The 143,154-nt window shown below is 40.9% G+C and overlaps 9 protein-coding genes and 1 pseudogene across 13 annotated transcripts; 6 read left to right on the top strand and 4 right to left on the bottom strand.

The window, feature by feature from the left end:
• Positions 1-1,636: 1,636 nt before the first annotated feature.
• On the top strand, positions 1,637-4,498 carry LOC117478594 (secretory phospholipase A2 receptor-like). Of its 2 annotated transcripts, none has more exons than XM_034125604.1 (5): positions 1,637-1,803; positions 2,179-2,395; positions 2,979-3,317; positions 3,423-3,451; positions 3,988-4,498. In XM_034125604.1, the coding sequence occupies exons 1-5, from the start codon at positions 1,696-1,698 to the stop codon at positions 4,102-4,104; spliced, it is 810 nt and encodes a 269-aa protein (XP_033981495.1). In that variant the 5' UTR covers positions 1,637-1,695; the 3' UTR covers positions 4,105-4,498. The 2 variants fall into 2 exon arrangements, with proteins under 2 accessions (XP_033981495.1, XP_033981494.1); XM_034125603.1 differs by having other exon boundaries at positions 3,423-3,520.
• Positions 4,499-5,605: 1,107 nt separating this feature from the next.
• ccdc135 (coiled-coil domain containing 135) lies at positions 5,606-24,796 on the top strand. 2 transcript variants are annotated; one of them, XM_034125594.1, is made up of 18 exons: positions 5,606-5,666; positions 7,082-7,206; positions 8,129-8,288; positions 9,104-9,229; positions 10,014-10,208; positions 10,336-10,479; positions 11,083-11,301; positions 11,420-11,548; positions 13,119-13,188; positions 14,992-15,120; positions 16,544-16,672; positions 17,125-17,345; positions 19,553-19,768; positions 20,379-20,489; positions 21,458-21,568; positions 23,123-23,317; positions 24,093-24,232; positions 24,468-24,796. In XM_034125594.1, the coding sequence occupies exons 2-18, from the start codon at positions 7,082-7,084 to the stop codon at positions 24,553-24,555; spliced, it is 2,508 nt and encodes an 835-aa protein (XP_033981485.1). In that variant the 5' UTR covers positions 5,606-5,666; the 3' UTR covers positions 24,556-24,796. The 2 variants fall into 2 exon arrangements, with proteins under 2 accessions (XP_033981485.1, XP_033981486.1); XM_034125595.1 differs by lacking the exon at positions 5,606-5,666 and having other exon boundaries at positions 7,063-7,206.
• An 807-nt stretch (positions 24,797-25,603) lies between these two features.
• On the top strand, positions 25,604-49,138 carry LOC117478589 (PHD finger protein 20-like). 2 transcript variants are annotated; one of them, XM_034125597.1, is made up of 18 exons: positions 25,604-25,656; positions 27,253-27,332; positions 27,484-27,655; positions 28,405-28,489; positions 29,498-29,571; positions 29,973-30,180; positions 30,319-30,402; positions 30,703-30,762; positions 33,030-33,219; positions 33,583-33,695; positions 35,717-35,839; positions 37,547-37,633; positions 37,726-37,868; positions 38,483-38,582; positions 40,262-40,457; positions 42,740-42,944; positions 45,705-45,939; positions 46,687-49,138. In XM_034125597.1, exons 2-18 carry the CDS (start codon positions 27,253-27,255, stop codon positions 46,821-46,823), a joined length of 2,292 nt encoding a protein of 763 aa, XP_033981488.1. In that variant the 5' UTR covers positions 25,604-25,656; the 3' UTR covers positions 46,824-49,138. The 2 variants fall into 2 exon arrangements, with proteins under 2 accessions (XP_033981488.1, XP_033981487.1); XM_034125596.1 differs by having other exon boundaries at positions 35,714-35,839.
• Positions 49,139-51,430: 2,292 nt separating this feature from the next.
• Positions 51,431-77,385, top strand: LOC117478571 (protein NDRG3-like). Of its 2 annotated transcripts, XM_034125574.1 has the most exons (16): positions 51,431-51,583; positions 54,127-54,220; positions 54,353-54,385; positions 60,985-61,090; positions 61,217-61,337; positions 65,193-65,255; positions 65,346-65,406; positions 65,878-65,964; positions 66,164-66,220; positions 66,313-66,416; positions 67,494-67,559; positions 67,658-67,709; positions 67,834-67,881; positions 68,290-68,325; positions 72,146-72,197; positions 74,973-77,385. In XM_034125574.1, the coding sequence occupies exons 2-16, from the start codon at positions 54,164-54,166 to the stop codon at positions 75,134-75,136; spliced, it is 1,107 nt and encodes a 368-aa protein (XP_033981465.1). In that variant the 5' UTR covers positions 51,431-51,583; positions 54,127-54,163; the 3' UTR covers positions 75,137-77,385. The 2 variants fall into 2 exon arrangements, with proteins under 2 accessions (XP_033981465.1, XP_033981466.1); XM_034125575.1 differs by lacking the exons at positions 51,431-51,583; positions 54,127-54,220; positions 54,353-54,385 and adding an exon at positions 59,692-59,747.
• On the bottom strand, positions 63,783-64,388 carry LOC117478533 (annotated as a pseudogene).
• A 408-nt stretch (positions 77,386-77,793) lies between the features above and the next one.
• rfc2 (replication factor C (activator 1) 2) lies at positions 77,794-81,933 on the bottom strand. The gene is given in 7 exon segments (XM_034125576.1): positions 77,794-78,107; positions 79,091-79,351; positions 79,755-79,769; positions 79,771-80,014; positions 80,308-80,409; positions 80,764-80,869; positions 81,641-81,933. Coding segments are annotated over 7 exon segments (1,077 nt in total). The 5' UTR covers positions 81,879-81,933; the 3' UTR covers positions 77,794-77,996.
• Positions 81,934-82,881: 948 nt separating this feature from the next.
• Positions 82,882-101,878, top strand: usp11 (ubiquitin specific peptidase 11). Its single transcript, XM_034125573.1, is given in 24 exon segments — positions 82,882-83,040; positions 83,043-83,118; positions 86,359-86,468; positions 86,723-86,853; positions 86,990-87,107; positions 87,704-87,849; positions 88,062-88,123; positions 90,011-90,110; positions 91,116-91,289; positions 93,468-93,626; positions 93,956-94,180; positions 94,389-94,451; positions 94,454-94,474; positions 94,953-95,047; positions 95,373-95,576; positions 96,299-96,390; positions 96,821-97,047; positions 97,049-97,328; positions 98,061-98,131; positions 98,695-98,807; positions 98,995-99,144; positions 99,278-99,393; positions 99,495-99,583; positions 100,346-101,878. Coding segments are annotated over 24 exon segments (3,075 nt in total). The 5' UTR covers positions 82,882-83,009; the 3' UTR covers positions 100,568-101,878.
• A 5,696-nt stretch (positions 101,879-107,574) lies between these two features.
• Positions 107,575-109,724, bottom strand: LOC117478587 (nuclear factor 7, ovary-like). The gene is made up of 2 exons (XM_034125593.1): positions 109,050-109,724; positions 107,575-108,125 (listed from the first exon to the last, which is right to left on the bottom strand). The coding sequence occupies exons 1-2, from the start codon at positions 109,575-109,577 to the stop codon at positions 107,982-107,984; spliced, it is 672 nt and encodes a 223-aa protein (XP_033981484.1). The 5' UTR covers positions 109,578-109,724; the 3' UTR covers positions 107,575-107,981.
• An 11,145-nt stretch (positions 109,725-120,869) lies between these two features.
• Positions 120,870-130,512, bottom strand: zgc:86609 (TMCO1/EMC3 family protein). Its single transcript, XM_034125605.1, has 9 exons — positions 130,434-130,512; positions 128,828-129,027; positions 128,379-128,436; positions 127,869-127,962; positions 127,136-127,240; positions 125,864-125,945; positions 124,774-124,853; positions 124,066-124,148; positions 120,870-121,795 (listed from the first exon to the last, which is right to left on the bottom strand). The coding sequence occupies exons 2-9, from the start codon at positions 128,980-128,982 to the stop codon at positions 121,667-121,669; spliced, it is 786 nt and encodes a 261-aa protein (XP_033981496.1). The 5' UTR covers positions 128,983-129,027; positions 130,434-130,512; the 3' UTR covers positions 120,870-121,666.
• Positions 130,513-133,808: 3,296 nt separating this feature from the next.
• On the top strand, positions 133,809-137,797 carry LOC117478556 (macrophage mannose receptor 1-like). The gene is made up of 5 exons (XM_034125558.1): positions 133,809-133,996; positions 134,548-134,770; positions 135,288-135,629; positions 135,735-135,832; positions 137,388-137,797. Exons 1-5 carry the CDS (start codon positions 133,868-133,870, stop codon positions 137,502-137,504), a joined length of 909 nt encoding a protein of 302 aa, XP_033981449.1. The 5' UTR covers positions 133,809-133,867; the 3' UTR covers positions 137,505-137,797.
• The last annotated feature ends 5,357 nt before the right edge of the window (positions 137,798-143,154 follow it).

Below are 143,154 nucleotides of genomic sequence, written 5' to 3'. Positions count from 1 at the left end.
TCCCATTCACCCACTCTTCCCGCTTTGCCTTCCACCCGGGTATCAATCGGACCCTATCCCTCCTGAAACGTCACTTCTAGTGGACTTCCATGGAGGCGGACTCTCTAGTTTTCGTGCTCTGTCTGCGCCTGCAGCAAGTCTTCACACCAGGCTCCCATCGGTCGTGACACATCGCCAACCGCCACCAGTTTCCGCTACCCTTTCTTCATCATCTGCCTGAGTATACAACAATAAATCTGATGAACTTCATTCCCTCTGCGGGACAAGCTCTCCCAGCTGCACCGGATGTTTTTCCTGCGGCAGCTGAAGAAATTCTACCTGCCAAAGTCGATGATGGTTTCTACACCACCATCATCGAGTCCATCCTCACCTCCTCCATCACCATCTGGTACGCTGCAGCTACAGCTAAGGACAACGGAAGGTTTCAGCGTATCATCCGCTCTGCAGACACAAACTGTTTACCCCTCTCCCCTCTGGAGGAGGCTGCGCTCCATCAGGACCAAAACCTCTCGCCACCTGAACAGTCTCCTCCCCTCTGCTACCGGTCTCATCAACAAGGGCCGTGACCCCCACGGACACTGACTTCTACCCACCCCATAAAAACATTATGTATTACATTAAGTCACATCGTGCGAATCCTACAAATGTGGTGCCCATTTCTTCTCCACACTACCTCTTTTATATCAGCACAGCTCTCCACTTTGGATATAGTACATAGTATTTTTCATGTTTTATTACATTTGACTGTACCCAGTTTCTTAGAGAATTATATTTTCTTAAAAGTTTTTTTAAATAGCTGTTATAACAGTTCTATTTTTATTTTTATTTTGTTCACGTACATATTCTTCTTTCTTCGTCTTTGTATGCATCACATAAACCAAAGATAGATAGATAGATAGATAGATCGTACTTTATTGATCCCAAATTGGGAAATTGTTTTTGTTACAGCAGCATAAAAGGCATTTTACAATAAAACAAAATATACAAGAATAGAAATAAAATAAAATAAAATATAAAATAAAATATAAAATATACATGTCAAAATACAAAAAAGCAAATTCCTCATATGTGTAAACCTACTTCAGAATTCTGATTCTGATTCTCAAGTCCTTTTCTGCGACTGGGTCCTGTATTTAACATAACCCGAACAATTTGCCTATGCAAACATCTGTTGCGTCTGACCTTGCATGAAGTCAGATGACAATAGCTTACTCAAAGACATTCATGAGAAACACTATGAGCTGTAACAACAGTTGCAGTCAGAGAGCAAACAACGATGGACGTAGTTCTGCTGCTGATCATGGCAGCTGCAGGCAAGTGTTTTATATATTTGGATATCTTTTTATGTCTTTATTATTTATTTCATGTAAACCTGAGAGGTGGGGAGATAAATAACTAGAGAAGACATTTCTGATTCTATTTGATAATTACTTGTTTTGCATTCTTAACACCTTTTATATTGTTTGAAAGGTACTTGCTTAAAAACAACTAAATGAAGTTCAGCTGAAAGCTACATATTTCACTGTGAATTGTTTGAAGTAGAAGTCAAAATGTATAATGATGCGCCATATTACAGTAAAATGTGATTCAAAAAGTCAAGTTATAGCCTAAATGAATGTGTGTGTCTCTACAGGGCTGAGCACTGTCTCCTCACATGCTGAACGTCAGTACCATTTTGTTTCTGAAGCAAAGACCATGTCTGAAGCACAGAGATACTGCAGAGAGAAACACACAGACCTGGCCACTGTAGACAGCATGGAGGTTGTGAAGCTCCTGAACAACATGGCAGGCCAATACAACCAAGTGAGGTCACTTTTCTCTGTCTTTCAATTCAAATGAATTACATTTCTTTTAGAGTCAAATTTAAAAAGGAGAGATTATTACAGAAAGCTAAACCTGTTTTAAAGTCCTATGGGAACCTGAGTATTAAAACAGAGTTGAAAATGTTTTAAGCCAAAGCTATAGCATGAAACCCTGTAATAAAGTTGAAGAGGTTCAGAGTAACAAGGCTGTAAATGAATGTTGACTTGAGGGGATTCCCATCAGATCACCATGTACCAAGGCTGGTCTCATAAAGGCACAACAAACCTTCTCTTTATTAAACATACACATTTTCTTAAGCAGCAGCTTTAAAAGCTTCAACAGGATGTAATAATTATAACAATTTCTTGCTTTCAGTCAGCCTGGATAGGACTGCACGATGACCGGGACACCTGGAAGTGGTCGATGTCAGACCCCAGCTTCTACGGACCGGGGGAGACGGAGTTCAGACCATGGGAGCCTGGAGAACCAAGCAACGGCCACGATGAACAATGCACATATTTTGGTTCTGGTGGAAAATGGGGTGATTTTGATTGTAATTTCCCCCTCTGGTCGATCTGCTTCGATGCCACAGGTAAGAATATAAACTTTAAATTAATATTACACATTTAAAATCATATTTTAAGCTTCTGAAATACAATGCATTGGTCTTTATCTAACTAGCGGTTCCCAACCTTTTTTCTTTGTGACTTTCTTTCCTGTGTTAGCAGTTCCACTAAAGACATTTCCCTTTTCAGTAAAATGCTCACATGGTTTCATTTAAATGATAACATCAAAGGAAATGATGTATATACATTTTTTTGCAAACTTGTTTTAGGTACGTTTTACATCTTATACATCTGTACTAAACAGAATAAGAACAATATAGAATCAATATAATTTGAATGAAGCTTTAACCTGTAACACAGTATATTCACATTGTTGTACTCCTGCTTTTACTAAAAGATCTGAATATTCCACCACTGATACTAGTAAAGTTTCTTGCCAACATTCATGTGTTGAAAAACCCCAGCACTACAAATTACAAAGTACAAATGTGTGGGATTTAAATGTAATATTTTATATTATAAAGGCATCAATACCAGCAAAGATGTGGCATTGATGTCAGGCTGTATGTCGTGGTGCCTCTACTCAGCTTCTCTGGGGTCCATTTTCAGGGCCGGATGCAACATTTGTCCTCATCAACAGCAGAATGACATGGACTGAGGCCCAGAGCTACTGCAGAGAACACCACACAGACCTGGCCAGTCTGAGAAACCAGGCGGAGAACCAGCAGATTGTTGACCTGTCAATTGTCACAGGGTATAGGACCTGGATCGGCCTTTACAGAGACTCCTGGAAGTGGTCCGATGGAAGTAACTCCTCCTTCAAGTACTGGGCAGATAATGAACCTAAACTCAGTGCTTTAAAGGTTTGTGTGGCTGCAGCTTTCGACAACTCAGGAAAATGGGAGGACTTGGACTGTGGAGTGGAGAAACCATTCATTTGCTACGGACGTGAGTAAAATTCACAGCTGCGTCAAAGCAAGTGATGATATTGAGTCTGTTGAAAAAGAAGACACCATAAATGTTGTGACTGATGAAGTTTGTTTGTGTTTTTAGCTGTGCCTGTTTCAATGAAAGTGATAAAGGTGAGGGTGGAGAAACCAAACGGTGTGGATCTGAACGACCCTGCTTTTCTGGATGCGATGTTGGTGGAGGTAAATCATGTTTTCTACTTTTATGCAAAAACATCAATCTCCAGAAAGGAAATTCACATGACATGAGAACAAGAGACAAACGAGGTAGGAAACAAATAAATAACTATTAAAGAATAATGAATTCAACGAAAGAAAATGTAGTAAATGAATTTCAATATGAATGAAATGGACCAAGATGAACATGAATGAAATTCTATATCCATTATACATTCAATACTTTGGCCACAAATAACAGGACCCAAGCATTTAGTAAGAAGACGTGTGAATATGTGCAGAAGTAAATAGCAGAAACTTAGCCACATGCCACCAAATGCATTAGGAAAATGTACAAATACTATTCCATAACCTGAGGTAAGCCTTTACACTGGAAGAAATAAGGGGAACAACTACCATTTCAGATGAGTGAACTAAAGATAAATCATCTGTTTTCATTGGAACGATAATGATAATGAGTTTTTGTGTCTCAGGCGAAAAAGAACCTAAGGGCCCAGGGATTGGACGACAACGTCCAACTGGCCTGGAGGAAGCAGCCGGATGGAAAAGTCTTCCACAAGGAGGAGGAGAAGAAGAGGGATGAGCTCTAAAGCTGAATTGCTGTGTCGGCTTTTATCAGAGAAAAGTGTATTTCTTTCCTCAAAGTCCTCGTGTTACAGAATACAGCTGCAACAATGATCTGAATAATCTATCAGTAGTGAGATAAGATAAGAGCTGTAATGTTTTCTCTTATTATATATGGTTTTGAAGTTAATATGTTTGGGGTTTTAACTGTTCATGTATCTGCTTGACCTGCGAAAAACAGGATTTTCTTTCCTATTTTGTGACATTTTATATGTTTTTTTCAGATAAAATATAATAAGACATTTTAAAATAATATAAGATTTAATAGAGGGCAATTCCAGGAAATCTTATTACCAATTAACATGATGACCTCTAATGCATCTTTAAAGTCATTTTCATTAAACAAAATGTAATTCTTCATTTGAAACTTATATTTGATCCTAAAAACGTGTTTTTTAACTCACTGTTATTAATATCTTCAAATGAGTTAAACATTGTGTTTATTGCTCCTTTTCTTTAGGGATGCAAACTTTAAGAAATGTTCCTAAAATTGGTGAATCAGCTTCCAGAATATGAAGATGTAATGCTTTTCTTTGTGCTATGTGGTCATAAACTGAATCTCTTCAGGTTTTAATTCCCTCTGGCTGTGGGATATATAACAGGCATTTTACTCTTTTGTGTGACATTTGATAGATTAGATATTATTAGATTATAAATTAAGATATTAAATAAAAATGATTACCTTTAACGTTTATACAAATTAAATATCAGTTTTCGTTGCATTGCAACCACAAAAAATGTAATGTAATGCGAGAATATCTTCAAATAATCTAAATAGAAAATAATTAATTGTATTATTTTCATCCTTATTAAGAATATAAACTTGAAGCAAATTTCCTTAAATTATCTATAACCGTTTTACGTTACTCAAACATCCTTCTGGCAACAATGCTGAATATTCGCTGGTTCCAGCTTCTTAACTATTATTATAAGATTTGATGTTGTTTTTTGTCATGTATCTTCATGAAATTAATATACTGTTTTAAAAAAATAATCACTATGAAGAATAAACTATATCCAATAAAGAGATGTTATTTCTTTGAATTATTTATTCAATTATTTCTCACATGTTGGATTATTGGTTGGTATCGGTTATTGGCCAGAATGGTAATTTCCCTGATTTTAGACCATTTATGGCCTACTACTATTTGTTCTCCTTTATTCAAGAAAATATATATTTACATCAAACATTATATACACACAACACCTTGATATCACATCAGGGGTACATACTGTAGGTACAAATACAGTACAAAAAAGTGAAAACAAACATACTGTATAAAGAAATACATTTAATTTAAAGAACAAATATTGATGGATCATAAATTATATAATGTATTAAATTCACATTTAAAATGTCCTCCTCCTGAAATTGTATCGTCTGTCCCGTTTCATGTTTAAAGAGATCACGTAACGTAAGACGTCTTTACGTCATCACGCATGGCTGTTACCATGGACACAGAGCAGTCACAACCGACGTTAGTTAGCTACACAGAAGAGAGACTCCAACTAAGCCGTTTTTATTTCTGTACGACGGGATGAGTATAACTTAAAATACTTTATTTATTCTATTACGCTGTATATTTGAATCGTTTTTCTTAAGTTACAAATGTATCCCTTATGTTACCTTAACAGTAAAGCTAATTGTTATTGTAACACTAGCTAGAGGTGGAAGAAGAATCAAATAATTTACTTTAGTAAAAGCAGCAATACTTTTACAGTTTAAAAATACTATACTGCTGCTATAAAACTACTTTAAAATGAGACAGTACTTGAGTCAATATACTTAGTAACATTACACCACTGAAGCTAACGTTTGCCTAATTCAAATTGCAAAACTCCAAAGGTGTATGAAAGTTACCGTTGATTGTTCCCGGTGGTGTTATGTCTTCATGAATTAATTAGTAAGTTAAGATGGACCTCATTGTGTCAAAGCACATTAAGTTATTTTGAAGTATCTGTGAAAATAATACACTAATATGCAGCAAAAAGTGTTGCAAAAACATTTCGTTGTAAAGTAATTTAGTACATGTAGTCAAATACTGTAAGCCTACTTAGGACAATTCTGAGGGACTTGAACTTTACTTGAGTATTTCAATGTTTTGCTCCTTTGTACTTTTACTACACTGCATTTATTTATTACTTATAGTTACTTTGCAGATTTGGTTTAATAATTAAAATCAAGTGTTAAAGCAGACTTTAGTTCCACCTGGAGTAAATTCACAAGCTACCCTGCAGTATACTGATTGATTGATTGAAAGTCATTAAAACTAGCTGCACCTTTACCAGCTTTGATGACACTTTAATGATCAATCATTATAAAACACATCATATATATTATTCTGAAATGGACCAATCTTTACAATGACTAATTTAGCCTTTGGTACTTTCAGTTTATTTTGATGCCAATACTTTTCTACTTTTACTTGGTGTAACGTTTTTATTGCAGGACTTTTACTTAGAGTATTCCTACACTCTGATACTTCTACTTTTACTTCAGTACAAGATCTAAGTACTTCTTTCTCCTCTGTAGGTAACATGCTAATCCAGTAAACCTGGTATCACTAATACTAGTTCTGCTGTTGCTGCTGCTCCTTCTGCTTTTATTACTAAAACTTCTACTCATATGTCCTTTATTACGGCAAATATTGCAACTAACTGGAATGGTAATTCAGAAGTGCATTTTACATTTTTATATGTTGTATGATTTTGCATATCATATGTCATTGTAAATACATTGTGAATTCCTGTTCAATGCAGTTTAAAGGTTACAGAATACAACGTTTTTTGTGGTGACAAACACAGGATGCAAGTTCTCTGTAGGCGAGAGGACAGTACAAAGAAATCATCATGAGCTGCTATTGTGGTTAATGATAATATCTTTGTTTCTGACTGGCTGTTCCGTCTGTTTGTGTATACTTGACATTAACGCTTCTACAAAAGATGGAGACTGTAGTGGAGTCAGACAGTGAGGAGCAGGACAGAGGTGGAGAGACAGAAGAGGAGGAGGAGGATGACCGAGAGCCGATGAAGATGGAGAAAAGTGTTTCAGCTTTTCAGGAGCTTCAGTGAGTGTCCACTTATAAACACACAACACACACTCACACATATCACACACTGGATGAGGCCATGATGTAAAAAGTGAGGAAACTGCACCGTTAGGTGACTAATGAACTACTAATTGTTGCATTTAATATATATATTCATACATTTATGGCTGAAACAATTAGTCATTTGCTTTTGATGATAAATTCTAAGTAATTTGTAAGTTCCATTTTTACTAAAAAAGTATTTTATAGTAGGCTAATACGCTTTATTTCAAGTGCACTTTTCACTCAAGAGATGTGTTGGGGAAATATTTTCCTAGGCCCATAACTTTGACCCAATTTATCAGTTTGTACTGAGCTCACTGAGCTCAGGCCTGTGACATTGGGCTGCTCTGCTCTCAGTGCTCCCTGTTCCTGCCTGTTGGCGTCAGCTGATAGAGGTGTTATAGTTTTATCTTGTTATTCACAATGTTGATTATTCTCTCAGAACCAGCTGAATACATGGGTCTGGGGTAGAGATTGTCAGAACATGTCTTGTGAATTCTCCGGCCGAGGATCCAAATAAACCATCAGTGTTTGCCATCAAAGTTCCTGCTCTCCCCGTGTCTCTTTGAGTCTCTTCTCCATTGCTTTAGAAGTTTCCATCACAAGATGTACTTTACAAAAAAAAACACATTCAAACAAGGTATAGAGACTATCAAATTAGAAAAGAATCCCCGGTAAGGCGATGGGTAGATGTAATGAAAGCATGATGTTGCATCAAGGTATTTAATGGTTGGTAAAAAACGTCATTTATGTCACCTGCTCCTTTTCGGGTATGATGGCTCCTACAGTGTGTTTATAGAGACATGTTTTGTAAATAATTGTTATACATTAAGTTGTGCATACCATGAACGGAACAAATAAAAAAATGAAACGCCATGTATTCCCTGTCCTTCATCAGCCTGAAGGTGGACGAGCTGTGTCCAGAGTCCTACAGGGTTAACTCCCCCGACCAGATCCGACTGCTGGCCATCGCCGACAACTTCCAGCGTCAGTATTCACTCCTGTATCCCGACCGCAAACCCCTGCTGCTCTGCCCGGTCAACGAATGTGGAGTCAAGGTGAAATTAAAAAAGCTAAATCCACTTAAGGCCCTGTGTCCACATAACTCAACATATTTTTGGCATCATCAGCCACCTGTTCTTTACATCTTCAAACAACCCATAAACTAGGCATGGGGCAATATGAAAATTGTATTTCCGTCAAAAATTACGAAGTACAATAGTACCAACTCATTCATTATCACGATCCGCAATTCATTTCCACATTGTCCCACATTGTACCATATACTCTACTCCAGTGGTTCTCAACTGGTCAGGCCTCGGGACCCACTTTTTACTTGGTCAATAAATCGCGACCCAACATTTTGAAGCACTCAAATCTATTCAACAAAAAATCGTGCTGTAATATATACGCTTTTGAGCATACAATATTAATAAAAGTGAAGTACAGTGCATATATCCCTTATATCCCTTCACATAACTAAAGAATGCTTTTAAAAAACGTTTAATGAGATGATGGAATCAAAGCTGAACTATATAAAAAGGCACACATGCTGAAACCCAACCCCAGCAGGGGGGTCTGGGGGGATTCTCCCCCAGGGGATTTTTAGAAATACTAACATAAACTACGCATTCTGGTACACTCTGAGAAGGAAATCGGGCCTTCAAAATAAAAGTTTGACTTTTTCCCGCCCAAAAAAAAGAAAAAAGAATTCCAATTTTCTTTTTCCAATTTTTTTTCTTCACTCACACATCCGCGACCCACTCGAAACGGGTCCGCGACCCACTTTTGGGTTGCGACCCACCAGTTGAGAACCACTGCTCTACTCTATATAGCTCTGTCTAATTCCTGCGTATGTTTTTCTAATATTCAGAAGTTTGTGTCCATGACTCTCCGGCCCACACCGACAGTCTTCCCCGAACTCTTCGCCTGGGAGGGATGCGCCTCCTTCGTGGCTGACTTCCTGTCTCTGGACCCTTTGGAGCCACCTGTGGATCTGGTGAGAAGAAAAACAACACAAGGGCAGATATAGTAGTGAACGGTTGGTGCAAATAAGGCTAGTGGTTGCATCAGAGAGGGTTTCCTTCTTTCATATTCAAGATTCAAGGCTTTTATTGTCATTTGTACAAAGGTACAGTGTAGATGTACAAATGAACATCTTAGGTCACATGCTCCTCACACAGTGCAACATCAGCAAAACAGATAGAATAGTGCAAGTAAATACAAATAAAATAGAATAGAAATAGTGCAAGGAGAGCCAAAAAACACAACGACGACGAAAAATTAGGGGCCAATATGGTTGATATAATTTAGTCCTTTAGTGTTTTCGTGTTGCTCCTCTTTGTTGTCTTTTTGAGTCTGTTGTTGTTATTGTCCCTTCGTGGTTGTTTTGCATCTTTCTATAGACGTTTAGTCCCTCTTTGTGGTAGTTTTCAGTCCGTTTGAGGTCCTTTTGTGTCTCTCTCCTAGAAATATTTTTTTTCGTTTTTCTGTTCTCTTTGTAGGCACTGTGTGTTTTTTGTGTTTGTTTAGCTTTTTTTGATAAAACATTTTGTATCTCTTGTTTTTTGTGTCCGCGTTTGTTTGTTTTTTCGTCTTTCTTTGTTTGTTTTGCATCTCTGTAACCGTTTGTTCCCCTTTTTTGTATTTTTCAACTTTTTGTGGTAATTATCTGTCTCTTTGTGAACAGAACATCTTCAGTAGGTGCATGCAGAAGTTGTGGCCCAGGGATCTGTTGTGGCCATTAGGCCCCTCACTGATCTCTCCGTGTGTTTCTGTCCCAGCCAAGGTATTTGTTCTCCTCCAGCTCAGTGCTGCAGAATCAGAGTGCCACATGTTTTGAATCCGCCACCCTGCTGTGCAGCCTGCTGCTCGGCAACCACTACGACGCTTACTGTGTCAGCGGCTACGCTGTGAGAGAGATGTGTCTGATGGACCGCAGCCTGCAGGAGTGCCCCCTGCTGGACACTCAGGTCAAGGTCAGTGCTATCTTAGGTTCCAGGGTTAAAAAACTGTACATAAAAAATGAGGAGAGCAGCTGTTCAGACAGATCGGTGATTCAAAGGTGTGCGTCTGCCTGGCTGTGCTTTGTGTTTGTTTTTGCAGGGCAAGATCTCAGAGGAGGAGCCGCAGGAGAATAAATACACAGTGAAACCTCTGAGGGAGATGAAGAGTCGCTTTCTGACGCAGCTAGAGAAGAAGAAACAGGAGGCAGAGGCCGCGTTGCTTCACAAACAAAAACTACAGGAGGTAACAGGTTATTTGTGTGTGTGTGTGTGTGTGTGTGTGTGTGTGTGTGTGTGTGTGTGTGTGTGTGTGTGTGTGTGTGTGTGTGTGTGTGTGTGTGTGTGTGTGTGTGTGTGTGTGTGTGTGTGTGTGTGTGTGTGTGTGTGTGTGTGTTTGTGTGTGTGTGTGTGTTTGTGTGTGTGTCTGTGTCTGTGTGAGTGTGTGTGTGTGTATGTGTGACTTTAAAGTAGAGCTGCAACGATAACCTATGTTCGCCAACTATTTTATTGATGCCTGAAAGCCTCCATTTGACTTCTCTGTTTACTTCCGAAGAATACTATGCATCACTCGCGCTTCTATTGGCTAATAATCCAACACATTGTATCTGATCAACTAAGGGGCGGGACATCTCTAACTGTTGACCAATCAGAGCAGACTGGGCTCTGGTTTCAGACAGAGGGTGAAAAGAGGTGCTGCAGCACAGGCAGTATGAGAAAAATAAAGAGCTTTTTGAACATTAAAGAGTGGAGACATGTCCCAGTAGAGACACTATTATGAACCTGAACTTGAGTGTAACAGGGCCCGTTTAACCCTTACTGTTTCTACTGTCTTTGACTCTTTGTTCAGGAGACTGAGCAGCCACCTGCTGACCCCCTGCGAGGTCTGCGGGTGCACTGCTGGGTGTTGGTGCTGTCAGGGAGTCGCAGCGTCAGGGAGAACTTCTTCATCGACCCCCTGTCCGGGAACAGCTACCCCAGTGAAGATGTCAACTTCCTGGGCATCGAGAGCGTGTGGAACAATCTCAACTACTACGTCAACATGCAAGACTGCAGGGACGGCTGCGCTGTGAGTCCAACACACAATCTGCCATCATCTGAAAGGACATGTGAGGCAATAGCCAATTTGGACTTCATGTTTCTGTGTATCTGCTCCTGTGTGTGTCTTTGTGGGGGTGTGTGTGTAGGATATGGTGTATGACCTGGAAGATATGAAACTATGGGAGCCGGTCCTGTACGGTGCCACAAGCAAAAAGCAGCTGATTCTTGAAGTCTCGAAGAAAAAGATAATGAGCAAATACACCAATAATGACGAGGTATGTGTGTGTGTGTGTGTGTGTGTGTGTGTGTGTGTGTGTGTGTGTGTGTGTGTGTGTGTGTGTGTGTGTGTGTGTGTGTGTGTGTGTGCGTGCGTGCGTGCGTGCGTGCGTGCGTGCGTGCGTGCGTGCGTGCGTGCGTGCGTGCGTGCGTGCGTGTTTACACCCTTACCATATGTACAGTAGTTGTAGTTGATTTGATAGTAGGTATTTTTACTTTCAAGTAGAGCTGCAACGATAACTTAACTAATTGATTAGACCATTGACAGAATAATGATCGCCAACTATTTTATTGATCAATTAATCCTTAAAGTAATTATATATGTATAAATAGTGGAGAATGTTTTCAGCCTCTCAAATATAGAGATTTCCTGTTTTTTTCCCTTGATTTTATTTTATTTTATACTAAATAGAGAACCGCAGTGACGCGTCCTAAAACCCGGAAGTAAACTCCTTCCGGTTCCTTCGTCAAAAACGCAATGAAATTTCTCCATAGGATTTAGGAAAATAGCTGGAAATAAGGTCTGTGGTTGAGACACATTTAAGAGACGGATCACGTTTTGTTCAGCCGGATAATCTCCACATGTCTACCCTACTTTTATCATTTTCTAATCATAAATCTAGTCGCCAGAAGCAAAATGCTAACGTTATGCTATAAACGAACTACAGCACGGTCGCTGCTTCAATGTCACGCCAACTTAAGATCCATATTCAAACATACAGATTCTAAATGATACAAGTTGAAGTGTTTGTTTGAACAGTTTGCAGGAGGCAGGTACTTGCTTTCAAGCAGAACACGGCAAACAAACTTAGCGGGAGTGTTTACGTGTTCGGTGTAACGACGTAAAACGGCCTCAACTTCTGTAGTCCTATTCAGCCACATGTTAACAACCATCGTTTTTCAGACACGTAAACTCTTCAAAAATCACCAGCGGGGTCACTGCTGATGTATTTAATGTCGTAGAACAAAACGTGATCTGTCTCTTCAATGTGTCTCAACCACAGACCTTAGTTCCAGCTCTTTTCCAAAATCCTATGGAGAAATTGCATTGCTTTTTGTCGAAGGAACCGGACGTGTTAAAATGCTAACTTACTTCCAGGTTTTAGGACGCGTCACTGCGGTTCTCTATATTCTTCGCCTTTTGACTTATAAGACATCCATAATGGGCTTCAACATTTTATAGACCAAGCAATTAAAGGAAATAATCAGCAGATTAATCAATGATGCAAATAATGAGTAGTTGCTACTTTAAAGCAAAAAGTACGACTTAAATGCAGTTTTAAATCAGACGATGGCAACAAGCAGGAAGAAACACCTTTAAGGATAATAATACTTTCCTAACTGTCAATCAATTAAAAGAATATCTACATAGTCAATTAATATAAAAACAAGCACAAACACATCAACCAGCTGCAATGCTATTACAAATAATCAATGTAGGCTACTCTGTGTGAGAAGAAATAATAATACCACAATTTAGGCTGAATTGAACACTTAAAATTGAAACATGATTTTTCCGTTAATAAAGTTATTTGTGCACTTTACATGATGCTGTTTTCTGTTTTAAAGGACGAGCAGCAGCTCCGAGTGTTTGAGATGCCACGCTCCTGGGTCAGTTACGTCAATATCTCAAAAAAAGGTACAGTTACTCCACATGAGCTATATTATATGATGGGACCCTGCATGCAATACACCTGTTTGTTTGTGACAAAAGTAACTGTTTATTTTTGCCATTACATCTGTAAGGTTCAAGGTTCAAGGTTCAAGGTTCTTTATTTGTCAAACGAACATAGCTACAGTGTAGTTATGCCGATGAAAATCTTGTGTCACAGGCTTCTCCAACAGAGCAACACAATAACACAGACAAACAGAAAAATATAATGCAAGTAAATAGTAACAAGAAGAAAATAGTTTAAAAAAGTGAAATAGTGCAATAAGAGTCTCTATGCAAGTCATTGAAATCTGATATATTAGGTAAACAGATAAATAATTTTAAAGTAGCAGCCAGATGAATGTTATGGATGTTGTTTCAACAGTTCAGGTGTTTAACAGTCTTATTGCCTGTGGGATGAAACTAAAGAGGCAGGGTTCAGAGAACAAGAACTGCATCCAGACGGAAACACGACACACCTTCGTTAGTATTGTTCTAATAAAGTGAAATATTATACATCAGTCCGTGCAGATCACCAGCCTTACTCTGTCACTAATGCATTCTCAATATATTAAAGACAATTCCATAAAATAAGTTTCAAATATGGTTTACATACATACACAATCCATTTACAGTATGTCTGAAATGCTCAATTTAAGACAAACAGAAAAATAAAATCTATATAATAATATTGGGGAGGGATGAAGCCCTCTGTAATGGTCACACATGCACAGCACACACAGTGACAGTTCTTCTCTGCATTTAACCCATCTTAGTACTAGGAGCAGTGGGCAGCTATTGTACAGCACCCGGGGAGCAATGGGAGTGGGGGGGGTTGTCTGGAGCCTTGCTCAAGGGCACCACAGCAGGGCAGAAGGTGAACTGGCACCTCTCCAAGTAGCAGTCCACACTCCATTTTTAGGTCTGGTCGGGGACTTGAACCGGCGACCCTACGGCTCACAGTCCAAGCCCCTACTTTTTTTTTTTTTTTTTTTTTCAATATTCAACATTTAATGGTTTTATTGTCATATGCAGTATCGACATCCTAAAACCCAGTCCCAATACAACATATATATATATAAGATGTAAAACAATAACAATTGTGCAAAAAGAGAATGTTGCATGTAAATGTATAAGAAGTAAACTATATACAAATAGAATAGGATGAGTGTTAGGAGACTGATGTATCTTTCACTACATTATTTTCAGTGGGATGAGAGAGGAGAAACATTTGTGGTCAGAGCGTTCCAAAGGTAAAGGCACGTGGTCATTTTTTATAGTCCGGTGCCTTGCTCAAGGGCACCACGGCAGGGCAGAAGGTGAACTGGCACCTCTCCAAGTAGCAGTCCACACTCCATTTTTAGGTCTGGTCGGGGACTTGAACCGGCGACCCACAGCTCACAGTGCAAGCCCCTACTGACTGAGCCACTGCCGGATGTGTAACCTATATAACTTACTGCATGAAAGACAAAACCCTAAAAAGCTGTAAATATCCATTGTATTTTCCATCTTTGCATTCAAAATGGCCTTCTCCTATGATAACCCTTTTTACCCTTCACCAGTATTTAAAAATTGTTTGTCTTAAGCAACAGCATTTTGATGTATCCCTTTAACAAAATCTTCAGGGCAATCCCTTAAACATGTTAAAATGTGACAGAATAGAGGGATTCCCGAGAGGAGAAAATATCTTATCATGCGTTTGTCATTTTTATTCCCAAACACCAAACACATGCTACTGTTCCTTGAAGCTGTAAATCTTCCTTAAATGTCCTCCCCTCCTTTTCTTATCAGACCTGGAGAGCCGTTGGCCGGGGAGACAGGAGGTGATCCGCTACAGAAAAGCAAAACTGGAGAAGTTTGCAGTTTATCTGAGTCAAGACGGCCTGGTCACACGGCTGACTAGATACAAAGACCTGGACTGTAAGAGGGTTACACAATAATTCAGTCCCAAGAAGCTTTTAAAGGTCCCCTATTATACTGTTTTTCAATATATTACAGGTCTCATATATATACAGAACATGTCTCTGAAGTGTTTGGCTCCAAACACCAAACAGATCATTGCAGCATCCCATAATCCCCTCTGTTTCAGCCCTGTTTCAAAAGTGCTGATTCTCTGTCTGTTACTTTAGATGAAAATAAGGAGCCCCTCCCCACGCCCCTCTGAGAGATATTTGGTTAAAAAGAACACAATGGTGCTCTAGGAGGAGATTCAGGTGATAAGGGGGGGGGGTTACCTTGGTTGGTGATTGGCTAATGGTTACACAAGCCAAACAATCGTTATGACATCATAAAGTGGCCAAAATCTGATCAGCTCATTTTCAGACAGGTTTTATATAAATGGATCAGGACAAAAAGAGAGAGAATCTTTGTTCCTGAAACTTTCAGAGTCTCTTTACACAGAGGGGACACATGTTGATGTAGAAGAGACATGAAGAAGAGGGGACACATGTTGATGTAGAAGAGACATGAAGAAGAGGGGACACATGTTGATGTAGAAGAGACATGAAGAAGAGGGGACACATGTTGATGTAGAAGAGACATGAAGAAGAGGGGACACATGTTGATGTAGAAGAGACATGAGGAAGAGGGGACACATGTTGATGTAGAAGAGACATGAGGAAGAGGGGACACATGTTGATGTAGAAGAGACATGAGGAAGAGGGGACACATGTTGATGTAGAAGAGACATGAGGAAGAGGGGACACATGTTGATGTAGAAGAGACATGAGGAAGAGGGGACACATGTTGATGTAGAAAAGAAATGAAAAAGAGGGGACACATGTTGATGTAGAAGAGACATGAAGAAGAGGGGACACATGTTGATGTAGAAGAGACATGAAGAAGAGGGGACACATGTTGATGTAGAAGAGACATGAGGAAGAGGGGACACATGTTGATGTAGAAAAGAAATGAAAAAAGAGGGGACACATGTGATGTAGAAGAGACATGAAAGAAGAGGGGACACATGTTGATGTAGAAGAGACATGAAGAAGAGGGGACACATGTTGATGTAGAAGAGACATGAAGAAGTGGATTTTGCATAATAGGTGACCTTTAAGGTATTTTTACCACAGTGCCTACAAATCTGAGAAAAATCTTGTCCTTTGTGCGATTGTGTGTGTTGTGTGTGTGTGTGTGATGTGTGTGTGTGTGTGTGTGTGTGTGTGTGGTGTGTGTTGTGTGTGTGTGGTGTGTGTGTGTGTGTGTGGTGTGTGTGTGTGTGTGTGTGTGTGTGTGTGTGTGTGTGTGTGTGTGTGTGTGTGTGTGTGTGTGTGTGTGTGTGTGTGTGTGTGTGTGTGTGTGTGTGTGTGTGTGTGTGTGTGTGTGTGTGTGTGTGTGAAAGGCACTGAAGTGGTCATGGTGAGAGAGTTGTATCATCAGAGAAACGACCACCTGGTGGAGAGGGAGATCAACGAGGTGGACAAATTCACCACAGAGCGCTTCAGACGTGGAAGACCTTTCCACCTTTTATGTAAATATGCTTTTTGTGCTGCTGTCTGTCCAACAAAAACTACCAAACACTCCACCGAAGACACATTTAACTGAAATGCCGTACAATCGTGTTAGAAACAACAACAAAAACATGTATCCATTTTAAAGTAAAGTATTACCTGTGAGTTCATTATGGCTCAACAGCTTTTCCATTTTAACTTTTATAATTGTCATAGAAAGCCGGATATGTGAAAGTGCATATTGGATTACTTAATTTTCCTTTTTATTTAAATAAAAAAACGTACATATGTTGATGTGTTAAAATAGAATGCTGTTGTGGAATAACCTGTTTATTTTCAAGTCTTCATTTTCATTAAATCCCCTATGAGCTTCTATATGCAGTGAACAGGAACCAGCAGGCTTTAGTCGTAGCTGTCGTTCCCTCAGAGTTACGTCAGCGTCCTGAGTGTCGGTGTTTTGTTTTATTCTCAGTTCACAGGTACACATCCAATAGCACCGACACGGAGCGTGAGATGGAGTTCAGCAGTGACCGTGGTGAAGATCTGCTGAGGAGGGTGGAGTCATCGGATGAAATGACGGAGTCCTTCGAGGGCCGCAGGGACTTCCTCTACTGCCGGCACGTTGTTTTCAAACCACAGATTAAGCTTTCACGAGAAGATTTGGAAAGCCATCTGAAAGTCAGAGAAATAGAGGTAAAACATATGTAAATAAGATGTGAAAAACACACACTTGGGTCATTTTATAATAATTGTATTAGTTATACCATGAGTTCTGGATAGTTGAACATTATTTTGGTTTAAAACAATGTTTTTGATGACCAGAAATCCCAGGAAAAGACAACAGTCTTTCTGACTTTCTGTCCGTTGCCCTTAGCTCAAAGCCCATTGGTTCCTGCTGATAATGGCAATCTTTTAAAACACAAAACTATGTAAATACTTTTATCAAACAAACAGGGTAAATAGTGCATTTGTACGGGACTATTTTCAACGGCGGATTAATTCACATTTGGTCCTGTAGTGAGTATTTGTGGTAGTAGAAAGGTGTAAGTGGGCCAACAACCAGGCTGAGTATGCTAAACTAGTAACCCAGTCTCACGGCATTTTGTGTTATTAGTCACGAAATTAATTTAATCTATTGATTCGTGTTCACCAACACGATTTTCACATTTTTTTCGTGTCACATAGAACGATTTTAAATGCAATGTATTTCTATTGGTAGTATGTTTCGTGCCTCCAACACGTCTTTTTGTCCGGTCGGGTCTTGGAAGACCAGAAGCTGTGTGGTTCATAAAAACATGTTCTTACTCAATATCTTACCCTAAGCCTAACCCTATCCCTTTTATTTTAAATGGTATAATGTCTGAGTTTTTTTGCTGTCAGTGAGGAAAAGAAATGGGGCTCAGAGCCTCAGAATACTGACATCTGTATTTTATGTCATCTTTTTTTCCTTATAATTTGTTATTATTTGGTGCAGGCACGAAACATACTACCAATATAAATACATTGCTTCTAAAATCGTTCTGTGTCAGAATACTTAAATCTGTATTATTTTAAATGTCTTTTTCCTTCTAATTTGTTATTATTTACATTGCTTTTAAAATCGTTCTGTGTGACACGAAAAAAATTGCGAAATCGTGTTGGTGAACACGAATCAATAGATTCATTTCGTGACTATAACACGAAATGCCGTGAGACTGTGTTGAAACTAGTGAGAGAATCGCTGGCAACTACAACAAGATGAACATATTTTACCGTGATTTAATTGTAATACACGTTTCAAAATGATGCCGAAGTAACAACATACTGATACCGGTTAGTAAAAACCATGAATTAATGCTTTGACAAGTCTGCAGACAGACGGCAGGCGAAAAACCTTTTAAAATGCGTGTTTTCTGAATGGAGATCGGCTAAGCTAACGCAGTATATGCTCCGACCGTCCACACTCACAACAACGGCCTATACAGACATAAATAAAGCAGCGACTGTATTCACCATGACACAGACAGTCTGTGGTTTGTACTTGTTTAACTTTTGTCTAGTTTCTGAACAGATATGAGGAGCTGTGAGCTCTGAGTGCTAACAGCTAACGGCTGATGTTGGTTTTGTGTTTCGCATTGAAGATGACGTCACGGCTCCGCCTACACTGCGTTACTATAGTTACTGCCCCAGTTCCTAAACTGTAATGGAAACGCAGCATAAAGTGAGCCTGGCCTACCAAGGCCTAACTATACCGTACTAAGCCGTGCGAGGCCCTGCAGTGGGTAAAAAGTAGACTACATTGTCTGTGTTCATTGCACAGGTGGAAGTAAGACACATGGTCATGTCACTAGCAAGTCAAATTGAGTCCATGATATGAGTCACAAGTCAAATGAAATGCATATTCTTAGAGCAAGAGAAAGAGTATTTGTCTTTTTTGCGGTACATTTTGCGGTAGTAATACCCCAATTAACAAAGTTATATTGAACCTAAACAGTTTATCAAATCTTAGTCAGGCATACTAAGTGTAAGTCAAGTGGAGTCTCTTATCAATGAAAGTCAAGCACATCTAAAGTATCAAATGTCCTACTCATCTAAACCCACGCCTCTTAATGGTAAATGTCACTCAGTGCATAAATGTAGCTCATTATTGTGTTTTTTTAATCATTTTGGGCGAAAGTTTAGAGATATATATAATGCCCCTGTGGAGAAAAAACACAATGTTTGGACTCATACTTCAAGAATGGCTTGAGAGAGAAATATTTATTATATAAAGTGCTGGTAGGAGTTACATAAAAGCTCTATTTGAAACGTATCTAATGGAATTGTGTTTGTTACTGAAGGATGCATCACGCTGTGCAACTTAATGTTGTATTCACGTGTGGGTTTTAATTGTATCATCTCGCGTGTGTGCAAAAATGCAGAAAATTGTGGAGCGTTTCCGCAGGGACAGAGCGAAGCCAGCCAGCGAAGACGTGGCGGAGCGAGTGTTCCTGTTGAATGAAAGACGTATCGAGTTGACCTATCACCTCGAGGATCACAGATTCATCCCTTCAAAGAGAAGCTTCATCAAACCTCGAGAGGCGACAGACAAAGAGAAGGCAGAGGCCTTCAGACTCGACATGGTCTCCAGCTTCCAGGTACAGACACACCTTAAAGTGGACCTATCATGCTATATTTGAATAATATAGTGTAGGACCATACCTATATAAGGCGTATTTATACTTTTCTTTTTTCAAAATACCAAACAGATCATGCATTTTAGCCATGCCTCATTTTGCTCAATTTGAAAAATGTTAGCTCTGTTTTAGCAAGGGCTGATTCTGTGAGAACAGCACCACCTACAGGCCTGGCATATGTACTACAGCGTCTCCAGCGCTTTCGAACGGCAATGGCCGTGGCTGTCTCCTCCTGATTGGTGGAGTTGGCCCAATAGCCGTAGCGCCACCGTCCTGACGTCAGGACAGTGTTCAAATCTGGATCAGTTTTTATCAGATCCGTTGCAGCCCCTTTTTTAGAGATTTGGGTATGGAGGAAAATAGAGAGGGTTGTGTTTTCTGACACTTGGTGAGTTCCCTGGAACACCGGGGACACATATTCATGTATAAAAGACGTACCAAAGTGCATTTTGCATGATAGGTCCCCTTTAAGATATACCCTACCTACTGCCTTTCAAAATAAAAGTCTCTGAGCAATTTCTTGGGATAATAAACTCTCCGATAACAACATTTGTGTCTGTGTGGGGTTCAGGTGGATCCATCTGAGAAGCCTCTAAAGACTCTGACTCTGTACCAGATGCTGATGTCTCTGATGAAGGGCGAGGAGGAGGTGGTTCTGCAAGTCAGGAATTCTAAGAAAGAGGTAACCTCAGTCTATCCTAATTCAGAGGTTGGATCACATCATATTCGTTGCTTCTGGGTATTTTAATGACCAACAACAATGTGTGCAAACCTCCACCATACAGAACATGCTCCTCTAAGCAGGTTATGATTTTATAAGGGTTAATTTTCCGGGTTATGTCTGGAAAGGATTTTCTGATTTAGATTCATTCAGCGGCCGCTAACCCTGAACAAATAAGACAAAAGGAAAATGTCTAATCCTCTATCTGTGCTTCCCGACAAATAATTCTGGGCTATTTTTCTATTGAAATTCATATCATCCATCCCGACTTAACCCGCCCCAAAGTAATTTCTTACCTGATCTAATTTTTTTTCCACAATGACATCAGAAAACATAAATATAATTCACTTGTGCCCCTCTGCTATTTGCTCGTATTTCCAATATAATACAAAACAAATGATTAGGCTCCGAGCTCCTGAGAACCTTTAGAAGAATCCAATGTGTCGATCTAGTGCTCTAGTTGCTGCTATGAAAGGTTAAATGGATGGAGATCAATCCATTTTTATTTAAATAACCCAATATCACAAATTAGAAAACGTCCTTCAGGGTGTCAACAATCTGAACAGCATACAAAAACCTCTGTCTTTGTAGAAATGGAAGAAGTTAGTTTGCCGTACAATGTCTTTGCAATAAGATTCAATAATCGAAAATGTAATGGTTTTCTTGTCATACAGTATGTACAATAGCAATGAAAAGGTTAAGAACAACTTAAATATACATCAGACATAAACAATACAAATATCCATCTGAGAGATTTATATCTAAACTGATGGAGAGTTTGTAACCCTGAATGTGTTATGAAGTGTAATGCAGCGTGGTATGCAGAATCCTGAGTAAAACCCAATGTGCTATTAAATGGAGCTAAAGTTTATAATACACGGTTGTGTTTGTTACTTTGAGTCCAGTTAATGACACTAGTGTGTGAGTAGGTGCAAGAAATCGTGGACTGCAGAGAGCAGGAAGAGGAAGACCTCCATCTTCACCTCTCCCCCTGGACCACAAGCGGAGTGACCCAGGCCCGCAGCCAGAGAGAGGAAATGGTGAGACACACACACACACACACACACACACACACACACACACACACACACACACACACACACACACACACACACACACACACACACACACACACACACTGAAACTCAGATAACTTGGTTGTCAGGTTCCCATCTGACTATTCCTATTACATTTTTCCCTACTTAAAGGTGGGGTAGGTAAGTTTGAGAAACCGGCTCGAGATACACTTTTTGTTATATTCCATGGAAAGCTCTTAACATCCCGATAGCAATGAATATCTTAAGTGCTTTGACAAAAAATCCATAAAAAATGTCATCTGTGGAAGCCGTAGCGCTGTAAAAAGTACGACCAATCATTTTAGCCGGCCCGGCTAAAATAACTGGATGGCCTACCTGCCTGTCAGCCTTCCATCTGTGCACAAACTTATCTCGTGCCCTCATTGGTCATGTGCGCGTTCGTGTGTGTTGGAGGAGGGGCTCTGTAAGGAAGTGGCAGATTTTCTCCGGTTGTGTATTTTCAAATTCTAGCGATCTCGAGCCGGTTTCTCAAACTTACCTACCCTACCTTTAAGAAAATGTTTTAGACACTTTAATTAATTTTTTTCCCGCCACATCTCAGCGGTAAACATTTCTCTGACAACATTTTAATTTTGACTACTTTTAAATGTGGAGATCATCAATACAAAATATAAATGGACTGATAAATTATAATTGATTAAATACCAGGCAGTATATTAAGTCGTCCTTTAACTCCACCGTCACCAGCTGTTACGTAGTGATGCATTAATAATTATAATTTTATATAGTTCAATAATTGACGTGATATATACATGTTTTTGAAATGTGAAATTCAGCAAAATGGGAACTTTTACTTTTCATTCTATAAATGGGTATATTTTGATGCATGTACATTTGAACTTTTACAGTCTTCAAGAGCTTTGTTTGGTTTCCTATGGCGGTAACGTGCAGGTGTTTTGGGATTTTACCTCCCAGAGATTACCGCTTGAGATTTTTCCTGGTAATGTCGACACAGACACCCAGTTTGTAAATTAAAATGATTCAAGATAATTACCTTAAGTACCGTTTTCAGGACTTTTACTTGTTACACTGTGGTACAAATATGTGAGTGCTACCTAACTACCTCATCTAAGCTATATACCATATCTAATTATAATAAATTAGGTATAGATTTATACAGTAAATGCATTACTTTATTGTTATATATCAGCACTTAAAAAATAAATTGCACATGAATTTACAGAAAATAAACAAACAGTTAATATATTTGGATACATTACCAATAGAAAAAAAGGAAATAGTCAAAAGAAAATTCGCACAAATAAGAAAATAAAGTGGTAAAGACAATAAAACCACCGGGAGCTGCAACAACATGCTGCCATAGCCATGCTGCGAAAAAGAATACTTGCTATATGTAAAACACATTTTAAATCCACTTAAACATTTTATTTGGGTTTAAACAGACAGAAAACAGCATTCAATAAATCAAACAGGCTTACAGATCTTCAGAAACGTTTGTGTCGGTGACGTCTTGGGTTGTTTTCTCTGCCGTTGCAGGAGCGTCTGGATGCGGAGGAGCGCCGGTGGATTAAGGAGAAGGAGAAGGACGTCCTGGCTCCTCTCCTCCTCCGGCTGAACGACACAGAGACTCTGAGCGCAGGAGACGCCAAGCAGATCCACCAAGACTGTTTGTCCGGGTTCAAACAGAGACTGGTGGAGCAAGCCAACCTCATTCAGGAACGCTATGAGAAGGTTAGGGCACGGCTTTACTCTTATATTAAATCCCTTTTTCACTGCAGGAACTATTAGGTCTGACATTTCTAAAAGCGACTAGACATACAGTATGTTAGATATTTTATGCACTTGCATTGTCCCAAAAGATTCCAAGAAAATCCAAAAATGTTGTTCCTTTTATTCAAGGTAACAGTGTGTTCACTCCTGATAGTGGCTCTACTTTTGGGATCCTGATGGGGGAAGATTATAAAAAAAGAACTGTTCTGCTCATTTCCAGGTTCATATTTGTATTTAGTGTCTCTACTGGAACATGTCTCCATTCTTTAATGTTCAAAAAGCTCTTTATTTTCCTCATTTCACCCTCTGTCTGAAACCAGAGCCCAGTCTGCTGTGAGTGGTTAGCTGGCCGGCTCTGTTGTGATTGATCAACCACTTAGAGATGTCCCGCCCCATAGCCTATCACGTACAATGTGTTGGAGGGCTAGCCAATGGAAGCACGTCACTTTGTCACGGGAGTAACAGAGGAGTTCAATGGAGGTGTTTCAGGCAAGGGGGGGGGGGGGGGGGGGGGGGGGGGGGGGGGGGGGGGGGGGGGGGGGATGTGTGGGAGGGAAACTGGGGGAGGGGACACAGGGATTTTAGCCTTTTCAGACCATTTACATTGACAAAAACCTATACAACACACTACAGGGAAGGGAAAATCCCCCAAAACATAATCAATCCAATGCAGGACACAGAAACCTTTGAGATTTAAATGTTTCTTTATTACATGTTCTCAAAAATCTGTGTTTAGGAGACTCAGGAGCTGCAGAGGAAGCAGCAGTCGTTCCAGAAGAACCAGCTCCACATGACGAAGGGCCAGGAGAAGGATTACCAGACCTACTGTACCGAGAAAATACTACGAATAAACGTCGCCAAGAAACGCCTGAAAATGTACTTGTACACACACACACACACACACACACACACACACACACACACACACACACACACACACACACACACACACACACACACACTATACTAAAAGGACATTTTCTGACGTTTTCCCCCATTTTCATAATTGTTACCCCATTTTTTTTTACATTATCAGACAATTGTTTTCAGATTAGCCAAAGAAGATTTATTAACATTATGCCCATGTATTATGTGCGTGTGTTTCTTTCAGGCACAAGGAAGCAGCTCCTCACAAGTACAAAGCTCTGGATCAGAGGCTGAAGCGAGACCCTCGACTGGCGCCTCACCTGCTTTACTGAGCCAGGCGTCTTTTAAATTACTATATGAACAAACCTTCCATTCAGAAAATAGTTTAGAAATCCTCCTTCGCACATGCCTATTTTTACTTATTTTTCCTTTGTTGTTAATCTTTACAAACTGCTTACAAATGTTGTGAAAATGAACCTGCTTAACATGTTATCTTTGTTATCTTAACATAAAGTCTGCGGCAGCTAAGGGGATCCATCTACTTTTCAGAAAATAAAGTTCAGAAACAGAAAATAACTCCAGCTGTACTTTGTTACTAAATATATATTTGTTTTACGGTTTGTACCCACGTTACAGTCAAGGCGAATCAGAATCAGTTGTATTGCCAAGTAGGTTTTCACATGACATGATTTTACCTCTTACATCACAATAAACATAGTAAGAGAAAATAAAACATTTAAGTTAGTATTGCAACATTCAATTAACAAAAATAACATTTATTTAGATGTGATTTGGGCATTAGTCTTTGACCCTTCATACCTACCAGAAAATCCATTGTTATGAGTTTCATTGATACTTTTTGACCACATTGACATAGTCAAATGCAGCAGGATCATAAATTGCAGTCTAATTTAATTGCAGACGCATAATATTTTATCAGAAAAATGCATAATTTCATATGTATTTGTATTTCCTAATTCAATACAATTCAGTAAAAACAACGTGTAAATGAATAATCATTCAAAATGAAACGCTTAAAAATAAGTACCGCATTTCCCTAAATGAAATGACTACCATTGATTCTTTAACAGGCCTCCTTGTTTATTTATCTTTAAATAAATAAAATAATGGACAAATACAATATTTAAAATGGTAAAATAGTATAAAAATAATAATTCCAAAGAAAACAATTGATCAGAATTCGAATCAGAAATCAGCACAACAGCATAACCTTTTAAAATACAACAGAAACATGTGTTTTTATTGTGTTTGTATGCTTGAAACAGTATGCAGATTGTCTTCTGGACATGTCTGGACAGGGTGGAGTTTTTTGTCTCCCCTTAAAATCCTTGACTGAAAGTCTCCATTCGCGCATGCGCCGTGCGGTCATCACAGTGTGATGAAGAGAGTGCAGTGCACAAGTAGCGCTAGAGGTAAACAAGCTTTGTGTTTCCTATTTACACATTATAGTGATAATAATGACATGTGAACAGCGGGGACAGTTTATTAAAGGTGTCAGCTCCAATGACAGCTCGTTGGAGGACTCAGACCTCGCTGCTGTCACTGACATTTAACACTGAGCTACTTAACCTCAGCAGAGGCTAACGGTTAGCTGTTAGCTGATCTATTCAGAGTCAATGGAGAGGAGAACTGCTCTGTTTAACTGGGAAAGATTAATGAACAATGTCAAACATATCGTGGTCTCCTTTCCGATGCAGGCTTAGTTAGCAAACGTGATATTTTGAAGCTATTTTGCGTATCGTATTGTGTGTTTTTTAGCTGCTCTTGCTGGAGCTAACACAGCTTAGCATTAGCATGTTAGCTACTGTCAAATATCTGAGTGAGGGGCGGAACTGTTTCTCTTTTTTCTGACTGACAGCGCGGACGACCAATAGGAATTCTGAATAGGTGTCCTCGGTGGCCTGTGAGCCAATCAGGTTTCTTCATAGAGAAAGCTAACAGAAAAAAAAGAGAAATGTCAAAAATACAATATTTTCTTTCATTCATTACTTGCTGTATGAGTTTTGACTTTTTTATTTGCATATCTTATCTTTATCGTTATCGGTTTACTTGTATGGCAATCAATGATAAACTTAACCAAAAAGTTTAGCTTCAACCGTTTTGTGTTACGTTGTGTCATCACGCAAGCGTCATATAGTCGACGTAGCCTTTAAAATACTGACCCGATTTTATTGTTCTCATATGTATTTAATATCTCTAAGTTTTACAAGTCCAAGCGCTGTGTTTTGTGTTTCTATCCCAAATGTTTGAATGCAAGTCAGGGGGAACCAATAAGTGGGGACAGTGGTGTTTTTACCACCATAGACTGTATAGGTTTTAATAAGTGACAGCCATTTTTGTGCACATGAAGTTTAAAGATGCATCATTATTGCCAAACGTATAATGAGATTAAAATTGAATGTGAATGAAAATCTGGGTCAATCAAAATTAAGATGTAAAACTTGATAATTTAAATGTTATTATCTCAAAACATAGGCAAAGTTTCAATTAATTTAACTGCATGTGGAAGTTCTCCAAAAATGCACACTTGGTCCCTTGTGAACTTAAACAATGGTTGATTTGCACAGGCTTTGACACTTTCAGACTATGTTGTATGTGTTGAAGTCAGCGTGACAAATGCTGCTCTCTATTCTGCACATGAGGGTATTTAAAGCAACTAAAAAAACATTGCAAAGTAAACATGTTCTCTGCTCTGCTGACATAGCTTAGTTTGTTCTTTGACAGCTTCATGTTGATGACAAAGGTCTTACCGAAATGCACAATGAGCATTAGCACGACTGTTCATGCTAATCTTTTACACAAAACCAGACACACAAGCTTTAAAACATCAGGCTCAAACGAACAGACAAAGCTTGAAATAAAAAATGTGACTTGAAAATGACTCTCCAATACCTGTAGAACAAATTCTATAGTGTATTTATATTTTGGGAAATGACTTGGACATTTTACGTACAGCAATAAAGCAGAAAGTGTACATCTTAAAATAGTATTTTCACTGTTACTTCCAGATGAAGACTCCCCCGGACAGGTCTGGAATCACCTTTGAGGTCGGAGCTCAGCTCGAAGCTCGGGACCGCCACAAGAAATGGTGAGGACCACACACACACACACACACACACACACACACACATACATACATACATACATACATACATACATACATACACACACACACACACACACAAAGAAAATCTGTAGTATTCAGACTTTAGACATTCATCCTGTTGTCACACTGTCAGGTACGCTGCCACGATTGAGGAAATTGACTTTGAGAAAGAGCGGATCCAGGTCCACTTCCGCAAGTGGAGCCGGAGACACAACGAATGGTTTCACTGGACCTCTCCGTACCTGAGGCCGCTGGAGAGAGTCAGCCTGAGGAGGCAGGGCCTGAACCCACCATGCACTCAGCCGGTACGACACTCTGTATGTGTATGTGTATGTGGGTGTGGGTATGTGTATGTGTGTGTGGGTGGGTGTGTCTGTCTGTCTGTCTTGATTAGATCTCAACAGTCCTGTTTTTTAACCATCAAGTTATACATATTTTATGTTATTTTTTTATTTGTAGGTGTGAAAGAGTTTAGAGAAGAAATCCCAAAGTCAGATTGCAGCTACAAACACAGACCAACAACTGCAACGCAACTCTCTTTACGCATACCATAACTACCATACTTTCTTACAAAAACATGAGCAAGAGAGTAAAACACACGAGCCATACACAAATATTCACAGATTACCTGACATATTGTCTAATTATTCTTTCTATATACATTGTATTGCACCCACCTCAAAATAATTCCACAGTTTGACACTGACCACTGAAATGTGCTTTACAGTAACATTTAAGCATACTGAAAATCAAGTTTCCTTCTATGCTCTACTGAACTAAGAGCAAACTACTTTGGTGAATCTTCTGGTAGAACTCTGACTGCTAGCCCTGTTCATAACTTAAACACACACAGCTTTTCTATAAAACAACCACATCTGTAGGTTTCATCAGTCTCTGTTCCAGTAGTCCTGATTGTGGTGTTCTCTTGAATCCACTTTGTTTCCTAACTGAAATGAATGTCTGGTTTTCATTGACTCGGGTATATTTGGTGTGAGTCTTTCCTCCTCTTCCTCTCCGTTTACTTTGTTGGTCTTCATTTTTCTTTCTGTTTCAGACGTTTGTTTCGGGCACGAAGGTTTTGGCTTGTTGGACAGACTGTCGTTTCTACCCGGCAAAAATCCTCAGAGTGAACAAAGACGGTGAGTTTCTACTTCAGCTTCACACCTGATGTTAAAGGATCAGTTAAATAATCAATTAGTAAAACCAGAGAAAGTGAAGTAACAACTCTATTGCGGTGGGATAGTGGTGGTCTAATGGATAGTGAGGTGGGCTGAAGATCGGAAGGTTGTGAGTTCAAATCCCGCCAGGAACACCACCACTAGTGTGCCCTTGAGTAAGGCACTTAGTCCTTACTTACTCCAGGGAGAATGTCCCTGTAATTGGTCATTGTAAGTCGCTTTGGATATAAGCGTCAGCTAAATGTAATGTAATGTATTGATTAAAGAGGTCTACAGTGTTTAAATGACGTTTGAGGACATGTTGAGAGTTGGTTATTCTGTTGAGATAATGGCACATTTTACTTTTGACCCTCCTACATAGGGCTGCTCGATTATGGCAAAAATCATAATCTCGATTATTTGGGTCAATAATTGATATCACGATTATTAAAAACGATTATCCATTTACTTTGAAAACATCAATTTATTGGAGAAAATGTTTTTCAACAGTATGTTTTTAACAGTTGATTACCCTGAACTTTAAGAATAATTCAACTGAAAAACCAATAAAAAAAAAAATGTATTTGAAAAAAAAAAATAATAATAATAATAAAAAAATAATCGTTTTATTTCGATTACATTGTTTTCGTAATCGTTGCAAGCCATAATCGTAATTGCGATACAAATACGATTAATTGAGCAGCCCTACTCCTACACCATCAGCTGTGATTCTCATCCCACAAATGCTTGATCATCACATATGGGAGATTACATGTTCAAAGGGAAATACAAAAGCTTGCCAGCGGAGTGGGACATAATATAAACTGGACGTAAATAATTAAATATGATCCTCCAATCACAAATACTATCGCTATTTTGACATCTTTTTTTTTTGTTGAGTTCTTACATTAGCCCAAATGTTTACTTCAAGTTTCAACCTGGAGTTATATTTAGTCTAATGTGTGTGTCTGTGTGTGTGTGTGTCTGTAGACTCCTACAAAGTGCGTTTCTATGACGGCGTGGTTCTGACTGTGAAGCCCACTAAGATCAAACCCTTCAAGGAAGTAAGTAATGCTTCACTCCTATTGGTCCGCATCTGATTGTCTGCTCCAATTCAAAACTCCCCTAATCATAATTGTGTGTGTGTGTGTGTGTGTGTGTGTGTGTGTGTGTGTGTGTGTGTGTGTGTGTGTGTGTGTGTGTGTGTGTGTGTGTGTGTGTGTGTGTGTGTGTGTGTGTGTGTGTGTGTGTGTGTGTGTGTGTGTGTGTGTGTGTGTGTGTGTGTGTGTGTGTGTGTGTGTGTGTGTGTGTGTGTGTGTGTGTGTGTGTGTGTGTGTGTGTGTGTGTGTGTGTGTGTGTGTGTGTGTGTGTGTGTGTGTGTGTGTGTGTGTGTGTGTGTGTGTGTGTGTGTGTGTGTGTGTGTGTGTGTGTGTGTGTGTGTGTGTGTGTGTGTGTGTTGGCACAGAAGTCCAGACCTAAGAAGAGTGCGGTGGGAAGCGAGGGATGGGAGGAAGGTGAGAGCGAGGAGGAGGGCGAAGAGAGGAAGGAGGAGGAAGAAATGGAGGAGAGGAAGGAGGAGACGACCTCAGAAACGAAAGAAGGAGATGAAGAGGAGGAGAGGAAGGCAGAACCTTCATCCTCCCATCCACCAGCAAAGAAGAAAACAGATGAAGGTAAGTTAAAAATAAAAAGATCTACAAAGCTTTCATTTTTTATTTGAATAAGTCTGTATCTTATTTTTGTATGGATGATGACTCTAATCCAAGTTTCAGACACTTCTAACTAAAACTAATGAACTAATCCTCTTCCAGGTAGAAGCAGTGGAGCTCAGAGTCAGCCAATCACAGCTGACTCCGCCCCCCCTGCTCCCCCTGACTCCGCCCCCTGCGACAGAGGTAAACATCAGAGAGTTTCAGACATGAATAATTACTCCATTGGCCTGAAAATAAGAACTCAGATGTTAGAGTTGTGTTTAAAGTGAGAGGGAAGCAGATTTTAGAAGCAGCACGATTGAGACGTGATTTGATGCATACGATGTTAACTTTGTTGTACAAAACAGACTTTAACGCAGCTGGTTTGTGCTGCCATTATGATGCTAATGCCCCATTTCGTCTGCTATATAACCGATGTATATTTCTTCAGCGCCCCTATAACAGCGCGCTCTCTTTGATTGTTCGATTGTCTTTTCTTTGCAGACGTCCTGTTGGAGCGTCAGTCCCACCTGCCCACCACTCACAGATTCAGCAGAGAGCCACGTAAGTTAATAGACAAACTATTATGCGCCTCATAAACACTACATGTACACAATTTAAGTTTAAGGGCTTAAAGGTAGGGTAGGTAATTTTGGAGAAACCAGCTCGAGTGCGCTAGAAGTTGAAAATACACAGCCGGAAAAAATCTGCCCCTTCCTTACAGAGCCCCTCCTCCAACACACACGAACGCGCACATGGCCAATGAGGGCACGAGATAAGTGTGTGCACAGATGGAAGGCTGACAGGCAGGTAGGCCATCCAGTTATTTTAGCCGGGCCGGCTCAGATGATTGGTCGTGCTTTTTACAGTACTACGGCTTCCACAGATGACTTTATGGATTTGTTGTCAAAGCACTTAAGATATTCATTGCTATCGGGATGTTAAGAGCATTCCATGGAATATAACAAAAAGTGTTTCTCGAGCCGGTTTCTCAAACTTACCTACCCCACCTTTAAGCACTGTAAGTCCTGCCTTTACCTCTTATTATTTATTAAGGTTTATCGCTCATTCTGTACACATCCTTAAAATAGATGTGTATAATTTTTTAAGTTAATACAATACGGTGAGTGAATTGTAATAATATAGTTCCAATGAAAAATGTGTGTTAAAGATCTGTTTTTTGGTTCTGTATAAGTGTGTGATAGAGAATATGTAACGTATTAAGGGCTTGACGTTTGTCATGTGTCTACCTCCACTGGAACAGCAGATGGAAATGAGCTATAAGCTCAAATCTGGCTTTATAACTATTAATAATATTGGTTTCATGCATGGTCCAAGTTCAAAAACATAATACATGTTTCAAAAGGATATTGAGGCCACTGGGATTACCTTTTTGTCAGTGGTAGAGAATATCTTGGATAATGTTTCTTGTGCTCAGCCCAGTTTATTTATATTTTTTGTACCTTGAACTTGACTTCATTTGTTCAAATCTAGCACCTCCACTCAATCAACATACTCTCTTATTCTCACACAGTCTCCCTGGAAACTGTGAGAGAATTAGCACTCATCACTAAAAATAACACCCTGTGAATTGGTGTGTACCAAACAAGTAAATCTATTAAACCAAAGATGTTCTATAAGTAAAGATAGCGTCATTGGTCATTATATGTGTTTCATTTACTTCTCCCATTGGATTAATACACTCAGACCTACATTTAGTCTCTTATGGCGCATTTCCACTGCAGGGCCTCGCATGGCTTAGTACGGTATAGTTAGGCCTTGGTAGGCCAGGCTCACTTTATGCTGCGTTTCCATTACAGTTTAGTAGCTGGGGCAGTAACTATAGTAACGCAGTGTAGGCGGAGCCGTGACGTCATCTTCAATGCGAACCACACAAAACCAACATCAGCCGTTATCTGTTAGCACTCAGAGCTCACAGCTCCTCATATCTGTTCAGAAACTAGACACAAGTTAAACAAGTACAAACCACAGACTGCCTGTGTCATGGCGAATACAGTCGCTGCTTTATTTATGTCTGTATAGGCCGTTGTTGTGAGTGTGAAGCTATACAACATTAGCTTAGCCGATCTCCATTCAGAAAACACGCATTTTAAAAGGTTTTTCGCCTGCCGTCTATCTGCAGACTTTTCAAAGCATTAATTCATGGTTTTTACTAACCGGTATCAGTATGTTGTTACTTCGGCATCATTTTGAAACAATTAATTAAGTACAATTAAATCACAGTAAAATATGTTATTTTGTTGTAGTGCCAGCGATTCTCCCACTAGTTTAGCACATTCAGCCCGACTCAGCCCGGTTGTTGGCCCGGAAAGAACCTCGATGTTGGAGAGCCAGAAAAACGGTGAAAAAGTACCCGTTAGCCGGAACTACCCCTAGTGGAAACGCAACCAAAAACAAGCCGGGTTTGGCACGGCACGTTTAAACCGTGCTACGCGCTGCAGTGGAAATGCGCCATTAAAGAGCGCTGCCATGGAGAAACCCATGTCCCACATTTTAAGGAAATTGACTGTAGTGCGGCATCTTAAACTTTCATGAAACCTTACTTTGCATTTTATACTTACATGTTTTTTTTTAACAAACGCTCTCTTCTTCCTCTCCTCTCTTCTCCTCTCCTCTCCTCTCCTCTCCTCTCCTCTCCTCTCCTCTCCTCTCCTCTCCTCTCCTCTCCTCTCCTCTCTCCTCTCATCTTCTCTCCTCTCCTCTCCTCCCCTCTCCTCTCATCTCCTCTCCTCTCCTCTCCTCTCCTCCCCTCTCCTCTCATCTTCTCTCCTCTCCTCTCCTCCCCTCTCCTCCCCTCTCCTCTCTCTCAGTGTACAGGGTGATAAAGAACCAGCCCCCTCCCATCCTCTCCATTGAACTGGACCACAACCCCTTCAAATGTCCGTCGGCCGGCTGCATGAAGTCCTTCAGGAAGGCCAGTCTGCTGCACTACCACATCAAGTATTATCACTCCGACCAGCATCTGGACGAACAGCTGGGCGAACAGCTGGAGCCCCCGAGGTGAGTCGCAGGTTCAAATCCCAGAGCAGGAGCCCCTTCGCCGCTTTTTGCCATCTTCTGGTTGGGTTTACGATATGCCTCTCACACATATACCTACTAAATCTCAGACTAGTAGGTGAAGCACAACGAGGGGCTGCGTTTTAGTAAATGTGTAGTGGGCGCTATAGAGCTGATGACATTTTCCCCAGTCCTGACATGTGTGCAAAACATCTCCAGCTTTAAAGAATGCTAAGGTCCTCAAAAACGCAACTCAATTCAGATAAAAATCAAAATAATAATGCTAGCAACTTCAAAAGGTCCTTTGCTCCGACTCTCTCTGTGCTCGAGGACAGATGTGTATAACACTCACTGCTGTTGTTTCAGGAGGAAGCGGTCGTCTTCTCAGGGGAGAGACTTCCTGTCGGAGAGGAAGAGTGAGGACCAGCACAGCATCTGTCACCGTGACGACAGAGAGCCCAGCACAACAACAACAACAGGTAGGAACAACAAACCCTTTCAATGCAAGGTTAAAATGTGGTATTTTAAAAGTGTAATTTTTATCCATATGCCTCACTAGCATTTATTTGTAGATCATTTTGACTCTGTAAATGTGTATGGCTTACATTTTGGCAGCCTTGGAAGAAGTACTCAGATCCTTGACTTAAGTAAAAGTACAAATACTATGGTTTTAAAATACTCCATTACAAGTAAAAGTACTGATTTAAAAATATACTTTAGTAGAAGTACATCAAGTATCAATACATACTCAGAAAAAGTACTCATTCTGCACAATGACCAATTTCAGAATGATATAAGTACAGAAGTATTATCAGTTAAATGTACTTCAAGTATCTTAAGCACTTGTTATTCTCAGAGTAAATTGCTTTTGATTGTTCAAACAGGAGGTAACAACAATGTGATTTCAGTGTCAGTTTTCATCCCTGGTCCAAAGTTACAGAGGGGGGGGGGGGGGGGGGGGGGCAGCAATCCGGCAGCCCGGCAGCCCGGCAGCCCTAACACCAGTTCTGCCTAGAAGCCATATCTCTGAAAATGTACATAATGGTTGGAGATTTTATGCAATACAAGATATTTCAGTGTCATGGCGAGTGTCTAAAAAGGGCCGCCATGTTACAGCCAGGACGTTTCACTTAACAGAAAGATTACTATCACTTTTGATCCTCATGGTCTTAACCCTCCTGTTGTCTTCGGGTCAAATCTGACCGATTTACTACTTTCATCAATCATAACTTTTTAGTTTTACATTCGATTGCATTAAGGCTTTATGATATCCTTCACAGTAGACATTTGAACATATAAAATTGCTGATCACCACTTTCATTGGATTTTGGATGATTTAGTCAACTTTGTAACACCCATGGTGACCGCCATAAAGAAAAGGAATTAGTAACCATCCGGATCAGACAAAACACACACACACACACACACACACACACACACACACACACACACACACACACACACACACACACACACACTCTAGATGTGTGTCCCCCCTTATGTGCCCAATCCCCCCATGTGAATCACACCTGGCACTCACAAACACACACACACACACACACACACACACACACACACACACACACACACTCTAGATGTGTGTCCCCCCTTATGTGCCCAATCCCCCCATGTGAATCACACCTGGCACTCACAAACACACACACACACACACACACACACACACACGCACACACAGAACAATTTGACACATTTCCCGCTCTTATGTGCCCATCCCCCCATGTGAATCACACCTGGCACACACACACACACACACACACACACACACACACACACAGAACAATTTGACACATTTCCCGCTCTTATGTGCCCATCCCCCCACATGGATCACACCTGGCTCACGCAATACATGTTCAGTGTCTGTTCTTTGTATATTTACTGCAGTTCTTCATGTATACCAGTAGTCTGATACAATATGTACAGTTTGGTGTTAAATGAAATGTGGTGATGATTAATGGTTTTTGTGTTAATGTAATAGCAGTTAAAACAGGACCGGTCAAATTTGACCGCGAACACCAAAGTAAGGGGGGGGGACAAAGACAATAGGAGGGTTAAGATGCTACTGATCACAACTGTAGGAGTAGTCCATTCAAAAAAAGTGCAACAACTGTCCAAAAGTCGCACATACAATTGAAAATGTCCATCTTCCTGTTGGGTTTAGGATATGCCTCTCACCATGCCACATATACCTCCAATATTTCAGACTAGTAGATGAAGCACAATGAGGGGCTGCTCTTTAGTACATTTGTAGTGGGCGCTATAGAGCTGAGTCCTGATATGTGGGCAAAACATCTCCAGCTTAAAGCATGCTAAAGTCCTCAACAACGCAATTCATTTGGGATAAAAAGAATAATAAGAATAATGCTAGCAACTTCAAAAGGTCCTTTGCTCCGACTCTCTCAGTGCTCGGGCCCTAATCAAAACAGATTCAGCTTTCACAACTCAGCAAAATGACTTTTCTTTCTCACCCGTCTCTAAGCAGAAGTGAAGCGTGAAGAAGAGGGGGAGAAATCGGTAGAACAGGAGAGGAAGGAGAGGAAGAACTTCCTTCGGGTCAAACTAAAGAAGAAGAAAAAGAAGAAGAAGAAGAAGAAAAGTCAGCCAGGTGAGAGTCAGTGAACAGACCCGACGCATGACTCGCTTTATTGGACTGTGTTTAAGACGATTACAAACCACAACGTTATGTACAGGAAACACAGAGATAAAGATACGACTTTACTAACACTAGTGCAGCACCAGAGCGTCTGTTACCTCATCGATCACCGATAAGCTTCAAATGTGTTCTTAGTCTTCAGAAAATGTCCTCAATTCCACGTCTCATTGGAAATGTGTTTTTTCTGAATAACATAATGTTTTTTTGGGTGGTTGGTCTTTGAATTCAAACACAAATTTGAGTGAGTTATGACTCAGATAAAGAGTACACATTTCCAAGGGGTTCATTGTGCAACACAGGATTGCACTATGAAATGGAGTTGTCCATTTTGCTACACAAGAACAACAATAAATAAAACACCAGGAAGACAAAAGTGCTGTTCGGCAGGCCTACTGCATTTTTTAAAGCCCCTGTCACACTGTCCCGAAATTGACACCAGATGGACACACGATAAAGGAAATGTTCAAATTCGGGCCATTCGTGAGGGCATCTTAAGCCATCGTATGACCGCCGGTGGAGTTTCTCAGGCTCCGGCAGCAACTTCGTGAGCGGTGGAAAAATCTTTGGCATGCCAAAAAATCAGGGCGAAAAATGCCCGATGGCACCGAAGATCAGACAAAGATGACACGATTTTACAAGATGCCCTCACGAGTGCCTTACGAAGGGCAAAATGGACACACGAATTCAACACGAAAATGAACCTTCGCAGTTCTTTCAGCAATTTTTTGGTATGCCAAAGATTTTGCCACCGCTCACGAAGTTGCTGCCGGAGCCTGAGAAACTCCACCGGCGGTCATACGATGGCTTAAGATGCCCTCACGAATGGCCCGATGTTGTTACGATCAGAGCCGAATTTGAACATTTCCTTTATCGTGTGTCCATCTGGTTGTTTTATTGCACATCAAAATCATGTAAACATATTATTTAAATAACCCAATTTGTCTTCTGTGAAACTGAAACGGATATTACATTGTTTTTGTTACTTTCGTTGCAGTTGTATGTCTTAAATGTAATGTAAATGTTGCCTTCGTGTGTGGTTCGGGGCCATCTTCGTGCGAAATTCACAATTCCATATTCGTGTGTCCATCCGGTGTTAATTTTGGGACAGTGTGACAGGAGCTTAAAGGAATGTAAACATGTGGAGGCGGTACTCAGGGTTTTCCTGCATCTCCTGACCGTGTTCATAAGCGTTTAAATTAGATTTGATAAGATTATCAACTTGATTGTTATGGCACAGTAGTACTGAGACATCGAAATGCAGTAAGCATCTAACCACAAAGTGCAAAAGAAGCAATAAACCCCTTAAAGCAAAATAGGGCCTCTTTAAAGTGCTGACTAATGCATAGTATAAGTATAAACATATCAAAACAAGCTAAATATACAGTATGAAGAGTATATATGGGCATAAACAGTAGTATAGACTTTGAATACAGTTGGAAACCTCAGCTGATTAATCTGTGTATTATTATAATAATAATAACTTCAATGTATATAGCGCCTTTCAGAGGACCCAAGGTCGCTTTACAGAAAAGACCGGAGTCAAACAAACAAATAAAACAGTCAGACAGACAAAACAACAAATGATGAGTAGTATGGAGAGAAACACAATAATGACTATGCGCTGATGTGAGGATTTATTGTTATTTTTCTTCTCATCAGGACACGGCAGCAGTGACGAAGAGAACTCGGACCGCTCTCGGATCGCAGTGAAGCTCTCCTCCGAACAGGAACACACACACACACAAGGTGGACACTGGATTTAGCCGCTGAACGTACGGACGGACGGACGTGAGCTGCCGGTGTGTTTTGGATCTGTAACGTCTGCTCCTCTCTTTCAGCGGACGACGGCAGCGACTGGACCACGCTGACGGCCGAGAGCGGGGAGGACACTTCCTCTTGGCCGGTTGCCATGGAGACGGAGGAGTGTGAGGTCGTGAGGTGTGTGTGCGAGGTGGACGAGGAGAACGACTTCATGATCCAGGTGAGACAACCACAACCACACACACACACACACACACACACACACACACACACACACACACACACACACACACACAACACACACACACACACACACATCTTACAACAGGAGCAGATACAAATCCAAAAAAAAAATGTCTTTCCTTCATTACAAAACATTTTTCAAGTCTGTCTTACGAATAAACCTTTCACGCTTTAATAGATATTGAATTTTTGTGTTTAATTTTCGCATTTAAATAGAAATACAATACATGTCTAGGGGAGGTAGATGGATTTCCTTTTTTTGTTGTATTTGCTATAATAATTTCCATTTAGCTGTGGTTTTAGTTATTTAATTTTGCAACTATCAACTCTTTTAAAGTTAATAAAAGACAACGTTTAGAGAATGCTGAATAAAATGAAGTCATAAATACTTCCTGAGCTGTACATGCGACGCTCTTCGTTCATACCTTAATACCAAAAATATTCCTAACATGTTTTAAATGAACGTTTGTTCTCCAGTGCAGTTATGGATTGCTGTAATGTTTTTTTCCCGGTGCATGTAAGTTATGAATTGATTCTTAACACAGTGATGGATTTGTGACATTGAATTTGTTTCCGTCTGTTTGTCTGCAGTGTGAGTCGTGTCTGTGTTGGCAGCATGGCACCTGTATGGGGTTATATGAAGACAACGTCCCGCTCAACTACACCTGCTACTACTGCAGACACACTGCAGGTAGGAGCTCTCTGTTCTATACTGTTCACATAACTGTACGCAAGTTGGCATAATTCAAAATATAATAAGAATGACTTGGTCTGGAGTCAAATCTATGGGCTCCAGACCCTCTAGGGGGCGGAGTGGCGCAGTGGGCTGTGCGTTTGATCATCAGATCAAGGGGGTGTTGGGGAACTCCAGTTCGAAACCCGCTCCCGCCGCCGCTGCGTCTGTAAAGCCGTTGTGTCCTTGGGCAAGACACTTCACCTGAACTTGCTCCTGTGGGTATTGTCCACAGTACATGACCATTACATGTATGATCTGTATGTGTAATGTGTATCTGTAAAGCGCTTTGAGTCATTGAAAAGCGCTATAATAAATATATGGTATTAAATCTAAGAAACTGTAGTGCAGGGGTGTCCAAACTACGGCCCGGGGGCCAAATGCGGCCCGCGGACCAATTTGAATCGGCCCTCAGCAAATTAAAAAAGTAGAATGGAATATTGCCCACAAATGAAACTTCTGCTTGTCTTATATTGTACTTCTTAACTATAAATGTACAAATATATTACACAGTAGTATTCATGTGGTAATAAGACCACTTTTCAAATAAATTCAGTCAATTAAAGTTGGAAACATTTCCTAACATATCTTAGTTGATAAGACAAAAGCCCAATGACTTGTTTACATAACAAGCTTGAAATACACTCTTCATATTTCCCCTTATTATAATCAATCTGAGCTTCTGTGTTAAGGGATGAGCTGATAACACTCACAAGCATAATTTACCAACATTTGATTGATTTTGCTAACTTATAACTGAACTGATAAGGCACAATATCTCTAGTGATGTGGACCTCGTGAAAAAGGTTTGGACACCCCTGCTGTAGTGCAATTTAAATTCAAAGCAAGATATGTTTGTATGAAGCATAATAACAAATGTAACTTTGTACATAGCATAGATGTTTCCCCTTTCGCCGGATTATGAGACTCCTGCTGAGGTTTTGAAATGGTTTGTTGGGTCACCATACATCATGTGAGAATTGGTGCAGCAACAGTGTATCAGACAGCTGTCAATCAATCTCACTTTGTCGTGGCTTTTAACCTTAAAGCCTGATTCTGTGGTCATTTGAGGACAATTACACCTCAAAGAAATGCCATAAAAATATATATTAATATTATTTTCTACTTTCACTAAGTAAAATATTTTTACCAACTTCACTCCTGACCATTTTAGAGTTTTGACCCTTTAATGCTCGTGTTTAAATAATGTTACAGTTTAAAAGTATTATTTTCCGTATACTACAAACTAGGGGGGATTTTTATGCATTTCATATTTTACTGTTTCCGTTTGTGAAATCAAGATTAATCAAGTAAATTGATCATTTAATTCAAGAACATAAGATAATAATCTCGTAGTTCAGAAAAACAGGGCTAATGTGTTTTGATATATATATTTATGAATAGTGATGACAAGGTTCAAGGTTAGTTTATTTGTATAGCAAAGACACAGAGGCAATTCAAAGTGCTTCACGTAAGCATTCAACACATAATAGTTAAAAACAAACAAACACACAAACCAAAGACAATTCATAGAAGCGATAAAATACTGGCTGCAACTGAAAGTGCAACGACAGCTACATAGACGGTCAGTTACAGTGATATTGACAAACTGCTCTTTTTTTATGTGTGTGTGTCAGGGTGGAGGCGGGCTCAGCGTTTCCTGTCGGAGCCTGATTTGCTGATATCTGGTCACATGTTCGGCCTGTCGTGTGTGAAGGAGAACTACTCGGAGGTCAACGCCTCGAAGATCTCACACACCAGCAGCCTGTTGGCTCACACACACGGTCTCAATCAGGTCCTCAGAGGCCTGCAGCTCAAAGTCAGCCTGCTACAGTGAGTACAGCAACACCAGGATAACTGGACTTAAACTCCCACTGTCTGTCTGTCTGTCTATCTATCTATCTATCTATCTATCCATCTATCTATCTATCTATCTATCTATGATCAAGATTAGTTCAATTATAGTTGAAAAGAATAGTATTTACCTGTAGTTTGGGGGAGATAAAACAAATATGCGTGTGGTGTTGTTTGTTTTGAAGCTTGAAGTCTGACAATTGTTCCGAGACTTACAGTAGCTAAAGCATGGACAAAGTCGCTGTCACAGAGAACCGCTGGGATTCCCTTCAATCAATCAATGTTTATTTATATAGCCCAATATCACAAATGTTGCATTTGTCTCAGTGGACTTCACAGTTTGTACAGAATATCAGTATGACAATACGACACCCTCTGTCTTTAGACCCTCACATCGTACAAGGAAACACTTCCAGAGAAAAACCCACAGTTTAAAGGGGAACATGGGAGAAGCCTCAGGGAGAGCAACAGAGGAGGGATCCCTCTCCCAGGACGGACAGACGTGCAATAGATGCCGTGTGTAAATTGAAAAGATAATACATTTTACAGCATAGGTAGACCAAATGTTTGGAAATGCATGTGTCTATAATAAGAAGATGAATCCACGAGGATGTCAACAATCCTGTGGGAGCCATCAGGGAAGTAGTATGATGAGAGTCAGGCAGGACCACAGAGACCGGTTCAGCCACGACTCGAAGTCCAGGACTCAAATCCAGAACTCAGGATAGAGGATCCAGGACACAGGACCACAGCAACAGGATCAGCCACGACTCAGGATCCCGGCGTAGATAGACACCAAAAAGAAATTTGGGGGAAGCTGGGTTATTTGGAACATGAGAGTACACAGGTACAGACAGAGAGAAGGAAGAAGTAAGGTGTCCCCCGACAGCCTAAGCCTATAGCAGCTAAACTAACATGTCTACGTACATGCACTCCCTTAGCATAGGTTGAGGGAAAAGAGTAGGAACTAAGATGTACAGTATGCGCCACATCTATACCATAAGCGCATTGCTCCTAAAAAGTTTGAATGTGCGCTACACAGGTCATATTATCTCTGCTGCTCTCACACTGCGAGCACCATCTGATCCTTTTTTTTCCTTCATTTAATCGTTTATTTGAAGAGGGACATGCACATTGATGAACATTTAAAACAAATAATGCTTTAAAAACGTAAACATGCCGGATTTTAGCTTTGAGCTAGTTTCCATCCGTAGTCCGTCACATACAACATTTAAGAACATGACATTTATATACATACATAGCAAAATAAATACATGATATGCAGAAAGATCAAGAGCAGCATACAAGCATTAACCACGTGGCAGTACACTATAGCAGCTACGACATATAAAGTGCAAGAGAAGATAAAAGTGCTACATCAAGTGCAAGAGGAGATACCCCTGTGTTAAAGTGCATCTAGCGGTGATTGCACGTTTGTTTGTTTCTCAACCATTCTTTTAGTTGACCTTTAAAACTATTGAGAGTGGGACAATCCCGTATCTCAGTTGGGAGGCTATTCCAGAATGAGCTGCCTTTAATTGATAGAACATTTTTGACAGAAAGTGGTCCGTCTACGGTGGACTTCACAGTCTCCTCTGGTTTCTGACCTAGTGCAGCGTCCAGTGTGGTTTCTGTGGGGGGGGGGGGGGCCAGTCCATGTAAACATTTATAAAAAAAACACAGACTATTAAAAGACTTAAAATGGTAAAAACTCAAGAAATTGTGTTTTTCAAGGATGGTACAGTGGTGGTATGAATTTGGCTTTCTGTCAAACACCTTGATAGCTCTCTTGTACAGCTGTTCTATAGGTTTCAGGTTTGTGGCACAAGCAAACGACCAGTTTGTCAAACAGTATTCAATGTGGGATAGAATCATACAGTGGAGGTATGACTTTGCAGCATTGACAGTTAAGAAAGGTCTAATTTGTTTAACATTTTGCAAGTTGAATTTAATGGTATTGGATACTTTCTTAATATGTTTCTTAAAAGTCAAGTTTGAGTCCATTATGACTCCAAGATACTTGAAGTGGGGGACTAGTTCTATTTCTGCTCCGTTTAAAAACACATTGGATCCTTCAATCTTGACTGGTCGTTTACTGAACATCATGCATAATGTTTGTTTTGCATTTAACTGTAAACAAATGTTGTTCAGCCAGTGTTGAACCTTGTCCAAAGCATTTGAGAGACAGGTCCTACAGTTGTAACCCTGTCCACTTTCTCACACTCCTTTGCAACTTCAAGAAACTGGTTTCTGTCCCGTAGCTCTCCATCCCACCCCGACCTGCAGCTGTGGAGGTTGCCGTGGAGACGAGAGGAGGGGTCCAGGTCGGCCTCCAGCCCGAGAGGAGAGACCTCGATCTGCTACGTGAGCAGCGAGCACTGCTACCAGAAACCAGGTGCATCATGGGAGAAATCAGAGGAGAGAGACAAGGAGACGCAGACGGTGGTGGTGAAGCTGGAGCAGGAGGTAAACATTTGTATTTGTATTTACTTGCACTCTCTTATCTGTTTTATTGTGTTGCACTGTTGGAGGAGCCTGGGACCTGAGATTTTCATCGACATAACTACACTGTAGCTATGTTCGAATGACAATAAAAGCCTTGAAATCTTAAAGGGGACCTATCATGCAAAATGCACTTTTGTACGTCTTTTATACATGAATATGTGTCCCTGGTGTTCCAGGGAACTCACCAAGTGTCAGAAAACACAACCCTCTCTATTTTCCTCCATACCCAAATCTCTAAAAAAGGGGCTGCAACGGATCTGATAAAAACTGATCCAGATTTGAACACTGTCCTGACGTCAGGACAGTGGCGCTACGGCTATTGGGCCAACTCCACCAATCAGGAGGAGACAGCCACGGCCATTGCCGTTCGAAAGCGCTGGAGACGCTATTCTTGTATATTTTGTTTTATTGTAAAATGCCTTTTATGCTGCTGTAACAAAAACAATTTCCCAATTTGGGATCAATAAAGTACGATCTATCTATCTATCTATCTAGTACATATGCCAGGCCTGTAGATGGTGCTGTTCTCACAGAATCAGCCCTTGCACAAACAGAGCTAAAACATGTCAAATTGAGCGAAATGAGGCATGGCTAAAATGCATGATCTGTTTGGTATTTTGAAAAAAAAAAAGTATAAATATGCCTTATATAGCTATGGTCCTACACTATATTATTCAAATATAGCATGATAGGTCCACTTTAAACAAATTGTATAACTTAATTACAGATTTAAAGCAGTCGTGAAAAATATACAATATTGCCTTGTACTCCTTGAAACTACCGACACTTTTTTAGCCACCTCATGCTTTTAGTCGTTTTCCCTTTCCTGTGTCGTTCCTTTACTTCAGGAACAATGTGACACTCGCGCTTCTATTGGCTAGCGCTCCAACAAATTGTACGTGATAGGCTAAGGGGCGGGATATCTCTAAGCAGGTTGACCAATCACAACAGACCCGGACAGCTAGCCAATCAGAGCAGACTGGGCTCTGGTTTCAGACAGGGGGTGAAAAGAGATGCTGCAGCACAGGCAGTATGAGGAAAATAAAGATATTTTTGAACATTAAAGCATTGAGACATGTCCCAGTAGAAAAAATACAAATATGAACCTGAAAATGAGGTTAGCATTTAGCTCCAATCATCGCTGTGTCTTATAATATCTTCACACAGCTGACATTTTATGAGGTCAGGTTTTTAATGTCTGCCTTTTAGAGTTGCCCTTTCCAGCTTCCATTGTTCTGCTTCTCCTCCTCCTCCTCCTGTTATCTGTGTTAGCTCCTCTCAGGCTGGTGCCCCACGGGAACGCATACGGCAAAACGCATAGGATTAACGCAATCGCAATCGCAAAAAATCTTCCGTCCACACGCAATATACACCGGATAGTGTCTGTTCACGCGAGACGGCTCCGTTTAGATCCAACCACTAGAAAAAGCTGCAGTACATATGCCGAGCCTGTACGTGGCGCTGTAACTTCCTCCAGAAAAAGCAGCGAAGAAGAATGGTTGTCATGGTTGCGCTTCTGTTTATTCACCGTGGTGGGGGCCGAGGGAACCGGGCAGAGTTTTTCGCCGGTCAACGTGTGTTAAAGTTTAAATCTTCCGGACAAAATTATAAAAGTGCCGGTCAAAGGTCTTCATTGTTATTTATTGAGCTTTAAAACAAATGAATAACGACGATATAATGATATATAATCATCAAATACACGGAGCCTGTCTCTTTTTCCTCTCTTCTGACAGCGTCAGTGTCTGTCTCATGCAGCAGCTGATCCTGTAATGAGTGACCCGACAGTAAAAATAAACATATTTATAACTAGTTTAGGTAGTTTGAGAGGTAATTAAAATAGCTAAGGGTGATGATCTGACTTGAAGTGTGTGTTTTGCTCCCGCTGCATCACAGCGGCAGGAGCTGCGTGTCTCCGTCCTGTCAGATTAGACTTCACTCGCGTTTATGTCCATATCGAGATAAAGATAAATAATCTGAATTCAGTGTGCAGTGTACTTTTGCGGGGGTGAGCAGCAGAGGCGGGGAGAGGCGGGGCTATTGCGTCGTCATTATCACAAAATGATCGTATAGAGGCGATCACACGGAGCCGTTGGACCCCCCAGAGAGCTCCGTTCCCAGATCTATCCACCTTTGGACCCGTTATCGTTTGCGGGGTCCGTTTCTATCGTTTAGTTACGGCAAAAAGGGCTATACACAAGAGAAATATGCAGATACAACCCGTTTTCGTTCCCGTGGGGCACCAGCCTTAATGAACAAAGTATGACTTGGCATTTTAGGTGAACCTCAGGTGACGTAAGGGTGGTGTAAAAAGAAATCAAAGCTTGTCTCATAGAAACTCAGAGACCTTTAGCAGAAGCTGTTCCTCATGTTCACAGGAGCCTGCTGTTGCTAAGAGACCACTGAAAACCAGTTTGAAGCTTTCTGCTTGAAAATGTGGAACTATTTATACCTGCTAATGCTCTGTGAGTGTGAGGGCTATGGAGAGAGCTTCGGAGGACTTACTTTTATCACAAAGAACGTCCCTTTTTCTCCATATCTTCACTTCTTCCTCCTATACTTATTATCCATCTACAGTATAACCATCACTCATCTTCATTGCATTCAGAAATCTCACCATCACATCTTAAAAAACACTTCTTGCTTCATTTTCCAGGTTGTTTTATTTCAGATTGTCTCTGTGATGGTTTCCTTTGATGAAACAAATTTTGTCTGTTTTTGTAGGAAATAAAGCTTGAAGATGTGGAGATGAGAGCAGCTGATGCTACAGCAGATGCTCACTCAGTGACACACACAGACACACCGCCCCGCATAAAGACAGAGAGCCACACACACTCACACACTGCGGAGCCTCGTCCAGCGTCCGAGGCCGAGTGTCAGCTGAACCTGCTGGAGCACGTGGAGACGCTGCACCATCAGATCAGCGCCAGGATGGACCTGATAGAGCGGGAGCTGGACGGTAACACACACACACACACACACACACACACACACACACACACACACACACACACATGCATGCTTCTTACCTGGGTCCGTCTGCGCCGCGTTACGGCTGCGCCCGGTTTTGTTCTGACCTCCTACAGCGTGAAACCCCACCGGGCGCGTTTCAGAAGCGGAGCGTCTTGCCTGCCGGCTCTCAGTTTTTGTTGATTTGGGCATATTTCCTGGACAGGCTACTTTGTACAGACAAAGTTAATAATAATTGTAATAGTCCAGTTATAAACGACATGAATCAAAGATGTGTTGCTGTATTTTAGTGGTAAAAAAAATGCATTCATCATCATAATTATTCTATATATATAATTTACACAGTGCCTGTAAACCGGAGGAGAACGCTGGCATTCCTCCTCCTACTTGAAAGACTACGGAGGGATAGGGTCTGCAAAATTAGGTTATTTTGGGGATTGACTGGATGCTCTGAACGTTCCACTTCCTGCTCGGCGCTATGCAACGTCTCGCGTCAAAAATAGACCAGCCGCCTATTTTTAGCGGAGCCGAGACGCTTCTGGGACGCGTCTGAGCCGTAACATTTAGCTGTCTTTGGCTCTTTTCTGCTGTAACAATGTAAACTCTGTGGGACTAATAAAGGTATTCTGATTCTGATTATTATCATTAACAAAGTCAAAAGAAGCGTTGTTACAGATAATGGCGGGATTTTCTGTCTCTTTTCTCGGTCACATGACACATGTTTCTCTCTCTGCAGTGTTGGAGTCGTGGTTGGATCACTCCGGTGAGCTCGAGCCTCCGGATCCTTTGTCCCGCCTCCCGCAGCTCAAGCAGCGAATCAGGCGGCTGCTGTGTGACCTGTGCACTGTGAGACATCTGTCCGTCTGGCGCTGACTCTTTCCCCTCCCTGACCCCTGACCCCTTAACTCCTGCGAGCCTCTGCTAGCCAATAGGAGCAGACGGACTGACTGACGGGCGATCACTCGACTGACAGACCTGCGGAGATCGAGTCGTGGAGCGAGTCGACTCTGCAGAGAAACTGTGCTTTGTTTCCAGTCGAGAAGATGCACTACAACACGACAAGGATGAAGACGTTTTTTTTGTGACTGAACAGGTGCTTTCTTTCTGTTCAATTTCACAAAAGTACCGCAACATTTCCCAAACTGTCCCTCCGTATGTTCAACAACGTGAAGATGAAAGGTTTCAGTATTGGATGGATTTTGATGAGCTGTTGTTTTGCGGGTCTTTGGGAAACTTTTCTCTGTTCCGGTGGTTCTACAATCTTAACTGCATGTGTTCTCATTAGCATCAGATTACCGTGTAGTGTTAGCATCGGCCGTTTCCTAGCAACCATCTAACCTGAGAAACTGTGTTACGACCTAAAAGCTCATGAAAACATTGAAAGGATTTGGGCCGATTTCTTTTAAAACATGAAGATTCGACGCTTCTATAAGTTTCCTACGGCAGAGATTTTTTAAATGTTGTTACACGGCGATTCCTCTGAAATTAAATTGATTTTGCAGCAAAGTGTCACCATTTTTAAATCCTTGTTGGAACGGGCTATAATTATAATTTTTTGTAAAATGTAGTTAAAGGGACGGTTCATACCTGTTTTGCTTTTAGGAATCTAGTAAGATGGAGATATATGAGACTGTCCTTCTTTCTCTGTGTAATGTTAACGCTTAAAAACTGTGTCTCGACGGCGTCTTCCACACACTATCTGTGTTTCTTAAAGGGATGGCGCTGTGGGAAATGTAGTTTTTTTTATAGTCCCTTGACTACAGAGGTCCCCATTAGGTGACAATATATGGCCTTTTTCACCATTTTGTTTTAACTGGTTGTAACAATCATGTGTTTTAAGATTGTTTTAGTGACAATTCGCTGCAAAATCAGTTCATATCAAAGGAATCGCTGCATTAATGTGCTCCATATTTTCACATCAAATTCGTTTTTGGCGGACACAAGACCCTCGTTGTGTGTCTGAACCACACAGATGGATGTATAGAGGATTTATAAAAGACGATATAGGATCATCTTTCTCTCTTTAGGAAACGAGCTCAGTTCGGTACTTCTTTCATTTTCTCTTCCTTTTTTCCTTTTTTCTCTCGTTTGATATTTTCAGGTTTTAGGTATATTATTCGACTTTTCTAGATTTTTATCGGTGCTTTTGATTGTTTTCTGCATAATGTCTCTTTCTGACATACGAAGAAAAACCCTAAAAGCAATGTTTTAATCAGCTTCTACTTCGTTCTTGACATTTGGGAACTGTATACGTCACAAAATAATATCCGCTCACAGGTTCATTTTGTGTTTCGGTGCTCTCAGATGTAACCTGTACAAATATTTCTTTCAGTTTAATCTCATATACTCGTCTCTGTTGGTAGTAATCATTCATTTCAGATGAAGAGTATTGATAGTTGCTTTCATCGAGGCCAGTGTAATAAACTGTTTTCAGTCAAATTAACCAGCAAGACGTTCCTTTGTTGTGACAAAAAACTCATTCTACGTGTAAATATGTCCAGGTAAATGTTTTATACACTTGTGTAAGAAGCTAACTGTAAAAAGCTGTAGATTTATTTTCATAGAGAGATTGGTTATGAATCAGGTTGGTTAATATCTGATGTGTTTGAAGAACGCAGAGCTTCTGTTGCTTCTCTTTAGTTATCGTGCAACCGCATTTGTTTTCATTCTTAACTGTTTTTATTTCAGTTCATGGTGCGTTCAGGCGGTCCTCCACAACTCGAAAAATCAAATCTCTCCTGTTGAAAGAAAGGCAACTTTATTAATACAGCTCATTTCAGCAACAGGGCAATTCAAATAATTACAACCGACATTAAAAGCATTGATACTTTGTACGAAAGGGCGTGATCAAATTACATTTAAATACATTGGTAACTTTCAAAAAAAAAAAAATAGACATTTTAAAGAAGCGTGTGAGATGTGGATAACTCTTTGATTTAATAAAGCGGCAAAAAAAGTAAAATATTTAGCCTTGATTAAAAAGACGTTCATTTGTAGCACGCCTGCAGTTTTCATTTAAACATCCACATGTTTGTAGACACTCGATTTTCCGAGTTGGAGAGGACACGCCTGAAGGCAACACAGGTTCACACACATTAAGCTACAAAGTCAATGTTTTGTTTCTGTATTCTGTTTAAAGCATGACGTTTTCTGACGAATTCTAACTTTGATTAAAATTAAGAAATTCCCGTCTGTGTGTTCGATGTTTCATTCAGGACTGAATCAGGAAATTCATCCACCTCTGAACAGTCTGAAAAGCTGCCAACCAAATTTCAGCTCACTTTTTAAGACACCCAGGGCAAATGGGAAAAACATTTAAAATTAAAACGGAAATATTATGTTTTTGTTTTGCCTCTCCTGTAATATAGGTTTGTGTGCATGTCAATGGTCTGCAAAGGATAACATCCCAAAGTTCCCTACAGAGGGAGTTTCTTACCTAAAAAAAAAAGAGCTTTTTGAATATTAAAGCATGGAAAGATGTCACAGTGGAGACACTAAATACAAATATGAACCAGAAAATTAGCATTAAAGCGACCTTTTGACAATTGAATATGTATTTTGGATGTTTTTTTCTCCACTTATGTTATCCCCTGGGTTCAGTGAAGATGTGTGTATTATATTTCATGAAGAAAATCTTTTGAGATATTTTTTCACTCTGGACCAAAGTCACTGACCAACACTTCCTCCTCTACAGCCACAGTGATCACATGGCTACAAATCTATATTGAGGCTTTTGTTTTGCTTCTGAACAGCCGGGGGAAGGCACACACACACACACACACACACACACATTAATTGTGCCATGAGGGAGTGTCCTCTGAACAAACAGTGAGACCATCTGGCTGATGGGTAGAAAACATAAATCAACATAAATACTCAATCGAAACAACCATAATTAACATTTCTAGAAACAGAGATCCTCATCCCAGTGACCAGTGGTGTCATGTCACTAAATGTGTTGTGCATTTAGTTTTGTCTTCAGGCTTTATTCTGTATTTGTCTTAACTGTTGAAATGAAAACATCACAACAAACAAACGTTGGTTTTTAATATTTTCATTAAAGCTGAATGTGATTACCTCAAACTGGAACATTTCACTTGATCATGAATTACCTGTTTCTGACAGTGTCTATTTTAGAATGAAATAAAATATACATTAAAAAAAGTTTTAAAAAAACAAATATATATAGATATATAAATAGGAAAGGTAAATGTGTAATAAAAAGAGAAAACTAAGTTATTTATAAAGACAATACAAGTAAAACAGTTAATTGTACTACAGTTTATAAAATGTATATTACATAATACAATATTTGGTGCAGTTTTCTAAGTTCACATGAAGAAACCACTGATTTGTTCTAAATTTGAAACACGGCCAGGACTGTTTTCTTTTTCTCTTCCTGCCAGAAAAAGTAGAATCCAACCAAAATATCCATCTGGCTTCATCTCGAGTTAACTTCCCGACACTCCTACAAACAGACGGCTGCTGAACAGAGGAGAGGACGAAGAGATTATACAAACAAGGACAAGGAGCTTAATATTTAAAACAATTTTTCTTTATAAAAGTCTGTGGCAGTTGTCTCGGTTATAGGTGTGTGTGTGTGTGTGTGTGTGTGTGTGTGTGTGTGTGTGTGTGTGTGTGTGTGTGTGTGTGTGTGTGTGTGTGTGTGTGTGTGTGTGTGTGTGTGTGTGTGGCAGCAGCAGTATAACACCTTAACCACACTGGTGTACCCAAGTTATTTGCATAGATGTATTTGTATAACCACAGTACATGACTGGTCTAAATTGTCCGCAACACTTTGTATAATAGCATTTCCCTAAACAGGTGCATGCAGATCTCTCTTCAATGCACTGATTCTCTCTTTGAGCACAGGCCAGATTGAGAGCGCATTGAACTCAAACTAAGAAAACAATAAAAAACAACCTTTCAAAAGCATGTATTCGATAGGGAACTTTTTTTTAAATATATTTTATGGAATAAGATGTATTGCTGTGGATTAAACCTATTCTAACACTATATACATACATACATACATACATAAATACATACATACATACAAACATAAATACCTACATACAAACATACCTACATACAAACATATAACATCAGGCACAAACACAATAGAGGAGAGCTTATAACAGGTTTAGACAAGATAGTTTAGTTACACTAATGCAGCAGTGATATAGATCCTGAAACAAAATGTATTAGAAAACAATAATAGTGAACATTTTACTGCACAATGAGTTTTAACATTTTAACTTTCATGTCAGATGATAATTTTGTATTTTTTGACTACTTTTCCATGTTGGGACCATATTACAAAAGATAAATCAACTACTAAATTCAGTTATTTTTAATACTTTCTACTTTTTTCAGCTCTTTCTAAATATAAATAACACCTGTTAGAGTTTGGTGACCTCGTGACCGCGCACTGAATGCACGCCCTCTTGTTTACGGTGACGTAGCTCCGCCCCTTTTCTCCGCGTGCTGCTGACAGTGAGCTCAGTGTGAGAGAGGAGCCTCGCGACCACCTGCTAAACTCTCCAACGGTTATCAGTTGACGGTGACGGGCTAACGTCTAGTAGCAGCTAACCAACTAACGAACGGAAAACTTCCGGAGATAACGACTGACGGTTAGTAACTGCTTTGTAACGGACAACGTTTGCAACGTAACGGCTACCTATTATCTGATTAGCTATGAATAGCTAGTGTAGCTCATTAGGCTAATTGTCGTATTAACGGGTACTTGTGAGTTAGCTCGTATGTTATTGATCCGTCCTTGTGAGGGTTATCTTCTATGGCGACGGTGTATTTGGTTACTGCCGTGTCTGTGTCTATCCGTGTGTGTGTGTTCGTGCGTGTGCTAGTGTGGGGCAACGTCTCCCATAGTAACGGTTGCTACGCCTGCGCTGTGTGTCTGGAGCTAACATTAGCATCCAGGCTCATTAATTAGGCAGCATTTAAGTGTGTGTGCGTGTGTGTGTGTGTGTGTGTGTAGGCGGACAGCTGAGCCAAGAGCATCGTTATACTGTACATTCACTTCAGCTTGGAAACGCAGTTAACACATACAGATATGATGCTAAGCTTATTATTGTAACTGATCATTTTTAGTTAGACTTGAATAATACTTTCACCAGTTATCTTTCATAGTATCTGTGTGCATGATCAATACATTATCCAAGTTCCAGGTGAACGTCAACACGTAACGCTGCAACTTTATGCTACTTAATATAAAGGGAAAGGTACAGGGTTCTCATTTTCTATGACTAATCTACAAGAAAAGTTAACATCATTTAAGGGATCTTGGATACACAGAGGTTGTTGTGATGGACAAACACAGCAAATCACCAATCATAATCCTTCTTAATCAATGTATCAAATAACCAAAGTGGACAACCTTAACATTTGAGAGGAACAGGAGATAATACTGAAAGGAAGCTGTGATTGCAAAAGAGGAATGCAATGTAATTTAAATGAAAAATGTTAAGGTTCAGAAAGGATTACCTTAAAACATGTATTGTATCATCTGGTTGAAATTCCTGAATGTTTTTCATATGATAATAAATAATAACAATATTGCATTTTTAGTGCATTTTTAATAATTTTTCTGAACATCTTGCACCGCTAGTTTGGTTTCATACTCTCTGCATTCCTCTCAATCAACAGAAAAAAACGTTTATGAAGGACGAGTTACATTGATGATTTTAACTATATCGACAGTACATAACTATATCGACAGTACATCTCATCTCTATGCACTGATCAAACTTCAGCTTCACTGTCTGTCAGTCAGTTATCTGTTTGGGTCAGAGCCAGATTGCCCACAGGAAGCTCAACATCCATCTAAACCACTCCGAACCACTGTTACCCAAGCTGTCTGCCCACACCACACACCACACACCACACACCACACACACTACACACCACACACCACACACAGACACACAGACACACAACACAACACAACACAACACAACACACACACACACAGCTGGATGGCCTACTGCCAGTGAGAGGTCACTGGCTCTTTCCATTGGATTCACACTGTTGGATAAGACACAGGAAGACACCCAGAGAGAGACAGACAGATAGATGGGCAGACAGACAGGTAGCAGATCTGGATCATGGATGCAAGATAATTACATTTTACGCAAAAAACCTCGGCCAAACTGTCTTCGAGCTACTCTTTATTTTGTTGGACTTTACGTGCATGTTTACCTGTTGTTAGGGATGCTCCGATCGATCGGTCACCGATCGAGATCTGCCGATACTCACTCTCTACCGATCAATCGGTGCTCTCTAAACATGCCGATCGCGAGGGCCGATCGCATGACGTAAAATACATGACACTCTTCTCTGTGCGCGGCAAAACAAGCTCGCCAAAATGGCTTCACCGGTCTGGCATTATTTTAAGGTGTCCGAAAAAGACAGTAAAATAGCGGTATGCAACGTGTGTGTGAAGCAGAAATCCTGCAGCTCCACCCGCTGTGACGGACCGGTGAGCGGAGCAAAACACACAAGAGTTAGACCTAACACACTTAGCTATTTTATCTACCTCTGGAACAAGCTAAGCTAGTTATAAATATGTTTATTCTTCACTGTCGGCCTCACACATTACTGGATCAGCGAGCTGCATGAGACGATACTGACGGGCTGTCAGGAGAGGGAGAGAGGGGGAGAGAGAGGGGAGAGAGGGGGAGAGAGGGGGAGAGAGAGAGGGAGAGAGAGGAAAAGAGAGCGCTTGCTCATTTCTCCCGTGGTATTATCCAAAGTGAATGTAAACTTGAATAATATACATAATTTGAATGTAATAATTAAGTTGATTGTTGTTTGTGGAAGCTCCAGTGAATGAGCCCCATTAACTGAGTTTTAAACATCACTTTAAATGGAAGATTTAAAGTGATGTTTAAATCTTCAATTTAGGCCCCGCCCACTCGATCGGATCGGCGATCGGTATCGGCAGATACTGATTCCGGCGATCGGCGATCGGCCCCAAAATTGGCGATCGGAGCATCCCTACCTGTTGTGCTGCTTTTACCATTCATTCATCAGCTTTAAAGATGACTTTGAATTCCAAAATCCCTGACAGACGCTCACCTGTGACATGTTGATAGGTGTTACTGTCTAACACCGTACCTGTCTCCCTCTTTTTGTCTTTTTTAAATCTGCCACGAAGACGTGTGTGTTCAGGTTGACAGTAAAGCAGTTCTATAATGGAGGAGCTTCACGACGTCCAGCTGACTGAAATCAAACCTCTCCTGACAGGACAGGTACAGCACCATTTTGTTTGATAACACATGACTAAAGGAATATTCAACAAAGACATATCTTACCATCAGATCCATATGCTAGATGCTTGAACTCATTTCATAACAGTGGTTAACGAATGTCTCTCTCTTCAGAATGGGAGAAATCTGCAGGACTTTGACTGTCAGGTGAGTTCAGCACCGTCATGTAACACCTTCACACCTTTTCTCTCCTTGGCATTATGTAGTGCTAGAATCTAAATAAAAATACGATAAGATAGGACTTAATTGTCAGATCAAGTCTGACATTTATCTTGCATCACAGAAGCTTCCTTTTCAACATCAGACAACGACAGATATTAAGACGCAATACAAGGAAAACAAGGCACTTTTGATGGTGTTATTCAACCCTGAGCAACTTACTGTTACATTGGTACATCAGTTAATTTACTTTATTTTAAATAATTATCATTTTTACAAGTACTTAATTGCAATGGATTGGATGCATTGGACAGTCCTATTCAAAATCTAATGGAAATTGTTTGTTTTTTAATGTAGCAAGGACGATTCATTTATAGGTTTGCCAACTAAATGATGTCCTCTCTGCAGCACTCTAACCTTATTGTCCATGGAGATGAACTAACATAACTACGCACAACAACAAAACAACAGGCAGGAAGTCCAAACAGTGTTACTGCTGGTTTCAAAGTAGAGGGGTTGACAAAAAAACATATTCTTTAGAGTTAATGCGCCTGATAACAATTTACACAATATCGATACGTCTATAATTTGTCTTCTTCATGTTATAAAAAGTACATATTTATGTGGAGATATGTGAGGAAAACTGTATGCAAGAGGTCAAACATCAGGCTGAAACTAGTTCAATAAGCATCAGCTCCACACTCTGATATTGATCGACTCGTTGGACTGACGTCAAAACAGCGGGTCAGTTTGCATCAATGCCTCTGAACAGACAGTTATTTCTAATTAGAGCACAGGATAACAGCTCTGCCTTTGTCTGCTCCTGCGAAACATCCCGTGGAATACTTTAAAGCTATTCCCATCTGTCACTCAACTGAAAAACTGCAGTTCATCTCAGGGAAGTCTGCATTTTTAATTACGTTTCAACACAGCCGGGGAAAGAAGAGAAATGAAAACAAAAAAATCCTTTGTGTTGAGATTTACTTTATAGTTCAACCCTGTAGGAGATTTGAATTGGGTTTCCACCTATGCTTTCTACATCAAGGAAACAAGAAATATATCCATGAGCATAACACTAGTGCATATACAGGCTGAAATAGATAAATAAAGTTAAAGGGGACCTATCATGCAAAATGCACTTTTTGATGTCTTTTATACATCAATGTGTCCCCGGTGTGTCGGGGAACTCACGCAGCGTCAGAAAATAAAACCCTCTCTCTTTTCCTCCGTACCCAAATCTCTAAAAACGGGGTTACAACGGAGCTGATCCAGATTTGCGTCCGATATGACGTAATATCGGAAATGTGGACCCACGGCCCAATCAGAAACGTTGCTATCAGAAACAATGCCCGACTGTTTTGGACGTAATATGGTCGGTGTTTACATTAGCATCGCTAACACTCAGAGCTAACCTGTACTGGAGAGCATGTGTGTGAAGAACCAGGAAATAAAAAGGAACTCACCTTGTGGTATAACCGGCAAGAGAGAAAGCCTTTGAGCTCCATACTGTTTCAGAAACAATCCTTGATAATCAATGATATGGCGTTTCATCACGGCAGCATTTAGTTTAGACACTAGCTGCCGGGTCCCGCATGAGCTCCTTTTTTATTTATCAATTTTTAATTTTTTAAAAGCTTTATACCCAAAATCAGCACTTTTAAAACAGGAAGTGAAATAGAGTGATATGAGGCATGGCTAGAATGGGTGATCTGTTTGGTATTTTGAGCAAAACACTTCATAGACATGTTTTTTATATATTTGTATATATCTGAGACCTATGCTATTGCCTAAAAATAGCATGATAGGTGACCTTTAAGTTCAAATAAAGCTCTGTTGTTTTCCTTCCATTTATTGAAGTATGTGTTTAGTGTCACCACAAGAGTTTTGATGAATTAATAAAATAAACTCTTCAGTTTTTGTATAGGTTATTACTAGGGATGCTCCGATCGCCGATTTTGGGGCCGATCGCCGGAATCAGTATCGGCCGATACCGATCCGATCGAGTGGGTGGGGCCTATGGGGATCTTCCATTTAAAGTGATGTTTAAAACTCAGTTAATGGGGCTCATTCACTGGCGCTTCCACAAACAACAACGGACATAATTATTACATTCAAATGAAGTACATTATTCAAGTTTACATTCACTTTGGAGAATAACACGGGAGAAATGAGCGGAAGCGCTCTCTTTTCCTCTCTCCCCCTCTATCTCTCTCCTGACAGCCTGTCAGTATCGTCTCATGCAGCTCAATGATCCAGTAAAGTGACCCGACAGTGAAGAATACATATATGTATAACTAGTTTAGCTTGTTCCAGAGGTAGATAAAATAGCCAAGTGTGTTAGGTCTAACTCTTAGTGTGTGTTTTGCTCCGCTCACCGGTCCGTCACAGCGGGCGGAGCTGCAGGATTTCTGCTTCAGACACGTTGCATACCGCTATTTTATTGTCATTTTCGGACACCTTAAAATACTGCCAGACTGGTGAAGCCATTTTGGCGAGCTTGTTTTGGCACGCACAGAGAAAAGTGTCATGTATTTTACTTCATCATTTTACGTTATGCGATCGGCTCTCGCGATCGGCATTTTTAGAGAGCACCGATCGATCGGCAGAGAGTGTGTATCGGCCGATATCGATCGGCGGTCGATCGATCGGAGCATCCCTAGTTATTACAATCAACATGTTTACTGAAGAAAACAGTATAAAGAAATAGATAAAAGTTCTAGATGGGCTAATGGACATTTGACAGTCAGCCTAATGTATATTGATTTGTCTTGTCATGCACACAGTGTCCTCCTCATGGAGCAAACAAACACAAACAACTAATTCAATAACAAAATATCAGGTTGTATTGTTCATATTATTTTTTGAAATTAGTATATATATATATTATAATATATTATGCATCATATGTTAAACCAGAACTGCAGTATAACATTTGATTACGTCTCTTATTTGACACTTTAAAGGTTGAATTATATTTACATTTGAGGAATATCCACAGTGAAAAAGACATTGAAACTTAATGAATCATCGTACATAATCATGACATCTATATTGGCCACAAATAATTGAGGATATGCTTAATAATAAAAAAGAATCAGCCAGGCTTAGAACTACATTACATCTCATTTAGCTCACACTCTTATCCAAAGCGACCTACATACACTTTAATAGAGTGCCACAGTGAAATATAGTTAAAAAGTCTTAGTAAAGTCAAGAAAAAATAGATGAAAGTATATTTCTTTTTAAACCGTTGTTTTCGTCTTATTTCCAGTGGAAAAAAGGTTTGTTTACCAACATATTTCATCATGTTTACATCAAAGGAACCCTGGAAGAGTATCACTTAAAACAAGTGGTATGAAAAAGTCACAAAAAAAGCCATAATTGTTCAGTAATATGAAAAAAGAAATTAAAAATATTGTGTGAAAACAGGATTAAAATAGTCATATTCTAGTATCTCTGTATACAAATGTATAGCATAGTATGACATACAAATAAATCGGTCAAAAGGTATAGGTTGATGGAAACAAATATATGACAGATTAAGGCTGGAGCCACACGAGGACGATAACGCAAACGGACCGAAATCGATATCAAAAAAGTCTTCCGTCCACACGCAATAGGCACCAGAAACGTGTCCGTTCACACGAGACCGCTCGAAAGCGCTGGAGACGCTGTAGTACATATGCCAGGCCTGTAAGTGGCGCTGTACTCCTGCCACAAAAGCAGCGAAGAAGACTTCCCGCGCATGGTTGCCATGGTTGCCCTTCTGTTTATTCTCCGCTGTGGACGCTCTGGCTCTTTTTCTCCCTCCCCGAGGCAAGCGTTTGCTCCTGCTGTATATCTCTCCGGTAGTCCACCAGCAGATGACAAACACCCACCTCTCTGCCTCTTCCAAGGGACGAGGGGGCCGTGCGGCAGAGTTTCAGTTAGATTTTTTTTCGCTGGTCAACATGTCCGTTAAAGTTTAAATCTTCCGGACAAAATTAGAAAAGTGCCGGTCAGAGGTCTTCTTTGTTATTTATTGAGCTTTAAAACAAATTGATAACGACTCTATATAATAATATAAGAATAAAAAACGGAGCCTCTCTTTTCCTCCCCCTCTTCTGCCAGCCCAGCAGCTGATCTCTGAGCAGGAGAGGTGGGGAGAGGCGGGGCTATTGCTTCAACGTTATCAGAAAATGATCGTATCTGGCGTAAACACGGAGCCGTTTGCCCCCCCAGAGCGTTTCGTTCGCAGATCTACCCACCTTGGGACCCGTTATCGTTATCGTTTTATGCGTTTCCATGTCGGCCTCGTGTAGCCGAACCGTCTATGATAGAGAACTGTAGCGGATATGACCGTTATCGTCCTCGTGTGGCTAGGGCCTAAAAAAGGCATAGTTTCACATATCAAGTCGAGAAAAATAGAAAAAAGTCATACTTAGTATATATAAGTATGTCCAACGTATACCACAAATAACCTGGGTTTGGAACAGTAACATGTGACAATTGTTGAGAATACATCATTATTTTTGATATAATATTGTTAATATTCTTAGAAAAAGGCAAGATTTTGAAGTACGTCTTAAATCCTAAATTACAGAAATAGAACACATCTAAAATCTTACCAAATACCAACAACCACTTCACAAAGTGCAAAACAGTTCTTATGAAGTCAGCAAAAATCCTTAAAGATCATATCTATATTAGTATGTTTCATGTGTAATATCTTTATATTTAAAAGAAAGATACTACACATCAAACATGTGCTAAATGCTGCTCAATGTGTGTCAACCACAGACCTTATTATTAGCTATTTTCCAAAATCCTATGGAGAAATTGCATTGCTTTTTGTCGTGGTAAAGTGCTAACTTACTTCCGGGTTTTAGGACGCGTCACTGTGGCACTCTATACCGTAGACACACAGAAGCAATTTGGGGTTAAGTATCCTACACAAGGTCACTACAACTAGTCTATCGCAGGGGTCGTCCAACGGCTACCCCCCTGATTGGTTTACACCCATTCCCCCCCCCTTAGCCACACCGCCTTTGTTTGAGAGAGAATTAAACCATTGGGGGATGAAAGAAGGGCAACAAGTGGCTGGTTGATTAAACCGTAAGTCCTTCGGGCTCTCAGCCAATGAGTACAGAGATTATTCCTCTTGTCACACCATCTCTGTCTGCAGAAGGCTAAAGGACAACCACTGACCTCCTTCTGTTCCTGTCTCTAGTTTTAATATTTCTCTCTATTTATAAATCACGCCGTCTTCTCTCTTCCTCTCTAAAACTCTCTGTTGTCCTCCTCCTCCTCTGTCAGGATGTATGACTCTCTGGATTTGCACCAGATCTCCTGTTCTTTAGGAGTTGGGGTGGTGAGTTAGCCAGTTAGCCGTTCATTAGCCTCAATCTCTTGAGTCATGCTTTGCCGGCTACTAGCTAACAGGAGTCAGCCTTTTAGCCAGTTAGCTAGTTAGCCGTTCATTAGCCTCAATCTCTTGAGTCATGCTTTGCCGGCTACTAGCTAACAGGAGTCAGCCTTTTAGCCAGTTAGCTAGTTAGCATGCTCATCTTGTTTATCTCCATTCACGCTGTTAGCTTGCAGGCAATACATGTGTTGATAAGCTCGCCTGTATGTGTTCTGCTTCAGGGTTAAACTAGAGTGAGAGTCAAACTTTAAGTTAAAAGTCAGATAAAAAGGTTTCTTTTTGCTTCTTTAATTAGTACCCTCAACACAATACAAAGTCCTGGTTCAGGGAGTAAATCACACATCCTGTGTATTGTATATTCAGCAGTTTATATAATAAAATACAGCTATGCAGTGTAGTGACACGTGTCTGCACACTGTCTGTTTTTAGGAAGCTTAACATCCATTAATAGAAACTGTCAGGTGTTTCCATTGATGAGATTACTTCTCAGAATCTCAGCTTCTCAGCTAATGTGAATCCATTCATCTGTCCGGCCATACTCCATCCAGGCTTCCAGTTATTATCTCAGCTTCAGCGTTTTCATTACAACATTCAGTTTTCTTATAAAGCTGTTTCGATGTATGAGCTGTTAAGTGCTTGACTTTTGAAATATAAGGCCTCAAACTCATAGTGGTCCTTCAATTAGATTTTTTTAAGAAGGTTTTGAAATAATTAAATTGTGATTTTTCCCAGATATTAAATAACCCACTCTTAGTTTCTGCATTATTCAATTCTTCATGTCTCTCTGCCTCTTGCATTGTGACCAGATATCCTTATTTTATCCATAAAACAATGACTGACCTTGATAATCATTTTAATTTGAATATTGTGCTTTTATTTTAAGTTCCATTGCGTGCTGACATGTAGACCTGCATTCAAACTAATGTCATCAAGCTTTTTAGTCTTGTGTTCCAGTTTCCCACCTGATCATCTGTATTTCTAGAGCATCTCTCTGTCCAGCCACTACTGTCTATTGCACTCATTTTAAATAGCATACATTTGCTTGACAAGGCGTCTTTTACTATGGCCTATTTAGAGAAAGCCTCCAGCAGTTGTGTCTGTGTGTGTGTTGCTCCTGCTGTAGTGTTTGTTGTTGGTGCAGACGGCAGGATGTTTATTTGTTGTTGCCTGCTGTGTTTCTCAGGAGCACGATGTGGAGACAGCCCACGGTGTGCTGCACGTTACCATGAGGGGAGTTGCTAAGGGCAACCGACCCACAATCCTCACCTACCATGACATCGGACTCAACCGTGAGTCAATATTCACACACATCATACAGTACATGCGGCTCAGAGGGAAAACATGTGAGGACTTAACATGCTGTGTGTGTTTTTGGGTGTGTGTGCGTGCGTGTGTGTGTGTGTGTGTGTGTATAGATAAGTCTTGTTTCAACAGCCTGTTTAACTACGAGGACATGCAGGAAATCACACAGCACTTCTCCGTTCTGCATGTTGATGCGCCAGGACAGCAGGAGAACGCTCCTGTGTTCCCCACCGGGTAACACACACACACACACACACACACACACACACACACACACACACACACACTGAACAAAGAAACCTAACACCCTCACCGTCCTCTGCTTGGTATTAACACATGTGCGCAAGTCCCTCAACATTTTCCACTGGGTAACACATACAAACACACACACACACACACACTTGATGTTATTCAAGATTAAATAGGGTTCACCATTAAAACATCGGTGTGGATCTGCAACAGAAGGAAAAAAAAAATCTTTGATCAGTCGTCCTATTATTTAAATTGGACTCCCTTCAAAATCAGATTTTATATCAGAGGAAGGAGGATTAAAAAAAACATCCTTTTGTCATATTAATGTTTTTAAATAAAGTGAGTAGAACAAAGCATAGGGAACTTTAAGATAATTATCTTGTGTCTAGTTGTGTTGGCAGCTTAATATTTGTGTGTGTGTGTGTGTGTGGTGTGTGTGTGGTGTTGTGTGTGTGTGTGTGTGTGTGTGTGTGTGTGTGTGTGTGTGTGTGTGTGTGTGTGTGTGTGTGTGTTGTGTGTGTGTGTGTGTGTGTGTGTGTGTGTGGTGTGTGTGTGTGTGTGTGTGTGTGTGTGGTGTGTGTGTTGGTGTGTGTGTGTGTGTGTGTGTGTGTGTGTGTGTGTGTGTGTGTGTGTGTGTGTGTGTGTGTGTGTGTGTGTGTGTGTGTGTGTGTGTGTGTGTGTGTGTGTGTGTGTGTGTGTGTGTGTGTGTGTGTGTGTGTGTGTGTGTGTGTGTGTGTGTGTGTGGTGTGTGTGTGTGTGTGTGTGTGTTCGTGTTCGTGTTCGTGTTCGTGTTCTGAGCTCTGATTAGATGATGTCACTCAGCTGTTCAGGGCCACAGTGTGATGGTTTGGTTGCGTTCTGAGCTCGTCAGTTGGAGTTATGACATCATCACACAGGTGTTTGTGTTTGAGCTAACAACGTGTTATCATAACAACTGCGCTTGAGCCCAGAGATCAAAGGTTTCCATGGTGATGTGCAGTAATCAGTCAGAGGGGAGCTTTTCCATTGATCTGAATGAGAGATAAAGCTCTTACATGTGAACGTTTTGTTGAAGAACCGTAGCAGATATCGGTGAAATTTCAATGTGTGGAGCGTCTCAGGACCGTGGGGAGTGTCTGTGTGCTTTTTTTGTACTTTTGGGTCAATAATGTGGCATTTTGGGCAGATTAACTAAAGGTGTGCAGCTGGTGCTGTGATGAAAGATTTACAATTGGTCTTAATGGAGACATGTTGAAAGTGTTTGTCACTTCATGCCCTCAAGAGGCATTTTGTTTAATTTTTTTTCTTTTCCAACCTAGGGGAAGTTTTCCTACGTTTTTCATGAAAAATTATGTCCGAGGAGTGTAGGGTTAGGGAATTATGGCAGGTTTAAAACATTTATTTGGGCGAATTTCAAGCTGTCCTCCACTCTGTTTTGAGATCAAAGCACTCTAGACTTAACGAGCTGCTCAATACACACTAATGTTCAAATCTGAAGAAAGCCTCTTTACCAAGCTCCAAAGTAAGTTAAATATCTCAAAGTGTAAAAGAATGCTTGCAAGCATTAAAAGAAGATCTCAAAATACTTTATATCGATATTGTGTTCCTTTGCATATTTGCCTAACTCATCTTTTAATCTAATGCTGCGTTCACACCGGACGCGATGCGAATATTCGCTTCGCTCTAATCGCTCCTATTGCATCGCTCTAAACGCTCAAGTTTCACCGCGGCTGTCAGCTGTGTTTACTCGCGTCATTCAAACAAGACGCGCTGGCTCGGGAGCTACAACTACAACAAAATGAACATATTTTACGGTGATTAAATTGTAATGCACGTTTCTAAATGATGCCGAAGTAACAACATACTGATACCTGTTAGTAAGAACCATGAATTAATGCTTTGACAAGTCTGCAGACAAGACGGCAGGCGAGACACCTTTTAAAATGCGTGTTTTCTGAATGAAGATCGGGTCGACCAGGCTAAGCTAACGTTGTATATGCTCCGTCCACACTCATAACAACGGCCTACAGACATAAATAAAGCAGCGACTGTATTCTCCATGACACAGACAGTCTGTGGTTTGTACTTGTTTAACTTTTGTCCAGTTTCTGAACAGATATGAGGAGCTGTGAGCTCTGTGTGCTAACTGCTAACAGCTAACGGCTGATGTTTTCTGGTTGAACGTCAGTGACAGCGGCTGATATCCTCACCGCTGATTAGCTACCGCGAGATCGCGCCACACGGATATGACGCTCGAGTTGAACAAATTGAACTCGAGCGTTTGTCGCGGCCCCCTTCAATCGTGGAATTCGCGTCCACCGCTTCATGTTTGCCGTCGGAGCGAATTCGCGTCTGTCCGCGTCTCTGCATTGACTTTACATGTAATCGCGCCGCCCCCAAACATCGCATCGCGTCCGGTGTGAACGCAGCATAAGACCGCAGCTGATTTTAAGTTGCTACGACATTTGGGGGCTCGTCCGGGATCGCTCCCTCTGGATAGGTAATCCTGATGGTGGTTTTGGTCCCCACGTCTTTGCCGTAACCTTTTACCGGGGCTTCATTCAACCTCACTACGACATCGTATTCATCTATACGGGAGCCCAGAGACTTGTTGAACAGGATTCCCCCGTTGCCCACAATGATGCATCTTTTACAGCTGAGACTGTCCAGATGCTCCCCGAGTCCGTAATATTTTGTGGCAGTGAGAATGCTGTCTATGACTCTCTCTTGTGTTTTGAATCCAAACGGAGATAAGTATTGCTGACTTTTGCAAGACGTTTGAAGTTTCGATCAAGAAACATGGGGTGCTGGTTTCATGAACTTAGGATAGATGGTGGTCATCTTGGCTGCTGCGTATCCCGGCTTGCACACTCCTTCGCTGAGGTTGCCATACTTGTACGCCAACTCCTGTGAAAGTTTTGTGTCCAGCTGCAGCAGAAAGCCCTGCTTATCATACACAGTTTCTCTTTGAAGACCATCTGTCTGAGCCACTTGAAATCCAGTGGTTTGAAAGCGGAAAAAACAAAAAGGGAGTTGTCGCTCTTCTACCACTGAATTTCAAGTGGCTCAGACAGATGGTCGAAACTTCAAACGTCTTGCAAAAGTCAGCAATTACTTACCTCCGTTTGGATTCAAAACACAAGAGAGAGTCATAGACAGCATTCTCACTGCCACAAAATATTACGGACTCGGGGAGCATCTGGACAGTCTCAGCTGTAAAAGATGCATCATTGTGGGCAACGGGGGAATCCTGTTCAACAAGTCTCTGGGCTCCCGTATAGATGAGTACGATGTCGTAGTGAGGTTGAATGAAGCCCCGGTAAAAGGTTACGGCAAAGACGTGGGGACCAAAACCACCATCAGGATTACCTATCCAGAGGGAGCGATCCCGGACGAGCCCCCAAATGTCGTAGCAACTTAAAATCAGCTGCGGTCTTAGAGTAAAAGACGAGTTAGGAAAACATGCAAAGGAACACAATATTGATATAAAGTATGAGATCTTCTTTTAATGCTTGCAAGCAGACACCTCCACCAAAGAGTGTGTCCTGTTCTGTTACAGTCACTCTTATAGGGAAACATGCAAACCCACATGACATCACAACATCATGTGAGGCCAGGTGTTTGCCTTCTGGCACAGCACTGTATGCTAAAACTCACACCCCTCAAAGAACAATGGGATACACAGATAACCCCTATCATAAATTCCATCTCTCTTCCTGTAGTGTCCTAAAACCCCCTTCCAGAGACATCTGTTTATCACACAAACATTCACATGACAGTCTCATTTCATTTAGGATTACACTATATTAAGCTTTACTACCATAATTGCCATAACTGTGTGTGTGTGTGTGTGCGCAGGTACCAGTACCCCACCATGGATGAGCTGGCGGAGATGCTGCCATCTGTCCTGACACAGCTTCAGTGAGTCTTTGTGATGCATGATGGGTAATTTAGTAGGAACAGACGGTTTGTCAGTTCACCAGAATGTACTGTGTGTGTTTTCATTATCAGGGTGAAGTGTGTGATTGGCATCGGTGTGGGAGCTGGAGCCTACATCCTCACCAAACTGGCTGTGAGTATGATCTGCCCTACACACACACACACACTGTCCGGCAGTGGCTCAGTCAGTAGGGGCTTGGACTGTGAGCCGTAGGGTCGCTGGTTCAAGTCCCCGACCAGACCTAAATATGGAGTGTGGACTTCTACTTGGAGAGGTCCCAGTTCACCTCCTGCCCTGCCGTGGTGCCCTTGAGCAAGGCACCGGACACCCCCCTTCCCCCCCCACTCCCATTGCTCCCCGGGCGCTGTACAATAGCTGCCCACTGCTCCTAGTACTAGACTCCTTGTACTAGGATGGGTTAAAAGCAGAGGCCAAATTTCACTGTGTGTGCTGTGTGCTCTGCATGTGTGACCATTAAAGAGGGTTTCATCCCTCCCTATTCTATATACACACACACACACGCGCACACGCATATATATATATATATATACACACACATACTTACATACATGTTGATGGTGATGTTGATGATGTGTGTTTCAGCTGAATGAGCCCACTCTGGTGGAGGGGTTGGTTCTGATCAACGTGGACCCGTGTGCAAAGGGCTGGGTGGACTGGGCTGCCGCTAAGGTAGTTTGACAAAAATAATCTTAACTTAAGGTCAAAGGGCCAGTTGCATAAAATATCTTTAATATCAAATGAATTGCTTACTAAATACCCTTAGTTACCCAAGATACCTCTAACTTTGTCTAATCGCAACCTAGCAGACAAGTCTCAAATGAAAATGATCTGATATGAATACAAAATGTGATGTTTTTGTTCCCTGCAGCTGAGCGGCTGGACGAGCAACGTGGTGGACGACATCATGGGACATCACTTCAGCGCTGTGAGGACACACTTTGTTTACAATAACCACAGATTTGAAGAAGCATTTATGAGTCTCCCCTTAACTCTGTGTGTGTGTGTGTGTGTGTGTAGGATGAGTTATCAGACAACATGGAGATCGTCCAGACGTACAGACTCCACATCTCTCAGGATATACCGCTGGAGAACCTGTCCATGTTCTACAACAGCTACGACAGGTAGGGAACCCTGACAGGAAGTTAGCTGCGTGTTAGCATGACAGGGAACCGTGATGGCTACTATTAGCAATTCATTAGGATTGATTAAATGCAGGGACAGGGAACACAATATTACAGGTTATGTAACACTTGATAAGTTCGATATTTTCCCAAGATAGCCTTACTCTTACATCATACACTATTGTACACTCAGGCCACTGCTATATAAAGGTCTCTACGAACCTGTGAACTTTGCTATCTTTACTTTAATTAGTCAGAGTGGAAGTGGAGCGAGGGTTATAAAACAAACACCCCGAGACATGGCCGCCCTTTATCAGATTGTTATTGGTTTTTGTTGGTGGTATGTAGGCCTGGTTTGTAGCAATAAAAGCTTAAATTAACCAAACCAAGCTTGTTTGTTATGTTGCAGTTAATAGTTTTTGTGATTTAAACTTTAAGGACATTAATAATCTTCACCGAATTCCTCCGGTTTTTGAAAACATCTGACAGAATTTCAAATATTTTCCTACATGTATTTATTAAGAATGAGTGTGTAGATCCTCTTGGCCAATGTTGACAGACCTTCATAGCGAACATTCGTCCAAAACATGATCATTGTAAATATTTGTACACTTGGCTTGTTAGTCAAATTATACATTTTTTTATTTTCAAATGAGTTTGTTAAATGTATTAGTAAGGGGAAAGAAAGGATGATGATGGTCATGATGAATGTAGGTGAGACAGGAAAGCATGGACAGAGAGGTGAGAGGAAGACAGCAGAGAGGAAGACAGGCAAGGAGTCTTGAAGCATTTTTATTAGAAGTAATTCCCGATAAACAACATCTCTGCAAATTAAAGTCTAAAGGCCTTCCAGTGTCAGCGCTAAATAAAGCTCAGACTCTTAAGCACCGCTGCTGGAGAGAATCCTCAGGGAAGAACTGATTCATATTATTACCGCTGCTGCTCTCATAACGCTGCAGCAGAGCTGTTGGGCGACCTCAATGAGACGCCAAAATAAACCGTATTATCATCTCCACTCTGAAGTCTACAGTGTTTAGCTCATGTTCTGTTTATAAAGTGTGTGTGTGTGTGTGTTAGCCGTACTGAGTTGCAGATGGAGCGGCCGCTCGTTGGTCTGAATGAAGACACAGTCACCACACTCAGGTATCATTACTCCTTTCTTCCCTTCATTTAACAATTATACATTTTTACCAACAATCCTGTTACATCTTATCTGACGTCTGTGTCTCTCTGTGTGTCAGGTGTACCTCTCTGCTGGTGGTTGGAGACACGTCGCCTGCTGTTGAGGTCGTGGTGAGTGTCTGCCCTGTTTCCTTGACAACAGCCAGTAGATGACGTCACAATGTTGTAAATAAAGAATGTGTGTGTGCGTGCCTGTGTGTCTGTCTGTGTGTGTCTGTGTCTGTCTGCTCTGCAGGTGGAGTGTAACTCGAGACTGAACCCCACCAAGACGACCCTGCTCAAGGTACCTGTCTGTCTCTCTCGTCACTCCACTGTCATCAGAGCTGTCGTCAGTTTGTGATGTTCACACTTCCAATCATTACTCAACGATAAAGAGGAACAAAATGCATTTCTTCTCCTTTAGATTATAGTCCTTTTTATAATATAATAATAATAATAATATATATATTTATTTTTGTTTAATGTTGTTTTTGTCAGTGTCAGGTATAATGTCTAAGAAGTATTAAACTACCTTTACAAAGATAATGTTGGTTCAGTTCACTTTTTCAATCGCAGAAAATACTTTTTATTTAGTTTCAGTTTAGAACAATATCTTTCACTGCTTATTTTCATCACCAAGTAAAGGATGGAAACCGTAGTTTGTACATTTAGAGGAGCCATGTGCTCACCATCTTCTTTGTCTCTCGATTAGATGGCAGACTGCGGAGGACTTCCTCAGGTGGTGCAGGTGAGCCACTCACCGTCTCATCATGCGTTTACACTGACATCCTCATATTTACTGTGAAAGACATACTAGATGCTGTGATGGTTATGTTGTCCATGCTGGGAGAGATAAGATTAGATGCTAACACTGGGAGACAAAGTACCCAGTCCACTTTCTATGTCAAATGTATTCCAAAGTTTGTCATAACACTAATACGAGGTTACAGCAGTTCAATCAGGAGAGACGGTTTTGATGTAAGAATACATATTTAGTGCCAGGAATACACAAATTAATGTAATGGAGTTTTGGCGATTAGGCCCCGTTGTGCAGGAGTATCATTCGGGAGGGGAGAACCGATCCGATGAAACCCCCCGGGGCCTAGACACTGGTGGTGGTGAATGGATAGTTGGGGTCGGTCTGAAGGGGAGGGGCTTAGCTTGACCCTGGGTTCAGAGGGACAGGAGGTGAAGAGGGGTGGAGGAGGGTTGCGTCGAGTCACCTGAAAAGACAGCTGTCAGAGGGGAGAGCAGATTTAAAAGGGTTAGCAGAGCACTATGATAGGCTTGTGAGAATAGAGCGAAGTGATTGGTTAAGCTGGGGAGTGACGCCCCCGATCACTTATTGAGAGGAGAGAGAGTAGTGACATAGAAATAGTAAATTAGTTGGGGTCGGTGTGTAAAGACGGTCTTCCTGGTTGAACTTGCGCTGAGCTTCATTTGTCCAACCCTGATAGTCCTATACCCCCCACCCTAACCTTCCCTTATATTGTAAAGCGATGTTGAGTCCTTGAAGAGCCCTATAAAAATATAATGTATTATTATTATTATTATACTGACAGGTATTTTAAGAGTTTTTAATGATCTGCTCCTAGCCGCCGACTCAGGTAGCCCAGCTGTCTTGGTGCTGTTAGACCTGACAGCTGCCTTCGACACTGTGGACCATAGCATCCTGCTGTCACGGCTTGAACAGTCCGCTGGCATCACAGGCTCTGCCCTTGCATGGTTCAGGTCCTACCTGACAGACCGTAGCTTCTCAGTGCAGCTAGGTGCCTTCTCCTCTGCCAAAGCCCCTCTTACCTGTGGGGTTCCCCAAGGCTCGATTCTGGGCCCCATCCTTTTTCTACTGTACATACTGCCCCTAGGTTCAATTCTCACAAAACATAACATTCCCTTCCACTGCTACGCCGACGATGTACAGATCTCTCTGCCTCTCAAAGCAAATGTCACACACTCACTACAGCAGCTGATCGACTGCTTAGCAGAGATAAAATCCTGGCTGAGCAAAAACTTTCTCAACCTCAACGAGAGCAAGACTGAGGTCATCTTTTTTGGACCGCAACCTCCAGCCTCTCCGGTTGATATTCTGGGCTCTATCAAAAAAAACATCCTCCCTCGGTCATGAACCTTGGAGTGACCTTCACTAACACTTTTTTAAATTCGACAAGCAGGTCAGCACCGTAGTAAAATCCTGCTTTTTTAAAATAAGACTATTGGCCAAAACCAAGTCGTATTTATCTTTTAAAGACTTAGAAAGGGTTATTAACGCCTTTGTAACCTCGAGACTGGACTATTGTAACGCTCTGTATGTGGGTATGGACCAGGCCTCAATCAAACGCTTACAGCTAGTCCAAAACGCTGCTGCACGTTTGCTGACTGGCCACAAAAAGCGTGACCACATCACCCCTATTCTGGCCTCACTACACTGGCTTCCAGTTCGGTTCAGAATTGATTTTAAAATCCTTTTATTTGTTTTTAAAGCACTAAATGGGCTGGCTCCGGCCTATATAGCTGAACTGCTCCAGCGCTACACCCCAGCCAGAGCTTTAAGGTCGGCTGACCAGCTGCTGCTGGTAGTGCCCAAGACCAGGCTTAAAACCCGAGGGCACCGAGCCTTCGCAGCAGCTGGCCCTAGGCTCTGGAACACTCTGCCCCTCCATGTGAGGTCGGCCCAGACCCTAGGGGTTTTTAAATCTAAACTAAAAACACACTTCTTCTCTCTGGCTTTCTAGTTAGAGCGGAGCACGACTCCTGACTTTTCCTTGTGTTTTTATTTTTATTTTGTTTTTAAGATATATCTGTTGTAATTTATTGTCGTTTATTGTGATTTGTAGTAATGTGTTTTTATTACATGTACAGCACTTTGGCTCGACCAAAAATCGCTTTTAAATGTGCTATATAAATAAAACCTGATTTGATTTGATTTGATATCAGATCTTGCTGTGTAAAATAATCTTCCTGAGAGGTGTCACTTGTGATGTAGTCTGTGTGGTCTACAGTGAATGTATTCCTGACAGCTACAGGTGATAAGAATCAAAGGTTCCCATAGGATCCCATAGAAAATGCATGCGGGTCATTTTTGACCCATTTTTGACCCACTTATGGAAGCTTGGGGTAGTAATACAAAAACTACAATTTCTTAAAATGTAAATTTAAAATGTGAATGGCATGATATCCAAAATATGTTATTTGAGGAATAGCTGGAATATGAAATGATTAAAAAAAATGTAATTACAAAGATACTTCAAGAAAACCACCTCACCGGGTCAAAAAAGACCCACTTAGGCATCTAAGGGTTAAGTGTTGGAGTAGGCAGAGCACCCTGTAATGTACAGGGCAGTGTTTTCCTGCTTAGCTTTGGTGAAAGCATGGTCACATTAACAGGGAATTGTGTACTCAAAATATTCTGAAAAACACTCATTTGTCTTTCTCTGACCAAAGAGGAATAATTCTCCATAACTACAGTTAGAATTACTTTAGGGAGGGACTACTTCACTGCCTGTGTGGAAATGAGTGAGACCAGTCAAATTACTGTGACCGCAAGACACACTAGAAAACATTTGAATCAATCCTTTAATGGTCAGTATGCTAGATTGTACAAATTGTGAATGTTCACACTGGAAGAAGTACAACAACCTGCTTTCATGTTGCGTTTTGAAAAATAAAGAATGATCTTACGGGGTCCGCGGGGTCTTAAAAAGTATTAAAAGTTGATAAATCAATTTAGCGAAAATGAAGGCTATTAAAAAGTATAAGGTATTACATTTTGTAGCTTGTTTTCAATAAGTATATAAAGTGTCCAAAGAGGTTGTATTCTACAGTCTGCCTGAATGTAATCATTGCGTAGGTGTGTAGTGTGATTCTGTGTAGTTTATTTATGGCATCCCGTTGGATTGGACGTCATCTGAACAGGACATCGCACGCTCACTGCTTGATAGCGCGCGAAGGTCCGTTTACGCCGGTTGTTAAACAACATCGTTATGGGGAAATGCAAGTTTGCGTCCAAATGGTTGGAAGATAAGGAAGAAGGACAATCAATACTGTATATAGTCAATGTGAGGTTAAGTGTGTCACCAATGTAACCGGTTAAAACTCCAAGTGGCGATGAGGTCTTAAAATGTATGGAAAGGGTCAAAAGATCCAAAAATACTTAAAGTTCCAAATTTACTTAAAGTTCCAAAAATACCGTAAATTCCAAAAATACTTAAAGTTCCAAAATACTTAAAGATCCAAAAATACTTAAAGTTCCAAAAATACCGTAAATTCCAAAAATACTTAAAGTTCCAAAAATACTTAAAGATCCAAAAATACTTAAAGTTCCAAAAATACCGCAAATGGTTGGAAGAAAAGGAGGAAGGACAATCAATACTGTATATAGTAAATATGAGGTAAAGTGTGTCGCCAATGTAACCGGTTAGAACTCAAAGTGGCGATGAGGTCTTAAAATGTATGGAAAGGGTCTTAAAAAAGGTCTTATTACATTTGACTTCAGGATTCCTGCATATACCCTGATTAATGTTTTATGAATGATCAGCCGGTCTGACTGCAGTGTGTTTCTCTTTCCTCAGCCTGGAAAACTAGCAGAAGCCTTCAAGTATTTTGTCCAGGGGATGGGCTACAGTGAGTACCTTCTTTACATTTTACTATCACACTCTTCCGTAGATTTAAGAAGAACGCATTTTCCCCACATGTATATCTAGGAGGAGATATCAGAATTTCTAGCTAACACATCAATTAGACTGAGGGAATATACTTTGGTTTTTGTAACTTTCTGTTGGTCTTTGTCTCTGTCAACATGTTCCTGGTATATGTCCTAACCTCTTAACTCTTTCTCTGTGTTTTACTATCGTCACATTTGAGTGATTTATAGGCTTATTGAAACAGGACTAGTTTTACTTTATGTGATTTAGAAATTCCTCCTGATATCTTTTTTATTGTATTCAAAATAAATAGGGGTCACTATCTAATACCAAGCTCGGCTTCAGTGGATGAAAGCTTAACTAAGGGCTGTTTTTTTAATATGTTTAACTGAATGAAACCTATAACTGATATGTTATGCTAAGCTGCTCAAACACAGGGTGTGTGTGTGTGTGTGTGTGTGTGTGTGTGTGTGTGTGTGTGTGTGTGTGTGTGTGTGTGTGTGTGTGTGTGTGTGTGTGTGTGTGTGTGTGTGTGTGTGTGTGTGTGTGTGTGTGTGTGTGTGTGTGTGTGTGTGTGTGTGTGTGTGTGTGTGTGTGTGTGTGTGTGTTGTGTGTGTGTGTGTGTGTGTGTGTGTGTGTGTGTTGTGTGTGTGTGTGTGTGTGTGTGTGTGTGTGTGTGTGTGTGTGTGTGTGTGTGTGTGTGTGTGTGCAGCTGTGCTTCAACACTAACTGTAAGTAGCAGTTTGCAGTGACTTACTACTCACTATACAGCAGCAGAGTATGAATCGGTTGGATTTCCGTGTGTGTGTGTGTGTGCCCTTGTGTAACTACAGTGATCTTTCAACCTGTCCTCCTTCTTTCCTGCTCTGGTTCTTCTTCTCTCTTTGTCTTTGTTTCCTCCAGTCCCTCATGTTGTATTAAACTGCCTGAGCAGCCAATCAGGTATCAGGATTTAAACCAGAATTTAACCCCCCCCCACCACCACCACCTCCATTTTCATCTTTGTTTCTTTGCTCTCTTGTTAGTCCTTTGTGTGTGTGTGTCTGCATGCTGTTGATCGAGTGGTTTTTTCCTTCTGCAGGCTTTGCTGCTGCATGCCAACACACTATTGACACTCGTCGTCACATAGTAGTAGTTTGGAACTGCTCATGTCTGTAGAACCAAACTCGCATCCCACAATAACATGAACTGAAAACTATGAGTAGAACGAAAACAGAAAATATCAGATCTGTTTTTGTATACATGTCTCTCTATGGAGATGCCACCTAAACCCTGTTATTGCATGAAGTTATAAAAGCCCGTAAGCAACTGGGTCAATGTTCCCTAGTTTTGCAAACCAGAGAATGTCATCATGGTGTTGAATTGTTGTGCAAACGCTGCGAACACAACCTGACAACATGATGACAACCGGCTCAGGTCAAGATGTAAGAATGATCAGATTTGACATCTCAGATTCTCGTTTTGTATGCTTTAGGTTTTTGTTGATGCAACACCTCACACTGAGCAGAACATGTGAAACATTTGGAGCTTCAGTGTGAAAGTGCCTTTGAATCACCGCCATCCGATTTGAATCCTGCTGATATGTCACAGTGTGAAACGATTCAAATCAGCACATGCTGTTTATGACCTGCTGTCATACGACCAGGCTCTCCAAGGGATGCATCGAGTCATCGGCAGCACATCCATAGTGTCCAGATTTGCCGTGTAGAACGGCATATAAACAAATAAGATCAAAATCAAATTCAGAAATATGTTTATTGCCACCGAGGTTTACACAGACAAGGGTTGGTTTGTTTGTTGTTTGTTTGGTGCCTACATAAAACACAGTAAGAGAAGAATAAATGACCAAAAATAGGACTATAAGTACAAATACTTTAACATTAAAAATATAGATAAATATTTACATCAATTATAGATATACAAAAAAACTAAGAGCAGCATAATATGACAAAATACTCAGAAAAATTAAATGATACATATGCAGTATTGGGATCGAAATGGAGAACTGTGCAGATATTAAAAGATGTAGCTTTTAACACAAAACTACAGAGTTATGTTCAGAAATCACAATATTAAAATGAGTAATACAAAAAGATTTGTTCACATGATATGCATTAATGTGATGCATAACGTCTATGGTTGGGTAAGAGTCAGTGTCAGTGGATGGCAAGATGTTATTCACTAATAGGCAATTTGAAGTTTGTTAATTAAACAAAGAATACCACACAATATTTTCACAATTTTTTTTTGTTCTTACATTCTTAAAGTACTGGTTCAAAAGAAATGGGGTAGTTTTAAACCGCAGCGTATTGCATAACTGCTGAAAGACTTAGAGACAAACCAAGAACTTAACCTTCTTGGCAGTTAATAAAAAATAAAGAGATAAATGACGACCTTTATAGAAGCTTTGAATGTGAAATCAACAAGAGAGAAATTCGGTAAAGCCATAATAAAGTTGATTTATATATATATGGTCCTTTAAACCAGAGTGAGAAATACAAGATGTGTGCTTTAACTAGCTCAAAGTCTTTTTTTAGCCTTTTAATTAACTCTTAAATCATCAACAGTGCTGATCAGCTGTCCCTGATTTAAGGTTTTACACAACTAAAAAACATTTTCCATCGGACTAAATTATTTTTAAACATCGGTTTCGGCCCGGTATTTCCCAATCGGTGCATCCCCTCCCAACAGACACATGAACCTGCTCCATTGGTTTCCTGTTTCTAACATGTCTAACCCCCCCCCCCCGCCTCAGTGCCGACAGCTGGCATGACCCGGCTGGTGCGCTCCAGAACTCACTCGGCCTCCAGCGTGGGCTCGGCCGAGGGCGTCCGCAGCCGCAGTACCACCACCACGCTGCCAGAGGGCGCCACCATCCCCGGACACATGGCAGAACAGACCATCGAGATGACTGCGTAGGACTCTCCCTGCTCTGTTCTCTCTCTCTTCCTCCTGATGCTGCGTGCGCCTGAAACTTTCCTTCTCTGTGTCGGACGCAGCCAAACATTTCTAACGTTGTAGTCGTTCTTCCTAATAATGAAAAGGTCACATCTAATATGAAAGTAGGTTTAAAAAAAAACAAAAAAATACCCGTTGCTCTTTAGGATGTTGTGTAACTTCCTGCCCCCTGGAGCCATGCTGTTGCCGTGGTGACGCTGTAGATGTAACTGTACATGGAGCTGGTTCATATTTACAGTTGTGTTGTGTTTTCAGTAGATTAACCAGACCTTCATTTCTCTTCCCTTAGTTTGGGCCTGATCCCTCCTTCTTTTTATTATTACTCTTATTATAATCGTTATTACTTTGTTAAGACTCTTGTTGTTGGTGTTGTTTGCTATGAAGCTCGTTTCTGAAACTCTTTTCCTAAAATTACGGTTACTTAAAGGGACTATTTCACCAAAAAGAATAATACGAAATAACCTAACTACTGCCCTGGAATGCCAGACAAAAGATCTATTTTTTATGACTTTATATAGGAGTTGTATTGATATTATGACAGCAAAATAATATTAAAATATCTCAAATAAAATCATATATGAAGCTACTACACCGCATTGGGGTTTAAAAAAAACATTTTAAAAGGGAAACATTTTAAAAGGGAAGGGGGGGTTTTAAGATACACATTTACTAGAAAGTATGAAAATAAAAAGGTTACATTTACAAGAAAAAACTGAAAAAAAATTGGATACAAAAATCTTTTGTGTCACCAAGTTTGCAGATGATCAGTTTTGAAAACGCTCTATAATTCTTAAAACAGCCCAAATATCTCTCAATCAGCTGCAGTTGGTCGTTATTTTATCAGCATGAAGACGTCTTTTTCTACTGATAAAACCTCAAGAAAAGGGCAACGTTTATTTCTGTGAACGGGCAGATGTGTGTCTGTTATTCCGGCTTCAGAGGGTTAAGTAATAGATTCTGAAACGCATCATTTAAAAAAGATGATCTTAACTTTATCCTCTGGAGGGGATCCTGAAGTCTTCCTCTTACTCTACTCAGTGTTCATTCGGTCGTCAGCAGCATGCTCGTGGTGGAGTTTTGGCATGAAGTCTGTACCGTGCTCAGTGAGTCTCTGAGATGTTGCTCAGCTGTGAACCTGCCTCTCAACTCAAGAAACCTCCACGTAAAAAAACAATAGAGACGCTTGAACTTGAATTTTTTTCCACGTGTGTTGCCGTTTTGTTTTTCTGGACTGAAAGCATTCAGCAGGGTTGTTGATAATTGAATTGTATAGGTACTTAGTTGTTTGGCTTAAAGGTAGGGTAGGTAAGAATGGAGAAACCAGCTCGAGTGCGCTGGAATTTGAAAGTACGCAGCCGAAAGAAATCTGCCCCTTCCTTCAGACTTCCTTACAGAGCCCCTCCTCCAACACACGAACGCGCACATGACCAATGAGGGCACGAGATAAGTTTGTGCACAGATGGAAGGCTGACAGGCAGGTAGGCCATCCAGTTATTTTAGCCGGGCCGGCTCAGATGATTGGTCGTGCTTTTTACAGTACTACGGCTTCCACAGATGACATTTTTTTATGTATTTATTGTCAAAGCATTTCATATATTCATTGCTATCGGGATGTTAAGAGCATTCCATGGAATATAACAAGTGTTTCTGAAGTGAATTACCTACCCTACCTTTTAAGTGACATTGATTTGATAACTTGCACTTTAAATGTCACTGTTGGAGACATGTTGCTCGTCCTGCTGATGTTGGTTGACTGATGTTGATGTTGGTTTCTGTAGAGACACGTTATGATGCTGAACTTTTCCGTACTGATAACATTTAAACAGTTCTCTGGTGAGATGCTGCCCCCTGCTGGAGGACTGAATAGCAGCTCCTAGAACAACAAATACATCCTGGTATTTTGACTCTTATTTGAATTATGTAACACTTCTGTAAATCAAAAACATTCAGATCTTAGAGAGGGGGTTTCTGAACTAACAGGGTCGACCCGCAGACTCACTCAAAGTCAAATATGAACTCATTTTATTCTATATTTACACTAACTGTATTCCTGCCGTCTGTTACTGTTACTAATATTTATTACTGAAACTATTACTTTTGAGATTTGTACTGAAGCATTGGTAGCTGTTACTCTTGAGGTTTGTTGTTCCATGACTTTTATTGTAAACACGGTTTGTAATGAAATAAAGCTCGTTAATTAATATCCAAAACTCTGGTTTGACTTTAATATTCAGCAGCGGGGGGGAAGAGATATTCAGACTATTTACTTAAGTAGAAATCAGGTAGCGCTTTACATTAAGAGCCTTGTATGAAGCAGCCGTTTTATACATATATATTATTAAACAATCCCTACATAACCATGTATGAATAATACCATTAAAGTGTTAATTATAGTATCATAACCATGGTAATTGTTGGATTATAAAATACTATGTACCTATAACAAACCTGATGACAGTTTTTTTATATTTCTTTAAAATGATGAAAGATTCCGTAAAATAAAACTCAAAATAAATTGTAAGTACGCAACTTCTGGCATAGTCTTAGTTTAAGGCCAGTGGATTCCCTCACATTTATCTGGACAGTAAGATTATTATCAAAACAAAACATGTCAACACTTATCAATGAAAAAATGATTTATTGTCTCTATTTTATACAATATTAAGCAAACAGACGGACACAACATGTCTTCTATGATGCCGAAACGCACTGATGATCTGACCACAAACAGTGTTGACTATAAGTTGCAGGTTCTTCAGCATTAAATCCATGCTGCAGATGTTTTGAAGCAGCAAAAGTCCAGTGTAGTGATGCAGGCTCTTCAGCTGGCAGCAGGGGGCGCTGTCTTCATGCAGAGGCGACCCAGCAGCCCGGCCATCTGCAGCAGAGAGTTCACTCCTTCAGCCACCCGCATGTGAGTGTAGCCGATCTCCTGCAGCACAGAACCACCACAACATCAGGTCAGACGTTCAGTTTCTCATTTACATTCTGCTTGTTAGGATTTTACTGTCAGTAATAATACAAATAGCACACTTTAAAAAAACAACGTCATCTCAAGGTGCTTCACAATGCTATGAGGAGAAAATAAAAAAATATATATAGTTATCTAAGCAGCATCTGAGTTGGATATATTCAAAAGTTGCACAGGGACTTCTCAGTAAATTATTTAAGATACGATGGACCTTTTTTATCCCTATTAATCCACGGGGGGAAAATCAGTATTTTAAACAGTAAAAGGGTAAGAATGAAAAACAGGATAGCACAGATTCACACAGATTATAAAAATTAAAGATAATATTAAAATGATATACAGTTAAGTAACTTTAGAATAAGAAATTAATTAAAATGAACATATACATTTGGCATTTAAAATTAAGAAAATAGTTTCTTTAAGATATCTTGAGTACTGTTTAGGTTGCATACAGTTGTTTATGCATCAGTTTTGTTTGTATTTACTGTCCGCTGTCAATTAAAAAGGTAGGGTAGGTAAGAATGGAGAAACCAGTTTGAGTGCGCTAGAATTTGAAAGTATGCAGCCGAAAAAAATCTGCCCCTTCCTTCAGACTTCCTTACAGAGCCCCTCCTCCAACACACACGTTTGTGCACAGATGGAAGGCTGACAGGCAGGTAGGCCATCCAGTTATTTTAGCCGGGCCGGCTCAGATGATTGGTCGTGCTTTTTACAGTACTACGGCTTCCACAGATGACATTTTTTATGTATTTATTGTCAAAGCATTTAATATATTCATTGCTATCGGGATGTTAAGAGCATTCCATGGAATATAACAAAAAGTGTTTCTGAAGTGAATTACCTACCCTACCTTTAAAGGACACATATATAGAAAAAATGCCAATCAAAGCTGTTGCCTCTCAATAAATGGATGTACTATCCGGAGCCTTTGGTCTCTGCCTCACCTTGATGAACTCCAGCTTGAGGTACTCTGGCATCTGGAAGGTCTTGCACACTCTGAAGATGTTCCCGATGATGTCCTCCGGAGAGTAGCCCAGCGCCCACAGCTGCTCCACCACCTTGTACGCCTTGTCGATGTCCCCTTCCACACAGTGTCCCAGCATGCCTTTCACCAGCAGCGGGTGAGGCTCGTCGCACACTTTGAAGACGTTCTCGCTGTTGATGTAGCCGAAGCCGGAGTTGGTGGACTGCAGGTTGTTCAAGGCCTGGACACGCAGGAACAGGAAGTCAGGAACACCCCTACATGCCTTCCTTCATGCTCAACACTAGACGCTTAATGGATAGTCTGTATGTTTTGAAGTGGGATTGAATGAGGTGCTTTTCCATAGTCAGTGTATTGTCTACAGTAGATGACAAGTCAGAATGCCCTCAATTTGGAGAACAGACAAAGATAACGACTTCAGTTCTCCGTCAGAGAGAGCCGTCTAAAAGCAAGGTAAACAGGGTAGATATTCTAAATATAGCATATATATACTAAAACTTATTTTCAAAAAGAAGCTTATCTTCCTGCTAGAACTCCTGTCTGTTTCTAGGAAATACCCCAACTATGTGAAAGTATCTTTATACAGCTATACTTCAAAATACTGAACTCCCCCCCCCCCCCCTCACCTGTCTCATGTCCCCCCTGTGCGGTGAAGATGACGGCCTCCAGCCCGTCGTCAGACACCGACAGTTTCTCCTTCTCCACGACGTCCTGCAGCCGCGACAGGATCTGTCCGTCCGTCAGCTTGGAGTAACGCAGCACGGCGCAGCGAGACTGGATCGGCTCGATGATTTTATCTGAGGCGTTACAGGCCAGAGCGAAGCGCGTGGTCTTAGAGTAGATCTCCATGATCCGCCTCAACGCTTGCTGAGCGCCATCTGTCATGCTGGGGGGAGGAGGAAGGAGAAATTAAACCATGCCCAGAGACACTAAATTATAACATTATTATAAGATAAAAAATCAAAGGACACGTGGCTTTATATTTCGACATCCAAAACATGTTTTGGAGTGAAAGTATTCCACAGGAAAAATATGTAGATAGATTGAATTGTGTGTGTAACATCTGTGTCTCATCCCTTTATTTATCGGGCTCAGATTAATCTCCGGACACTTTGCAGGGTCCTGACTAAAGTGTTGAGTCAGTAACTGTTTCACATTCAGATGATAAACGTTGCTCACCTGTCGGCCTCGTCCAGGATGATGACCTTGTGTCGTCCTTTGGGCAGTGTGACTTTCTGCTGAGCAAACATCTTGATCTTGTTCCTCACCACGTCGATTCCTCTGCAGACACAACAGCATCAGTATAACCTCAACAACGCATGATTTTAATATATATTAAACCAGTGTGTGTTGTTTTTGGAATAGAAATTGCGAGAAAAGTCCAAAATAAGCCGTGCAGGAACAACCTTATAAACATGGATTCGACAACAACATGGTGCAAATAGGAACGTTTATGTATGCTGTCAATTAGAGTTCCGAGAACGACAGAAAATATAAATAAGTGCATCTTTACTACAGTCAACGTTCAATCTTGACCTTGGAAAGAGTTCTACAAAATAATCTGAGCTCAAAGTAGAAAGTTAGTTAATGAACTGTGAGCAAAGATTATTTTTGTTTGTTTTGTTAGTATGTCACCTTTCATTTGAAGCGTTGAGCTCCAGCACGGCGTCTTTCATGGAGGCTCCCAGCAGAGCTCGAGCCAAACACAAGATGCTGGTGGTCTTTCCTGTGCCCGGAGGACCTGCACCACAAATCACATTTTACCATTGAGTTTGTATTACAAAACAGTCACAAAAAGCTAACAATAGGATTTACATAAGCTGTTGCAATCTTCATATTAGAAAAACAATCAGATTTATAACCGATGCATTAGTTTTAAAGTTGTTGTCATTATAGATAACCACAACCTTACTGTTTACAAGCTTTGTGTACAGCTACGGTGTGAAACACAGAAATACACCAGTGTTTGAAGCGATAAAGTGACATGTGTCGGTGAGTAATTGTTTGATCAATGTCTTTATTTTAGACATCTTGTATCAGTGTTTTTATATGTTCAGTGGGCGAAAGTAACTTGGTAAGAAAGTACGTTTACTTGAGTTGGTACTGTATGCAAATTGACACAAATCATGATAAATTGTTATAGATAGGCACAGCAGACTATACAATAATAGAACTGTACCCAACCTTTATCAGCTGCAATATTAAAGTGATGAACACACATTCAAACATCAACAATATTACTTTAAATCTGCATAATGAGTACTTTTACTTCAGGAACATTAAAGTATATTTTGATGCTTATACTTTAACTTGAGTGACATTTTGAAAGCAGGACTTTGCAGTATTTTCACACTGTTATAACTACTTTCACTGAAGTATAATATCTGAGTACTTCTTCCACCCAGAGCAGCACCATGTAGTTGTTGCATTATTGAGCAGCCGGTTGGGAGTAAACAATTAAACACTAAACTTTAATTCCCAGTCCTTTCTACCTCCTTGTTTCCACACTGACCTGCAATGATAATGTTCGGGACGTTTCCCTCCCTGGCGAACACCTCCAGCCGGCTCACCGTCTCCACGTTCCCCACAATCTCTCTCAGCTTCAGCGGACGATACTTCTCCACCCAGGGCAGTTCATAGCTGACACCGGAGCTTTTAGTCGAAGCCTCCCCGGCTCCCGTGTCCGTTTTCTGCCCGCTTTCCGTTGTTGTTTTCTCACTTTCAGGCTCCACCATCTCCACGTCGTCCATGATGAGTTTATGTATGTCAGCTCAGCCCGCGAACTGCAGCGGAACTTTTCCCTCCCTGGCAACCACGAGTGATGAAACTGACGCCTCATTGGTCGAGCGTTTATTCAGTGACGCCACTGATTGGTCCAGGACACGGCACTTAAACCTCGCGATATTTGCAACAACCAGGATCGTAAAAAACAGTAAAGACAAAATGATATGATAAACAAAGGCACATTCATGAAACCTGTTTAATGCTTTTTTGGTATGACTTCAAAATATGATTGATTATTGCTTGGATGTGTAAGATTGTACAAACCAACAGAGCTTGAATATACAAAATATAATGGTCTTGAATGAAAGCATTTATATTTCTTTTATATCGTTTATTTTATTCTTTACAAATTATTTTCAGGCTATGTTTGGGGGGTTTTCAGACAAGTGGAAACAGTCAAAATATAGTTTTTTTTATACGTAGTTTGTCAATTTGCCTCTGTAGATTTGACCTAAATTCATCAGTTCAATTCAAAGAAAGAATCAGATTATGTATGATTTAAACACATTTTCAGATTGCTTTGTATATATATCATTCAAAGGCTGATCATTGTATATCTAAAATCAAGGCAAACTTTGTATTTTTTTCAAAATGCTGATATTACCTTTCTGATTTAGGGAATGTCACAAATATATATCCACAATTCCCTCTTTAAAAACCTTTGACTCTATTTTACAATACATTATTTGTTGAGCCTGTGTTACCATGGTAATGTAGAATATTGACGTAGCCAGAATACCAGTTAAATATTACATAAAGATAATAAGATAATGGCTCATTTGCATAAAACATATTCAATATATTGTCTTAATGTGAGTAGTCATCTGAAGTGTCATTGAGTCTACTAGTTCTTTTTGTAATGATTTAAATAATGATATTTTTAATAATAAATGCCCCATGGTGTGGAATGAGGTGTGGAGGCCTCGGTAGGAAGTCGTCATCGTCTCGGTCTAAACCGTTTCCTTCTTCCGCAAACACAGAGTAGCTTCCCCGTTTATCGGTTGATCAATGCGGCGGTGGACTTCTGCCTCTCGTCTCCTGGCTTCATTTAATATTTCTAACAGTTACCCACATTTATGAGTGATTGATTCAGCGTCATGACGGCCAACAGCCGCTGTTCCGCCGCAGAGCCCCGGGCCTGGACACCCAGCGGCGGGAGATCGAGTCTCTTCTGCGGGAGTGGGAGCTCCGCGCTGGGGACAGTTGGTGAGTCTAAAAACACTGTTAGCATCACACGGCTAATGGCTGCTTACGGCTTTAACGGCAGAGTGTTGGTTGTTAGGAACCGTTTAATGGTTGGTGTTGGCTGTTGGGGGCCGTTAACGGGTCGGTGTTGGTTATTAGGGACCGTTAACGGGTTGGTGTCGGTTGTTAGCTCGGGCTAACCGGGGCTAACAGACGTTAAACTGGCCGTTAACCGACGATGCTAACGTTAGCCTGTCAACCTGCTGTAATGACATGTTCAGGCTCCACTGCTATGCTTCCACTTTTGTCTTCACCAGAGCTGGACTGGGGTGTGGAAAATGGGAGATGCGCAATTAAAGACATCTGTGCCGTTTGGTTTCGAAATGAGATGTTTATTTGACCATTTCTGCATAATAAATAACAATTTAATGTGCTAAAAAAACATGTCCAACCTTCTTAGCAGGAACTCAGGCTTCAAACCTCCTTTACCTTTACTCCACTACATTTATTTTGTACTTTTAGTTAAGTTATAGATTTAGATTAATGATGTGAAATATAATCAGCACTTAAATCAGACTTTAGTTACACCTGGAGTAAATGTACAAGCTACCCTGCAGTATACAAAGTCATTAAAACTAGCTGCACCTTTACCAGCTTTGATAACACTTTAATGATCAATCATTATAACATATATCATATATATTATTCTGAAATTGACCAATCTGCATAACGAGTACTCTTACAGAGTTTAGTCTCAGTTTATTGTATCGTTTCACAAGTACTACAACCACCACTGTGAAAATACTCTTTCACAAGTATTCCTGCATTGAATATGTCACTTGAGTGAAATTATGTAAGTGTAATCAGGAAAAAAGGTTAAGGTATTAAAAGTAGTAGCTGTCCTCGTTTGGCTTTGATTACATGTAACTTGGCTAATGCTGAAGACATTGTGATGTTAAGTGGACCTCTCTGTCTGTAGGTCAGCACCTTACCCCCTAAGCCAACATAAGCAGACATGTGTCATTCAAATCAAAACCCAAAAGACTTTTGAAAAAAGGGAAAGTGGCTGATTATTAGGATCATGTTTAACGTCATCACCACAAATATTCTTAATTAAATAAAGTCATTGATAGGATTGCCTTTTTAATTAAGTGAGGGGGAGAGAAAACTGTTTTTGTTAAATGCTAAACAACAACAAATATAGATATTTCTTTTAAAGTAAAAACATTTTTCAAATCTATTTTTTTTTTTCAATCAATTTCAACTTTCGGACTTTACACCTTTCAGGGGGATTTCAATTCATTGGATTTTTTTTATTATATGTGTCCGAAACAATTACACACCACTGGAACATTATCCTACAAATAGTTTAATAAATTAGGGAAGCCTAATCCTTATTTCTAACTGCATAGGAATTTAAGGCTTAAACAGAATGAATAGACATGGAAAAAGAAAGGAACAACTCTGTCATTCAAATGCTGATTTAAATGTAGAAGTCAAAGCAGAATGAGGCTTCAAACCTTTCGCGCCTTAGCTAATTTAAGTCATTTTTGACGACCTAATACCGATAATGTAATAAAGCATCAGTGTCAGCAGCCATAAAATACCTTTGCCTCTATGATGCTTAAAAACATTCACTAAATTGAACAACCATCCCTGACTCTCAGCTGAAACAGAAGTGTGTTTCCACTGGGGACGGACTGAAGTGATGCATGTGTTTTCTTCTGATGCCGTCCAGTCGCAACTGTAGTGGAAACATGATCAGGCAGATTGTGATGCACCATGACTGGGCAGGTTTCTGCTGTCGCTGGAACAAACAGCAGCCTTCATTTGGTTTCATTTCCCATTCTCTGTCCACATTTTCATAAATCTCACAGTAGAGCAGGAGCCGTAACGCTGTCAGAAGATTACTTTATAGGTGCACCGTGGGATCATTCAAAACCAAGGCCAGGTTTTTTATTTTATAGCCTGTGACGGTGTGCTGTTTTGATCTTCTTTGGTTTAGTGTATTGGATTTGAGTCACATGGGATCCACAAATGCACAGAAAGAGATGGAGAACGAGATGTACTGATAGAAAGATATTTAGTCTCACCTCAGATCTGTGGATATCTTCTTACACTGTGATAAAAGTATAATGATACCCAGATCAGAGAAAAAGGATCAAGACCAGGTAAAGACATTTGACTAACAAGTAAAGCAAAACTGTGTCTGTGAGATGAAATGAAACTGAAAACAAAACCTGTGTGTTGGTGGTTTGGTGACATCAAGTGTTCAGATATATTCACTAAACCAACTGTGTGTGTTTCCGTGTAACAAGGGCTCTGACATTTGCATTTTAGATAATCTTTCTGTGCTCTTGTTCTTCTGTAGAAAAGGCGCCCAAATTTTAGTGACCTCAGTCAAAGAGCTGGACTGAAACACAGTTGATGCGTGGGTGTCTTTCATAACAAAACCCTTGTGAAATATGCGTTGGGTTTGTAGCAGTCAGATGTTTGGACTCCAGTGTAAATGATTTACGTGTCAGGTGTAGAGCTGACTTTAAGGAGTAGGAGAACAAGGCTGTACAATCATTAAGGCTCCAACTTGTTTTTATCTGGATTTTGTCTAAAATAAATGTCAGAAAAATGTGAAAAATCTCCTTCCCAGTCTCTCAAAATTTAAAGATTTTTAGTTGTTGTAGAAATTCAAAACCCTCAGATTTTTTATTCAATATGATGATACTTAAAGGTAGGGTAGGTAAGAATGGAGAAACCAGCTCGAGTGCGCTAGAATTTGAAAGTACACAACCGGAAAAAATCTGCCCCTTCCTTCAGACTTCCTTACAGAGCCCCTCCTCCAACACACACGGACGCGCACATGACCAATGAGGGCACGAGATAAGTCATCCAGTTATTTTAGCCGGGCCGGCTCAGATGATTGGTCGTGCTTTTTACAGCGCCACGGCTTCCACAGATGACATTTGTTAATGTATTTATTGTCAAAGCACTTAAGATATTCATTGCTATCGGGATGTTAAGAGCATTCCATGGAATATAACAAAAAGTGTTTCTGAAGTGAATTACCTACCCCACCTTTAAAAGAGCAAAACAGGAAATACTAATTAAAGCGGCTAAAAAAAGGATATTCTGACATTTTTGCTGAAAAATGTAACAATTATGAAAGAGGTTGAAAAGGATTTGGTGATCATCTAATTGTTGAATCTTATCAGCACCAAGTTGTCAACCTGCCTGTGTGTTTGTGTGTTTGTGTGTGTGCTGCAGGTACGTGGTGGAGCGTCGCTGGTATGAACAGTGGAAGGAGTTTGTGGAGACCGGAGACCAGAACTCGTCATCTTTCCCCGGTCAGATCGACAACACTGAGCTGTTTGAGGGTCAGTGAACGCCCCGCCCACAAACAACACGCCTCTCCTCATACACTCTTCTTATTTGTACCAAGTCCAAAACATAATCAGTTTAATTTGATATAAAACGGAGAAAAAGGCAGGAAATCTCCATAATGAACCAATACATTCAGTTTCAGATATCCTTCCTCCCTGACACAAACAAACGTTTAGCATGTTTGATAAACTGACTGCAGATTTGTGCAGCTTCTGGTCAAATGCAAAAATGTCTCTCCTGTTTTTAGACCTGGACTCGTACCACCTGAAGGAGCGCCTGGTGGAGAACGAGGACTTCATGTTGGTGCCGGCTGAGGCCTGGCACAAGCTGCTCGCCTGGTATGGCATGCTGGAGGGGCAGCCGCCGCTGGAGCGCAAGGTAACATGTCCCGAGCTGTCAGCCAATCAGGTGCAGAGGCTATCATTTATCTCCAAAATCAGACAAGGTGTGTTCCCGGTGTGTTTCCTCGACTTAAGACCCTTTAACTGTACTTTTTTGTGTGTGTGTGTGTCAGGTGGTGGACCTGCCCAGCACCCTGAAGGTGGAGGTGTACCCCGTTGAGATATTCCTCTGTCTCCATAGCAACATGGAGAACGTCATCACCGCCCAGTTCAGCCGCACGGACAGCATACGTGAGTTTATCTGTTTGTGTGTGTATGTGTGTGTTTGTGTGTGTTTGTGTATGTGTGTGTGTGTTTGTGTGTGTTTGTGTGTGTCTGTATGTGTTTTGTTTGTGTGTGTATGTGTTTGTTTGTGTGTGTGTGTTTGTGTGTGTGTGTGTGTGTTTGTCTGTGTGTGTTTGTGTGTAAACATCTGTTGTCCCTTACTCTCTGACACTACATGTTGGGGAAGTTGTTAACCAGCTTCACGGCTCAGGGCTGACTCACAGTGGGCGGTGTTGGAAGGAGCCGAGGTCAGATCAGTGAAGTTCCTCATTTTCTACATGAAGCTGTCGTGAAAGGGGACATTAGCCGGGTCTCCATAAACCCATTTTGATGCTAATTTTGAAGTATTGCAATAGAAGAGCTGTATGGAAACACGTGTTTGTGCTTTGATGCGTTTATGCTCACTTGAGGTGTTTTCTTTGTGTTAAAAAGTTAATTTAAGTTTTGTTTTTCCTTTTTGTGTGTCACATTTTTATTCAATGGCCAACGTTTAAGGACTTAAATGGTGTCTAGAAGAAGGGTTAATTTTCACATCTCGTGTGTGTGTGTGTGTGTGTGTGTAGACTCGATCCAGAGGGCGATGTGTGAGGCGTTCTCGGTGCCTCCGGGCTCAGAGTGCCGTCTGTGGATGAAGAGTTCGGACAGCACCTGCGAGCGCCTCAGGAACGTTCACGTGAGCGTGCTGGATGCCTGTCTGAGCTCCGCCATGGTGAGGACACACTGTTTAACATCACTTATATACACAAATATTATAATCATAAGTGTAAATTCATTCATAGAGTTCCAGGTAGATTGTTTTCACATTAGCATGAGTCGGCCTCACTCACTTCCTCATATCACCGAGCCTCCTTTACAACAATCCTCAGAGATAAGCTGGAACATGCCTGTGTGTGTGTGTGTGTTTCTGTGTGTGTGTGTCAGACGGTGATTATGGAGACGAGAAATGCCGATGGCACCTGGCCGAGCTCCAGGCCTCAAATCATGTAAGAACACACTCTGTCTCTCTCTCTTTCTTTAGTTACTACTTTTAATTTTTCTATTGTTTTTTTTATTTTTCTATTTTTCTAACTGTCTCATTTTCTCCTTCCTCATCTTATTCGGTTTGACCCCCCCCCCCCCCCCCCTCCCCCCCTCCTCCTTCTTTCTTCCTGACTGGGGAATTTCCTCGATCTACCTGTCAGACGGTCTACCCTTAACTTTCAGTTCTGTTTGCTTTATCTCCCTCGAACAAAAGCAGATTTAAAGCTTTGGTTTTTTTACCAGAAAAAAACAATGCATTTTCTTTTTGCATGAAAAAACACATCAAAGTACAATTTGACGAAAAAGATAAATAATAAATAACATTAATATTTGTGAACCGTTGATTATTGTGCATTGATTGATTGATTGAAGTGAGCTATTGCGTTTATAAAACCGTTACCAAGTGTGGCAATATGAAAAATACACACTCTAATTTAAATAGTTTTTATTAGTAAATAATGATGTTCAAAATAAAATAGTCCCTCCGTTGCCTTCTGCACGAAACATGGTTGCTATGCAACAACACTAACAGCTAGCGAACATATTAGACAGAGAGCGTTGACTGATTATTTGGCTATTTATTTACATGAATGTGTATGTTGCCGTTTATTGTGCACCCACTGAAAAACTGTCCAGCATCAGTAGCATGGCTTACGTGGTTACTTGTATAGGCTGAGGTTGTTCTAGGCTGTTGCTTGGCGTGGCGAGAATATTGCTCCACTTTCTCCGGTCCCCGAGATTCGGCTTCCAGTAGCTCTGGAGAGAGCTTTCGCACCTGTGGCCACTAACGGTCATAATTTATCTGCTTTGTTTCAAGACCCGCATCAGAAAGCTTTTGAATGGTGATACTTTTCCAGTTGGTCTACCTGCTCTTCACGTAGCTCTGCATGTCGTCGTTTAGGAGCTTTTTTAGTGCTGGAGATAGGCACTGCTCAATCCACTCCTAAGACCACCCCGGAGGTCGAAGTTAACCGTACATGTTTCCATCTTAAGCTTTGTTAGTTAGTTAGTTTCGTAACGGACGTAATGTAACAGTTGTAACGGTTGTAGCTTTTTCTCAGACGCGGAGGGATACTGACTTGTGAAAAGTTACTACAATTCTACCCGTGATATACGCTCATTATATCACGGCTAAGTACCAATCAGATTGCTTGATTTGACTTGTCCGTTTTATAACTGGTAATGTATACAGAAATTAATACATAATTGTTTTGCTCTCTGATTCTTCTTAGTTATTGTTTCAATGTGTTCCCCTGCATTAAAGGCGACACGAATTATGATTATAAAGAAAATATTAATTGCTGAATATTATGGCTGCTGAATTAATGCATTTAGATTTGCGTTCACGGTGCAATCCAAGTTTCAAATGTAGCTAAAAGCCACAAGGAGAAGTGATGCAGTCATTTGCATTTTGTGTAAATGTGCTTCTATTTGCATTAGCTGTTGGAGACAGACTACAGAGGGAGAGGGAGTCGTTCATACATCCGTTTGGCGACATTCCTGACTTGTGTTAGTGTTGATAAGTGGTCCAGTCAGGATCACAGTGTTCTGGTAACTGTCAAACAAAAAAAACATATATTTTAAATGAATTCTGCCCACTTTGCTAAGACATAAATAATGTTTCTAAAGTGAAGGAGCCTTGGGAGAAATCCTCACATACAGGCCGGATTTATCATAAAAACGAAAGATGTTGGTGCTGCATGAAGTTATCTCTCCCGGGAGTTTCAAACCTCTTATTTGATCTCAAAAACAATGCAGCTGCCTTGCCTCCTTCCCCTCCGTCTGTTTCCACGTTACAGTTCTATAAATGCCCGTCTCATTCTCTCTATGTGAATCCTTACTGTCTGCAGGAGGAACTCGGTGGAGGAGCAGGACTCGTACCGAGGACAGCCGGGGGTCTGCGGGCTCACCAACCTGGGCAACACCTGCTTCATGAACTCTGCACTCCAGGTCTCACACACACACACACACACACACACACACACACACACACACACACACACACACACACACACTAAATTCAACCCTTAGGTTAAACTGTTTTCTTTAAAAGTCAGTGATTATTTGGATTTTCGGAAATGTGTAACCTGCTGTAGTATTTAGTAGTATTTCTTCGCTGTCATTTTTCATGTTTAAAGTCCTCAGTGCACGTTGGATCTGCTCTGTGAATATTTAACACCTGCGTGGTGTCGGTGTTGCTCCTCAGGTTTCTGCTCCGTCTGCAGGAGCTCGGCTGCTCTGAGCCTCTCCGCCCAAACTCAGTCTCCTGAAACCTATTCATATTTATTCATAACCTTAATTCATCTGTGAAGTGTTTTGTCAGGTCCACTGAGCATCACTTTTAAACAGCTTCATACATTTACTATATCTTCACTTTTAGTTCTCATGTGAACTTATTTAACCTCACTCTAGGTTCTAGCTTATTAGAGGTTTTTATATCAAGTGTCCGTCATCCTATTTTAACATTGTGTGTGTGTGTGTGTGTGTGTGTGTGTGTGTGTGTGTGTGTGTGTGTGTGTGTGTGTGTGTGTGTGTGTGTGTGTGTGTGTGTGTGTGTGTGTGTGTGTGTGTGTGTGTGTGTGTGTGTGTGTGTGTGTGTGTGTGTGTGTGTGTGTGTGTGTGTGTGTGTGTGTGTGTGTGTGTGTGTGTGTGTGTGTGTGTGGTGTGTGTGTGTGTGTGTGTGTGTGTGTGTGTGTGTGTGTGTGTGTGTGTGTTGTGTGTGTGTGTGTGTGTGTGTGTGTGTGTGTGTGTGTGTGTGTGTGTGTGTGTGTGTGTGTGTGTGTGTGATTACTGAAGCCTAAAGTTATCTGAAAATGTGCAGAATGACTGTGTTTCATAGGGGCTGCACAGAATTCAGACATTGATTTAGGATTAGAAAACGTAATGATTGACACTTGGGGCTCTCCTGTCCCGCCCCCTCTAACTCCCTCTGCCTCCCCCTCTCTCTCCCTGCAGTGTCTGAGCAACACCCCCCCTCTGACGGAGTACTTCCTGCAGAGCTCCTACCTGGAGGAGCTGAACTTCACCAACCCTCTGGGCATGAAGGGAGAGATCGCCGAGGCCTACGCCGACGTCATCAAACAGATGTGGTCCGGCCGCCACTACTCCGTGGTGCCGCGCGTCTTCAAGGTACCGACACGTTGAACCCATGAGTAACGGACTACACAGAGGAGATCTCACATTATAGCATGGCAAATAGATCAAACCTGAAACATCAATATACCCCGAGGCAGAAGGTAGTCAGTCCAGTAGTCAAAAAAAGACAGGGAAGTTTATTTTCTATGAATCTGACATCAACACAACAACAAAGAAAACACTTTTCTGTGTGTTCACAGCTTGGTTGATACATTAACAGACGAGAGTCAGCTGCCTCTCTGATCTCTGATGTGTAAAATGAAACTGAGCAGGAACAGAGGAGTGAAACTGAACTCCAGACCACAGAGACTGAGCCGAGCCGACTGAGAGCTGAACACAGTATCAAGCATGTCGCTTTCTATACATCTGAAATGAAAACTAATCAGACCGTCTGTTCTTCATACTCTCAATCACTGACTGTTCTTCCCAAATGGAGTTTCCATGTTTGAGTTTCCATGTTTGCAAGCGTGACTTTGTATTTGACAAATATGCCATAAACCTATTTTAGTTTGTTTCTACTTTGAGGATAGGGAAGCAAAACTACAAAAACCTGCTGACAAAGCTCCAGTCCAGCTTCTTTACATATCAAGACATTAACATTTAGGAAAACTCCTTTAAAAATATCCTTTATTTTAACGGATTTGAACTCTGAGGGCTGTGTAAATCATTCAGAGCGTGTTAAAGAGCTACAGACTGGAGGCTTCTTGTATCCTCCTCTCTCTGTTGATATCCCAGAAGTCCAGAGGCCTGTACTACGAAGCCGGTTCAACAGACCCTGGATATGTTTGAGTTACCCGGCTTACCTAATCCAAAACAAACGCGATCTCGCTAAGCGGTCCTACGACGCTGGTTATCAACTCGTTAACTCAAGCCAGGGTTTCTCTTTCCGGCTGAGTGCGCGTTCACATAAAAGGGGCAGGGTTAGCAACATTTGACCAATCACAAACATGGAGAAGCGTACTGACAGCGCAGCGTCATACTTCCTGAATGAAAAGTCAACTATAATAATAATAATCCTTATATATATTATAGCGCTTTATCAATGACTCTCAAAGCGCTTTACAAATACACATTACACATACAGATCATACATACATGTAATGGTCATCTACTGCAAGTTCAGGTGAAGTGTCTTGCCCAAGGACACAACGGCTTTACAGACGCAGCGGCGGCGGGTTTCACCCCCTTTACTTGATCTGATAATCATTGCACAGCGCACTGCGCCACACCGCCCACTGCACACTGTCTAATATTAGACAAATATGAAGAAGTTAAACTTTAAACATCCATGACTTAAACACTTTATCCAGGATAAAAGCCACATAGCTGCACCTGCAAGGTGAATACAGCTGGTAAAAGAAAAAGTGTTTGAATGCGTACATTAACAGGTTTATGAAATCACTGCCCCGTCCAAGACACGAGTGGATCTGACTTTAATTACATTTGACTCGAGTGTTTCGTCAACTTAATGTGTTGCTTAAAATAATACTTCTGCATACAGTATGTGACACTGTGAGTGTTGCACGGCCAGATACGGCTCAAGAAGCTGACTCAGATAAGGAAATATATGATACATTATGATGTGATATGATATGAATGATAATGGGACACATCTACGTCTGCACTCACAGTGCCGCGGACTGTACTTAATGTTACTCTGATCCGGTTACTTATGTCGTGGCAGATATTTAAGTAAGCTTTCTTAACGCTAATGTTATAATAGTCAGATTGCTCTGAAGATGGGAGGGGATATTCTATTAATGTTCACGTTCACACAGTCAGTTGATTTTTGCCGGCCGTCTTTCTGTATTTCCTTTCTCCTGTAATATGACTTGATAGCTTTAAACTCCGCACACGGAGCTCTGATTGGTCAGCAGGCGGTGCTTTCACTGAGTTGATCTCTTAGCCTGCAACCTAACCTGCTCCGGACCAGGCTAGCCGTTCAGCATAAGTTACCATGGAGATCTAGCCCGCTAAGAAGTGAACCAGCGCCGTAGGACCGGAAACCCAGAGTTTTCCCTGAAGTTAGCTCGCTAAGCGAAAATCCGGCTTCGTAGTACAGGCCTCAGATTTAAAGTCTTATATCTGACAAAAACAGAAATGTGATGCATTGCCTTTCCTGTTTTATGTCCTAAACTCTGCGTGTGTGTGTGTGCGCGTGTGTGTGTGCAGACGAAGGTGGGCCACTTTGCGTCTCAGTTCCTGGGGTACCAGCAGCACGACAGCCAGGAGCTGCTGTCCTTCCTGGCGGACGGTCTGCACGAGGACCTGAACCGGGTCAAAAACAAAGAGTACATCGAGCTCCGAGACGCCGAGGGACGACCGGACCAGGTGAGCTGCTGCGACCTCAGCCACAACAAGTGATATAAAAGACTGTTAAACACCTGCACTTTTGAAAGAACATCCATAACATTCATCTGTTTGCAATTTATATATATCAATATTCCAATTACTTGTATATAGATTATTCTGCACTATTTCTATTATATTATATTTTATTTACTTGCACTATTCTCAGTTTTATTGTGTTGCACTGTTGGAGGAGCCTGTGACCTAAGATGTTCATTGTCATAACTACACTGTACACATGATAATAAAAGCCTTGAAACCTTGAAATGATGTTCTTCTCATACTTCCTGTCTCCCCTTCCTCTCCCACAGGAAGTGGCGGAGGAGGCGTGGCGTAACCACCGCCGGCGGAACGACTCGGTGATCGTCGACACGTTTCACGGCCTCTTCAAGTCCACGCTCGTCTGTCCAGAGTGCCACAAAGTCTCCGTGACCTTTGACCCCTTCTGCTACCTGAGCGTCCCACTTCCTGTCAGCAAGGAGCGCGTCATGGAGGTCTTCTTCGTCTCTCTGGACCCCTACGCCAAACCTGCACAGGTGACGATTTCTACCTAATAATTGACTGTCATGACACTTTTGCAGATGAGCTGAATGATTTCTCTGAAAAAAGATCTGACCTGTGTTACATGTCTTTAACAATTTTCCAACCTAGAGAACAATTTAAAATGTAAGATGAGTTTCATTGTGTTACTACAGCAATGGTGACACTATTTTTAAAAATGTTTTCTTGTCTTTTTGTGTACAGCATCGTGTTGTGGTTCCTAAGACAGGAAAAGTGTCTGACCTCTGCACTGCCCTGTCCCGAGATGAACCAGCGTACCTCCTACACAGGTGTGTGTGTGTTGTGTGTGTGTGTGTGTGTGTGTGGTGTGTGTGTGTGTGTGTGTGTGTGTGTGTGTGGTGTGTGTGTGGTGTGTGTGTGTGTGTGTGTGTGTGTGTGTGTGTGTGTGTGTGTGTGGTGTGTGTGTGTGTGTGTGTGTGTGTGTGTGTGTGTGTGTGTGTGTGTGTGTGTGTGTGTGTGTGTGTGTGTGTGTGTGTGTGTGTGTGTGTGTGTGTGTGTGTGTGTGTGTGTGTGTGTGTGTGTGTGTGTGTGTGTGTGTGTGTGTGTGTGTGTGTGTGTGTGTGTGTGTGTGTGTGTGTGTGTGTGTGTGTGTGTGTGTGTGTGTGTGTGTGTGTGTGTGTGTGTGTGTGTGTGTGTGTGTGTGTGTGTGGGGTCCAGAGTTGCATTGCATTTCTAGCTTAACCTAATGTGTGTGTGTTCATGTTTAAGAGTTAGTTGTGTAACCTGTTTTCTAACCCCGTTGTTCAGATGGTGGTCGCTGATGTGTTCAACCACCGTTTCTACAAGATCTACAACACCGATGAGTCTCTGAGCTGCATTCTGGACCGAGACGACATCTTTGTGTAAGAGCATCACAAACACTGTCAACTATTTTTAGCTTAGTGTATTTGAGACATCAGACATCACAGCAGTCTTATAATGGTTACATACATGTATGCAAAAGGTTGAGATGCAACACTTGTCAGGACAGGACGCTTTAAAAAAACGTCAACTTAAAAGTAAGAGAGTTATTCCACAAAAATACCATTTTAAAAACATACACATAAATGCATCTTTGAATGCATACACAAAATACATGAGGACCAAATCATGCAGAGTTCTTCAGAGGCATTCTCTTACGAAACCACGCTGTTTTTTGATGTAAATGCCCCCTGGTGATGCGTTCAGGTACGAGCTGAGCGAGCTGGAGGAGCACCAGGAGGAGCAGGTGTTGCTGGCGCTCTACCTGAGGGAGCGCTCTCACTACAGAGACTACGGCTCCGGCAGCAGCTCGTACGGCACCTCGCTGTTCGGACACCCGCTGCTGCTCAGCGTGCCGAGAGGCTGCTGCAGCCGAGAGGAGCTCTACACTCTGTTCCTACAGAGGCTGGCGTGAGTGAAACACACACACACACACACTGAACTCACACATACACACACACAGGCATGCACACACACACTGAACACAGTCTGCATTACATTGATATACTATAAACATACCTTACTTTATTTTACTTACTTTACTTTAAAGGTAGGGTAGGTAATTCACTTCAGAAACACTTGTTATATTCCATGGAATGCTCTTAACATCCCGATAGCAATGAATACATGAAATGCTTTGACAATAAATACATAAAAATATTTCATCTGTGGAAGCCGTAGTACTGTAAAAAGCACGACCAATCATCTGAGCCGGCCCGGCTAAAATAACTGGATGTCCTACCTGCCTGTCAGCCTTCCATCTCGTGCACAAACTTATCTCGTGCCCTCATTGGTCATGTGCGCGTTCGTGTGTGTTGGAGGAGGGGCTCTGTAAGGAAGTCTGAAGGAAGGGGCAGATTTTTTTTCGGCTGCGAGCTTTCAAATTCTAGCGCACTCGAGCTGGTTTCTCCATTCTTACCTACCCTACCTTTAACTGATTTTGTATAGTTTTACCAAATATATGGTTTCATGACATACTTTGATCGTTTTATGATTTTTTTTTCTCTCTATGATTTTCTCATATTTTGTACATACTGTTCTCTGGCTTCCCTGATACATTTCGACATATTGTAGCAAGACTTTTTTTATTAGAATTGTAAACAGATTACTTATGTGCTTGTGTGTCTGTGCAGGCGTTATGTGCGTCCTCCTGATCCCTCTGAGGAGTTGGAGGAAGAGGAGGAAGAGGAGCTGTACAAGACTCAGACCAATGGGATCAGTGACGGTAGGGTTTTCTCCTCCATCTACGTTATTAAAAATAACAATAAAAATAAGGTTTAAAATGAGAGATTACAACGTGCAAGCAACACAAACCGGTTGAGTAAAGAAAAAAGTAAAGTTTTAAAAGGACAGACACTGATAGTAAACAGTTTAGAAAGGTTTTAACCTCAAGTGCAAATGTACAAACACATCTCATTCGTCACATTACAAATAATTCCTTACACAGCTTTGATTTATTTAATTAGCCTCCAATTTCTTCGAGTCGATCTAAAGCAAATCAGACAGTTTATAACTTTTCAGATAAAGAATTTTGTCTGTTCTTTATTTATTTAACAGTTTTTCGACAATGAAATAATTAGCTTCTACTGGATTGATCAGCTGTGTTTGATCTTCAGTGTAGTTTCAGTCTGACTGGTTCTGTGCTGTTTCTTCAGAGGAGGAGCAGGATGACGGAGAGAAAGCCGGACCCTCTCAGACCCGAACCTCAGAACCCAGCTCTGGTGATGCACCGGCAAACAGCCAATCAGACGACACCACCACCACCACCGAGCCCCGCCCCCTTGCCAACCACACGCAGCCCCCCCCGGCCCAGGGCGACTCGGAGACTAACGGACCCCCGGACCAGAGTGAGCCCGGCTGCAGCTCTGAGACTAACACCCCCCCCCCCCACTGAGGGAGAGAAACCCTGCGAGGAAGAGAGCAAGACCTCCGACAGCAGCTCAGAGCCTCCAGCCCAGCAGCCATGTGAGACCACAGAAGAAGAAAAAGAGGAAGACAAGCAGGAGGAGGCGTGTTCTCCCAGCCCTCCAGCCAATGAGCAGCCAGGGAAGAGGAAGGCGTGCTGTAAGAGGAGGAAGAGTCTGTTCACCATCCAGGCGGTCAACTCCAACGGGACGACCGAGAGAGGGATGGGAGAGGGGGGGAGCGCCGTGTCCTTCAGCTGTGAGTGGGAACACACTCACTCACTCACTCACTCACTCACTCACTCACTCACTCACTCACTCACTCACTCACTCACTCACTCACTCACTCACTCACTCACTCACTCACTCACTCACTCACTCTCTCTCTCTCTCACACACTCACACACTCACTCACTCACTCACTCAACCTCACACACACTCACACCATCACCACACACTCACACACTCACACACACTCTCTCTCTCTCTCTCTCTCTCTCTCTCTCTCTCTCCTCTCTCTCTCTCTCTCTCTCTCTCTCTCTCTCTCTCTCTCTCTCTCTCTCTCTCTCTCTCTCTCTCTCTCTCTCTCTCACACACACACTCACACACTCACTCATTTGTAATAATAACAATATTTTTTTTCTGTTTTAACTTTTTTGGTCATTATTCTTGCAGCCCAATGAAACAAAGAACACACTCTGACTTAAAAAACAAGATGCCTAAAACCAATAATAATATGTGGGAATAGTTTATTTCCTTCTTTACTTTCAAATACATCAAAGTTGCATTAAATAAACTCTTATTTTGGATTCATTTTCCAAAAAAAAGGACAAAATATATATTTTAAACGACTGAAACACTTGTTGCCTTGAGAAGCTTTTAGTGCCTGGATTTTAAGCAATTCAGGCTGGATTGCATCAGCACCATACTCTACTGTGTTTTATTAATAAAACCAGATTTTTATACATTGCTTTAAATGTTCTTTGTGCAGCTCAGCCCTACGTGGCCATCGACTGGGACCCTGAGATGAAGAAGAGATTCTACAACGAAAACGAGGCCGAGGTCAGTGTGAACATGAGTCATAGTATAGTGTTGAACTTTTTTTTTTTTATTGAGTCAGGCACAATGAGTTACATTTATACGGTCTATATTTCAGTGTCAGTGTTGAACATTTTGGGAGAAAAGTCATAGTACAGTATGATGAAAAAAAAACGTAATTGTCATAGTATGTAAAACAATGTTGTGCTCACCTCTCTCCTCCTGCCTTCCTTCTCTCTCCTCCTGCCTTCTCTCTCCTCCTGCCTTCCTTCTCTCTCCTCCTGCCTTCTCTCTCCTGCCTTCTCTCCTTCTTCCTCCTTCTCTCTCCTCCTGCCTTCTCTCTCCTGCCTTCTCTCTCCTCCCTTCCTTCCTCTCTCTCTGCCTCCTCTTCTCTCTCCTCCTGCCTTCTCTCTCCTGCCTTCTCTCTCCTCCTGCCTTCCTTTCTCCTCCTGCCTTCTCTCTCCTCCTTCCTTCCTTCTCTCTCCTTCCTTCTCTCTCCTCCTTCCTTCTCTCTCTCCTCCTTCCTTCCATCTCTCTCCTCCTTCCTTCCTTCTCTCTCCTCCCTTCTCTCTCTCCTGTCTGTGCAGAAGTACGTGAAACACGGCAGTATGGAGGTTCCTCAGCAGCAGACCACTGTCCAGCTGCAGGAGTGCATCGAGCTGTTCACCACCATGGAAACACTGGAGGAGGAGAACCCATGGTAACACACATACACACACACACACACCTTTCTCAACATATTCAGCACCTTTTTACACGCAATTAGCAACTCCACTTTGCAAAACCAGACCATCATTTTATAGAGAATTTGAAGAAATGAAATGCTTTGAGTCAAAGTCGTCTTCAGCTTTGTTCATGATGCATTTTGTCTGTGTGTGTGTGTTCAGGTACTGTCCGGTGTGTAAGAAGCACCAGCTGGCCACGAAGAAGCTGGACCTCTGGTTCCTGCCCGAGGTTCTCATCATCCACCTGAAGAGGTTCTCCTACACCAAGTTCACCAGAGAGAAGCTGGACAGCATCGTGGACTTCCCCCTGAGGTGCACACACACACACACACACACACACACACACACACTCACACTCACACTCACACTCACACTCACACTCACTCTCACACACTCTCACACACACACTCTAACACACTCTAACGAATCTGTCTGTGTGTTGCAGAGAGCTGGACTTCTCCGGCTGCCTCCTGAGGAAGAGTCAGTCCAATGGGGAGCCTCCGAGCCGCTACGACCTCATCGCTGTGTCCAATCACTACGGAGGACTCAGAGACGGCCATTGTACGTCCCTATTGGTCTTTTCTTTTCAAGTGGTCATGTTCAAGGCTTTATTTGTCACATTTAACTGACCTGTACACTTCTTATCGTGTGTGTTCCTTCAGACACCAGCTACGCGCGGAACAAAGACAACGGTCAGTGGTATTACTTTGACGACAGCAAGGTGACGTACGCCAGAGAGGATCAAATCGTGGTGAGTACGAGACCCAGCGCTGTAAAGCATCCTGTGCGCCTTTCAGACATTCCCTTTATTCTGATGTCAGTATGATGTGATTACATCGCTGCCCAATTAGAGACACTTTTTAAAAAAGAATTTTCAGGAATATAGGATCCAGGTTGAAAACCACCTGTTATGCAAAATCCACTTCTTCATGTCTCTTCTACATCAACATGTGTCCCCTCTTCTTCATGTCTCTTCTACATCAACATGTGTCCCCTCTGTGGAAAGAGACTCTGAAAGTTTCAGGAACAAAGATTCTCTCTCTTTTTGTCCTGATCCATTTATATAAAAACCTGTCTGAAAATGAGCTGATCAGATTTTGGCCACTTTGTGATGTCATAACGATTTGTTGGCTTGTGTAACCATTAGCCAATCACCAACCAAGGTAACACCCCCCCCCCCACCCACCTTATCACCTGAATCTCCTCCTAGAGCACCATTGTGTTCTTTGTAACCAAATATCTCTCAGAGGGGCGTGGGGAGGGGCTCCTTATTTTCCTCTAAAGTAACAGACAGAGAATCAGCACTTTGGAAACAGGGCTGAAACAGAGGGGATTATGGGATGCTGCAATGATCTGTTGGGTGTTTCGAGGCAAACACTTCAGAGACATGTTTTGTATATATCTGAGACCTGTAACATATTGATGGAAAACAGTATAATAGGGGACCTTTAAGTTACTCGTAAGGCAGATGTAAAGTCTAACCTGGATTAATTCGTTGTTTCCTGTCGTTCAGACCAACGCTGCTTACGTCTTGTTCTACCAGCGGCAAGACAAGATCAGAAAACCCACTCTGCCCGCCCCCAACACAAGCCCCGCCTCCTCCAGCCAGCCCGCCAACGACATCACTTCCTGTAAGGACGATGACATCACTCCCTGTAAGGAAGACGACGCAGAGCTCGGCGCCGCCGCTGCCGCCGCCTCCTCCTCCTCCTACGTCACCATGGAAACAGACTAAATTAATCCTCAAGGTTTAGTTTCATTTTTACAGTAATAAGGTTTTTTGTTTTTTTTCAGAACAGGCCTGTGATTGATTTTTCTTTCCAACAACACTTGAATTTTCTCTGATTCCCCCCCCCCCCCCCCAAGATGGACACTTGGTACTCGGGTAGGTTTGAGACGTACTCTTTATTGGTGATCAGGTCTTTAGGTCTTTGTTTATGAAACCTGGAAGAACTACAGACTTTTACAGTGTTTCATTATAATCACATTAAATGACTCATTATACAAGTACAGAAAAATCTAAATAAGACCTTTCAACTTCCCACTTCATAATTTGATCTCTTGATACTGTCTCAAAAATAAAGAAATGTAGACGTCATCATTGGTTCCTCATTTAAAAACATAATTTTAATCTAATTTTAGGTATTTTTTAAACTGTTAATACTTGTAGAGATTATAATAAACACTGTAGAAGTCTATCAGTATTCAAGTGCACACACCAGGTTCCTTATTTGATGAGAAAAGCTTAAGGATTGCAGTTAAATATCTATTATTAGTTAGTTGCATTAAAGAGCCTAACACTTGTGAAGTTTCTAGAAGTTAGTCTGATTCTGCAATTACAAATATAGTTTCCTTAAAGATGACACAATTTTACAACACAATCAAATATTCAATACACCAGTTATATTCATAAGATAACTGTCGGCAGACGTCTTCAATATTTTCTTGTTATGTTCTTTAAATAAAAGCAGATTAGTTGTCGATAGTTTATTGTACTCACCGGCTGAAACTCATTAAAGGAGCTGGGGATTCTGGGTAATAAGTGTGTAATTATAGCAGAGAAAAATAATTTAATATTGAACAAAGCTGCCGGGGACGAGGAATGAATCTTTCTGTGTATATGTTGGTTGTTTTCTTCTGGTATTTATTATTTCTGAGTAATTTCCGCTGTCACATGACTACAGGTGTTTTCTGATTGGAGCTGGTCGACGGGTTGCAGGACATTGAGATGCTTATTTTTCATATTTATAGGCGACATTTGTATTCAGGCTTAAATGTATCGGACAGAATGACAGGCAGTCTTCTCTCTCTGGAGCTCTCACTGATTTTCAAACCGGCTCTGTGTACAGTATTTTTGTATTGTAAGAAATGTATAATTATTATTATTACCATTCCTGGTCGGGCGGAGGGAAGCGCGGGCTCATTTCTTTCTTTGGTCTTCCTGTCAATATCAGATGAAAATATTTTATTGTACTTTCAATCTTTTGATATGAATAAAAGGATGATTATTATCAGGATGAGTGATGTTTATCCTGTTTCCTCCACACCCTGTTGTGTGTTTCAGTCATTTCTCTGACATAATGTGTCCCTAAGTTCAAGTATTCTATACTATATATATATATATATAGGCCTAAGCCAGGGGTGTCAAAGTCATTGTGTGTGTGTATGTGGCCCGCAACAGCTCGCAAAGAATATAAACAGTTTATTATACGGTTACATGCCGCTTAACAGAAGCATGTTGGCTTCTGTTAAGTGCCAAAAACGACATGTCCCACAATGCATGGCGTTCTGTGACATGCGACTTCATATCAGCCCTAGCAGCAGCTCTGAGTGAGGTCAGTGACACAGAGCTGAAGGAACAGAAGTTACAGCGGCTCAAAGACCAAAGACACCAGACCCGGAGCCAGAGGATAAAAGTACACATCCTTTACTCAAGTAGAAGTACAGATACTCGTGTTTAAAAATACTCTGGTGAAAGTACTGACTAAACTTCTTTACTCAAGTAAAAGTAAAGAGGGCTTTGAAATGTACTTAAGTAAAAAGTACCCATAACTAGCAGCTGTTTTAAAGAGTACCTGACCTCCCTTTATATTAATAGAACAATAATGTCATTGTTAGCTAATGAATGTTTCCATGCTGAACAACGGCAACATGACAACGTTTTCATTGGTCCCTCTTCTTTAGAGAAGACCAGGAAATGATGGATACACGCAGGGCCGGTTCTAACCAATTTGCTGCCCTAGGCGAGATTTGAGCTGTACCGGGTCCTCTGTGAATTAATAGCTGGACCACCAATCAGCTCCTGTCTTCACAGAGACGAGCTATCCCTAACAATGTAGTACATTGTTTCAAATACAAAACAAAACAAAACATTTGAGTGTTTACATATTGGTTCAATAGTTTCCGAACAGTTTTTAGAAAATCTACTGAATATTAAAAATCCAACAAGTCCTCCAACTCATACGACCAAATAGGTCGATTGTTCAGCAGCTTATTACGACCTATAGTCACGTTTTAAAGTTTAGCACCTCTACTGGTCGTGTAAGAAACAACAATTTGCGGCAATTGCAAACGCTCCGGAGGGTCGTATATTCACAAATAACCCTCTCTGGAAAATCCTAAATTGTAGAATAGTTTGGCCATTAAGGATCTATAGTTTGAGAGATATTACGAAGATTATTTGAGGTCTGCCTCCCCACGCCCCTCTGAGAGATATTTGGTTAAAAAGAACACAATGGTGCTCTAGGAGGAGATTCAGGTGATAAGGTGGGGGGGGGGGGGTTACCTTGGTTGGTGATTGGCTAATGGTTACACAAGCAAACAAATCATTATGACATAAAGTGGCCAAAATCTGATCAGCTCATTTACAGACAGGTTTTTATAGAAATGGATCAGGACAAAAAGAGAGAGAATCTTTTTTCCTGAAACTTTCAGAGTCTCTTTACACAGAGGGGACACATGTTGATGTAGAAGAGACATGAAGAAGATGGGACACATGTTGATGTAGAAGAGACATGAAGAAGAGGGGACACATGTTGATGTAGAAGAGACATGAAGAAGAGGGGACACATGTTGATGTAGAAGAGACATGAAGAATAGGGGACACATGTTGATGTAGAAGAGACATGAAGAAGAGGGGACACATGTTGATGTAGAAGAGACATGAAGAAGAGGGGACACATGTTGATGTAGAAGAGACATGAAGAAGAGGGGACACATGTTGATGTAGAAGAGACATGAAGAAGAGGGGACACATGTTGATGTAGAAGAGACATGAAGAAGAGGGGACACATGTTGATGAAGAAGAGACATGAAGAAGAGGGGACACATGTTGATGTAGAAGAGACATGAAGAAGTGGATTTTGTATAACAGGTGTCCTTTAATTGGCAGCCAGTGAAGGAATGGAGGAGAGGAGTAGTGGGAGAACTGGATGGAGGTTGAAGACCAGTCCTGCTGCAGCATTCTGAATTAGCTGTAGCATTCTGATGGTGTTTGACAACTCTCTGTATTTTAGACCAATCACGACCAAGCCAAGTTTCAACAGACTCTACTATTTCTAACTTGTTTTCAGTCTGAAGAAACCTCTGTTCTTGGGAAACTGATTTAATCAGAAATGTTAGTTTGTTTATTATTTGACAGCATTGTAACATCTGTTTGCTCTTTTCTCATTAAATGTGATTGTTGCTGCTTTAACCTGTTCCACTCTGAGCCTGTTTTTCAGGTCTCAGGCTCGAAAATGACATTCCCAGAACAAATGACCATATCTTCCCTTCTAAAAGGGTTAAATTAATAATCTTTTTTCTCAAAGTAATGATAAACCTGTGAGTTGGATGTAGAAGTGTCAGAATCAATATAAATGTTTTTTATTTTAAAGAAAATTCAGATTTTACATAGTAAAAAACTGTAAATTATAGTGTCCGTCCAAAAATTATTTTTTACAGATAGTGAAAACTACCCTTGGATGATGGGTTAGTAGACTAAAAGCTTTAGGAATCCAAAGTACAACATATAATAAGTACCCTGTATCAAGATTGATGCAAAACAAGTGAAATTTGACCTTTTTAGAGAGATTTAGCCAAAAACTGGGCCATCTGGGGTCATTTGGGTGGATTTGACCTATCTCTGGCCCCCCTTGCTCGATTTGGTTGGTTGACATACCCTTGTGACCGTTAGAGCCAATAGAATCGAAGGGGGAGGACAACACCCACACAAGTTGTAAAGAAAAAATGTGGGCGCTTCGCGTGTGGAAAACGAAACCAAAGTGGAGGAATGTCTCCTTCTGGAGTTTGGAAACTAAAACGCAGTTGTATTGCTTATGGATTATCAGAAATAATTTCAAAGAAGGCACAGACACATAGGATGAACCTATGGATTAACTGCAGCATCGTTTTTTTATCGTTTTAATGCCATTGAAGACCACTTTTGACCAAGGTAAGATATATTTACGTGTTTAGCTTCTTAGCTCCACATGTGATGATGTACGCTTTCGTTGATAGCATCGCGAATGTTTATCACTGAGTGTTGAGGTGGGCACCGGTAGATTCAGTGTCTCCAGGACACCAAAAACGAGTGGTTGGCTGTGCATCTAGGATAAGTAATAAGGGAGTTATGAGTGAGTTTAAGTGCCTTTGTAGGTCCCGTTTTTTCGATCGAGGCTAATTCAGAGGCTGAGTGCTAGCATTGTGGGTTTTTTTAAAAAAAAAAAATTAAAAAGATCAGTTAGCTGAGTTTCTTCCCGTTACATGGATATAACACATTCATAGTTTTATTCAATATTAAGATTCCTTAGACGTTGTTTCCTGCAAATGACGCGTTTATCCGCCCGGTACCGGGGGGAAGGTGTGAAACAGGTTAATAATCTGAGTGATATCATTATTAATATGAATGCACAACTCATTGTAACATACATGTTTTTATATATTCAAGTAGTGCACACATTACTTTATCTACACCAATATATATTTTACTTTACTATATATTATTTTTTTGTATTACACATTTTAGCTGAATACTCAATTCTGATTGGTCAAATTAGAAGTTTAAGAGGTTGTTAATACTCAATAACACACCGCTGCCAAGAAATCAGTATTTTAGATTGAGATTAAATCCTTTATTGTTTATAAACGTGTGCATTTGATAATCCACGCTGAACAGCAATGGGTCGTCCTCTCTGTTTAGACTCCTCCTGGGAAAACTGTGTTTAACATTTACTCTGTATTTAAATACTTAGAAATCTCTTTAAAACATGTATTTTATTCCCTGACGAAGAGGTCTGTCAGGGAGTTCATTTAAACCCAGTAACTCTGTATGTTTCATATTATTATACAAGTTTAAAATGTAAAAATGGCATGTAATAAAACTCTGATTTCAACGTTTTAAAAACAATATTGTCTGGACTGGAAATTAAAATGCATTTTATTTTGGATCTGAGAAATGATTCGCTGCTCAAACTTGCAGTTGGATTAAACATTATTTATTTATTTTCCCATCATGCACAAATCACAAATGAACAATTTATAACAACATAGTTTCAATAAAACAGAGAAGGTTAAACTAGAACCTGACATAAAGATCTGCATCTGGGTGAGATCATTTAAAATGTGAAGAATATATATATCTTATTTCCTCTAAAGCAGGGCTCTCCAACACGTCGATTGCGAGCTACCGGTAGCTCGCGGGCAGCTTTTCAGTAGCTCGCCGCTCGATTATCGATTATAGCGCAGTAAGGTTGCTTATTGATTTTTCGGCCGCGGCTGGACAATAACGTTTTTTTATTTTAGAATTTTTTCTGTCACACGAATATCAAATGGTCGGTGACGCAGAGATCAAGGAACAGACGTGACAGCAGCACAGCGACAACACACACGGAGCAGTCTGCTTTCTCCACCAGCACCAGTCCAGAACCAACAGCAGAATGACCCGCTCTGAATCAGGCCCTGTCGCTGCGCCTCAGAGACACACAGGGAGGGATTTGTGTTTTTTGAAAAACACTCGTTATCGTCATGTCAGGTTTTTGGTGGATTTAATCAAGTCTTGGATTGCAGAGTATGAATGTCCTCTTGCTATTTTCAGTTGATAAATACTTGTGTAAAGTTTGTGAAGGCAGGAGGAAAGCTTCCGCGATCACCGTCTCCTCTGTTCCTCCAAACCCCGCCCCCTCCCTGAAAATAATGAGTGACAGGCTGATAGTGACCCGATAGAAACTTTATTATTCACTTAATCACTGATTGAGATATAATGAAGCTAACTTAATCTCATACATTCATGGGATTTATGTAACCGTAAGACAGAGAATGTAAGTGTGCACCCACATGCACTATTTTTGTTTTTATAATGCTGTTGTAAATACTCCTGTTGTCTGATGTGTTCAGACTTAAGTCATGTGTGTGATGCCACATTCAAGACATTCAGTGTCCTTTTTTTTTTAACAGAAGACCGTAGCTAGAAGCTGCAGCTAGACTGCAGAAGTATTAGTTTTTTGTTTTTGAGGATGGAACCATTTTCACACACAGATATAGGGAGGCTAGACCTATACAATTGATTTATTATGGTTTATAATTCAATGTCAAGACGAAGAAGAAGAAGAAAAATATGGCTGAACAACTGTTCAGTGTCAATCCTGTGGAGGTGGAGGTTATAAATCTCCAAAATAATGTTCAGCTTAAGTCTCAGCAAAACTCACAACATTTCTGGAGCTTTGTAGACCCAGAAAACTATAGAACATTCACCAAGCAGCACTGAAAATGTCTGCTTTATTTGGTTCTGTTCTACATACCTTTGTGAAGCAGCTTTTTCTGACATGAATGTCATGAAATCTAAATACAGAACAATACTGACTGATGAACATTTAAATGACTCTATTAAGTGAACCTAAGTGGGTCCAGCATACACCTCTATGGTGGACTGCATGCAGTGCCATTCATCTCACTAACAAAAGAGTGAAATGCTTGTAAGGTGGTGATTAAGGACATTTATGTGCATTTTCAGTGATGTACTTATTATGTGGGCCATAATAATATGTGAGAAATCTTCGTTTTCTTGGACCTTGATGTGAAGTTAAGATTTTTGATAAGCTTTAGGTATTGCAATTTCACACGTGTACAAAAGTATAGCTTAATTCAACTGATGAGGGCTATGTGAATAAATGTAAGCGATGTGATGCAAGTAGCTCTTGGCCACTTTCATTTTTTGAAAGTAGCTCTCAGATGAAGAAAGGTTGGAGACCCCTGCTCTAAAGGAAGCAGTTCAGCATATTTGATGTACATTATGTCACTTGGATAACAGTGTCAGCTAAATGCACGTGTTTCAATTTAATAAAGGTTGACAGTATGATCAAAAAGCAGATTATCAAACTCTATAACAACAAAAACATTAGTGAAACAAAAATAAACACATGTTTGGAATAAAGAGACCGCAGAGGTCAGTGTATTCTCCCTTTGAGACAGGCATGTCCAAAGTCCAGCCCTCTGAACTGTAAAGACTCTTTTATTCACACACTGATCTCACACGTCTTGTTTTTCCTCATGAAATATATCTGACCAAAATGGAAATTGACGTGTGATTTATTTCGTTTTGAATTGGGTGATGGAGGAGTTAATTAATTTGTGTTTGGTTCGACTGAACAATTTCTGTTGAATATTTTAGATTATTATTTGTCCGACCTGATTCTGACACACCACCTTGATCTCTGCTCCACTGTCACACACACCTTCAGCGGTAATATCTTCACTTCCTCCTCAGTGTGAATGAATGGAAACATCTTCTGAGTGAAAGTGTGTGTGAAGGTGTGTATGTCAGAGTTCCCGTTAGCCGGTAATTACCGGACAATGACCGGTAAAATAAGCTGAAGTCCGGCAAATCTAAATCTCTCCGGTCAAAATGTCCGGTCAAAATAATTTTCCCTTAGCGCAATACCGCATCAGTTGCGCCACTTATGTGACAGACAAGAATAGTATGTGACAGACAAAAGAGTATGTGACAGACAAAAATTGTCAATTCTAATGTCTAACACTTAATGTGGAGAAAGAGATGTCCTGTATGGGTTGATTGTGCGTTGATCTGTTGGTAATGCCTCGGGGTTCCGGTGGGCATGTAAACAAATGCATAATGCTGCGCTATACTTTGTGGCCTCATCCGGTTGCATAGCGACGCTTATTGTTTAGGTGTCTTTTAACAAGCAGGTAGTCATATCATTAGCTAGAACTAGCTAGATCTGATCGATATGGACATAAATGCGAGTAAAGTCTAATCTGACAGGAGAGAGAGATCGGCTGCTGCTGACGAGTCGACACGCAGCTCTGCATGATCCCCTGCAGCGGCGAGCAGAGCAAAACACACTTCAGGTTAGAAAATCACACGTAGCTATTTTAATTACCTCTCAAACTACCTAAACTAGTTATAGATATGTTTAGTTTTACTGTCGGGTCACTCATTACTGGATCCGCGAGCTGCATGATACTGACGGGCTGTCAGGAGAAGGAGAGAGCGCTCCGTTTATTATTCCCGCGTTTTTGTAAATTACTGTACACTTTTGAATAATGTAGTTAATCTACTATAATTAGTTTGTTTAATGTCGAATCATATCAATTTGTTTTAAAGCTCAATAAATAACAAAGAAGACCTTTAACCGGCACTTATCTAATTTTGTCCGGAAGATTTCAACTTTAACGGACATGTTGACCGGCAAAAAAATATTCTAACGGGAACTCTGGTGTATGTGTGTGTTAGTGTCAGGATCAGAGAACGACAACTCACCTCTGTTCCAGTCCAGATTCACTCGGACCCTCTGGAGCTCCTTCTGCAGGCTGAGAGGAGCGTCTGGATCTGGAGGTGAACATGCGGAGTATTTACCTTCATCGAAAGCTATTCCCCATGATCCAGACCGTATGTCTCCCTTCCTCTGGACAGACTCTGCCAACACACCCAGTAACCAGAATGTACTGTCTGTGACCTGGACATCCCAGCTGTGAGCCCCTGAGGTAAAGCCCTCAGAGCCCAGGACACGGATGTGATGATCAAACCTCTCTGGATTTTCAGGAAGTTCCTGTTCTTCCTCTTGCTCTTCTTCCTCTTCCTCCTCCCAATCCTCTTCCTCTTCTTGTTCTTCTTCCTCCTCTTCCTCTTCTTCCTCCTCTTCCTCCTCTCTTCCTTGTCTCACAGAGGTCAGATCTTCAGACAGGATGAGTCTTGGATGAGCAGTGTTTGGGTCCAGGATGAGAGGACAGTAGGACACCATGTCCTTCATCTTGCTCCAGATGTTGAAGCTGAGGTTGCCCAGGTGTTTGGCCTGGTCTATCAGAGCTCCTGAGGGCAGCTGTGGATCCTCCAGCAGGGGGCGCTGCAGCCTCTCCACTGCAGCCTTGTAGTTGAGCAGGAAGGAGACGTCTTCAGCTCTCAGCTCCTCCTCTGTGGCTCTGACTGTGTGTGAAAGAGCTGCCAACTCTCTGCTCAGAGCCTCCATCTTCTCCTCCATCATCCTCCTCTTCTGCTCCTCTTCCTCCCTCAGTGCAGCCATCCTGGCCTCCTCTTCCTCTTCTAGAAACTGGTGAAGCTTCTTGAACTGCTCCTTAATCTGCGTCTCTGTGTGTTGAGCCTGGACCTTCAGGTGTCCTGCTGTTAGATCAAACTTCACTTTAACTTCTTCAAAGAGCTTCAGTTTCTTCTTTAAGGGCTGCAGAGACTTCTGGAGCTCCTCTCTGAGACCCTTTGCAGCTTCATCCATGGGTCTGATTCTGTGGTTGGTGTGTGTTTTTGAATCTCTGCAGACGAGACACACTGGCTGCTGATGGTCCAGACAGAAGAGTCGGAGTTTCAAAGAGTGCAGACTGCAGAGAGCCTCTGGAGGTCTCTGATCTCTCTCCAGTAAGAAGGTCTCACTCAGGTTCTTTAAAGCCAGGTTACAGGGAGGTTTTCCTCTTGAAGATTTTCTCTTACAAACGGGACACTCCTTTACTTCTTTCCCATCCCACCAGGTCTGCAGACAGGCTTTACAGAAGCTGTGGCTACAGGACAGAAGAACAGGATCTCTAAAGACGTCCTTACAGACCGGACAGCAGAGATCTTCCTCTAACCTGGAAGCCATGTTGTCTCTGAGTGAAGCTGAAACACAGCAGACAGGAATTAGTCAGTCATGGCTCCCATCCCCCTCCTCTACTGACTTCACTAACATTCTCTATTGCCCCTTTCACACCGGCGCTTTTCCAGCACCGGCTCGGAGCTGGAGCTGGAAAAGCGCCGGTTTTTCCTGTTCACACCGCAGCGGCGCCGCGTCATAGCTCCGGAATGCAGTTCACTTCCAGCTCCAAAAAATTGTCGGTCTAGAGGCAAGAGCTTCGGAGCTAGAGGCGGCGTTGCTTACGTCTCTCTTACGTCGAGGCGTGCAGGAAACTAAACCCACCTCCCCTGAACATGGGTCGACTGAAGAGTCTCGTCATGCCTGCCTACAAGCAGTAGCGCTGAGCAAAGTGACTAGAAGGCAACCACACACTTATAAAAAAAAAACACACTTTATAAAGTCAGGCAACACTAACCAGGCTTCGTGTGATTCTGTTTATTTGTACCTTACTTTGACCATCCGTTCGCTGTTATTGATCATTGTGGAGAGCAGGCAGACGTTTTGTTTGTTATTATAGCAGCTATCGGATGGAATCAATACATGGGCTGCACAGGTTGTCATGTCCGACTATCACAAGTAGAATCATAATGAAAAATACGCCGGTAAAATGTGCCTGTAGAAAACTGCTTAGCAAGTAGTCAGTTTAGCTTCGGTTGCTATGCTAACATCACCCATGTTATACCAGAGAAACTTTCATAACAGCGTTGTGATGCCAAACAGCGTCAATTCAGACTGACACACATTCACTTACGGGCCGTCTCCACGGCAGCGTTAAAAAATCTTGAAACGCTTCTGCCCATTCACTTTGAATGGGGTGACGTCACTTTTTTTCGCTTTCGCCGAAATGCATTGTGGGCAGGCGAGCGGAGATTCTCAGGATTTTCAAGATCCAAAGTTGAACAATGTTCAACTTTTGAAGCTGAGGAGGAAGCGTCAGCCAATCAAATCCCGTGTACGCAAATCTGACAGTTCAAGCTCTAGCCAATCAAACGGCGTGTATGCTGGGAGAGACATACCGCAGGTCATTTCCTCATATTCCAAAAAATGGAGGAGAAATTAGCGGTAGCGAATCAATCACCCGGTGATTTATGACCAGACCTACCGGGATATAAACCGGAGGAGCCAGGCATGGAGGGAGGTGGCAGAGACAGTGGTATGTTTTCGCCTGTTTTGGGGAGTTTATATCCAGTTTACTTCGGGCTTTTTGGCTTCGTATGTCGCGGGCGGGAGATTCATGTGATTGGTTGATCGCAAAAAAATCCCCAAGCTTCAGATACGCCCACCTCCAAGATTTTTTTAACGCTGCCGTGGAGACGGCCCGTTAAGGGGAACTGGGGATATGTATTAGTGTGAGAAAAAGTTTTTAGAGAGTACTTGTCCATGGACAAGTGAGTTTGGCAATTTACTTGTCCGAATACATTTTTCACTTGTCCAGAATGGACAAAAATTGGGGCCACTGGAATCTTCTTCGCTATCGTATTTTACATTTTCCCACGGTTTTTACGTAAGATTTTACTGCATCACACATAGGGTTGGGTATCGTTTGGATTTGAACGATTACGGTTCTGCTTTTCGATTCCGGTTATTTTCGGTTCTCGATTCCGGTTCTTTGAGAGGGTAAAAATAAGTCCCATGACAAACTGGGAGAAAAATATATTTATGAAAACATTAAGTCAAATCTGTATTCCTATTTACAAATCACTTCATACTGTTTAATTTCTTACGATTACTGAATAAAATTATATAAAAATAATCTCTGCATTGTTTAGTTAGTTCTAAGTGGTACAGTTTGAGAATGTACAATTGGCCCAGTCTCCTCTGATGTTACACTGCAACCTGCCTGTGAGACAGAGAGACACATAGGCCTAATAATAATAATAATACATTATATTTATAGCCTATAGGCCTAGCGCTTTTCTACAACTCAAAGACGCTTACACGCTTACACATGTTCTGCAATACACATGCTGCAGCTGCTCACTGTTTGCAAAAGTAAATAAATAGTATTTTCATTTCAATAATGTATTTTCTATACCCTGCTTCATAAACAATACTGACATCCCTGTGCTCCTCCGAGTCTGGGGGTCGGGGGATGTGAGGACAGCGCGAGGACACAGACAGGGAGGCTGCTTTACTTCATAAAGGAAATGGCGGTCAATATTAACAACATAGGAGCTAAAACGCTTAATAACCTTCATTACGTGTTAGAGAAAGAACATAAGAAAGTTTGACAAATATGAGGCTGTTAAACGGGCAGCGGATCCGCTGTGAGTAGAAAGAGAGAGAGAGAGACGCTGAACTGCACCGTGCAGCGATCAGATGATCCGGAGCATAGAGAGAGAGAGCTGCGGTCCGCGGGGCTCGGCCTCGCCACCTGTCCTCACAACTCTTATTGATCCCGGTACCGGACAATTGTTATTTGTTCCTACTCGGAACCGAGTTTTGCTTCCCAACCCTGCCGCTGTGCTACACTTCCCGCCCCCGTCTAACAGTACAGAAAGCGGCGAGATGCATTTCCTTAGGAATCGACAAGCAGAACCGAAACTAACATTTCTAAACGAACAATGGCGGACACGGACAATTTGCGAACGAGTTCTGCCTTTTGAGAACTGAATTTATCTATAATTTGTTAATAAATGAGGGCGAAAAACGTCACTTGTCCACCGGACAAGTCAATTGAAAGATCTACTTGTCCGATATTGTAAATAACACGTCCCGGACGGTGGGACGTGTGCTTTTTCGCACACTGTGTATCAGCTGCTTGTGTGACAGTCAGACAGTGAATACTTTAGAGCCGTGTGAGCTAACCCGGAGCTAACGGGAGAATAAACTCCTGTGGAAGAGCAGCCAGCACTGCAGCGGTCGGTAAATGCCGCTGAAACACATTAATAAACAATGAACCACGGCACTCTGGAGAAAAGTATAAGGTTGGAGAAGTCGTTATTTAATTTAATCTGGCTTCGTATGATTAAAAGCAACACGATCATCGACCCGACGCAGTCCCCCCCCGTTGTTGTTGTTGTGAGCTCCGTTGGGGAGAAAATCAGCGACGTAAACTGTGACGTCATGACGCAGCAGCGGCAGCTGGGCGGTGTGAACAGAGCGGGAGCTGAAAAGGGAAACCAGAGCTGAACCAGAAAAGCTCTAGCTAGGAGCTAGAAAGGGAAAAGCGCTGGTGTGAAAGCCGCATATGAGTGATGTTTGGAGACTCACCTTCAGGGGGTGGAGGGTCAGCTGTCAGCAGGTTGAAGCAGCAGTGCTGCTTTTCAGTTTCCACTTTTCTCTCCTGTAGCTGAACTCAGAGGAAGTTGTTCATTTGGTCTGAAGGTGAATCTGATCGTCTGTTTTTCAGTCCGTCTGTCTCTCTGCAGTGAGGGAGAGGAACAAACTGTTTCAAACTAAAGTAACCAGCCTGTTTTGAAAATGTAAGAAGTAGAAAGTACAGGTATTTGTCAAAGTCAAAGTAAAAAGTCGTCAGAAAAATAAGTAGTGGAGTAAAGTACTGATACCAGAAAAATGTACTTAAGTACAGTAACAAAGTATTTGTACTCCACTACTTCCCACCTCTGCTCGGAGCAAAGTCTGCTTCAGAAACCGAGACAAGCAGCTCCAGTCCCAGAACCAACAGACAGAATGACCCGCTCTTTAAGAACCAGTCGGTGTCGCTGCGGCTCAGACACACATGGATTTATTAAGTTTGGAAAAACTTGTGTTGCGGTTATTTTTGCGGTTTATGGTCGATTAAAATATATGAGGTCTTTGCTTGCAGAGTATGGACGTCTTTGTGCTATATTCAGACGATACATAGCCTACTTGTAAATACTGGTCGTAGCTTCCTTCCTTTTAAGCCACTAGACGCCTTAAACAGACATTTATAACTCATTTTCTTTCCTTTATATTACTTACAGTTGAAGATTTGCTTGGCCTCCGATGGTTAGATGATGATTTATGCGAAGTGTTTGCTAAAAATAAAATAACAAACTTTTACACATGCAACAAAGCAAGGCCGTATTCATGGAGTCAACATTGGGGGGGACCAAAAATGAAATCAAAATTTGAATACAAATTTCCTGCCATTCTAACGGCCCGTCCCCACAGCAGCGTTAAAAAAAATCTTGGAACGCTTCTGCCCATTCACTTTGAATGGGGTGACGTCACTTTGCCTCACTTTTCGCCGAACTGCATTGTGGGAAGCAGAGCGGAGATTTTCAGGATTCAAAGTTGAGCAATGTTCAACTTTTGAAGCTGAGGTGGAAGCGTCAGCCAATCAAATCCTGTGTATGCAAATCTGACAGTTCAAGCGCTAGCCAATCAAACCGCGTGTATGCTGGGAGAGACATACCGCAAGTCATTTCCTCATATTCCAAAAAATGGAGGAGAAATTAGCGGTAGGGAATCACCCGGTGCTTTATGACCAGTCCCTATTTACCTACCGGGATATAAACCGGAGGAGCCAGGCATGGAGGGAGGTGGCAGAGACAGTGGTAGGTTTTCGCCTGTTTGGGGAGTTTATATCCAGTTTACTTCAAACTTTTTTGCTTCGTATGTCGGGGGCTCGCAAAAAATCCCCAAGCTTCAGATACGCCCACCTCCAAGATTTTTTTAACGCTGCTGTGTGGACGCTCCGTAAAGAAAAATATATAAAGATTCACTAACACATGGGATACTTTAAAACCTGTGCAACCCCATGCCCCTGCCCGTGGGGGCAAAAAACAACAATATTCACGAAACTGTGTCTCAGGCATGGGCGTAGGAAGCATCCTCAATGTGGGTGGGACAATTTGACGGGGGGTGTGGGCAGGTGGTGGACCTAACCTTCTCTAGGGGGGTCCGGGAGCATGCTCCCCCGGGGAAGATTTTTTTTTAAATGTTGAAGTTAAATGCATCAATCTGCTGCACTTTGAGAGCAAAATTAGGGACTAAATCTATGGATACATCTCTCAACACCATATGAAACAGATCTGAACAGATTTCCTTTTTCTTTATGCATATTTTACAAATCACTCCCCTTTTAAACTGTAGTATGAGTTGGAATTATTTCATACCTGTTATTCTCTTATTTTGTATAACTATAATGATCATATAAAGGTGTGCCTTGGAAATACTTGTTTTGCATCAATCTTGATAGACGGTACTTATTATATGTTATAGTTTGGATTCCTAAAGCTTTTAATCTACTATCCCATCATTCAAGGGTGGTTTTCACTATAAGTAATGTTTTTTTTTTGGACGGACACTATAATTTACACTTTTTTACTATGTTCAATCTGAATTTACTTTAAAAAACATCTATATTGATTCTGACTTTTTCTACATCCAACTCACAGGTTTATCATTGCTTTGAGAAAAAAGATTATTCATTTACCCATTTTAGAAGTGAAGATATAGTCAATTGTTCTGGGAATGTCATTTTCGAGCCTGAGACCTGAAAAACAGGCTTGGGGCTTAACTGGTTAAAATGTTTTACCATAATGTCTAATTGTGCATTGTATTACATCGCCCTATTTTATCTAGTTTAGCTTTTCTTGTTTCGTTGTTTGTAATGGTAGAGATTAGGGATGAATAAAGTACAACTATAACCATAATCATATTAAAGCATTTCAATCCATAGAAAGGTCTGTGCCACGCAATTTCAGTAGAAACAGGAACACTTTATTGCCCTTTTGTTTTGTTGAAATACTATTTCATAATCATTGTAGAGTATTTATTTAATTAATTCTGGCACCTTTGGTATTCCATAGATGTTACACATCAGTTTTAAATCTTTCCACACTCTACAAATGACAAAATAAAATAGAAATAATCCACATGAATAAATATGTATTGGATTACATCCAAAACGACACCGTCATTTTCCACATAGCTGACACTAGCCCGCCAAACCCTGGCTAGCAACTGAAACCAGCTAGCCCACAGCTAGTTAGCTACTATTCCTGAAAAGTTCGGTTTTAACATCAGAACTACAAGTTACTTACACAAAGAAGCTAAACCGGAGGGTTCGGTTAACATTACCATTACGAAATAAAATAATATAGATTACTTTAGGGCTAACTAGAAAAGATACCAGAACTGATGGAGGGCAAATTAAAACATGACTGACCTGCTTGGAGCATCAAGCTAACTGAAGCTGGACTCAGACGTGCGACAGCGAAATACACCCCCGGGTACAAAATAAAGGAATGCATAAACAAACAAGGCGGAACCAATTTGCATATGAAAAGAATATATCATTTTGTTGAAGTTCACAATAACAGAAAATAAAGATTTTCAAGTATACAAATAGCCAAAATAAAAAAGTCATAGAATAGCAATTTTATTTAAAAAAGAAATTTTTTTTTGTTATTTTTGCTATTTATTGGGGGGGGGAGGGGACATTTTGAGTGTATCTGAATATTGGGGGGGACGTGTCCCCCCCAATAGAGAGGCGAAGTCCCTCCTCTTCCGGTTGAGCTCCATGGGACCTTATTTCGGAAAAGTTATGCATTGAAGTCAATGGAGCGAGAAAGATTATCTTTCGATCCCGTTTGAATTGAGCCACGAATTACACATATGATGTTTGTCAATTTAAAAGATAATTTTATAAGTCAAAAAAATAAAAATGTGTCGTAAAACTGTGAAGTAACACTTTTTTTGTGTGAAACCGCTCAATGACCTACATCTCCCGTCTCGCACCACACACCAAGACGGCCGTCACGTTGGCACATTTCACTTCTTTCTTTCAGAATGAGGCGAAAAGTATTAAAAGAGGTGAAAATCACTCCAAGTCTGGGCATGTTGAGAGCTACATACACACAAGGGGAGTTAGTCGGTTCATAAGAGCCAGCATGCGGGACCGGGATTCTGGGATTTGTAGTCTTTCTAGTTGCGTATTTTTCATAGTCTTATATTTCAACAGTTTTACGACAAACTGTGACTTTTTTGACATGGAAATTATTATTTAAGATTGACAAACATCATATGTGTAATTCGTGGCACAATTCAAACGGGATCGAAAGATAATCTTTCTCTCTCCATTGACTTCAATAAAAACTTTTTCCGAAATAAGGTCCCATGAGTCCCACCGGAAAGGGAGGGATTTCGCCTCTCCATGTATATGGTGAATTCGGCCCTGCAACAAAGAAAAGCATGGGAGCCTGCCTGCAGGCGACAGTCTCAGGACACCTCCACTTTCTAAACAGGAAATGCACGCAAATACAAAATAAAATCGTACTGACACGTATTATGTATATACATACAGGGCCGGCCCTGACCAATTTGCTGCCCTAGGCAAGATTTTAGCCCCCCCCCAAAATGCAGACACTCACTATGACTCGCGCATGCATGCACGTGTACGGTTGTGGCATGACCACCAAAACAGAAAGATATGGACATAAGATGTGTGCAAAACGTATTTAGTTTCTTATCCATGTGAACATGATTTAAGTGGGGGTGGACCTAACATCCTCTAGGGGGGTCCGGGGGGCATGCTCCCACGGAAGATTTTTTTTTTTAAATATTGAAGTTAAAAGCATCAATCTGGTGCACTTTGAGAGATCTATGGATACATCTCTGATGAAACAGAACTGTAAGCAGATTTTCTTTTTCTTTATGGATATTTTACAAATCACTCCCCTTTTAAATTGTATTCTTGTTTATTAAACAACTTTTGTTTACTGTCATATAGTATTTTATACCTGTTTTTCATCTATTCTCTTATTTTTTTATAACTACAATGATCATATAAAGGTGTGCCTTTACCTCACTGAGCTGAGGTTATCAGAGCCGCTCAGTCTTTCAGGAGAGAGCTCTCTAGCTCTCCCCCCCGCGGCCGCTTACACAGTATTCCAATGTTAACAAAAGCACACAGAAGCTGTGTAAGTTTTTTGGGAGTTTGATTTATTTTAAATTAACACAAATACAAAATTAAAACCTATAATTGCACACTGAAACCATTATTTCAAAAAAAGAACAATTTCACATAAACCTCTGTTTTTTACTGGGGCTGGGGCAGTTCAACTTGATTTTGGGGGGGGGAGGTGCGCCATAGTTTATGGGCGCTATACGCAATATAGGCGTAGTTCTGTTAGTATAAGATAATAAGATGTACTTTGTTGATCCAAAATTGGGAAATTGTGTTATGAATTAAAAAAAAAATATATCTTTTTTTAATTTCTAACTTTTTTTCTTTTTTTTTTCTCCCCAATTTTCGGCGCCCCCGATGGGTTGATGCGCCCTTAGCATTCGCTTATACTGCCTATGCCAAGGGCCGGCCCTGACTCCACCGCTCCCATGTTTTTTTTGTGTTGCCATAAGTTATTCTCTCTCCGTTGGTGCGCGGGGCTAATGCTAATGCTAATAATGCCAGCAAATACAATGGCGGCTTTTACGGGGCGTGGTTTGCAATACGCCCAGCCAATCAGAAATTGGTACTTTTTTCTCCCCAGGATAGTCCCACCTCTCTAGCAGGCACTAAAAATGGGGATAAAAGTTCTCTGAACTAAGTTCTCTTTTTGGTGTGAACGCAAAATTAACGGAACTAAGCGGGAAAAGTACGGGTAAAAGTACTCCGGTGTGAAAGTGCCTATTGTATTTGCTGGCATTAGCATTATTAGCATTAGCATTAGCCCCGCGCACCAACGGAGAGAGAATAACTTGTGGCAACACAAAAAAAAACATTGGAGCGGTGGGGTGATGAAGAGGTGTCGGCGTTCTGGCGATTTACTCGGAAGGCTTCAGTCCCCAACTCCGGGGACTTCCGGCCGGGGATTTCGGGTGGCAGTATACGCCGTGAAGTTGTTTGTGGCCTGCCAGTAAACCCAAAGCAGAAGAAGAAGAAGTGACGTCAGCGGCTTCATTTGCGTAATCTTCCCTCAGGGAACTAATGGCGCATTTCCACTACAGCGCGGTTTAGACCCCAGCCACACGAGGACGATAACGCAAACGGACCGCAATCGTTATCAAAAAAGTCTTCCGTCCACACGCAACAGGCACCAGAAACGTGTCCGTTCACACGAGACCGGTCGAAAGCGCTGGAGACGCTGTAGTACATATGCCGGGCCTGTAAGTGGCGCTGTACTCCTACCACAAAAGCAGCGAAGAAGACTTCCCGCGCATGGTTGCCATGGTTGCCCTTCTGTTTATTCTCCGCTGTGGACGCTCTGGCTCTTTTTCTCCCTCCCCGAGGCAAGCGTTTGCTCCTGCTGTAAATCTCTCCGGTAGTCCACCAGCAGATGAAAAACACCCACTTCTCCGCCTCTTCCAAGGGACGAGGGGACCGTGCGGCAGAGTTTGTTAGATTTTTTTTCGCCGGTCAACATGTCCGTTAAAGTTGAAATCTTCCGGACAAAATTAGAAAAGTGCCGGTCAGAGGTCTTCTTTGTTATTTATTGAGCTTTAAAACAAATGAATAATGACTCTATATAATAATAATATTATCTTCCCCCCTCTTCTGCCAGCCCAGCAGCTGATCTCTGAGCAGGAGAGGTGGGGAGAGGCGGGGCTATTGCGTCATCGTTATCAGGACATGATCGTATAGGCGTAAACACGGAGCCGTTTGCCCCCCCAGAGCGTTTTGTTTGCAGATCTACCCACCTAGGGACCCGTTGTCGTTATCGTTATCGTTTTCTGCGTTTCCGTGTCGGCCTCGTCTGGCCGAACCGTCTATCTGATAGAGAACTGTAGGCCGGGACTTTAAGTTTTGGTTGCGTTTCCACTAGGCGTAGTACCGGCTAGCAGGTACTATTTCAGTTTTTCTGGCCCCATAAAATCGAGGTTCTTATCGGGCCAACAACCAGGCTGAGTCGGGCTGAGTATGCCAAACTAGAGAGAGAGAGAATCGCTGGCAAGGGGGCTACAACTACAACAAAATGAACATAGTTGACGTGATTTAATTGTAATACACGTTTCAAAATGATGCCGAAGTAACAACATACTGATACCGGTTAGTAAAAACCATGAATTAATGATTTGACAAGTCTGCAGACAAGACGGCAGGCGAAAAACCTTTTAAAAGGCGTGTTTTCTAAATGGAGATCGGCCTACAGACATAAATAAACCGACAGTCTGTGGTTTGTACTTGTTTAACTTTTGTCTAGTTTCTGAACAGATATGAGGAGCTGCGAGCTTGAGTGCTAACAACTAACGGATGATGTTTTTCTGTGGTTCTCATTGAAGATGACGTCACGGCTCCGCCTACACTACGTTACTATAGTTACTGCCCCAGCTACTAAACTGTATGGCAACGCAGCATAAAGTGAGCCTGGCCTAACAAGGCCTAACTATACCGTACTAAGCCGAGCGAGGCCCTGCAATGGAAATGCGCCATAAGTGCTGGGAACTAAGTACGGCAAAGTACTTGGTGTGAAAGCGGCTATTTGATCCTCTGCTTCCTCAGTTTCTTATAGAGGGTGAACCTCGGTGTTGAATAGAGACAAGAGAAAGGCAGTTAGTTCGATGGCACCTTTATTAAACTGTCACACTCACTTCAAGTCGCGCTGGATGACCACGGGGTAAAAAACACATGCAAAGAGTCCGCCTGCAGGGAAACATGAACGCCTGCCGTCAGTTAAAGCTCTCATAACGTCCCAGTGGTCTTTAAACTTCCTGTTTCTGCGTCGCACCCGACAGAAACATCTTCCTGAGGAGATTCGTCTGGTGTCAGAATCCGCTGGTTTACTGAAACAACCCCGAACCCCGAACTAGTCAGCTCCACAAGTCAGAGCCGAGAAAGGGTCGGGCTAGAATAACTATCTAGAACCTTTAGAACATGAGAGATTCTGGAACACTGGATACAAGCAAATATTTCATTACAATGTTATTCTAGACAAAATTAACTTAAGGAACACTTTAATTAAATAATATACACCAACCCAACAACTGAGCTGACAACTTCATTTGCAAATTAAGACACAAGATTTTGGAAAAGGCTAGTAAGTGGGTCTATTTAAGTTACTATCTAATTGTCAAAAAGTTGAATAAGAACTCTTAACAAACAATTATAAATCAACACATTGAACATATGAAGGCACAACTTGGACACAATAATTTGGAGGCAGGTAAAAAGGCAGAAAGTAAATAAAGTGCCCGATGAAGGTGAATACAGTGATCACATTAAATGATCTAACTCTAGCATTTGTGTTATACTGTGTTCCAGATTTAAGAATTCTCTCAAGTGTTCTAGAATGTTCAGGACAGAGTTCTAGAACCCTAGTCTCAGGTGTTCCTCAGGGTTTCTCTCTAGTCTAGAACATGGTGGACTTGATGTCCTGCGTGAAGAGGGTTCCAAAGTTCAGGTCTCTGGTCATCAGCTCGTCTTCCACGTTCTCCAGCGCCCACTTGTGTTCCACGATCTCCAGCGCCTCCCACTCACTCTGAGAGAACAAACAGATAAACAATACAGGTCAGTTTTACTCACATTTTTCATTTGACTTAAAGGTCTCCTATTATGCAATTTTTAGGCATACATTATGGGTCTCAGATATATCAAAATATATAAAAAACATGTCTATGATGTGTTTTGCTCAAAATACCAAACAGATCATGCATTTTAGACATCCCTCATATCGCTCTGTTTCAGCTGTTAGAGAAACGCTGATCTGGGTCCTTAGCTTGAAAAAAAAAATAAGAGGCGGAACTAATGCCTGATCAGAATTCTATGAGCTACTCAGCTAAATTCTGCCGTAATGAAACACCATATCATGTTCAAACCCACATCAAGGATTATTTCTGAAACTGTATGGAGCTCAAAGGCTTTTTCTCTTTCGGGTTTACCACAAGGTGAGTTCCTTTTTTTATTTCCTGCTTTTTAAACACATACTGGCCGTTTCTCAATGTCGAGTATACCTGCTGCAGAGCCACTATTTCAAGTATACTACATCATCGAGTGGCGCAGAAGGACTGTTTAAATGCATGTTAAATGCCCAGCATTCGGCGCCACTCGATGACGTAGTATACTTGAAATAGTGGCTCTGCAGCAGGTGTACTCGACATTGAGAAACGGCCACTCTCTCCAGTCCAGAGGCCTGTACTACGAAGCTGGTTCAACATAACCTGGATATGTTTGAGTTACCCGGCTTACCTAATCCAAAACAAACGCGATCTCGCTAAGCGGTCCTACGACGCTGGTTATCAACTCGTTAACTCAAGCCAGGGTTTCTCTGTCCGTCTGAGTGCGCGTTCACATAAAAGGGGCGGGGTTAGCAACATTTGACCAATCACAAACATGGAGAAGCGTACTGACAGCGCAGCGTCATACTTCCTGAATGAAAAGTCAACTATAATATTAGACAAATATGAAGATGTTAAACTTTAAACATCCATGACTTAAACACTTTTTCCAGGATAAAAGCCACATAGCTGCACCTGCAAGGTGAATACAGCTGGTAAAAGAAAAAGCGTTTGAATGCGTACATTAACAGGTTTATGAAATCACTGCCCCGTCTAAGACACGAGTGGATCTGACTTTAATTACATTTGACTAAAGTGTTTCGTCAACTTAATGTGTTGCTTAAAATAATACTTCTGCATACAGTATGTGACACTGTGAGTGTTGCACGGCCAGATACGGCTCAAGAAGCTGACTCAGATAAGGAAATATATGATACATTATGATGTGATATGATATGAATGATAATGGGACACATCGACGTCTGCACTCACAGTGCCGTGGACTGTACTTAATGTTACTCTGATCCGGTTACTTATGTTGTGGCAGATATTTAAGTAAGCTTTCTTAACGCTAATGTTACATTAGTCAGATTGCTCTGAAGATGGGAGGGGATATTCTATTAATTTTCACGTTCACACAGTCAGTCTTTCCTGCAACGGCAGTTTTTCTGCATTTCCTTTCTCCTGTAATATGACTTGATAGCTTTAAACTCTGCACACTGAGCTCTGATTGGTCCGCAGGCGGTGCTTTCACTGAGTTGATCTCTTATCCTGGAACCTAACCTGCTCCGGACCAGGCTAGCCGTTCAGCATAAGTTACCATGGAGATCTAGCCCGCTAAGAAGTGAACCAGCGTCGTAGGACCGGAAACCCAGAGTTTCCCCTGAAGTTAGCTCACTAAGCGAAAATCCGGCTTCGTAGTACAGGCCTCAAGGTTAGCTCTGAGTGTTAGCGATGCTTGCTAATGTAAACAAAGACCATATTACTTCCAAAACAGTCGGGCATTGTTTCTGATAGCAACGTTTCTGATAGTGCCGTGGGTCCACATTTCAGATATTACGTCATATCGGACGCAAATCTGGATCAGTTCCGTTGTAGCCCCGTTTTTAGAGATTTGGGTACGGAGGAAAAGAGAGGGGGATTTGTTTTCTGACGCTGCGTGAGTTCCCTGACACACCGGGGACACATATTCATGTATAAAAGACATCAAAAAGTGGATTTTGCATGATAGGTCCCCTTTAACAATAATAATAATACATGTTACTTATATAGCATAAATATGCATAAAGCTGTCGTGGACCATAACACAAAAAAATCACTAAATGTTTCCTGGGATAATAATACTTCTCGAAATAGCACCTCTCTTAAAAGTTACAAATGGATTTACAAAAATGAAAAGGCTCCTGAGCTGTCGAGAAAAAGACTGGACCAAGCTAATGGCGTTAATAGTTTTTTATTTATTACGAAATCTCACCTTAAAAGCCTTGTTGGGGTCGGGAGGCATCGCCATGGCAGCACCTGTCATCTGGTCCTGCATGATCCGCGACTGGTCAGCAGCTGAAGAGTTAACATCATATTCAATCAATGGAATCAAGCGGACAAACTCTCATCTTTGAACTGTGTTACTCTGACATTATGGCAGCTTTGAACACCAGCTGTGATCCACTGGACTTGAACTGTAACACTTTTTAAGTCAAGACAACCTTCACATTCTATAATGACCGATAAAATATGTCTCCAAGTGTAGGACTCTTTTCATACAGATGTGAAACTCCAGTCATGGCGGGAGAGAGAGGGATCAGACCAATATTTTTTTTTTAACTGAATAAACTACCCAGTATGAACTATTTTATAGCCCTTATTAAAATCATTCGGTCCTTAAAGTTGTAAAATGCACTAAAAGCCAAATCTAGATTTCTTTTCTCTCTCCATTCATTCTAGTGAGCAGAGAGTGGGAGCTCGGGGGGCGGGGCTTAAGGGGTGCATGCTCTATGAGCGCACATACGGGTTCTTCTGCTCTGACAGCCAGGCATGACGGGTAATCTGTGACGTTTCGCTCTCTCAAAAGTTGTGCCATTTTGCCTTCATGCGCCAATGAGCAGCTCTCATAGGAATTTAAGAACGAGACCCCGCCTCCCACGCTGTATCCAGTTCTTATTATACATCCATGGGTCAGACTCACCGTTGTCTTGTCCCAGGATGAGGCTGTACATGCTCCTCAGGCCAAACACATTCAGGAAGTACCAGGACGCTGAGCTCACCCTGCAGATTCATATTCAAAAACAGCACATTTTAAAACAAATACAGGCAAAATACTTGAGCATTGAAATATGGACACACAGGCCATTGTTATGAAAATGTCTGTTTATTGTTGGCCATTTTAATTGAACTTATAGTTATTGAACTTCATTTAATTTTAGATTTTCCCCCCAAATGTTAAAAGTCATAGTGACACTTTATGACGGAAGAAGTTTTGTGACTAGCGGTCCACTCACTCAAATATAATTTATAAAATGATGTCTGTCTATGTCAGTGTTTCTCAAACTTTTTCATACCAAGGACCACCTAACTCCACAAATATCCAAAATCACATCGTTTTTCTAGAACAGATTACAAATCGTCTGAAAATGGTACAAACAAGTGGCAACATGTGTGATGAAGGTGTTGCGCTGGGCTATATCATGCAATTGAAAGTGAAAATTAAGCTCGCTCCATTGCGGAGATATTTCTGCGAGAGTGCGGAAAACTTAAATGTATTTATTTATTTCAAATGTGAAATTTTACCAATATACTCACGGACCACTAGGGGGCCCTCACGGACCACCAGTGGTCCGCGGACCACACTTTGAGAAGCACTGGTCTATGTCTATGGGTCGCCATTAAAAAACTAGATTTCAATAAAACTGTCACTCTTCACTTTTCTTTTTGATGTAAGAGAAATAGCTCCTAATATAAATACATCACTGTAGAAGCTCTGTTATATATTAATCATATACATGTATTTTATTTATCCTGAGGACAATTTATTTAAGAATAAAAGGATAAAATAATGCAAAAAAAAAACACAAATATAAACATTAAATAAATATGTATAAATGAATATATTTCAATGAATACAGTGGTGTATAAGTATTAATAAAGATATTAATGGTAGAAAACGGATTATTTTGAGTAAGTTGACTGTTTGCCTGAACTGTCACGATTGTAAGATATTGTTGGTGAATGTCTGAGATGTGTTCATGGTCTGCTGAGGAGCGTCGGTGTGTTTTTACCAGGAGGCGTCCAGGGACAGCAGGTCGATTCCTCTCTGTAACATCGGCTTGAACCTCAGAGTCAGGGGGAACGGCACCTTGGCTACAAGACAACAACAACAATCACAAACAAACAGGAATAGGGTTGGGGTCACTGGAATGTTATTTAATTTTACTTCAAGTAACAAAGAAGAATAAGTTAGAGCGACTTTAGTTTCTGTGCGGTGATGCATTCACAGTGAAATAGAAGATTTGAGCTGTTTACATTAAGAGAGGTTTAGCTGCTGTATTTCTGACGGAAACTTAAGAAAGGAGAACATTTAAATTAAAAAGACAGACTAACTTTAATAACCAGCAGCTTAAACTATCTTAAACTGTGAAATACAGATAGTGTTTTCTAGGGATGCTTCGATCGATCGACCGCCGATCGATATCGGCCGATATTCACTCTCTGCCGATCGATCGGTGCTCTCTAAAAATGCAGATCGCGAGAGCCGTAAAATGATGACGTAAAATACATGACACTCTTCTCTGTGCGCGGCAAAACAAGCTCGCCAAAATGGCTTCACCAGTCTGGCAGTATTTTAAGGTGTCCGAAAAAGACAATAAAGTAGCGGCCGGTATGCAACGTGTCTAAGCAGAAATCCTGCAGCTCCACCCGCTGTGACGGACCGGTGAGCGGAGCAGAACACACACTAAGAGTTAGACCTAACACACTTAGCTATTTTATCTACCTCTGGAACAAGCTAAACTAGTTATACATATATTTATTCTTCACTGTCGGGTCACTCATTACTGGATCAGTGAGCTGCAGGAGATACTGACGGGCTGTCAGGAGAGAGAGAGAGAGAGAGAGAGAGAGAGAGAGAGAGGGAGAGAGGAAAAGAGAGGCTTCCGTTCATTTCTCCCGTGTTATTATCCAAAGTTAATGTAAACTTGAATAATGTACTTCATTTGAATGTAATAATTATGTTGGTTGTTGCTTGTGGAAGCGCCAGTGAATGAGCCCCATGAACTGCGTTTTAAACATCACTTTAAATGGTAGAGCCCACTCGATCGGTATCGGCCGATACTGATTCCGGCCGATACTGATTCCGGCCTCAAAATTGGCGATCGGAGCATCCCTAGTGTTTTCTTAAAAACTCAAAGCCTTCTAAACAGTCTGACTTTTTCTTTTTATATAAGCTTTGAAAATGTGAATCAAAATGGTTGTATCTTTAATAAAAAGGGTTAAAAAGCTAACCAGTGTATAATGGTGTTAAAGGGTTAATGACTAACAGCTGGAGAACTCACTTATGACGAACCCAGAGAAGGCCCAGTTGATCCAGCCCCCAATCACGATCATGGGCAGCACGTTGGTCAGGTTCCCCTTCATCATGTCCGTCAGCATGCTGGTGTCTAAAAACAAATACACACACATTTATTCCATAGAGTTAAAAAATGATATAATAGACATAAACTACATTTAGATAATGGACTGAATTGCTCATGTGAATTAATACAAAACAAAGAAACTGCCTTAGCGAAAGCTTCAAGTCCAAAACAGTTTCCTTTTTTTAAGTTCGGGAAAACAGAAATGAAAAGTATATCTTAACACACGGAAAATACATTGAAATTAAAACGTATTTTACTTCCTGCCTCGGGCAAAAATTAAGTGACACACACACACACACACACACACACACACACACACACACACACACACACACACACACACACACACACACACACACACACACACACACACACACACACACCACACACACACACACACACACACACACACACACACACACACACACACACACACACACACACACACACACACACACACACACACACACACACACACACACACACACACACACACACACACACACACACACACACACACACACACACACACACACACACACACACACACACACACACACACACACACACACACACACACACACACACACACACACACACACACACACACACACACACACACACACACACACACACACACACACACACACACCTGTCATGGGGTTCTTGGGGACGACCTTCCTCTTGACCTTCTTGAAGAAGCCGGTCTCTGCGTCGTTGAAGTAATGTTTCCTCATGGCGAAAGACTGCAGCAGAGAAACATGTTTACACACAACAGATCAGAGCCTTTCGATGTATTCCAACCTATATAACTTTAAAGAGAATGTTCACATTCTTTAAACTGCCAGTGATTATATGTGTTACTGGGTTTTAATCTCAACAAAATGAAAAGACAAAACATGAGTACAAACCTCAAAAATATGGAAAGTAGTTAATGTAACATATAGTATACATCAAGTTTACCGTCTATCATACAGCTCAAAATGACGCTGTCGTTTTTGGGTCTACATTTTTCATAAACCTAACAGAGAAATTGTAGGGTTTCTAAGTGGCGTTTTAACTTTTCAAAGAAATATTACAATACGATTACATGACAAAGACAGCATTAGCACTAAATGTATATGATTTTCAAATTCCTGATTCCTAGTGATTGTGTGCTTACCTGTTTGGGAATATACTTTCCATTTTCTCTGAGGACGCGGCTGCGCAGGAGCACCTGGCTGAACACAAACAAAAATACAGATTAGTCGACGAGCAAATTCTCAAGCATCAATCCAAACATTGGAAAAATGCAGTTTATTATAACTTCAAAGTCACTGACTTGTTGCTGCCAAACGAACTATACTTCTGTATGACTGATATAACACTTTTGAATTACAATACAACCTTTTTGTTGTTGTTACGAAACTTTCGGATTATTCTTATTATTCTCATATAGACATATAGGGAACATACACACCTTACTTAAGCAAACACATAGTAATTGATGGCAATATAGTTTTTTGTATGATCATGTATGACAACTTGACTTTCTATTAAACACTTTATCTGTTTACTCTTGGTAAACAGACAAATAATAAACAAATTATTTCAATTAAAATGATCCCTCACCTGTCAGACACCTGCTCCAGGTCGACCTTCTTGTCGCTGTGCAGCAGCTGCGTGACGTAGTGACGGATGATCCCCACGAAGAAGGTGATGAAGACGATGGGTAGGACAACCCACATCCGAATGCTGGAGTCCAGCAGGAGCTCTGGACCGGCCATCGCTCTCTGTTCAACCAGCCAACCGTAGAAAGACAGGGAGACGCTCTGAAAGAGAGAAACACCCCATCAAATATACATTTCAACAGACTTACAAAGACTTAATGTCACAATGTTTTTATTTCATATATCCCACATTACATTACATTGCATGTCACTTGTTAGACGCTTTTATCCAAAGCGACTTACATACATTCGGTACTGTGGGCAATCCCCACAGGAGCAATTTGGGGCGAAGTGTCTTGCCCAGGGACACAACAACATGCTGACTGCAGTCAAGATCAGCGCACTAACCCACTGAGCCACAGCCTCCCATAATGATAATGTCAGGAGCAGTGCAGGACCAGACCACTCTGAAGTGGCCCAGTGTTCTCCACTCTCCTGTTGATCTGTGGTGTGGTATAAACCAGAGTCTATGGTCTTAGACACTCTGGCTCTGATCACACCAGTGCAGTTTATACAGAGATATAGTACAGTTTATACAGAGATATCAGCAGGGGCTTGAACCTGTGACCTTCTGATCACAGACACAGTGGATTAGTGAAGTGAGCTATAGCCTAGCTATATCCAGCAATAAGATGTTGTCTCTAGTTCATCGGTTTCATGTAGATTTGTAGATGAACATGTACAGAGTAATACATATGTGATGATCTTAATCACATTTGAATATGAAGTTTAATTTACGTCCCCAAACTCTGCAAATAAACGTACCTTGCCTAAAAATACAGGTTACAGCTAACACATGTACTGTGTCTTCTGCTGCTGCAACAAGAATGACTTAATATGGTATTATTTAGGTAGGCTACATCTAACTTACTATAACTACACAACGTCGAACATTGGATTCAGTGACACAAGTGCTGCCAGAACAATATAGAAATCATATAAAATGACCATATCAGTAAATATAATTAAATAACAAGATGTATATCATTCTGAAATGAGTCTACATTATGTGTACTCTTACTCTAATACCTGCAGTATATTCTGATGCCTATATTTCTGTTTTTAAACGTAAGGTATCTTAAGGTTTTGAATGAACGACTTTCAGCTGTATCAGTGAAAGATCTTTTGACACATTAACCGACCTGTTACAGGCAGCAGACGACATGACGAGCAGCTAACGGCTAACCAAAACAAAACACCAGGACACCATTTAAGCTCCTGTCGTAGCTTTTAACACAATGAAAAGAAGCTCGTCTATCACCCTACTGACACATGCCCCAACTTCATTAAACAACAACCAGCTGATGTTAGAATTAGCGGCTGTGTCACCGAATATATAGTTAGCTAAAGACGGCTAACTATGCTAAAGCTAACCTAGTTCCTCTTTGAATGAGTGTTTCTACAAATCGTTTGTTTCCATGACAGCACGGTTTATGTTGCAGACGTTGGCGGACCGATATTTGCTGTTGATATTTGAAAAGAGGTGTTCATAATTAACGTAAACTTACCACATTTATGAACTTTGTGAACGAGCAACGCGACACACGTTCGACAGATTTAAAACACGACGAAGGACTTCCGGTTCGACCGGAAACAGTGGATTCGACATAGTGGTAAAATAAAAATTAAAAATATGTTTTTTAAGTTTTGTATGCAATCATAAAATAAGAATAACAAAGACGTTTGAAATATGGCAAAAACATTTCAAGTCTCATACAATACTCACTTTCATATCTCCTGTGTCCGGTGCCTTGCTCAAGGGCACCACGGCCAAGGAGGTGAACTGAGACCTCTCCAAATAGCAGTTGGAGAGGTCTCGACTAACTCCCCTTTTGTGTATTTGCAGCTCTCAACATACCCAGACGTGTAATGATTTTCGCCTCATTCTGAAAGAAAGAGGTGAAATGTGCTAAGGTGACGGCCATCTTGGTGACGTGTGTTGGGCGAGACCAGAGATGTAGTTCATGGAGTGGTTTCACACAAAAATAAGTGTTACTTCACAGTTTTACGACAAACTTTTTTTTTCTTGACTTGCAAAATTACCTTTTAAATTGACAAACATCATATGTGAGTTGAGTCATGAGTCCGAGTTCGAGTCCGCGTCAATCAGTGCGCGAGTCGAGTCTCTCGAGTGCCGATTTTACTCCATCTCTGCTATCAGCTGACGCCAACAGGCAGGAACAGGGAGACAACACACTGAGAGCACAGCAGCCCAAGGTTTCAGGCCTGTGTTCAGTGAGGTCATTACAAACTGATAAACTGGGTCAAAGTTATGGGCCCAGGAAAATATTTCCCCAACACCCCCCACACCAGTGACAATCCAGGGAGCGGACATTGAGATTGTGAAATCCTACAAATACCTGGGTGTTCATCTGAACAATAAACTGGACTGGACTGATAATTCTGCTGCTCTGTACAAGAAGGGACAGAGCAGACTCTTTCTGCTGAGGAGACTGAGGTCTTTCGGGGTGCAGGGGGCACTCCTTCAGAAATGTTATGACTCTGTTGTGGCATCAGCCATTTTCTATGTTGTGGCCTGCTGGGGCTGCAGCATCTCGGCTGCTGACAGGAAGGGACTGAACAGATTGGTAAGGAAGGCCAGCTTTGTGCCCAATGTCTCACAGAGAGATACTCACAGCTCCTTCCTTCCTGCAGCGGTCAGACTGTATAACCATCATGGTCCCTGGTAGACCCCCACACATATAACAACAAAGACTATAACACCCCTTGTTGTGCAATACCAATTATGTGCAATATATACATATGCCGTAAATAGCTGTGCAATATATACCTGGCTGCTATATCTCTCAGAACTGTTACAGGATGTCTATTTTGTAAATTGTGTAATTTTTGTATCTTTGGTATTTTTTTATGCATCCTTCTTGGTTAACATTAAGCTGTCTTTGGCTCTTTTCTTGCTGTAACAAATGCAAATTTCCCCTCTGTGGGACGAATAGAGGTATTCTGTTTTTTATTTTGATACTGATTGTTTGAGCTAAGTTGAGTTATTTTTCAATCGCCTCATGCAATGTTTTTTAAATGTATTATTATTAAACAATTATTCAAGTCCCATTGAGAATGGAAAACGTATCATCCAATGGAGGCCTGGTCAAGACATGGGCAACAGTATTTCCTAACAAACTAGCCTACATGCAAACATTTGAACATGTAAAACAAACACACTGCTTTTACGATGACACCCACATAAACTTTAAAACAAACATGCAGTATCAGCTATATGCAAAGGACGAAAAGGGGAACAGAGCAAAGATGGACTGATGAATTCATTGGAAGAGTCTGCAGGAAGTCAATGAAGGCCACAGAACTTTGAATATTTATATGTGATCTTTCCCTTTGCCTTCCTTTCCTTCTTTTGCCATTCGTGCTTCAGTGTAATGTGGCTCTTGGAGTTGTGTTGGGAAAATACTGAATGTACTTTTCCAATATCAGAGTAACATGATAACAAAGGCCCTACTGTAGCTGTGTACATGACAGGATGTATGATTACCTAGAAGAGCATCAGGACTGTTTTAAGCATAAGATAGCTATGTGATTAACATGATGATTCAGCCTCTATGGAGATAGACATATGACAAGCATGATCATTTCTGACGTGGGTCTTGGCTAATCTGAACTAAGCATTTAAACCGGTATACATGTATCTTGTGACTGTAACAACTCTCTTGTATATAAGCATCTGAAGGACACTGTTCAGGAACTAGTTGTACCAAATGCTCTGTATGATGACTACTTCCATTCTTGCATGGATAATAAATACATGGATCCTGATATTGAAGCTGAAGCCGGTGGCGAGTGATATTTTTGATGACCTTTTTGACCACACAGTTGGGGTTGAATTTCCAAAAATGCAGGTCCTATCGTCTTTTTAAAACCACTATTCCTTAACTTCTGAGTTAAACATCATAGGGTTAAGAGAAAATGCAAAGGAGAATACATCAGGACTCAGGAAAAGACAACTGCGGTGCGAACTGAATCTGACTGCATTTACATTAGGATGTTAATGATTGGCCAGCGGATGTTATTGATGTGCGTCTGCCATGAGGAAACAGTAGATTACTAAAAGTGCATGTAGATACTTTGCTCTTTGTGGTGATGATTTATAAACATGAACAACAGTGAACAACATTATTACATTAAAATATATACAACATTTTCTCCTTTCATTTCTAAAAGGGTGGTCGAGTGTATCCTAAACTAAAGGAGATTATAAAGGAAGCACTGAAGCTCTTTTCCTATCATCTACAGAATCTGATCAGCTCTTATCACGTCTGACACTGAGGAACTTCTGAGTCATTTCACTCCGTTAGGAACCTTCCCAAGACCCCAGGAAGTGTGTCGGCCGTTGAAGGACATTTTCGTGGTGGCTGTATTGACAAACAATTGTAATTTGGTTTTCTTGCCGTGTATCACCAGTCCTACGCCGGTATCACTCTATTTGTCTTTTCTTGTAAATGCAAATGTAAGGAAATAAGCCTGATATAAAAAACTGTTGTTCCGATATCCACTTTGCATTAAGTCGAAAGTGCAGCTGACTAACGCATAATGTTAGTTAATGTTTAACCTAATGTATAATATAAACAGCTGCACATCTACAGTCTCAGTCCAAAAGAGAAGAACAGGGAAGAGACAAGGATGGAAAAAGTTCTTCTGATCATCATCGCTATTTCAGGCAAGAGTTTTATATATTCTTATTTAAAATACTGTATGTTATTCCATTAGCAATTTGTAGTACTTTGTATTGTGGTTTCCCACTGACAATTATTTAAGTTGTTTAATTTACAGTTTAACTTTAATGTAATTTGGAGAAGTTGGTTCAGTAATTGATATTGAATCTAATCAAAATGTATGTGTCTCTACAGGGCTGAGCGCTGTCTCCTCACATGCTGAACGTCAGTACCATTTTGTTTATGAAGCAAAGACCATGTCTGAAGCACAGAGATACTGCAGAGAGAAACACACAGACCTGGCCACTGTAGACAGCATGGAGGTTGTGCAGCTCCTGAACGACAAGTTAGATCCAAACAAACTGAGCGAACACGGAAACATTTATGTGAGTTCACTTTTTGTCTTTTCATTCATCATGCTGGTGACGGGTTTTAGTTTTAAAATCGGACCCTACATAAAACAGTTATAACTTAACTGAAGTGTAAAATGTCCCTCTTAAATGTAGTAGAGTAGAAGTATGAAATGTTTTTAGCATAAAACTCCCCCGTTGTGTTTCACCAGACAGAGTTTTACTCTGTGGAGTGAGGGTTACCAAAGGAGGACATTTTGTATTAGAAAGACTGTAAACCTGAAAAAATATCCACAGATAGCTGAAGCTTTTGGTGTACTTAAATACACTTTTGTATGTATTTTTAGGAATTATTACAGAAAAAAACAGTTGAAAAAATGGGAACAAATCTTGTCATTTACATTTCTTTTGCAATTTGATGTGAAGGTAAAGAAAAGTCGTTGTAAAATCATGAATAAAGTTTAGAAGGATCAGACAGATAGGCAGTATGAAGGCTGTAAATGAGAGTTGATGTTGATGTGTGACAATTTAAAAGCTAGAACAGGGTCTAATTCTTTATACAAAATAAGCATTTAAATTGCTTTCAGCGAGTCTGGATAGGGCTGTACGATGACGTGGACAGCTGGATGTGGTCACTGTCAGACACAAGCTTCTTCAAACCGCGGGAGACGAAGTTCAGACAATGGGCGTCTGGAGAACCAAACAACAAATACAGTGTCGAACACTGCACACTCATTATATCTAATAATGGACTATGGAATGATGGTGGTTGTGCTGCTAGAGTAAACGCAGTCTGCCTAGATGTCAGAGGTAAGAATATTAATTTATACATTTAAATCATATCATCATGCATTGGTCTAAACCAAACAAGTTGTTCCCAAACTTCTTCTGTTTGCAACCTCTTACAAAATCATGTTTCTCCTTGTCATGTTTCAGATGTCTATGAGTTCCAGATCCACATTTCCCCTTTTCAAAATACAATTCTGACATGGTTTCATCTAAATTATTGTTTTTAGTCCAAGGTGTTAAATCTGCCCAATGCTAACAAAGGAAATATTATATGCATACACATTTTAACTTGTATTGCTTTGTCCACCATGATGAGTCCTTCAGCTTTTATTCCAAAACTGATCAAAAGTTTCTTGCCAAATATCTATGTGGAAAAAACCCAGAACAGTTTTTTTTTCTTTGGTGTAAACATTAAGGATTTTTTCATTCACCAAGATATACTTTTTAAAATAAAGCTCGTACATTTTCTATGTAGTATTGATGTCAGGCTGTATGTCGTGGTGCCTCTACTCAGCACTTCTCTGGGGTCCATTTTCAGGGCCGAATGTGACATTTGTCCTCACTGACAGCAAAATGAACTGGACTGAGGCCCAGAGCTACTGCAGAGAACACCACACAGACCTGGCCAGTGTGAGAAACAAGACAGAGAACCAGCAGATTGTTGAGCTGGTATCTGGAGGGTATTATTATTATTGGATCGGCCTTTACAGAGACTCCTGGAAGTGGTCGGATGGAAGTTTCTCCCCCTTTAGGTACTGGGCTGGAGGTGAACCTAACAACAGAAACTATAATGAAGCTTGTGTGGTTGCAGCTTTCCACGACTCTGGAAAATGGGAGGACGCGGACTGTGGGTTGAAGAAACCATTCATTTGCTACGGACGTGAGTAAAATTCACAGCTACGTCAAAGCAAGTGATGATATTGAGTCTGTTGAAAAAGAAGACACCATAAATGTTGTGACTGATGAAGTTTGTTTGTGTTTTTAGCTGTGCCTGTTTCAATGAAAGTGATAAAGGTGAGCGTGGAGAAACCAAACGGTGTGGAACTGAACGACCCCGCTTTTCTGGATGCGATGTTGGTGGAGGTAAATCATGTTTTCTACTTTGTTGCAAAAACATCAATCACCAGAAAGGAAATTCACATGACATGAGAACAAGAGACAAAAGAGATAGGAAACAAATAAATAACTATTAAAGAATAATGAATTCAACAAAAGAAAATGTAGTAAATGAATTTCAATATGAATGAAATGGACCAAGATGAACATGAATGAAATTCTATATCCATTATACATTCAATACTTTGGCCACAAATAACAGGACCCAAGCATTTAGTAAGAAGACGTGTAAATATGTGCAGAAGTAAATAGCAGAAACTTAGCCACATGCCACCAAATGCATTAGGAAAATGTACAAATACTATGTAAGCCTTTACACTGGAAGAAATAAGGGGAACAACTACCATTTCAGATGAGTGAACTCTTTTTTAAATAATTTTTAAATTTATTTATTTAAAACAAGGGACAGTGTACATTAATCAACATATTAAAAACATGTAAATGTACTTGAATTAGCCAAAAGGCTAGTTTTCACCGATAGTCCCTTTGCCCGATGGTGATAGGGATCCTAAAAGCAAGAACAAAAATACCACTACATTGTTATACAATTTTTTTTTACATATTTACAATAAACGACATCACTGAATACAGGTAAGGAGCAAGTCATAATAATAAAGAAAACATTCACAATACGCACGGCCGCACGCACGCACGCACGCACGCACGCACGCACACGCACACGCACACGCACACACACACACACACACACACACACACACACACACACACACACACACACACACACACACACACACACACACACACACAGACATCAGTGCTGACACTGTTGGTTGTCAATGAGCCACTTTTTAACACTGTGCTTGAATGAGTAGTAGGATGAGGACTCTCTTATTGATTGTGGTATTGAATTCCATTGATGGGATGCGTTTAATGAAAAGACAGCCTGGCTAAATGTACTTTTCCTAAATGGGATGGTGCGGTCTAGCCGCACTTCTAGTAGCCCTGGTTGAGGTGGGCTTTAGGCTGATGAAGCCAGCCAGAGGAGGAGGAGCCAACCCACGAGTGATCTTGTAAACATTTTTGTAAACTATGAGATTTTCCCAGCAGAACAGATTATACTTTTTAACAATGTGGCAATGATGATACCGGAATGGCTTTATGTTTAGTGCTTGTTTATATAATGATTCCAGTGGTTTTAGAGCTGTAGAGTGTGCATTAGACCAGCTTATCAGACAGTAGTTCATGTGGGAGAGAACCATTGAGTGAAGGTATAGCTTTGCTGCTGCAGTTGATAGCAAGTTTCTAATGTATCTGAAATTTGACAGATTGAACTTCACTTTATTGCAGACCTTTTTGATGTGGGTTTTGAAACTGAGGTTTGTGTCAATGTGTACTCCTACTTATACTCTGAGACAACCTGTAGTCTCCTTCCAGAGAAGAAAACATCTTGTTCTGTAACAATGCTGTGGCCCTTGGAGAAGAACATACATACTGTACACAACTATAAATAAATCATCTGTTTTCATTGGAACGATAATGAAAATGAGTTTTTGTGTCTCAGGCGAAAAAGAACCTAAGGGCCCAGGGATTGGACGACAACGTCCAACTGGCCTGGAGGAAGCAGCCGGATGGACAAGTCTTCCACGAGGAGGAGGAGGAGAAGAGGGATGAGCTCTAAAGCTGAATTGCTGTGTCGGCTTTTATCAGAGAAAAGTGTATTTCTTTCCTCAAAGTCCTCATGCGACAGAATTCAGCTGCAACAATGATCTGAATAATCTATTAGTTACGATCATTTTGATAGAAGATAGAGAATTTAAGGCTTTTCCTTGTTATATATGGTTTTGAATTTAATATGTTTAGGGTTTTTACTATTGAATGTATTTGCTTGGCCGGTGGGAGATAATAATAAAATGTTTGGCTTTTGTTGAATTTTGATCAAGATTAAATGACCAATAAAAAAAATGACCTTTAATGAAATTTCATACAAAAATGTGTTTCTTTATTTGCATCATAATTATAATATGTTTTTGTCTCATTATATCTTCAAATGAGTTATGTTGAAAGTAGAAACAGGCCGTCGAGCGAAGACGATGGAGTAGAATGTCATGGTCGACGGTGTCAAATGCTGCAGTTAGATCCAGGAGGATGAGGAGAGATGGAGATCCGGTGTCAGCTGTCATCAGCAGGTCGTTGGTCACCCTGACTAAGGCAGTTTCTGTACTGTGGCCCTGGCGGAAACCAGACTGGAATTTTTCAAAGAGGTTATTTAGTTTGAGATGTTCCTGAATCTGAATGGCGATTACTTTCTCAAGCACCTTTGATAGAAATGGCAGGTTGGAGATGGGTCTGTAATTAGCAAGGACTTCAGGGTCTAAGGTGGGTTTTTTGAGGAGTGGTTTGATGACAGAGGCTTTTAATGGGGATGGAACATGACCAGACTGAATGGAGTGGTTTATCACTGAACTGATCAGGTGACTTATGGCACCAATGTTAGATTTGACCAGAGCTGTGGGAACGGGGTCCAGGGCCCATGTGGAGGGTTTCATTTTTTTGATGATGGCCTCAACTTCATGCTGCGAGATGTCAGTGAAGCAGGGGGTTGACGGTCAGGACTGGCAGAGCAGCGGAGTTTGAGAGGAGAGAGCGGATGTGTGGGAAAAAATAACGACTGGTGTTTTCTGCTATATCCTGACATAGATGAGATAAAATATGATTAAAAGAAAATGTAAACTAATATAAGATTTAACTACCAATACAAAATATGACCTTTAAGAGTGCCACTTCAAAAAGTGTCAAGAAGACCCTTTGTAGTAGGATCAAAATGTTTTTTCCATATACGTTTTGAGAACATTAATTCTATACAATGGAAAAAAACATATAACAGTGAGATTTGCTAAGCTTAGCCAACCACTTCCTACCTTAAAATGTATATTCATTGTCCGAATCTCACTCTTAAACAAAGTGCCCCTAAGTGTTAACATGTTACCTTAACCTTGTGATTGCTGGAAAACAGCTGTGTCTGTGTATGTGTTTGTGCATACACATAAATCGGGCAAACAAAACAGGACACGTCGTTCCATCAACATGAACAGATTTTTTATATCTTTAGAGCAATAAATATTTCCACTTTTTTCCATATCTCTGCAATTTCAAAAACAAAGTACAAGTAATATATATTTATATACACAGCTAAAATTTTCCATACATAATTTTTAAAATAATGTTGTCTCTGTTGACACATATTTGACACTGTACTCATACAATTTTACAAGGACTATTCCAGTCTCTCTTTGCTCTACATTATAAACAAGAAATATTTTTTCTCCACAAAGCGGTCTATTGTGTTGTTTCGTACAACGCAGACCCAGGTCCATCGCCCTTGTATAGATACACACAACACAGGCTTTCCTTTACACAAGAACAGAAGAATCCAACATTTTTTACTTTATTTGAATCGGATCTGATATGCTTTCATTTCTTTCTTTTTTTTAAATGTTCCCTGTTTTGCCTGCAGGAGTCAGATCTGTTTCTTTTGGCGTTAAAAGACAGATCTTCCATTCCTGTTGTAAAGCCAGCCCGACACAAACTGCCCTCTGCGGAGCAAAGTGAGTATTCGCATTGTTATTATTCATAAAACAATGGTTATGTACATTCATGTTTATAATACAGCTTCATTCAGTGCAGATACTGTAATAAATATCACATGCAAACCGATAGTGGAGAGCAGGCCCGGGCAGAAAAAAAACGAATTTAAATGTGGAATTTAAAGTGCCATACCTGTGCTTTTGTATATCCTTTAACTGCATATACTGTAAATTACTTGTGCCAACCATGCAATCCATTTAGATTGATTTCCTAATGTCCAGGCAGTTATTGGTTTATTTCAATGAATATCTACTTGCAGAAAATTGCATTGTGCAGCAGAGAGCTAATCCATTATAGAGAATTTGCCTTTAACCATTACATTTGAGTGTTGATGGTTGTTGATTGTATAAATTAGCTTTCGTGTAAGCAAATAAACCCCAGAATAAAAGAAAAAACACAAAAAATACTGACAAGAATTTTCTGTAAACTGGACCTGCAAGTGGGTATTTGGGGTCCAAGAACACAAGGTTAATCTGAAACAAAGTCGTAAAGACTCACTAGGGGTTTGAGGTCATGGCTAAATGTATGTTTGTTTGTACTGATTATCTATCTGTATAAACAGAGTATCTGCAAACTGATTTTCCTTAAAAAGAGATTGACACTAAAATCGAAGGTTGTCCGAAAGAAAGAGCTCTTAAAATCACAGGGATTAGTGGAAAGATGGTTGGCAGTAATGTAAATTGCAGTACTGTAGGCAAAAACACGCAAAAGCAAGGGTAAGGTCGCTTTAAAATATACATTTTAGTGAGGATGTGCTTCAGCTCAGGCACGCAGTGGATCAGGGTGAAATGTTGTGTAATCCTGTGCGAGGTAGGTTTAATCCAGTGCTCCTCGAGAAGTTTGTTTTGTTATTTCAAGTGTGTTCAATTAATTGTTCTAGCCTTTATTTGACATGGTGTTCATTTGTGTTTCTGTAAGTAATTTTAGATACATGATAGGTAACCAACCATCCACAGTTCCTAGCAGCTTAGCATATAATGTTTTTAAAAGGTTGTTTGGTAGCAGAAGTGTTGCTTGTTTCCATTAAAAGGTTGGTGAGAGGCTTCACGATGATTCAGAGGTGTTTGTTTGCAGAACCATGCGGGGGTGAGTGAAATAAATAATCACAGTCTGTATTTAAAATATTAGAAAATATTAGTTGTTGGTTAGTCACCGAAAAGTCTTGGTTTTGTTGTCAACATATTAAGAAAATCAAAAAAAAAGTTGTTGTACTTTTATAAGATGCCCCAATCAGAAAAAAATATCTCACACTTGTAAGCACATAACAAAATCAAAAATGCTAAAAATACAAAACAGCCCAAGGAGTACGTTATGTTAGTAGAAGCTTGTTACACAACAATATTGATAATAATATCAGAAGCACACTCTAAAAAGCCAAAGGGGTTCTTCAGATTGAAAACAATAGAGGACCAAAGACGGTACCCTGAGGAACTCTGTCCATTGATAATCCATGACAGTATTTCCACAAACCTCGAAAACAAAAAGCTTCTACAAAAACAGTTAAGGTATTTTCATTGTTTTGTTTTTCAAGTGAAGAACCCTGATGAGCTTTTGGTTTTTAGAGCATACGTTTTGTTAATTCAAGCAATTCTGAACTTACAGATCGGTGCAGTTGGCCCCATTGAAAATAGAACACACTGTACAGTTATTATCTACAGTTGGCGCATTCACGTAATCACAAGGAAACTAAAAACCATGTTATTGATGATTGCATTCAGAACATCAGAGGAATATCTCACCATCCACCAGTTGAACGCTGGTAAATATTTTCATGAGGCTGGCAAAACCTGCCCTTTGGACAGGAAAGTAACAAGCACTGAGAGGTTTAGTTCTAGTCCAAAAAAGTACAAATGGCTGGTAAATAGTTCAAATGGTCGAAGGAACTTTATATCAGCCATCACGGGCTTCCTGCCCTGACATCTGGTGATCTCGATCAAATGGAGAGAGCGAGGAAATACAAGTTAATACTGGCATGGTAACACAAGGTGCAAAAATAATGTGTAAAAATGAGTTTGTTGAAGAATATTTCACTTAGTGCTGCGTTGGTGAAACATGTTCTGCACTTCAGTCCAGATGTTTGCAAGTCCTTCAAGATGAAATTAGGTCCAGTTTCAGGTTCCTTTATTGGATGATCGTGAGACGGCCTCTGTCCTTTAGCCAGATTTTCAAAAATATGCAGTAAATGGCTTGATATTTGTTTTTTGAATGGATACAATCAATCACTTTGTATTACTTGTTTAGATTCTGAATTGTCTTTATATTCCAAGGTGGTCTTTCTTTGATTTTTTTCTTATGGTCATGTCCCTCCATCTGAAGGCACCTTATTCTTCTTTTTTGCATCACATGTTGTGGAAGTGGTATTAAACTTTGTTCACCCTCAAGGTCACCAGAAATGTTTCACATCATATTTAGAGAAAATAAACCAGTTTGGACTGGGTGGGAAATACATCTGTCTGTTTCCAAAAGGTAAGAATAGAGTGGTTCCAGCTAAAAGTTTCGGAACATTACAATTTCTCTTTGTTTCTTGGGGACAACAAGTTTTATAAGCTCGTTTTTCCCGAGTTTTGCTTCCTGCAGATTCTTTTTTTGGTAACCAAAAAGTATGTAGGCCTACCTGTGTTTTTGCGGACACCTACGGAACAGGATTAGGGTCACATAAGATTTTTGATTTTGAAAAAAAAATGTGTTTAGTTCTGAAAAAGTCAGAATACCGAGAATAATGTCAATCTCAGAAATATAATTTTTTATGATTTATTTTCTCAGAATTCTGCCTTTTTTTAATCAAAACTCCCCAAATTTGTATTACTTTTGGTCGAATTTCCAGAAAAATTAATGTGACCCTCTTGTAGTTGATCAAATATATTTCTTTGGCAATTCCTCATTTTTTGAAGTATCGGATTTTCTTTGGGCAATGCACAACTTAGATTGTCTCAACTTAATACAACTTTTTGAATGTAATTTCCCACCCAGTTCATTTAACATTTCCACTGAGAAATGTCCAGAGGTACGGTAGCTCCCGGGGTTCATCAAATTCCAACAAGCCAGTTAAACAAAATACTCTGTTTCCCATAATGCACCCTGTTTGGCACCTTTCAGCATAATCTCCTTTGCCAGCAACATGTAGGGTCACATAGAATATGAAGCATGAAATACAGTTGACATATATTATAATTCAAGCTTATACGTTCAAATATACTTAGACATTTGCAGGGGAGAATTCATTGGTTTTCTAAGAATAATCAAATAAATCAATGGGAAAATTGCAATGTCAAAAGTCAACCATTACCATGCTTAAGTCCAATCCAAAACAACGTTGTAGCACCCCCTGCTGAAACCCTGTTATCCACAAACACTAAAGGCTTTTAGTCATTTTTGCAAAACACAAAGGTAAAAAGACACCTGTAGTTTTTGTTATGATGGCTTATTTAAAGTTATTACAAAAGTTTATTGTAGATAAGAAAGTCTTCAGTAACCTTCACTAATGCACTTTTCCTGGTCAAAGGAATGCTGGATTGGGGCTTCAATTTACAACAAATCCCTCCCCCTGCATATTGATTTTAACCATTGACACACCGACACTCATTAGCTATTGCACAGGTCATGCACGCCTGTCTAAGACACAAAACTGCACCATATTAATGCTAACAACTTCCGCCTTTCTGTTACGACTCATGGCTTGTATT

This window comes from Trematomus bernacchii, unplaced genomic scaffold (genome assembly GCF_902827165.1).
Source record: "Trematomus bernacchii unplaced genomic scaffold, fTreBer1.1, whole genome shotgun sequence".
Classification (NCBI taxonomy): domain Eukaryota; kingdom Metazoa; phylum Chordata; class Actinopteri; order Perciformes; family Nototheniidae; genus Trematomus; species Trematomus bernacchii.
Note: the sequence above shows the minus strand (reverse complement) of the source record. Positions and strands in the feature narration are given on the sequence as shown.

Excerpts from the sequence above, each read along its gene's own strand:
- LOC117478594 (XM_034125603.1), top strand. The coding sequence starts at position 1,696 with ATGTCTGAAGCACAGAGATACTGCAGAGAGAAACACACAGACCTGGCC. Across the intron at positions 1,804-2,178 it reads TGGCAGGCCAATACAACCAA|TCAGCCTGGATAGGACTGCA; the intron begins GTGAGGTCACTT and ends TCTTGCTTTCAG. Across the intron at positions 3,318-3,422 it reads ACCATTCATTTGCTACGGAC|CTGTGCCTGTTTCAATGAAA; the intron begins GTGAGTAAAATT and ends TTGTGTTTTTAG.
- ccdc135 (XM_034125594.1), top strand. The coding sequence starts at position 7,082 with ATGGAGACTGTAGTGGAGTCAGACAGTGAGGAGCAGGACAGAGGTGGA. Across the intron at positions 11,549-13,118 it reads AATACACCAATAATGACGAG|GACGAGCAGCAGCTCCGAGT; the intron begins GTATGTGTGTGT and ends TCTGTTTTAAAG. Across the intron at positions 21,569-23,122 it reads GCAGCCAGAGAGAGGAAATG|GAGCGTCTGGATGCGGAGGA; the intron begins GTGAGACACACA and ends CTGCCGTTGCAG.
- LOC117478589 (XM_034125596.1), top strand. The coding sequence starts at position 27,253 with ATGAAGACTCCCCCGGACAGGTCTGGAATCACCTTTGAGGTCGGAGCT. Across the intron at positions 27,333-27,483 it reads CGGGACCGCCACAAGAAATG|GTACGCTGCCACGATTGAGG; the intron begins GTGAGGACCACA and ends TCACACTGTCAG. Across the intron at positions 33,696-35,713 it reads CAGCACAACAACAACAACAG|CAGAAGTGAAGCGTGAAGAA; the intron begins GTAGGAACAACA and ends CCCGTCTCTAAG.
- LOC117478571 (XM_034125574.1), top strand. The coding sequence starts at position 54,164 with ATGGAGGAGCTTCACGACGTCCAGCTGACTGAAATCAAACCTCTCCTG. Across the intron at positions 54,386-60,984 it reads TGCAGGACTTTGACTGTCAG|GAGCACGATGTGGAGACAGC; the intron begins GTGAGTTCAGCA and ends TGTGTTTCTCAG. Across the intron at positions 67,560-67,657 it reads GACACAGTCACCACACTCAG|GTGTACCTCTCTGCTGGTGG; the intron begins GTATCATTACTC and ends TCTGTGTGTCAG.
- LOC117478587 (XM_034125593.1), bottom strand. The coding sequence starts at position 109,577 with ATGAAGGACATGGTGTCCTACTGTCCTCTCATCCTGGACCCAAACACT. Across the intron at positions 108,126-109,049 it reads ATCCTGACACTAACACACAC|ATACACACCTTCACACACAC; the intron begins ATACACCAGAGT and ends GGGAACTCTGAC.
- zgc:86609 (XM_034125605.1), bottom strand. The coding sequence starts at position 128,982 with ATGGCCGGTCCAGAGCTCCTGCTGGACTCCAGCATTCGGATGTGGGTT. Across the intron at positions 127,241-127,868 it reads CCCCAAGAACCCCATGACAG|ACACCAGCATGCTGACGGAC; the intron begins GTGTGTGTGTGT and ends ATTTGTTTTTAG. Across the intron at positions 121,796-124,065 it reads ACCCCAACAAGGCTTTTAAG|AGTGAGTGGGAGGCGCTGGA; the intron begins GTGAGATTTCGT and ends TTGTTCTCTCAG.
- LOC117478556 (XM_034125558.1), top strand. The coding sequence starts at position 133,868 with ATGTCTGAAGCACAGAGATACTGCAGAGAGAAACACACAGACCTGGCC. Across the intron at positions 133,997-134,547 it reads GCGAACACGGAAACATTTAT|CGAGTCTGGATAGGGCTGTA; the intron begins GTGAGTTCACTT and ends AATTGCTTTCAG. Across the intron at positions 135,833-137,387 it reads TGGATGCGATGTTGGTGGAG|GCGAAAAAGAACCTAAGGGC; the intron begins GTAAATCATGTT and ends TTTGTGTCTCAG.